We start from the raw sequence: 143,027 nt of genomic DNA on the forward strand, positions 1-143,027 counted from the left end.
TCATCTATTAGGACACAAATCTGTACTTTTGATCAACAAGAGAGAGAATCTCTATATAGGTATCTGGAAAGGTTCAATGACTTGTTATCTGAATGTCCTCATCATGGTTTAGAGAAAGTTAGGCTAGTTCAGATCCTCTACGAGGGTTTAGATTATTCAACAACAACCATGGTTGAGTCCTTATGCACTGGTGGGTTTGAGAATAAAACTGTTGACGAGGCGATGAAATTTTTGAATGAAATCGTCGATAAGACCCAACAATGGGAAAATAGTAGGGAACCCAAGAAAACAGTTCTTCTAAGTAGAGGAAATGTCAATATGATAGAAGGATATTATGAGTCAGATGCTAAAATAGCTGTCATAGCCAAAAGGTTAGAAGCCTTAGAATTAGGTCATTCTAGTGGTAGTAGTGGTAAAATGGAGCCTTTTTGGGAGGGCCAGATGGTTGAAGAGCAAGCCCAATGCTCTTTATAATAAAACTAGAATTGAAAACCGGCAGAAGTTTGACCCATATTCAGAAACCTATAACCCTGGTTGGAGAAACCACCCAAACCTTTCTTGGTCCAAGGGCCATAATCAAGGTCAGTCTAGTAACTCTCAGGTTCCCCCAGGTTTTGGCTATCATAAGAATCCTTCAGAACTAGCACAAACTCAGAAACCTTCAGATAAAAAGATCTCGAGTTTAGAAGAAACTCTCGCCTCGTTTATTAAAAGCTCTGAAAAGATCAACCATCTGGTTGCGCAAGGGATAGAAGAAACTAAAAACATAGGTTATTCTCACTCCGAGTTAAAAAATCAGGTTAGTCAGATAAATGATATTTTGAAGAAAAACGAAAGTTTCCTAATCAACCACAACCTAATCCTAGGGGGGTCCATCAAATATCTTTAGTTGGTGAGGAATCATCAAACCATGTGAAATCGATAAAAACCCTTAGGAGCGGTAAAACAGTAGACAATAAGGTAGGCATGACTAGTGAACATATTGTAGCTCCACCTTTTACTTCCCAAGAGGAGGAACATGTAGCTAAGGAAACTGAAACAGTCTCTAAGGATTCCCAAGAAATTCCTGATAGGTCTACATATGTGCCTAGAGCCCCATATCCACATTTGTTAGCCCCAACAAAGAAGGAGTCGACTTTCAACGAGATAATGGAAACATTTAAGCAGGTGAACATCAACATTCCGTCATTAGAAGAAATTAGGCAGATGCCCGCTTATGCCAAGTTCCTTAAAGATCTTTGTACACGAAATCGTAAGCTGAATGTCCATAAGAAACCCTTTTTAGCTGGTCAAGTAAGTTCAATTCTTCTGAACCAAACACCCCCTAAGTATAAGGACCCTGGGTGCCCCATCATATCTTGTGCAATTGGTAATCACATGGTAGATAAGGCATTACTTGGCTTAGGAGCTAGTGTTAACTTACTCCCGTATCATGTATACACCCATCTAGGTCTTGGTAAGTTGAAACCGACTAAAATGACACTACAGTTAGCTGATAGGTATGTCAAAGTCCCTCGTAGTGTGATAGAGGGTGTTCTGATTGAGGTTGATAAGTTTATTTATCCAGTGGATTTTGTTGTTTTAGACACCCAGCCAGTTCAGGACCCAAGTGCTCAAATCCCAGTGATTTTAGGTCGCCCATTTTTAGCCACCGCTAACGCTGTCATCAACTGTAGGACCGGGCTTATGAACATATCCTTTGGTAATATGACCACTGAAATAAATTTCTTTAATGTTACTAGACAACCTTCTGAGAATGATGAATTAGAAGAAGTGAATATGATCAGCACTTTAGTTCAGGATAATTGGCATGATACTCTATTGGGAGATTCTTTAGATGAATTTAAGGAAACCATTCTCTTAGACCAGATATGTGATCAATCTTTAGAAGAAGCCCTTGAGTATTTTAAAGACTTTACGGACCCAGAAATTCAAGTAATAGTTACAGGTTTGTCTGTGAGTAGTGAAAACCATAAGTTTGGGGGTAGTGATGGTTCTTGTGATCGTCAAGTTTCTCTAATTGGAGTCCCTAACTTGGGACTCGATCTTTGTGTGTCTGAGATATTACTTGAGTCTATTCAGACTCCGCAACCCGATCCTCCTGATACTGTCCAGGAGGTGGCCCGGTTATTAAATATCAGTATTTCAAATGAATCTCTTTATTGAGACACATATATGAAGCTCTCTTATGTCCCTCGGATAAACCCATTTGTCTTAACATAAACCTTAAATGAGGATGTGCTCCTTCTATTCATTTTTCTAAACCAGTGCAGTTGTCTCATTTTTGCGGTAGCCCTATTTGGTCTTATGGACCCACAATTATTTCGACTATTGGTATACGACTTTGGAAGGTGACAATTCATTTTGAGGTATTTGATATCTAGATAAAGACTTTAAATTTAGCATTTTCTGGGAGGCACCTACGCTCATGCTTACGGTAATATCCTTCCTTATTTCTTTTCCCTCAAGTGGTAACAGTTTCTCCTTGTTCATGTTTTTAATTTCATCTTTAGAACATTGAGGACAATGTTAGATTTAAGTTTGGGGGTAAGGGAGAAACTTCTAGCATCACATGGTATCTGGTTATCTAAGTTTACATTCAGGTTCTCACCGAAAAGATAGAAATTAGAATGCTAGGGATAACAACCCATTGAGACATTAGAGAAAAAGACATTGAGATCCTTGAAATTCAGGAGAGAACTTGTTCCTTTTAGAGGGTAACCGTGATGGACCTAACCATCCATGATGGAAAGGCAAGTAGGTCATAAGGAAATGCCAGAAAGAAAAAGCAACCTATCATGTAGTCTTAGTTACTGGATTACGACTCTCTCTCTGTAGAAACTTATCAACAGATGGAACGACATCAAAATCTATGAATAAAGTTGAAGACGTTTAAGGTTTAGAAGCAACAATAGAAAATAATGATTCAAAAATCAAAGTTGAAGACTTAGTTACAAGAAGTTATAAGAGCAAATGATATAATTTGTTGAAGTTCATGATACCAAGACATCATAAGTTGCGAAGACCCAAGTTTTAAAGTCCTTCTCTCATGGCAGTATAAATTTTTTCTTGTAATTTTTGTGTCAAAAAAAAAATGAAAAATTGAAAAATGAAAAATGAAAAAATCATCGTTAAGTTTTGTTCCATAAGGCCATAGGGAAGTAGAATTCTATAAGGAAGTTTCAAGCAAGAAATTAAGGAGAAAAGTTAAATTGTCAAGGTTCCACGAGGTTCGAGAGTTTATCATCAACAGTTGAAGACCGAAGAAGACGTTGTTTTTACTTCGTACTATGAGAGAGTCGAAGAAAGATGCATTTTGGTTGCTTTGTTAGTCCTCTTTCAATTTGGCACATGATCTTTCTAGCACTGGTTTAACTCATCATACGTAATTAGTCCAGCCGTGTAGCAGATGTCCCTCTCATCTTTATCTCTCTCCTAATCTTATCCAGCTGTAAAGCAGCGGACGTATCTTACAATGTTTATCTAGCTGTGTAGCGGATATCTCTTTATCTAGCAGTGTTGCGGATGCGTCTCCCCTTTTCCTCAGTCAGCTTTAGAGCTGACACCTTTAATTTCTCTGGCATTCTAGTTACTTGGAGATAGGTTGAGAATATGTATGTCCTCATAGCTCTTTGGATACTTGTGACCAATTAGAAGTCATGGTTTTGTGGGTACACCTCTGGTAAACCCTCTCGAGTTTACAACTCGGTCTTTTTATTTTCTAGATTTGCTCGAGGACTAGCAAATAATAAGTTTGGGGGTATTTGATAAACACATTTTTGTGTCTGAATTGTCCTCAATGTTCTGTATTGTTAGTGCTCGATTTTGTACTAACTATGGTGTTTTTGTGTTTGGATAGGTGTTTTTGGAGAAATACATTTGTGCGGAAAAAGTTGCTCGAAAAGTGCTATTTGGACCCCCGGAGAAAATTACTAAAGGCACCCCAGTAAAGTGTTAAAGGCACCCTCATTTTGGATAAGGACACCCCCAGGCACCCCAGCTGTTAAAGGCGCCCATATTTTGGATAAGGGTTAACCATCTTCTACCTTTCAAAACTGATTTTTGGCGGGAAAAATGGCAGCAACAAAGGCAGATTTTTGATCGGATTTTTGGGCGTGAAAGAGTGAGACTCAATGGCTCAGATTAATTGGGTTTGTTCCTATGAGTGAAACAGGCATGGTATGGGCTTTGGATACAAATAAAATTGGCTGGATAATCCATTCGAAGCAAGACATATTCACGGGATATTTGGCCAGATTTCCAGCATTAAATTTCAATAAGCTTTGGCTGGAGTCAATGGGATATGTGGATTGGATATACCCTGTTTCGACTAAACAGGGCTGGTATATGAGTTGGAATCGAGAAAAGTGGGATGATTACGTGGATTGGAGAAAACAGAGCATGAGAGTTTCATGGGGTTCTGTTAAAAAGATTACGTGAATATTCCATGCGTGCACGAGTTTTACTCCGTCTTGGAGTTGTATTTAGCGTGTAAGGAGTGTGCTGAGATAAACCAGACGCATGAGAAGAAAAATCAGGGAAGAAAATATTCCCGAGAACATTTTTCTTCACTGCCGTATAATGGGAGATTTCGTGGAGTAATGAGGAGTTATTCTTAGACCTGTTGAGTATAAATAAGGCTCTGGGGTAGCATAGAGGGGTTATGGAGAGTTTGGGAGGAGTTTAGAGCATCACAGAGGCGTGAAATCAGAGTTGCAGAGACGAGTTTTGTGCTGGTGCTGTGAAGAACACGAAAAACAACGACCCACCAAAAACTGTCGTTCATGCTACAGTAACAAAGACACTTTGTTGGCAGACTTATTTGCTCCAGTAAAAACGACAGTTCATCTTTATCGTTCTCTGTAACAGTGTAATTGCAACACTTATAATTATTGCTTCTCTGTATTAGCTCTTTTCACATCTTTTTATACACTTTTGAGCTATGAACCAATATTTTGAGCGAGTGAATAATATGAGGAGATAAACCCAACCTTCGGGGCGATGGAGGAAGCCATTCTTCCAATAATTATGTGGTAAAATTTATTTAAAATTATTTACACAATTTTTTTATGATTATTTGCACCGAATGAAAATTGAGTAAATGATTTTTATTAATTAATTGTGTTTTCTCTTGATGAAGTATGCTTAGTTTAGGACTTTTGATACTTCATGCTTGGGATTAACAATTAATGTTTTGAAAATCTAGTTAAGGCAATGATTAGAATCACAAGTTCTTTTAAATTGGAGTAATATTGTCTAGAATTGCATGATAAAAATTAACATTGAATCACATGAATATTGGTGAATGGTGAAATCCTGAACCCCGGTTTCTCTAATTTAATCTTTACATCAACTTTTACTTGCTTTATTTTCTTTATTCTTAAAATTTACATCTAAAATCACAACCTTCACAAGTGTTAACGAACCACTTTCTTACCACTTCTACAACCACTGTAAAAATAATAGAGGAGAAGTAGGCAGAAGACAATTAGATGAAGCTATAAAAGAAGCTACGAAAACTCCATTTACAAGGGAAGTACAACTAGGAGGAATACCTCTGAAATGAAATTTGCCCGCATTAACCAGCATTTTTGATGGAACAACTTGTGCAATTCAACACATTAAAGCCTACGTGAGGTGCATGTTACAATGGGAAAATCATGATGCCGTATTGTGCAAATATTTTGCGTCCAGTCTAACAGGAGAGGCGTTAAAATGGTTCGAAAGTCTACCAAAAAATACAATAACATCTTTCAATCACTTGCAGACCACATTATTGGGGGCATATATAAGTAACAATTCTTCGCGACCTGGTATTGAAGATGTGTTTGGATTAAAACAAAGGATTGGCGAAAGTTTGAAGCACCTAACTAAAAGGTGGAGAACTATGTGTAGTGAAATGGCTGGCTGTGTGGATGAGAGATATCTTATCTTATCATTTATCAATGCTATGTTGGAAACCAATCTATTGTATATCCAAATTTTCAGAGTCAAGAATACAATCACAATGACTGAACTGCGAGAACTTCAGGAAGAGTATATTGCTCTAGCGGAAAGGAAAAATGAAATGAAATCATACCCAGTTGCGAACACCAATCCACAAGCAGCGAATGCAAGCTTATTACCTAAACTAATAAACACAATGGCGAGAACTTCGCAAGTATAACAAGAAAAGGTTACGAGCAACAATCAACAGAAACTGGTATCTATGGGAAGCCGAGATCAAGAGGAGTATGAAAGAGAAAGAAATTTATACAATCATGGTGGAAATAATAAGACTCAAAGATTTGATCAGCCACAAGAAACTTATGGAGGTCAAAGACAAAATTATAATAGAGGACAAGGAGGCCACAAGGTAGTATGGGATGAAATCAAGATGCCACCTCTGAATGTAAGTGTGGAGAAAATATTGGAAGATATAATTTTGATGGAGAATATACCAACACTATGGAATATGGGAACGGAACCACCTCCAAGCCGTAGAAGTCATGAATTTTTTTCTTATTATCATTTTCATGGACATACTACAAATGATTGCAGAAATATAAAGAGAATTATTCTGAGAATGATAGATCAAGGAAAACTAAACCACTTTCTGGTAGGGCACCCACAATCTCAACCATTACTACCACCACCACCAGAGCATCACAGAGTAAACACGGTGAAAGAGAAGGAAACGTTCTTCGTAGAAGTTGGTGCAAAAGCAAAGAATCTATTATGTCACTCTATCGTACATTCATACAAGACAATTGAAGATTTTCATGACAACGTTTTGAGTAGAGTGTTCGCAAGAGACAGTGATGGAAAAGAAATTATGAACATTGCGAAAAGTTCGCCAATAGAGGAGTGGCAGAAGCAAACTATTTCTTTTACCGCAGAAGAAGTCCCCGAAGGTGTAGAGATACATGACAATCCATTGGTGGTAAAATTAGAAATTAATCCAAAACCGAAAGAAGATGAAGATGATGAAGCTGAAGACTCATGGGCAATTAATAGGATTCTAATCGATACCGGAAGCTCTGTGAACATCTTATTCTATCATACTTATAAAACCATGGGAGGGAGAGATGATGATATTATACCATCAACATATAATATATATGGTTTTAATGGTACTGCCAACAAACCTAAAGGGGAGGTTACTATGCGAATTCTATTGAAGGGAATATCTTCTGAAATCCTGTTCTGTGTTGTTGACGTAGAGTCACCCTACAATGCATTAATTGGTCGACCTTGGCTACATGGGATTCTAGGTGTAGCTTCAACTTTCCACCAATGCATCAAATTCCCTCACCCCAGCGGTGTAGGAATCATAAAAGGAGATTGGGTTGAAGGAAAGAAATGTTGCGAAACTGAGGTAGAATCCTGCGAAGAAAGAGCAAACAAGAAGGAAAGTTGGCGATGCAAAATTAAAGAGACAAAAAGAAGTGAGAGATTGATGGTGGATGCAATCGAACGAAAAGAAGAAGAAATGCTGCGAAACTAATGCTAGCTCAGAATAAAAAATGGTGAACATACCACTACCAAGGAAGCAGTAGCAAAAAATAAGATGTGTATGAATGGTTGATTTGTTGCGAAAATTTTCAAAAAATATATATTACTGAATGATAAAAAATATATTGAGAAGTGCAAATACGATGTGATATTGTGCGAGAATCTCGCAGAGATAAAGAATTTTACAAAAGACAACCAGAGAACAATGACAAAAGAGAAAGGGGCGAACCTTTATGGCGTACACCCTAGTTCGCGAATACAATTTTGCAAGAGGAAAATGTAAGACCTAAAGTATGTCATATAATGGGGTACCTGTTGCATGGCTCAGGGAAAGGTTACACCGCCCCCGGAACCTGAGTCATGGAGATTTGAGGTCAATAAAGCCCATCCGGGAGAGGCACCTTGGATTCTCAATTTAAGCATATGACTTAGGTTGGGCGACTAAGGTAATAAGGACTCTCCCAAGGAGTGCAGAATCTGATCAAGGTGCCGAGGTACACGGTTGAGTCAATAGTGCCAGGGGCGTACCTTGTCATTCTTGACAAGTATTGGATTATACTGCACTCGTCCCGAAGAAAACCCCACTTAGGGTGCAGTCTCGTAACCATAAGCCCTATAGGTAAAAGGGATAAGAGGATGCGAAAACAACTGGTTGTTGTTAAGACTGGATGGGAGGAGCCAACCTTGTATGGTAGAGGTACGCCTCCTTGAAGGGGCAACCAGGGGGGAGATAAGGGCGGCACCCTCCATTAGAAAGCTGATAATTGTCTTAAGACGCAAATGTCATGAGACTTTTTACTCGCAAGGGTATTAAGGCTTGTCATATTTGTGTGACAATCCTGAAGAGTCAATAATACAAAATAGAAAGATAAGACGAGGTCAATGGGTTTTCGCATGAAAGTGCGAAGACGTCCTGCGATTTCGTCACAAGGTGGAAATGTCATGAGGCTTTATTTTCGCAAGAAAATTCAGGCTTGTCATATTGTCGCAACTATCCTGGGGAGGCAATAATACAAAGAAAAAAGTTAAGGCAAGATCAATGGGTTTTTGCATGAAAGTGCAAGGACGTCCTGTGATTTTGTCGCAATGACAAGAGGTGGCATAATAAGACCTTTAACTAGGAAGGCAAAATAAGACCACACAAGAATGAGATTTTGAAAAGAATCAAAATTCACTTCGCATATGATTGTGAAATTATACATAAACAACTGCGAAGTTGAGGCATAAAATAAGAAAAATCTGCAAAATCTCTCATTTGGATACAAATAACAGAGGCAAGTATGGGAATGAATGAAATTAGAAAAGATTATTTGTCTCCACATGATAGAGTTACGCAAAAATTCAAAAATTAATGATTATGTTGATTAACCGTATTGCAAGGAAGAATTGTTTTAATGAATGCAGGTCAAAATGAAAGAAACTCATATATTAAGGAATATGGGGGACCAAAAGAATTCGCAAATATACAGAAAGAAGGAATAAATGTACAAGTATTACAGAAGATCAAAGAAAGAAACAAAGACTACTTCCTAGTTGATCCTTCATCATCTTCATCATACTTGTTCCCTTCTTCGTCTGCATCAAAACCTTTATCTCCATCAGAACCTTCATCACCATCAGATTCTTCATCATCAGCTTCGCTATCAGAGATGGCCAGACTAGGAATGTTCTTTGGGATCTCCTCGAATAGACAAGGATAATCAGAGTGAGGAATACTATGGTCATCACAAACCATTTAAATAGTTTGATTGCGAAAATGCAGAGCGTCGTTCTTAAAGTTCGCAACAGTGATCTTGATTTGATTCTTTAATCTAGAATATTTGTCGTTGCGAGAAGAAAGATTATTTGCGAGTTCCTCTTTTTCAGCTTCAAGTTCCTCAACTCTTTGGCGATATCTACTTTCAGATTCTGCGAAGCATATATCAATTAATTATTAACTTGATAAAAAATCGTGAAAAACCAAAGATTAATAAAGGAAAACGGTTAATGACCTTCTCTCTCAGAAATCATATCTCTAATCAAGGATGTATGCTCAACTTGGAGACTAACATTTACACCTAAATCTTTTCTGGCGTTATCCAAGATTATCACGGCCCAAACGAACTCATCATCACTATTTATAAGGAGACGAGAACGGATTTGACTTTCTCTTTCGCAGAGCTCGGTATTCTTGCGGTTAGCTTCATCTCGTTCAAGTTGAACCTCAAGAAGGGTCTCTTGGAATTTCGCCAAAGCCTTAACACCTTGATCAGAGATACGATCTTTATCATCTATAAGTTTGCTAATCTTGGTTCTTAATTTGTTGATCTTCTCTTTAGAATTGAGATAAAAATGTTTAAATTGGTTGGCTAAACCTAAACTAGATCTATAATCAATCTCTAAGAGGCGACATTTGGATTTAAGTTCATTCAAAGACAGAGATGAAATTTTATCATTAGAGAAACTATTCAAAGATTTATTAAGATTTTCAAGAAGAGTGTCATTATCTAGGGCATCGGGAAATGAACGAAGAAGAGTGGCTTCATCAGAAAGACCATAAATGTCTGCAAAAAGGATTAATCAAATAAGATAATACAATAGGATGAATGAATGAAAGGAAAGGGGAAAAATTGCATACCATAGAGCTGATCATTAGCTTTTTGAAGAGTAGAAATTTTGTTCCTTTGAAGAAGTGTCGGTTTCCAGTTGTTTGTTCTTCTCACGAAGACCCTTAGCTTCAGTTTCCAGTTCTTCATTCCTCGTACGAAATTGAAGATTCTTCTTTTCAAGAATTTGCGTCTCCTCTCCAAATCTGAGGCAACAACGAAAGAAGCTTTTCCAGCCTGCGAGAAAATGTAAAAAGTATTAAAATAGAAAGAGATTTTGAGTTACAATAATGAAGAAGTAAAAAGACGAAAGCATACCAGACTATTAAGAGAATGCAGGAAGTTGGGAGTCACCGATCTAGAAACTCCGCGAAGAGAACTATCACCACCCAATAAAGGAACATCGCAAATCGTGGCGAGAGCTTTGCAGGTATTAGCGAGTTGACTATCTCCCATTCCTTGCCAAGAATCATAAAATATTCCAGAGAGCTTAGCCATAGAAGATTCAGATGGAGAATCTCAATTTGCAGCAGGGTCATCATTATCCTCATCATCCTCATCACTCTCGGATTTTCATGAGAAGGAGTATTTGAAGGAGGGAAACGGATTTTCTCTTCTTTGAAGGAGGAGCAGTTGGTTTTTCCCTGCGAAGAGCACCTTTGCCTTTATCACCAGTCTTCGCAACATTGGCAGGCTCTTCTATTTCAGCAATAACCTTCACACACAGATAGAAATATGAAATAGAGGCAACAATATATTATTTAAAATCATAAGAGAATATTTCTTACCTCATCTGTGTATGAGCGAAGAGCTAACAAGGTACTAGCCTTCCCAGTCCTGTGGTAGCTATCTTTCAGTTTCTGGATCTGTAGAATGCCGCAAGAATCAGCGAACAAAAGAATAAAGATAAATAAAGAAATGTAAAGTGGGCGAAACTGGAAGAAACATACCTCTTTCTTCTTCTCGGGCCAAGAGAATACCCAAGGTTCATAAGTAGCGAGATTCTCAGGAAGAACATTTGACCAAGCAATGTAAGGTCCTTTCAGCATCAAGGGAAAAACACACCATTTATCATCTTTGGATTGGCGAGGGGTTGTGTTCTTACCAGAGTGTCAACCAATGTCTTGCATGAGTATTTTATATTCATCAATATTATCTTTCCTTTTCAAGAGAATACCCTAGCGAGTATTCTCTTTCTTCATGGATATTAATTCATAATTTTCGAAGAAATTCGCTACTGTATACTTCTCAGCGACTATCTTTAGATCTACGAATCTAGAATCCCTAAGCTCTTTGGAATAAAGAGATACTTTACCAGCACCACGGTTAGCGAACTCCAGCATCAGACGGATGTAATCCCCACTCAATTGGAAGATAGCTCGCAAAAATCCCGAGTGAGCGAGAATTTCATAGAACAGAGGAATATCTGGGTCATAAAGAGGAATGGGGAGACCTGCGAGAATTTGACCCAGCGAAACTATGATTGATTGATCATCACAATATTGATCAGAGAAAAGTTTGATAGAAAGAATTGATTTGGCACTTTCACCAGGAATGGTAGAAAGTGTGAAACCTTTCTCGGCAAGATCTTTTTGAATGTCCTTTAAGATTTTCTCATGTTTTTGACCACTTGGAGGCATATCTGAATATAGAGTATGAGAATGGACGAAGAATTAAGAAGATTGAAGAAGGAAGATAGGAGAAAAATTACAACAGTGGAATTTACGGAGAAAATGATGAAGTTGTAGAGAAGATGAAAAAGAGAGTAAAAAAGCAGAAAAGGGAGAGTAAGAAGAGTGCATATAGAGGAGATTTTCGAGAAGATAAACATAATTAATGCGAAAAGACGTGAGCGGTTGAAAAGCAGCGGTTACAGAAGACGTGTTAAGAAACAGATGGGAGAAAGGATACGTGTGATAAATGCAAAATATGAAGTGATAGATAGCTGCGGCATTTCTCACATCGTTCTCTACTTCGCAGAGAAGATATGAGAAGAGGCAATATGTAGGATCAGAATCTCGCAACAACAATGTCTCGGCAAAATTATTAACAACACAACACAACAGTGTCGCAGAAAAACTTCAGAAACGATATAATAAACGTCATCATCCAAATCATGAGAAAAGTGTGACGGTCCTGCGAAAATAAGGAAGTTTGCGAGATTGATGTTTATAAGGTTGCGATAATGTCGCAAGCCATTTCCGAAAATAAAGGATGGATTAGCTGTCATCCACTATGAAAAACTCTATATAAAGAACCGATCAGCTGTGAGGAAGAGAGAGAGATCTTTTTGAGTGAGAAGCAAGTAAATAGGAGAGAAAATCTAGAGCAGTGGTTATTCTTGATTCCTTTATCTTTTCTTGTAAGAGTTTTAAGAGAATTAATCAATAAAATTGTGATGGTTAGCCTTAAAATTTGTTGATTATTAATGGATTCTTATGAGGGGTGTGTTGTAGAATTTCCTGCAACTACAGTCTCATGGATAGAAGGATGAATATAACTTGAGAAATAGGTGGTTCAGTGGTTCAGTCTTCACATACCTTTTGTTGAACAAGTTCTCCAAAAGCTTCGGTTGATCTTCGACTTCAAACGGTAGAATGCAGTGATGTCTGATTCTCAACTACATACTTCTATCCTAATCCGAGACTTAACTAATTGTAGACTACAAATCAAGATATTGTTTTGACAATTAAATTTGACAACAAGCTTGAGATAGAAACTCTTGTGATTTCGACCGCGCAATGCTCTAACAATCTCCCCCTTTGTCAATTTTACTAATTGTAGACTAGAATCTTGTGAGCATGCTTGATTCCTTGGTTTCTTCAAATCCTTGAATTCTTTGTTACTTCAAGTTGCAATGATTCTGAAAGTGTTCAGCTCATCATCGTTTTTGTTGAAGATCTGTAGCGGTAACAACTTTGAAAACAAATATTCTCAATCGTCGTTATACATAAACATAGTATTATTATCTTCTCCAAATTTGAATTGTATCACAACTTTGAAGTAATACTACGCGATATGTTTCTCCCCCTTAATGAATACTTACTTCTTTTGCATAATAGGTGAAACCTAAATCTATTCACCCCCCCCCCCCACACACACACACACCACTACCACATAGTGATCTGTAAACCATATGTATGTAGTGCGAAACTACTAATTAATTATCCCCCTTTTTATCAATAAAAATTGGCAAAGGTACGAAAATCATGGGATCGTAATGAATTCAACCAAAAGATACATCAAGATTTAAAGGAAATTAGAGACAATAAATAAGAACATAGTTAATATGTAACTCCTTATATCGACTTTTATTTAGATGATATCTCATACTATGAAATACTTCATCTAGGAGATTCAAGATACAAGCATCTCCTGTAAATTCCACATCTACACACCCCACAAAGATATAGCAATTAAGCACAAGTTAATTTAAGAACTATCTGAAAAAGCAGGGGTCTAACAACACCACCCAATATTTCGATTAACAATCTGTATGGACTAACTCTGAAATACTTTGTTAGAGAATCAACTAGACAGTCAGACTCAATCTAGATAAAAGTATCTCAAGGAGTTAATATCCCTCTCTTGATTTGATTTTTACTCAAGCTAAAAACAATAGCGAGTCTTTATCAAATACAAGGAATACTTGGACGGTACCAAAAACCAATGTCCAAGGATCAATCAATATCAATCAACAACCAAAGGTTGGATTTCCAATTGATGATCACGAACACACAACCTGTATTATTTCAATTATATAATGCGGAAAAGAAATAACGCAGACACTAGAAGTTTTGTTAACGAGGAAACCGCAAATGCAGAAAAACCCCGGGACCTAGTCCAGATTGAATACACACTGTATTAAGCCGCTACAAACACTAGACTACTGCAAACTAACTTTGGACTGGACTATAGTTGAACCCCTATCAATCTCCCACTGATACAAGGTACAGTTGTACTCCTACGCCTCTGATCCCAGCAGGATACTGCGCACTTGATTCCTTTAGCTGATCTCACCCACAACCAAGAGTTGTTGTAACCCAAAATCACAGACTTGATAATAAACAGATCTGCCTCACACAGAAAAGTCTATAAAAGGATAAATCTGTCTCCCACAGATAAACCCTAGGTTTTGTTCCGTCTTTAGATATAAAATTAAGGTAACAGGAACCAATTGATAATCCGGTCTTATATTCCCGAAGAACAGGCTAGATTAATCAATCACCTCTCTACATTCCTTCCTGACTACACAAGAGGATTGTCGAGGAATCACAAACAGTGAGACGAAGATGTTTGTGACTTCTTTATCTTGCCTATCGGAGAACTCTCACGATCTTAAGACAATCAATCGATCGTACTCGTACGATAGAAGATGCGAGATCAGATCACACAACAACGATAAAGTAGTATCGGTCTGGCTTCACTATCCCAATGAAGTCTTTAAGTCGTTAACCAGATTTTAGAGAAGAAAATCAAAGGTTAATGGAGATCGACTCTAGCGGGCGCACTAGTAGCTCACAGAAGTGTGGGGATTAGTTTTGCACAATGCTAGATGTCTCCTTTATATAACCTTCAAATCATGGTTTTGCCTTAGTTGCAAAGCAATCCATATTCACCGTTAGATGAAAACCTGATTTAGATTCAGGCTAATATTTCTCAACCGTTAGATCGAAAACTTAGCTTGTCACACACACTTGGGTAGACGTTTACTGGGTTCTTTAAAACCATGCCCAAACGTGTACGTGCATGTTGGTTCAACATAGTAACCCAAAAGGTTAACCATATGAGCATTTCATATTAACCTTGTTCTTCTTCACCATAACTAGTTCAATTGACTCAAATGAACTAGTTAAAGAGTTGTTCAAATATGAGATCTTATGTAACTACACAAGACACAATTGAAGCAAAGATGATTCGATTCGATTGAATCGGCTCATGAACATTATAGCCACGGTTTGCATAAATCATTCCTTAGAAATTTAATGTTTCATGTTCAGAGCACATCTTTAGATCATAACCTCTTAAGTTCACAAACAAGTTCGCGGACTTAAGTTAATCGGTTGAGTTTTCCAAACTCAAAAGAAATTCTCGGAAAGAGAACTTCCGCCATTTCGCGGACTGGGTTCGCGGACTAAGCACACAAACGAGTATTTGGAAAATCCCAGCAGAAATTCTCGGTCGAGAACTTCCGACAGTTCGCAGACTGAGTCTGCGAACTAGGTTCACGGACTTGGCAAGCCAATTCCACAATCCTCCCGATTTCTCTTGATCAACAAAGTTCAAAAACTTCGGTAAGGAATACATGGTTATGTAATCTAAACTCTCATTTCAATCATTTAGACATTCTCAGAGGACGCTATGTAGCCGTTATTCACAGACCGATTCACGTCAGAGCAATTTTCAAAGTGATTGAAACTTCTCATGACTTTCGTCACTAGGTGAAGATAAACTTGATCAAAGAGAAACGCTTTACCAACACACGATTTCGAGATAAAAGATAAGCAATGAATGCTCAGCTCGAAATGTCAAATGTGTATGATCTAGTCTATATAGCATACGACTTTTGTCTCATAAGAAGTAGGAGATAAAAGAGATAGACTTTTGAGTGATAGATAAGTTCAAGTCTCCACATACCTTTTTGTTGATGAAGTTACACGGTTCCTTGTATAGATCTTCGTCGTTGTATGATGAATCGCCATGAAGTCCTTGAGCTCAACTATACTTTTGTATCCTAGTCCGAGACTTAGCTATGTAGGCTAGAAATCAAGACTTATAGTTTTGATCACTAACATTGACAAACATGCTTGAGATAGCAACGCATGCGAGGTTGACCGATCTATGCTCTAACAATCTCCCCCTTTGTCAATTTTAGTGACAAAACTATTGATACATATGGAATACAAAAAAGATAAACTTTAGTGGCTCCTATTCCATAGTCTAATCTTCAACGTTCCTTGAAATCTTCGTCCTTCCAAGTACTCCAATGATCCCAAAGGTTGTAAGTTTAGCATCATTGTTGTTGAAGATCCGTAGCTATAATAATGAGAGAAATAGAGATCTCGATCATTATTATACAGTGTCATAGTATTATTATATAACATCAAAGTCCAATTATATCACGACTTTAACAATAATACTACGGTGATATGTATCAGTCCCCCTTAGTCAATACTCCATCTCGATCATGGAAACCACTCCCCCCTTACACAATGATCCGAAAACCATATGTATTTGTAGTGTGAACTACAATATTTCTCCCCCTTTTTGTTGATCGATGTCGTAGGCGTCAAAAATAATTACACTCTTACTACTCAAAATATATAATGAAGCAAGGGCAAGAAAGGATAGTTCCCACAGAGAGGACTAGATTGTCAATATGTTTTGGTTTCCTATAGGTAACAAGGGGGGATTTTCTGATTTTTATAACTAAACAAAATTAAAAGCAAACAAAGCAATTCAGAAATATGTGAAAGTATTGGTCAAGGATTTCGTTTTCATTCACTAACATGTTCTTGTGTTAATAACTAGAATTGATATTTAATCTCTCATTATCAAAAGCCCTAAGATACCTTGTCGAAAGAATATACCGCAATTTCCTCTTATCATCACACATACATGTAAAACGATGCAAGTATGAAATTCTACCAAAAGAATAACCTAACGCCTTACGCTAATCAAGTTCAATTCCCATTGAGCATTAAGATTCATGAAATTAGGCTAATCAATGCAATTGAAATACATTGCGCAAACAATTCGAACGAAGGTCATGGTTCTCATATGATTACAAGGATATATCACTATAGGCTATAACCATATTTGTGCTACTTGTGTTCAAGGAACTTCGCTCGATGATTAATCCTAAACTAGCTATAGATATTAATACGAGTTCTACCAATTTGTAACTTGACAAAACAAATACTCAATCATGTTGTAATACGTCAATCATACAACTATATTTTCAGAGAATCATGAACGATAAATATGGGACAAAACTAATTCATTAAACCCAAAATCATGTTATGTGAAATCAACTTAATCCATAAACCAATAATAAAATTAACTACTCATGTTCAAGGAGTTCATAACAAGAAGAAAAAGAAAGGTTTTCATGTCTAAACCCTAGAACCCAAGTAGAAGAAGAGATTAGCTCCTTTTATATACTCTCTCCAATTCCTGTGTTCAGGTCACGCACAAATCATGGCAAGCTCGTCAAAGACAAAACCTGTCTAGCCCATACAATCCAAGCCCAAGTCCATCTGAGTCAGCTACTGGATCAGCTGAGTCAACTCGCCTGACTCGGTAACTGACCGAGTTCTGTCTGCACTGGCGTGTTCTCCCGGCCAAATGTCGGCCTACTCTCAAGTCCTTCACTGCCATGCTACATACACAACATTCACAACATACCCATTCATTCATTTCGACAAACTCAGGCCTGTAACTCCCTCTTGAGCAGCAACAATCAGCACCATATGCATCTCAATTTCACCCTGCCAGGCCAAATCAGCTTTCATTGCACAACCACTGCATCACACCAAACCCAATCCTTCGATTTTCACATCAGCAACACCACTGCTTCCTAAAACTGGATTCTCTGCCAAAGTCCCAGCTCCATTCACCACCAATGCTTCAGCTCTATTTCATTACAGCATCACCAATAGTTCAGCTTCAACTTCAACAGCACAAAAGCACCTGCAACTTCAATTTACAGACTGCAGCATCACTAAACCACCTGCTTCGGTTCCACAATCACCATAACCTCAATCCCTCAAGCCAACAGTTCACTTTTCTTTGTCGCTAAGCCATTTATCAGCTTATCCCATTTAACACCGCACAACAGCATCAGTTCTATTGCACACTAGTTCACAAACCCCATCATCTGCGCCTCTATACCACTGTAACTTCCTTGCTCAGCTCATTAATACCAGAACCTCACTGCAATCCAGCTGCACGGGCTCATTCTGCAATTTCCATATCTCAGCAGCTTCAACTCATCCCAACTAAACACAAACCACCTTCAATTATATTGCCACTCCCACTGCAAAACAGATATTCTTCATCTTTGCCTCAACAACATCACATAGCAAATCCCATTTGGAGCTTCACCTGTAATGAACCTGTCCTAACATACATCTAGGCATCCATCAGAACCACTGAACTCAGCCACCAGCTGCAACTCTAATGCCTTCTGCCGCCGGACATCCATCATCTCCAGTTGCAGCTGCAGAACCAATTTCAGTCCACCAGAATCTGAGCTGCAACTGCAACTCACTCTTGAACTCAACCTGTGCCATCAATCATATACTTTGGCACTGCCTCCTAATTAGAATTCAATACCACCAATTGCATCTGAGCTGCGACAGCATCCTACCAACACAGCAAGACCCTCAGCTTCCCTTGTAAGTCTCAGCTCAATCATTACCCTGCAACATTCACAACCAGCTCCAAGGCTCTAACTGCATCATCTGTAGCTGCAACATCTCAACCACCACCTCCATAGAAACCCATTTCTAGACTAACACAGATTCAAGCCTTCATTGTGGTGCCATTGCATCCATCTTCTTGATCCCAATCTCACCTGCAACACCACTTTCTAATTTTCCTGTAATGCGAAATTCAAGTTCCCTGCATCAGTATCAGCTCACCAACAAACCCATTCCATCAGATTCATTACTACATCAGCTTCATCACCAGTAGCCAATTCTCAACAGAAACTTCTTGTTCTTGACCTTGCTGCTTCAAAAACCTAATTTCACAACCTCCAATTCGAATCAAACCCTAAAATCAACAAGAACAACCCCATCAACCTCAGATTCATCTTAATACTGAAATTGATTAGTACCCAACTCACTTATTCTCAAATTCTTCTTCTCTGATTCTTCACCATCTTCAAACCTCAGTTCAAACTCTAACATCTCAATTATAAAAACCTCAGATCCCCTTTTAGATTTGAACAACATCAGCTTAGTCTTCACCACCAACTGCAACAATTTGATCTCATGAACCCATCCATTTCTTCTGTTGCTAATTCAACTCCTTATCTTCCATCCAAATGTCCCATCAAAATCACCTCCATGAACGTCTCCAGCGAGTGTAGAATGAGCAAAGGAAAATGTGTTCTTCTTCAGCTCGACCCAAATTGAGACAAGGTATAACTTTGGGAGAAGCTATTGCCACCCACGCTTCAGTTAAGGGCTACCAGGTGACAGCCCCTTGGCTCCTGCTGGGTTCCCAGTATCACCTGTGCTGAAAATGACAATTATGCCTTTATTGATCAATTTCTTCCTCTTTTGCTCCAATGACTCCGAAACGCCTATAAAAATCAAAAGCAAACATAAGATACGTAATTTACATGAAAACTCGCAAAGAAAGCATAAACAATATATAATATTTAAGGTGTTTACGACACCTATCAAATTCCCCCATACTTAGACTTTGCTAGTCCTCGAACAAATCAAACAAAATAATTCTAAAACATACAAACAACTCCATGTCGCCGAGGATACGGTTACTCTTAGCATGAATAACAGACCTTTGAACCCCTAGGTGTCCCTAGTGGACGAGTTATAGTCTCGTGAAGGTTTACGAGAGGTGTACCTACAAAACCTTTACTTCCAAAATCCAGCTACCTGTGAAAAGTTTAAAAAATGACACTAAACATTTTGTAATTGGCATACTATCAATGATTACAGGAGGAAGTACCCACTTTCAAATCCAATTCATAAATTAGTAATATAGCTTTATCAGAAAGTTGAACACAACCACAATACTCGGAATCTAATCAACCACAATCACATAAAAAAATTAAGAAGATGGATATAGAAAGTAGATGGTGGCGGACTATTGACTAAGGTGAACGGTGTTTCCCATATCTGTCTGAAGGTCACTGCCAAAACAAACCTAAAACTCCTATTGGATTGAGCTACTGGTATGAATTCTAATATCAACACGACTGGCATATACAAAGGAACCAGCGATCGACAAACTTAATTCTAGATCAATTCACCGGCATATACAAGGGAACCAGTGATCGATTTTATTCAACACAATAATAATATTTTTTTTTCTTCTCTGTTTTTCAATATATATTTTTTTCAAATCGACAACATGATTGGATCTTTTTGAATCCAAGCGCATGATTCCTGTCAGCAGATTACATGGTAATTCCCATGGATCCTGCACTCCACGCTTACTTAGGCGGCGAAGACAGGGAGAACACACACATATTGCTATCCAAGTGTCAATTTTTTTTTTGTAGTAACTCAATCACTCTATTTCATCCTAGCAGTGATAACAATTCGATGCTGGTGCCCCAACAAATCACTTAGAGAAACAATAGATAAATATGGAAAAATAAAAATAGAACGTGATATGGTGACGACTCCGAGATATGGTGACAACTAACATGTTATTTATTTTTATATTTTGTTCGTTTTCATATGAATAGACTCTACTAATGGGTTCCTCAACTCCTACAACCACGATGTTTTCATTAGTCTAAGGCACAAGTTTTTAGACTTAGGAGTTTATTATCTTTTTTAGTTTTTCTACTTTTTTTTCTTAAAAACACAAGGGAAAACTAACAAAGATGAAAACTCTATATAAGAATACTCCCCCACACTTAAACTTTGCATTGTCCTCAATGTAAAATTTAGTTATTCAAAGTAAAGTTCAAGATGGAAAATTCACAACATGATATATGTACACAATAAGAAAATAAAATGCACAATAAAAACTAATACTCCAACTCATAGCTATTTCTGAACAATAGAGGATAAACACTAAACAAGATATTTAGTTGGCATCTAATCCCAACTCAGCCAATATATATACCTCATCGTCAAGAAAAAAATATCATCTAATTAGAAAGGCTAGTGTTCATTCTAAATTGTTCAAAAATCTCTAAAAATTGGAGTTTTGACATGCAAATATCAAAAATAAGAAAAATAAAGATAAAAGACTTGAGAATTAAAAAGATAGAGATAGATACACAAAACCAGTGGGTTGCCTCCCATTTAGCGCTTGATTTAAAGTCGTCAGCAAGACTTGCAAGACGGATTCTCCATACACCAATAATCGGAAAAGTTGGGGATCCACCCATAGCACCTGTTTTGCAAACACTAGCGTCGCACACATATTAGTAATATAAAACAGAAACGAAGCTATTATCCGATAAAAGTTTCCCCCACACTTATTCTTGTCCGCACTTGGAAGTGGGTAAAGAATATAAAATTCAGGAACTTCCACGGTTTCTTGTTCCAAAAATTGCATAGTATGAGAATCAAGTATCTCTAAAGGCGGAAATCGAGAAACAAAGTCATGCAACAATATTCTCGAAGCACATACATTCAAACCAATAAGAGGTAAAGGAGAAGAAACAATATGCAAAGGGTTAGACAAACCTATCACAATCTCCTATATTACGGAATCCTCTTAATCCTTGAAAAACTCAAGTGAATTATTCACCTCTTGCATATCATGGTCCTCTATCAAACTTTGCAACCATTTTTCGTCCGTTTTTGTCTCAACTAAAATCTCGGCATCAACATCTTCATTACAATCATTTGCAAGCCCAATTGGGTCTTCCACAATATTGGTCATAACAGTCTCATTCTCAACATACTCATGTTTGTCGTAAGGTACATACTCCACTGCGGATTCAAGTCTCACCATAAGGAAATTTTTTAGAACACTCATTGCATCATCCTCAAGCTCTACCTTTTGAATAGGTTCTTGATTGTTATAAAGATCAATGCTCCAGTAAGCTACACTAGTGTCATCATATTCCTTTTCATCTTCACCTTGATCGCAAAAAGACTTCATTGTACACTCCTCGGGGATGTCACCATAAATTGGTTCAAGCGATGTATTTGCATAGTCATCGTCAACATAAGATTGGCTACCACTTCCCAAAGATTGGTCTTTCGCAGAATTTTGCATGTCCTCTTTGTATTCTTCAATGCCTTGTCTTAAAATGGAAACACCTTTTTGAAGATCTTGGAGTGATCCATCCAAGTTTTGAAAATAGTGTTCCATTTGTTGGAAAAGCTCGTTCAACAAGGAAAAAGTAGAATAACTTACTTCAGTATTGTTAGGCCAATTATCTTCCCTTTGAATGGGTGAATGATCATAACTTCGATCAGAAATTGAGCCAAACATACTATGAGCACATTCGGTCGATGAAATTGTTTCCATGCTCGTTTGTCTACAAACTGACTCCATGTTGTCCATAAATTGTTGCATCTCATCTACCAAACTAGAAGAAATATGAATAGGGGCACAACTATTCTCCCCTCCTTGTGGTTGCTCACTTACATACCTACCATAAGAAGGTTGATATGTATGAGAATAACTCAAAGGGTACGTAGAGTATTGACCATAACCAAAGGATTGGTTTTGATTGTACTCCCCATCAGGGTGAAAGTTGTCATAATATTCTTGAGGTTGATAACCGTACCCATTTTTCCAATATGCTCCGTCCATAGTAATTGGTACCTGAAACAAGAGTTCTCAAAACAAGGTTAAAAACTAGAAAATAAAAACAAAAACGAAATAGAAAAAAACAAGACTAAAAACAAAAATAAGAAACCAAAAACAAATGACAATCGCTGCCTCCCCGGCAACGGCGCCAAAATATGATTGCTGTCGTAGGCGTCAAAAATAATTACACTTTCTTACTACTCAAAATATATAATGAAGCAAGGGCAAGAAAGGATCGTTCCCATAGAGAGGAATAGGTTGTCATATGTTTCGGTTTCCTATAGGTAACAAGGGGGGATTTTTTTGATTTTTATAACTAAACAAAACTAAAAGCAAACAAAGCAATAAAGCAAGCAATTCAGAAATATGTGAAAGTATTGGTCAAGGATTTCGTTTTGATTCACTAACATGTTCTTGTGTTAATAACTAGAATTGATATTTAATCTCTCATTATCAAAAGCCCTAAGATACCTTGTCGAAAGAATATCCCGCAATTTCCTCTTATCATCACACATATATGTAAAACGATGCAAGTATGAAATTCTACCAAAAGAATAACTTAACGCCTTGCGCTAATCAAGTTCAATTCCCATGGAGCATTAAGATTCATGAAATTAGGCTAATCAATGCAATTGAAATACATTGCGCAAACAATTCGAACAAAGGTCATGGTTCTCATATGATTACAAGGATATATCACTATAGGCTATAACCATATTTATGCTACTTGTGTTCAAGGATTATCGCTCGATGATTAATCCTATACTAGGTATAGATATGAATATGAGTTCTACCAATTTGCAACTTGACAAAACAAATACTCAATCATGTTGTAATACGTCAATCATACAACTATATTTTCAGAGAATCATGAACGATAAATACGAGACAAAACTAATTCATTAAACCCAAAATCATGTTATGTGAAATCAACTTAATCCATAAACCAATAATAAAATTAACTACTCATGTTCAAGGAGTTCATAACAAGAAGAAAAAGAAAGGTTTTCATGTCTAAACCCTAGAACCCTGGTAGAAGAAGAGATTAACCCCTTTTATATACTCTCTCTAGGGATGAGCAGAAAAACCGTAACCGCGGATTTCATCCGTATCCGTCCACAAGTTTGCGGGTGAAAACCAATCCGCAAGAGTTATGGACCGGACACGGGTGCATTCTCAAATCCGCACGTGGTGCGGTTACGGTTGCGGTTGGGATTTGATAACCGCGGATTACCCGCACCGTAGGACAATTAGGGAATTTAGTAAAGTATTTAGGATAATATGGGAAGTTTGCGGGAAGAATAGACCTCATCGTCTTTCTAATTTCTTATTTTTCTTCTTCTTCATTCTTCTTCTTCTTCTCATTTCTTTCCTTCTATTTTTCTTCCTCTTTTTCTCTGTGTCGAATTCAATCAGAGGATTGAGTTAAGTGGAAGAGTGATTCATAGACTACTTGATAACGTGATGAATTGAAGAAGTAGGTATCGTCTCTAGGTGTTAATCCGAGTTCTGGAAGAAGATAATCGGTAAGATGAATTAGGGTTTCATAATCGGTTTTGGATTTTGATTGAGATGAATTTAATTTGATTAAGGATTTGACGGGTTTGCTTTCGTTTAGGGTAGAGATGATTGCATGCAGTTTAAATATTGGTATCTTTAAGAAATTGAAGTCCACAGAGAAATTGGGTTTTCTGAATTTAGAGTTCGAGTAGAATTAATGTTGTTTGTGAGTTTCTGGTAGTTTTTGAAGGAAGTGGTGTTTATTAATTTAGTGATCTGAAGATGTTCTGAAGATGAATTGAAGAATCAAAGAGTTAAGGTTTCCGTTCTTCCCTAAATTAAGAACTAGGGTTTCATAAGAAGTTCAAAGAAGAATTCGAAGATGGAATTGATGTCATAGAATGATGGTTAGGGATGGGTTTAGCCTGAATTAGAGTTTGAAGTTGAAGAATAGCTTGAAATTGTAGTTGAGGATTGATTCTGTTTTAATGATTATCCAACCACCATGAGTTTCCTCAGAAGCAGCAGCAGCAGTGGCTAGCCAAATTGCTTATTATCCTCCTTACACTCAACCACTTGATAACCCATCAACATCTTCTGATTATCCAGGTTTGAGCCCTACTGCTGACGCTGCTGTTGAGGCGTTATCACAATTGACACACTTTGCTGGTAATATGGATGCAGCTGAGAGAGCAATGACTGCTGGAGTGCAAGGCAGACATTGGAATCCTAACAATGAACTAGGAGTTGGAGGAGGAGGAAGAGGAGGAGGAATGTACAGTCAAATGCCAATGCCGCTTCAGCATGCTCCCTATCCGGTTCATTTTAGGGTATGTGGTTTTGTAACCGTTACTAGTTTTCTTTGCAGATGAATGTTAAGATCATTTATTGCCTGTATTTAATCAAACTACGCATATTTCTGAAATTGGATTGTTCTGTTGTGGTTTAACCAGTCTTAGGCTTGCTGATACCTCTTGATACATAGCATTTTCCCCCTTCCAGTCGGCATCTAGTTACGGATTTCGCATGCCTAGTGACTTATGCTGCTTAGATGGCTGATAGGGAAACTTTTGGAGGATTCGCTTGCCTAGTGACTTATGCTGCTTAGATGATTTTTGTGATTAAATCCGCGGTTAATCCGCAACCGGCCCGCAAAATCCGTTGATCCGCAGAGGACAAATCCGCGGATGATTGGGCCGGTCACGGTTCAATTTTCCAAATCCGCAACTTTGACGGTTTGGTTGCGGGTGATCCCTAATCCGCATCCGTCCGTTGCTCACCCCTAACTCTCTCCAATTCCCCTGTTTAGGTCACGCACAATTCATGGCAAGCTCGCCAAAGACAAAACCTGTCTAGCCCATGCAATCCAAGCCCAAGTCCATCTGAGTCAGCTACTGGATCAGCTGAGTCAACTCGCCTGACTCGGTAACTGACCGAGTTCTGTCTGCATTGGCGTGTTCTCCCGGCCAAATGTCGGCTTATTCTCAAGTCCTTCACTGCCATGATACATACACAACATTCACAACATACCCATTCATTCATTTCGACAAACTCAGGCCTGCAACTCCCTCTTCAGCAGCAACAACCAGCACCATATGCATCTCAATTTCACCCTGCCAGGCCAAATCAGCTTTCATTGCACAACCACTGCATCACACCAAACCCAATCCTTCGATCTTCACATCATCAACACCACTGCTTCCTAAAACTGGTTTCTCTGCCAAAGTCCCAGCTCCATTCACCACCAATGCTTCAGCTCAATTTCATTACAACATCACCAATAATTTAGCTTCAACTTCAACAACACAGAAGCACCTGCAACTTCAATTTACAGACTGCAACATCACTAAACCACCTGCTTCGGTTCCACAATCACCATAACCTCAAGCCCTCAAGCCAACAATTCACTTTACTTTGTCGTTAAGCCATTTCTCAGCTTATCCCATTTAACACCGCACAACAGCATCAGTTCCATTGCACACTAGTTCACAAACCCCATCATTTGCGCCTCTATACCACTGTAACTTCCTTGCTCAGCTCATTAATACCAGAACCTCACTGCAATCCAGCTGCACGGGCTCATTCTGCAATTTCCATATCTCAGCAGCTTCAACTCATCCCAACTAAACACAAACCACCTTCAATTCCATTGCCACTCCCACTGCAAAACAGATATTCTTCATCTCTGCCTCAACAACATCACATAGCAAATCCCATTTGGAGCTTCACCTGTAATGAACCTGTCCTAACATACATCTAGGCATCCATCAGAACCACTGAACTCAGCCACCAGCTGCAACTCTAATGCCTTCTGCAGGCGGACATCCATCATCTCCAGTTGCAGCTGCAGAACCAATTTCAGTCCACCAGAATCTGAGCTGCAACTGCAACTCACTCTTGAACTCAACCAGTGCCATCAATCATATACTTTGGCACTGCCTCCTCATTAGAATTCAATACCACCAATTGCATCTGAGCTGCGGCAGCATCCTACCAACACAGCAAGACCCTCAGCTTCCCTTGTAAGTCTCAGCTCAATCATTACCCTGCAACATTCACAACCAGCTCCAAGGCTCTAACTGCATCATCTGTAGCTGCAACATCTCAACCACCACCTTCATAGAAACCCATTTCTAGACTAACACAGATTCAAGCCTTCATTGTGGTGCCATTGCATCCATCTTCTTGATCCCAATCTCACCTGCAACACCACTTTCTAATTTTCCTGTAATGCGAAACTCAAGTTCCCTGCATCAGTATCAGCTCACCAACAAACCCATTCCATCAGATTCATTACTACATCAGCTTCATCACCAGTAGCCAATTCTCAACAGCAACTTCTTGTTCCTGACCTTGCTGCTTCAGAAACCTAATTTCACAACCTCCAATTCGAATCAAACCCTAAAATCAACAAGAACAACCCCATCAACCTCAGATTCATCTTAATACTGAAATTCATTAGTACCCAACTCACTGATTCTCAAATTCTTCTTCTCTGATTCTTCACCATCTTCAAACCTCAGTTCAAACTCTAACATCTCAATTATAAAAACCTCAGATCCCCTTTTAGATTTGAACAGCATCAGCTTAGTCTTCACCACCAACTGCAACAATTTGATATCATGAACCCATCCATTTCTTCTGTTGCTAATTCAACTCCTTATCTTCCATCCAAATGTACCATCAAAATCACCTCCATGAACGTCTCCAGCGAGTGTAGAATGAGCAAAGGCAAATGTGTTCTTCTTCAGCTCGACCCAAGTTGAGACAAGGTATAACTTTGGGAGAAGCTATTGCCACTCACGCTTCAGTTAAGGGCTACCAGGTGACAGCCCCTTGGCTCCTGCTGGGTTCCCAATATCACATGTGCTGGAAATGACAATTATGCCTTTATTGATCAATTTCTTCCACTTTTGCTCCAATGACTCTGAAACACCTATAAAACTCAAAAGCAAATATAAGATACGTAATTTACATGAAAACTCGCAAAGAAAGCATAAACAATATATAATATTTAAGGTGTTTACAACACCTATCATTTGTCAATAAAATTGGCAAAGATACAATAATGGGATCATAATGAAATTTCCACAAGAGACATTTCATGACCAAAAGAAAAATACATACCAATTTAATTTAGATGCAATCTAATAGCCGAAGCTAACAACATTCATCAAGGAGTTTTAAGATACAAGATAACCCCTATAAAATTCCACAGCCGCACTCCCCGCAAGATATTACCATTAAGCACAAGTTCAAAAGAACTCTTTCCCATTTTAATGTCATTCCCGAGAGAACAACAAGAGCGACCTTAATTTCGAAAGAAAAAAAGGATTCTTGAAACACTAAAGAGATACTAAAAAGATGACAACAACAATCCTACAGAAACTGAACTGGAAAGTATCTACTGGGGTTTCAGACTCAATTGCCCAAAATATAAGGATAAGCATAGGGGAAAGAGTCAATGAAACGTTTTAATGAACCAAAACAACACCAATAGACTGCCGCAAGTGTTGAAAGGTTGCAGTGTCTAAGGATTTGGTGAGAATATCATCCAATTATTGTTCGGAAGGCACAAATTCCATACTGATGATACCATTTTCATAAATATCACGAATAAAATAGTACCTTATGTCGATGTGCTTTGTTCTTGAGTGCTCAACATGATTCTCAGTAATTCGAATCACAATGGAGTTATCACAAAAGATTTTCATTATCCCAGTATTAATTCCATAATCAGCAAGCATCTGTTTTATCCATAGGAGTTAAGTACAACATGATCCGGCAGCAATATATTCTGCTTCACATGTAGACAGGGATTGAGAATTTTGCTTCTTGCTATGCCATGCTACAAGATTGAGACCTACATAGTAGAAGCCCCCTGATGTACTTTTTCTGTCTTCTACACAACCTTCCCAATCAGCATCAGAATAAGCAGAAAGATCAGCATTAGTATCAAAAGTATACGAGAGACCATACCCAGCAGTGTGATTTATATATCGTATGATTCTCTTTGCAGCTGCAAGATGAGATTCTTTTGGATCCGCCTGAAACCTGGCACAACAACCAACATTGAAAGCAATATCAGGTCTAGTAGCAGTAAGATACAAAAGGCTACCTATAATGGATCGATATAATTTTTGATCCACTTTTGCTCCTTTCTCATCCCTGTGCAATTTACCACTAGTAGGCATAGGAGTCAGTTTAGGAGATGACTTATCCAGACCGAATCTTGGCACAAGATTACGTGCGTACTTCTCTTGGGATAAGTAAATACCCTCCTTATGTTGTTGAATCTGTAATCCTAAGAAAATTTTTAACTCACCAACATTGCTCATTTCGAATTCTTTAGCAAGGGAGATTTGAAAGTCTTTTGCAAATTTTTCAGAGGTTGATCCATAGATGATATCATCTACATAGGTTTGAGCAATTACAACATCTTTTTCATTCCATTTGGTAACAATGTTTTATCAGCTCCTCCTCTTGAAAATCCTTTTCTAATAAAAAAGGTAGTGAGTTTCTCAAACCAGGCTCTTGGTGCTTGTTTCAATCCATATAACGCCTTTTTGAGCTTCATCACATGATCAAGGAAATCAGGGTTTTCGAACCCTTTAGGTTGAGCAACATAGACTTCCTATTTTAAAATTCCATTCAGAAACGCTGATTTTATGTCCATCTGAAACAACTTAATCTTGAGAAAGCAGGCATGGGCCAATAAAAGTCGAATGGACTCAAGACGTGTCACAGGAGCAAAGGTTTCGTCAAAATCGATTCCTTCAATCTGTGAATATCCTTGAGCGACAAGTCTAGATTTATTTCTGATAATTGTGCCATACTCATCAGACTTGTTCTTGAATATCCATTTGGTACCAACAATATTGACATTTGGAGGACAGGGTACACGTTCCCAGAAATCTTGTCTTTCAAATTGAGTTAACTCTTCATGCATTGCATTCACCCAAAAGGGATCTTTCAGAGCTTCATCAATATTCCTTGGTTCCACCTGCAAAAGATAACAACCAAAATTGCATATATTTTGAAGTTGACCTCTTGTTTTGGCTGTAGAATCCCTTCCCCCAATAATGTTGTTAGGGTCATGATTCCTTTGAACCCAAAGATGTCGTGGAGGAACACGTACTTGTTCATCAGGAATGGCTTGATCATTGCTCTTCTCCTCGTCACTAGAAATGTCAGGATCAGTAACAGTTGGGATAACTTCAACTGATTCTGGAATTTCTTTGACTTTCTCAATTGTCTCTGTTGGAGGCAATTCAGCAGGAGAATTATCTTGACGAAAGTTACAATGTCATCGATGATAACATTAGCAGATTCCATCATGACTTGAGTTCTGAGATTAAAAACTCGAAAACCACGACTATCAAAAGGGTAGCCAAGAAAGATTCCTTCGTCACTTTTGGTGTCGAATTTTCCTTTATGTTCTCGATCTTTCAGAATATAAAACTTACTTCCAAAAACCCTGAGATAGTGTAGATGGGGTTTTCTTCCATACCATAACTCATAAGGAGTGTTAAGGGTTTTAGACCGCAAATACACATGGTTGATCAAGTAGCATGCTGTAAAGACAGCTTCTCCCCAAAATCTTAAAGGTAAGTTTTTTTGTGGAGCATTATCCTGGCCATTTCCTGAATGTTCCTATTCTTTCTTTCAGAAACTCCATTAGCTTGAGGAGTAATTGGTTGTGAGTATTGTTGAATGATCTCCAGTTCGTCACAGAATTCTAATACCTTGGTGTCTTTGAATTCAGTGCCACGATCGCTCCTAATTTTCTTTAGTTTGCGACCTTGTTCGTTCTGGATCCTTTTAACAATAATCTTGAATTCACTCAGAGTTTCATTCTTATGAGATAGGAATGCAACCCAAGTGAATCTGGTGTAATCATCTACCATAACTAAAGCATACTTATTACCGGCAACAGTGGGTTGTTGAATTGGTACGAAGAGATCCATATGAATTAAATCAAGTGGAGCTTTAGTGAGAATATCTCGTGATGATTTGTGGTGAACTTTTGTTTGCTTACCCTTTTGACAGGCACCACATACACCTTCAATCTTTGCATTGATTTTGGGAATGCCTCTAACAATTTCTTTGTTAATGATCTTAGTTAGAAGGCGATAATTGATGTGACCAAAACTCTCATGCCAAAGATGTGTAGATTCCACCTTAGTCAAATTGCAGCGGTTGCTAAACTGAGTATCAAGAAGATAACAATTTTTTTTACCACGAGTTCCTTGAAAGATTACCTTCCCGGATTTGTCAACAATGTCACATCCATTCGCATTGAAGACAACTCGATGGCCCTTGTCGCAAATTTGACTAATAGAAAGAAGATTAGCGGTCATACCTTTAACGTATACCACATCATGGATTTCTGGAACACCGGGTAGCTTGATCGTTCCCTTTTTGCTAATGTAGCAACAACTTCCATCCCCGAACGTTACAGGACCTCCTTCGTAGTCAACCGATGATACAAACCAAGTGAGATCTCTTGTCATATGCCGACTATATCCACTATCAAGAAACCATTGAAAAGGAGATGCAGATCTTAAAGCAAAGGCACCCATAGTACTAGTACTTCTCGATTTAGAGTTTCCTGGTAGAGTTGTATGAACTTTTAGAGAGTCATACAGTTGTTTAGCTTTCTTATAAAGATTACTTGCAACATTAAGACTCTTTTGAAAGGACATACAAACTTGTTGTATATGATCGGATGGACCACAACATGAGCCTATGCTTGGAAGATTGTCTGACTGGTTCCTTGTTATATCAGTTTTCTCAACATCCTGTCGTTGATTACTATCTGACTTATGACTTTTCATGAGAGAGGAACAACTGAGATTTTTCAACCTTTCAAGTGAAGTATTTCCGGATATCAAATCCTTAAGAATCGCAATTTCAGCAACAAGACCATAGTTGATCCGGATTTGTTCATCCAACCCTTTTTGAAGAGATATCAGTTTGTCAGACCTTTTCTTGCGGTTGTTTTTCAAACCTGGTGAAGCGTTAATTGAGACTTTATAATCCATAGAGTCATATCGCTACAAACACAGACTGATGAGGTCTTAAACGTGTTTGCCTTCTCTGATACCAATTGAAAAAGCGGGGGTCTAACAACACCACCCAATATTTCGATTAACAATCTGCATGTACTAACTCCGAAATACTTTGCTAGAGAATCAACTAGATAGTCAGACTCAATCTAGATAAAAGTATCTCAAGGAGTTAATATCTCTCTCTTTATTTGATTTTTACTCAAGCTAAAAACAATAGCGAGTCTTTATCAAATACAAGGAATACTTGGACGGTACCAAAGACCAATGTCCAAGGATCAATCAATATCAATCAACAACCAAAGGTTGGATTTCCAATTGATGAATGCACATCCTATATTATTTCAATTATATAAAATATAATGCGGAAAAGAAATAAAACAGACACCAGAAGTTTTGTTAACGAGGAAACCGCAAATGCAAAAAAAAACCTGGGACCTAGTCCAGATTGAATACACATTGTATTAAGACGCTACAGACACTAGCCTACTGCAAACTAACTTCGGACTGGACTATAGTTGAACCCCTATCAATCTCCCACTGATACAAGGTACAGTTGTACTCCTACGCCTCTGATCCCAGCAGGATACTGCGCACTTGATTCCCTTAGTTGATCTCACCCACAACCTAGAGTTGTTGTAACCCAAAATCACAGACTTGATAATAAACAGATCTGTCTCACACAGAAAAGTCTATAAAATGATAAATCTGTCTCCCACGGATAAACCCTAGGTTTTGTTCCGTCTTTAGATATAAAATCAAGGTAACAGGAACCAATTGATAATCCGGTCTTATATTCCCGAAGAACATCCTAGATTACTCAATCACCTCTCTACAATCCTTCCTGACTACACAAGCGGATTGTCGAGGAATCATAAACAATGAGACGAAGATGTTTGTGACTTCTTTATCTTGCATATCAGAGAACTCTAACGATCTCAAGCCAATCAATCGTTGTACTCGTACGATAGAAGATGCAAGATCAGATCACACAACTACGATAAAGTAGAATCGGTCTGGCTTCACAATCCCAATGAAGTCTTTAAGTCGTTAACCTGATTATAGATAAGAAAATCAAAGGTTAATGGAGATCGACTCTAACGGGCGCACTAGTAGCACACAGACGTGTGGGGATTAGTTTTGCACAATGTTAGATGTCTCCTTTATATAGCCTTCAAATCAGGGTTTTACCTTAGTTACAAAGCAATCCATATTCACCGTTAGATGAAAACCTGATTTAGATTCAAGCTAATATTTCTCAACCGTTAGATAGAAAACTTAGCTTGTCACACACATTTGGGTAGATGATAGACGCATTGTGTCTAATATAGCCCAATTGTATATATTGTTAGTACCCATTTTTGTACTTATGATGGTATTTTATTTATTTGTAGGTGTTTTTGGAAAAATAAGGTTTTGCGGCGAAAGTGACTGAATATGTGGCATTTGGACCTCTGTAAACAGTGAACCGGAAGTACCCCAAAAGTACGCCGGAAGCGCCCCATAAATGCACCGGAAACGTCCCAGAAATGTCCCGGAGGAATCCAGAAAAATTACTATTTCCCCCCCCAAAAAGGATGTTTCCACCCCAGTTGCTAAAGGGACACCCAACAGTGGTTAGGGGGACACCCTTTCTTCACGATTCAAAAAATGGCGGGAAAATCTTATGTCATGCACACTTCACTGGCAGTTTAGGGTTCGATCTTGTGTGGGATTTGAGCGAGATTCAATCGCTGGAAATGATTGGGATGGACCTAATATAGCCTAACAGGCTTGGTACAATGAATTGGATCGAAAAACTTGGGCTGAACAATCCGTTAGAGAAGATCAAAGCTAAGGCTGCACAAGACCCGGTCCGATTTACCTGTACCGACCCGGACCCGAAAGACCCGGACTCGAACCGACCCGGACTCGAACCGACCCGGACCCGGAGTTACCGGTACATGTACTGGTTCTGAATGTTGATACCCGGTATAGACCGGTACAGGTACCGGTTCTGGGCTATTCCCGGTCTGTACCGAACCGAAAAACCCGGTAAATTAGAGCCATTGATATCTTTTAAGATATTACATCCTAGCCGTCCCTTTTAGGTTTAGTCTCATCTTCAACTCCAGGTACAGGTACAGGTACTGGTCCTGGTCTTGGTACAGGTACAGATACAGGTACCTTCGTTATTTTGAACTTAAGTTGTAATGTTGAACTTTATATGTTAAGTTAGTTTGTTGTTAGCCTTTGTGTTTCAAAATTTGGGTAAAAAACCCGGTACCGGTCTGGAACCGGACCGGTCTGGAACCGGACCGGTCTTACCAGTACAGGTACAGGTACACAAATTGAGGAACCGGTCAACTCCGTGTACAGGTACCGGTTCCACCAAAACCCGGTCCGAACCGGTCCATGTGCAGCTCTAATTAGGGCTGCACAAGACCCGCCCACGATACCCAAACCCACCCGTACCCGCTAAATCCGTGGGTTTTTAATCCATACCCGCCCGTTGTGGGTGCGGGGTTGGTTATGAAAAAAAAAACCGCTGTCTGTGGGTGCGAGGTTGGTTTAAGCTAATACCCGCCCATACCCGCCCAAAAAACCCGCAGATTATATACCATTAGATAAAACTAATCCTAGTCGTCCATTATGAAACCCTAATACTAGTAGATAGGATAACTGATAACCCTCATTCACTTTCTACACTCTTCTCTCTGTTCGGCCTCTCCTCTTCTTCCTCCTCAGTTCTCCTTCTTCACCTACGAACGAAAATTACCAGAAATCTTCACCAGAAATCGACAACAACAACTTCGAATCTTCACCAGAAATCGACAACAATCGAAAAATCAACAGATTCAACACTTAATCTTCATCTGTGAACTTCCTAGATATGAATATTTTGGGGGTTTTGGTTTTTTTTTCTCACTTAATCAAGGAGAATAGAAGTTACTCTAAATACTTGAATATAAAGCGGGTTTAAACCCGTTTAAACCCATACCCGCCCAACCCGTAGCGGGCGGGTAACAAAACCCGCCCGCTGTTTGTGGGTGCGGGGTTGGTTATGAAAAAAAAAAACCCGCAGTCTGTGGGTGCGAGGTTGGTTTTAGCTTATACCCTCCCATACCCGCCCATGTGCAGCCCTAGCTCTAATAAAAGCTAAACAGGGACCGAAGCATCCTGGAAAGAATATATGTGGAAGATACTCGAATAAAGAGGGAAGATATTGTACCTAGAAGGATATATATCGAATCCTAGAAGATAGAAATACCAAATATCTTCTATTAACGCATAATCAGAGTTTGAAAGGAAACAGAGGCGTGCAAAAGGAAACATGGAGAATAAAATATCCGGTGACTTGCAGAGAAGAAAAGGGAGTTATTACAAAGATATTCTCGGGATTTACGTGTCCTGTTGTGTATATAAGGTGCTTGGGTATCACAGTAGAGGGTTTCGAGAGTCTGGGGGGCTGAGGAGAGCCAGAGAAAAAGAAATTCGAGTTTTCCCAAACTCGGTTTCTGCTGCTGCTGCTGATGATGAACATGAAGAACACGAAGAACGGACCTGCAACAACATTCGTTTCTCTACAGTAATAACGACTCACACCTGTGGGTCGTAAATTAGGAAGTCTTATTTTCCACAGTGTTTGCGACACAGCTGCAGCAGTCTTATTTTGTCACTGAGGGTCGTAGGTCTCTGGTTATATTGTATTTCTCATATTCTCATCATTTGTAAACCATTTTTGAGCCATAATAAATTATTTTGAGAGCATTTTTACTATGATGAGCTAAATCCCTCGTAACCAAGGCAATGGAGGAATCTATTCACGCAACATAAATGGGTAACTATGTCATTTAATTATAAATTCACCTAATCGCTGCTTTTGCAGAGTTTTAAATTATTTGAATGATTGTTTTAATTATTTGTTATTCAGTTTGATAGGTTATGCTTGGTTTAATCTCTTGATAATCTATGCTTAAGGTTTACAAATAATGTTTGAGAATCTGTATGATTGATAGTGAATTAAAGATAAAAGATGACTTAAGAATTGAATAGAGTTTTGAAATATTTATCATTCAATTTTGCATAATAGTGGAATCTAGTGTCTTGGTTACCTCTCGCCCACTTGTTAATATTTTTGTATATAATTTTATTAAATCTTTAAATTTAATCTTCACAAGTCCGAGAGTTTGAACCTTCATTACTACAACCCCATTAAATCTTTAATCATTTTGGCGCCGCCGACGCGGATTTGTGCTTAGGTAGAATTTTTAGGTTTTTATTATTTTTCGTTTACTATTATTTGTTCCTTTTTACGTTTCTTTTTGTGTCTTTGATTTACAGGTTCGAAGTGGAATACTAAGGACTTGGGAACAAAAAGCTTAAAGCTAAAAGCTAAAAGAGAAGAAAAAAAAAGACATAATTTTTTTTTTTTAGGATTTGTAAATAGGCTTTATTTTTCATAATTTTTGTAATTTTTGGACTTTTTATTTGGACTTTATTCTGGACAATTGGACTTTATTCTTTTTTTAACCCTACAGAAGGGTATCAATAAAAAAAAAATTATATAAACTGTGTGCAGGGAAGGACGACGATTACAATATCGTCTCGGCCCCTCGGGTTCGTACACGACATAGGAGTCGTGGCCCGAGTCGACTTCAACGGTTCATCCCCCGTCTGGTACGGGAGGTAAGTCCATCGAAACACTCGCGAATCTCCTGTAAGCGAGTTACTGTATTCCTTAAGGTGATTCATTGATTGAGGACGAATTTGGACTGTTTTTAAATTCCTAGTAAAGGGCAAGGCCTGGCCAATACAAGATAAGGGTTCGAATTTCATCACCGCTCCCTTCTTGCCCGCCTTAGGAAAACGAAACCTAACGCGAACCCAATCTTAAAACTTGACTAGAACGAGACCGATAGAGTAACGCGCTTATTAGGAAAAAATTTCGAAGGATATTGGTTACTTTCTTAAGCACACCTTGAAGTTCATAATGGTTTATGTGAGTTGAATGCGTGACTGCGCCGCCTTGTGATAGCGGTGAGGCCTTGGGTATCAAAGCTCCACTGAGCTTCCCTCGCCTCAATTCAACTTACTTTGACTCGGATTGATTCCAGAGGGGTTTGCTTAAATTGTAACGAATTCCCCTTCGAGATATAGAAGCAAGTCTAGAAACAATATATTGGAGCCATCATGCTTGTTGTTTGCTAGATTTATAGGTTTGATTTGGTCGAGTCAGCCTTGTTTGTTTGTGTAGAATTCCCTTGCAATTAAGAATGTCGAACTGGTATGATAGAAGCCAATACAATGAGTATCGATCGATGAATTTGAATATGGACATCATCAGTTTTATGACCATGGTGGGAATAGTAGTTGGGAACGCCAACCTTTTCAAGGTTATGGTTCATACCACAGTGAGCCGAATTACTATCCACACACGAATTGGTCTTACGAGCAAGAAAATCAGGAATATTATAGTACTAGTCATGCGTTTTTGGAAAATTATTAAAAACTAGTCCTGATTATGACATTTCTAAACCTGTTCAATCTCTAGAAGAAACCTACCAACAAATTCGAAGGGAGTATGAACGTGCAGTTAGTTCAAGAGAAGAGAGTACACGGCGTTCTAAGATATTCAATGAGACTTGTGAACGTATAAGTGTTACGCTCAGTGAAATTCAAGCACGTTTAGAGGAAGAAAATGAACAGTTAGCTAATGCTGCTCAAAATAATCTAAATTTCCAAAATAGTGTTTCCAATTCTACCCTTGATATCAATAGTGAATATTTGCCCAATCTAGAGAACGAGGTTAGAATAAAAGACACTACTTATTTAGATAAGGTTCAATCATCTTTGTACTATTATGATGATGAGGATAGTAGTAATGAAGAATCTGAAATATGTAGGCATAGTGATCAGGAATCTATTAATCCAATTGAGCTTTATAATGATTATATTATTTCTAGTTCAAATCCAAATAATTTTTATGATTATTCACCTATTCAAAAGGACGAGGATTTGATTAGGGATACCACCGTTTTAGATGATGTAGTTTTTCCTTTTGATTACGAAGCTGATAGTGGTTTAGAGGAACGGGTTCATTTCGAAAATACTGTTTTAGAGTCTAGCGACTTAGAAACAATAGTCTTGGAAGAAGAAGATAGACCCGTAGAGATGAGTAAAGATGCACTACCTGATAATAACTTAGAAGAATCTCTTGAATATTTTAAGGACTCTGAAGATACGGAAATTCAAGAAATAATTAGAGGTCTATCTAGAGACACTGAAAACTCTAAGTTTGGGGGTGATTATCACTTCCCTAGTGCCTTACCTTTAACTCTCAAAAGTCCCCACACTTAGGACTTGATATCTGTGCCTCAACCATTTTACAAGATTACCTTCATACTCATTTTCCCGAGCCTAGTGATGTCCATGAAGGAGTTCAGTCGTTAGAAACCCATCCTCTGGTTGATGTGGTTTGCCCAGGCTATGATCCCCAGATTGAATTTGTTTTCCCACCAAATAGTTTTCTTCCAACTGTGGGAACGTTCATATTCCAAATGTGTCGAATATTAAGTTGTGAGACTTAACCTAAATGCTTTAGGAAATTAGAATCGACACATTTGCTTAAGAATGGCCACTACTCTCATTTTGGTCAATTATGTAAGTCAAATCTTATTGACTTAGAGGATCCTCAGTTATTTAGGTTATTATTGTGCGCTTCTAAGATCATATTTGAGTTTTTACAGACTCTAGGACCTAATGATTCGGATCCCACCTATGAAGAAACGCAGCCAATGAAAATTTTCTATTTAGACCCTTTCATAGAACCTGAACCTTAACCACAATTAGATATAAATTTCTTAATCAGGAAACTAAGTAAGGGCATGCTAGTCTTGTTCACTTTCTTGGTTCATTGCAGTTTCCTTTGGTCAGCTCTATTTAGTTTTGAAGACCCACAGTTATTTCGACTGTTATTTTATGGTTCGAGTTGACTAATCCTTTCCTAAGTCTGGTTGAAGACTTTAAACTTAGCACTTCTTGGGTGGTATCCCATGCTCATGCAACACGGTAATATCTTTCCTTAACTCTTCCGCTTCAAATGGTAACAGTTTCTCCTTGTTTAGGCCTGTCAATGGAAGAATATCCGTCGGATATTTAGAATCCGATATCCGACATGTTAAGCACTACCGGATATTCGATATCCGATAATATCTTATAGGATATCAAAATCAGATATCGATTCCGATAGGCTAAGCTGTCGAATATCCGATAAATATCCGATAGTATCCGGTTATAACAAAAAAGCTTAAAAACCCTTGTAAAACATTTTCATAATTGACACTTATGGGATATTTATCCGACAATATCCGATAATATCCGATACTAGACTCGAAATTAGGATAAATTATAAATAAGTTCCTATACTATCGGATATTAACATTTCGGATGGGGTCTAATCCGTTTCCGATATGTTAAGGAAGAAATATCCGATCCGATATCCGATAAAACGGATAAAATCCTATAGGATATCGAATACTCGGAAACGGATACCGGATATCGGACAAATATTGACAGGCTTATCCTTGTTCATGCTTTTAGTTTCATCTTTAGAACATTGAGGACAATGTTAGATTTAAGTTTGGGGGTATGGGAGAAACTTTTTAGTTGCAATAAATAAACTCCAGAGCCTAGAAATTTATGTGTATTTAGGATGGCACTAACCAATCTAAGTGGATGGAAGCATTTTGGTTGTAGGAGTTGAGGAACCAATCTGAATAGATGGAAACATCTAAAGAGCTTATTCATAAAAGCACAGAGCTCAGGTGTCACCATATTTCGTTGAGTCCTTTTCACTTCTATTTTTATTTTTTCATTTTAAATTATGTTTCTCTAAGTGATTAGGTGGGGCACACGATTCAAGTTGTTACCACTGCTAGGGTGAGTTAGAGTGACTGAGTTAGTAAAAAAAAAAGAAAGAGACCGGACCAGTTAGACCAATCGGAATAAGTATTAACACTTGGATAGCAATATGCGTGTGTTCTCCCTGTTTCCGTCGCTAAGCAAGCGTGGAATGCAGGACCCGTGGGAAACTATCGTGTAATCTGCTGACAAGAACGCATGCGCTTGGATCAAAAAATATTATTCATGCCGTTAAGTTAAAAAATAAAATAAAATGGTTATGTTATGTGTAGTCCACTGCTGGTTCCCTTGTATTTGCCAGTTTGTTGATCTAGATTTAAGTTATTGACGCTGGTTCCCTTGTATATGCCAGCCAGTGTTGATATTAGTCAGACCGGTATCTCAGTCCATTAGGATAGGTTCATTTAGCAGTGGCCTTCAGACGATATGTGAAACATTGATCATTTGGTCAACATCACACCATCTATGTTTTTCTATATCCATCTCTTCATGTGATTAGTTTGACTCCAAAATGATGTCCATAGTGCAACTATCTGAGTAGAGCTCTGTCACTTATATATGAATTTTAGTATGCTTGAGTGCAAACTCGTGTACATCAATTGGAATTTCGCATCAGGGTACTTCCTCTTGTAGTCAATAAGTATGCCAACCAAGGAGATTCTTTAGTGCCTTCCAAGGTTCGTTGTAGATAGCTAGGGTCTGGAGTATTAAGGTTTTGTGGGTATATCTCTTGTAAGCCCTCCCGAAACTATAACTCGGCCACTAGGGCCACCTAGGGGTTTTAAAGGCTTGTTGTATACGCTAATGCAATCGACGATGCCTGCGACAGTGAGTTAGGATTTTATTTTCTATTTGATTGCTCGAGACTAGCAAATAATAAGTTTGGGGGGCTCTTGATAGACGCATTTATGTGTCTAATATAGCCCAATTGTATATAGTTAGTACCCATTTTTTGTACTTATGATGGTACTCTTATATATTTGTAGGTGTTTTTTGGAAAAATAAGGTTTTGCGGCGAAAGTGACTGAATATGTGGCATTTGGACCTCTGTAAACAGTGAAACCGGAAGTACCCCGAAAGTACGCCGGAAGCGCCCAGAAATGCACCGGAAACGTCCCAGAAATGTCCCGGAGAACCCAGAAAAATTATTATTCCCCCCAAAAAAGGATGTTTCCACCCCAGTTGCTAAAGGGACACCCAACAGTGATTAGGGGGACACCCTTTCTTCACGATTCAAAAAATGGCGGGAAAATCTTATGCCATGCACACTTCACTGGCAGTTTAGGGTTCGATCTTGTGTGGGCTTTGAGCGAGATTCAATCGCTGGAAATGATTGGGATGAACCTAATATAGCCTAACAGGCTTGGTACAATGAATTGGATCGAAAAACTTGGGCTGAACAATCCGTTAGAGAAGATCAAAGCTAAACAGGGACCGAAGCATCCTGGAAAGAATATATGTGGAAGATACTCGAGTAAAGAGGGAAGATATTGTACCTAGAAGGATATATATCGAATCCTAGAAGATAGAAATACCAAATATCTTCTATTAACGCATAATCAGAGTTTGAAAGGAAACAGAGGCGTGCAAAAGGAAACATGGAGAATAAAATATCCGGTGACTTGCAGAGAAGAAAAGGGAGTTATTACAAAGATATTCTCGGGATTTACGTGTCCTGTTGTGTATATAAGGTGCTTGGGTATCACAGTAGAGGGTTTCGAGAGTCTGGGGGGCTGAGGAGAGCCAGAGAAAAAGAAATTCGAGTTTTCCCAAACTCGGTTTCTGCTGCTGCTGCTGATGATGAACATGAAGAACACGAAGAACGGACCTGCAACAACATTCGTTTCTCTACAGTAATAACGACTCACACCTGTGGGTCGTAAATTAGGAAGTCTTATTTTCCACAGTGTTTGCGACACAGCTGCAGCAGTCTTATTTTGTCACTGAGGGTCGTAGGTCTCTGGTTATATTGTATTTCTCATATTCTCATCATTTGTAAACCATTTTTGAGCCATAATAAATTATTTTGAGAGCATTTTTTACTATGATGAGCTAAATCCCTCGTAACCAAGGCAATGGAGGAATCTATTCACGCAACATAAATGGGTAACTATGTCATTTAATTATATAATTCACCTAATCGCTGCTTTTGCAGAGTTTTAAATTATTTGAATGATTGTTTTAATTATTTGTTATTCAGTTTGATAGGTTATGCTTGGTTTAATCTCTTGATAATCTATGCTTAAGGTTTACAAATAATGTTTGAGAATCTGTATGATTGATAGTGAATTAAAGATAAAAGATGACTTAAGAATTGAATAGAGTTTTGAAATATTTATCATTCAATTTTGCATAATAGTGGAATCTAGTGTCTTGGTTACCTCTCGCCCACTTTGTTAATATTTTTGTATATAATTTTATTAAATCTTTAAATTTAATCTTCACAAGTCCGAGAGTTTGAACCTTCATTACTACAACCCCATTAAATCTTTAATCATTTTGGCGCCGCCGACGCGGATTTGTGCTTAGGTAGAATTTTTAGGTTTTTATTATTTTTCGTTTACTATTATTTGTTCCTTTTTACGTTTCTTTTTGTGTCTTTGATTTACAGGTTCGAAGTGGAATACTAAGGACTTGGGAACAAAAAGCTTAAAGCTAAAAGCTAAAAGAGAAGAAAAAAAAAGACATAATTTTTTTTTTTTAGGATTTGTAAATAGGCTTTATTTTTCATAATTTTTGTAATTTTTGGACTTTTTATTTGGACTTTATTCTGGACAATTGGACTTTATTCTTTTTTTAACCCTACAGAAGGGTATCAATAAAAAAAAAATTATATAAACTGTGTGCAGGGAAGGACGACGATTACAATATCGTCTCGGCCCCTCGGGTTCGTACACGACATAGGAGTCGTGGCCCGAGTCGACTTCAACGGTTCATCCCCCGTCTGGTACGGGAGGTAAGTCCATCGAAACACTCGCGAATCTCCTGTAAGCGAGTTACTGTATTCCTTAAGGTGATTCATTGATTGAGGACGAATTTGGACTGTTTTTAAATTCCTAGTAAAGGGCAAGGCCTGGCCAATACAAGATAAGGGTTCGAATTTCATCACCGCTCCCTTCTTGCCCGCCTTAGGAAAACGAAACCTAACGCGAACCCAATCTTAAAACTTGACTAGAACGAGACCGATAGAGTAACGCGCTTATTAGGAAAAAATTTCGAAGGATATTGGTTACTTTCTTAAGCACACCTTGAAGTTCATAATGGTTTATGTGAGTTGAATGCGTGACTGCGCCGCCTTGTGATAGCGGTGAGGCCTTGGGTATCAAAGCTCCACTGAGCTTCCCTCGCCTCAATTCAACTTACTTTGACTCGGATTGATTCCAGAGGGGTTTGCTTAAATTGTAACGAATTCCCCTTCGAGATATAGAAGCAAGTCTAGAAACAATATAATTGGAGCCATCATGCTTGTTGTTTGCTAGATTTATAGGTTTGATTTGGTCGAGTCAGCCTTGTTTGTGGTTGTGTAGAATTCCCTTGCAATTAAGAATGTCGAACTGGTATGATAGAAGCCAATACAATGAGTATCGACCTGAATTTGAATATGGACATCATCAGTTTTATGACCATGGTGGGAATAGTAGTTGGGAACGCCAACCTTTTCAAGGTTATGGTTCATACCACAGTGAGCCGAATTACTATCCACACACGAATTGGTCTTACGAGCAAGAAAATCAGGAATATTATAGTACTAGTCATGCGTTTTTGGAAAATTATTTAAAAACTAGTCCTGATTATGACATTTCTAAACCTGTTCAATCTCTAGAAGAAACCTACCAACAAATTCGAAGGGAGTATGAACGTGCAGTTAGTTCAAGAGAAGAGAGTACACGGCGTTCTAAGATATTCAATGAGACTTGTGAACGTATAAGTGTTACGCTCAGTGAAATTCAAGCACGTTTAGAGGAAGAAAATGAACAGTTAGCTAATGCTGCTCAAAATAATCTAAATTTCCAAAATAGTGTTTCCAATTCTACCCTTGATATCAATAGTGAATATTTGCCCAATCTAGAGAACGAGGTTAGAATAAAAGACACTACTTATTTAGATAAGGTTCAATCATCTTTGTACTATTATGATGATGAGGATAGTAGTAATGAAGAATCTGAAATATGTAGGCATAGTGATCAGGAATCTATTAATCCAATTGAGCTTTATAATGATTATATTATTTCTAGTTCAAATCCAAATAATTTTTATGATTATTCACCTATTCAAAAGGACGAGGATTTGATTAGGGATACCACCGTTTTAGATGATGTAGTTTTTCCTTTTGATTACGAAGCTGATAGTGGTTTAGAGGAACGGGTTCATTTCGAAAATACTGTTTTAGAGTCTAGCGACTTAGAAACAATAGTCTTGGAAGAAGAAGATAGACCCGTAGAGATGAGTAAAGATGCACTACCTGATAATAACTTAGAAGAATCTCTTGAATATTTTAAGGACTCTGAAGATACGGAAATTCAAGAAATAATTAGAGGTCTATCTAGAGACACTGAAAACTCTAAGTTTGGGGGTGATTATCACTTCCCTAGTGCCTTACCTTTAACTCTCAAAAAGTCCCCACACTTAGGACTTGATATCTGTGCCTCAACCATTTTACAAGATTACCTTCATACTCATTTTCCCGAGCCTAGTGATGTCCATGAAGGAGTTCAGTCGTTAGAAACCCATCCTCTGGTTGATGTGGTTTGCCCAGGCTATGATCCCCAGATTGAATTTGTTTTCCCACCAAATAGTTTTCTTCCAACTGTGGGAACGTTCATATTCCAAATGTGTCGAATATTAAGTTGTGAGACTTAACCTAAATGCTTTAGGAAATTAGAATCGACACATTTGCTTAAGAATGGCCACTACTCTCATTTTGGTCAATTATGTAAGTCAAATCTTATTGACTTAGAGGATCCTCAGTTATTTAGGTTATTATTGTGCGCTTCTAAGATCATATTTGAGTTTTTACAGACTCTAGGACCTAATGATTCGGATCCCACCTATGAAGAAACGCAGCCAATGAAAATTTTCTATTTAGACCCTTTCATAGAACCTGAACCTTAACCACAATTAGATATAAATTTCTTAATCAGGAAACTAAGTAAGGGCATGCTAGTCTTGTTCACTTTCTTGGTTCATTGCAGTTTCCTTTGGTCAGCTCTATTTAGTTTTGAAGACCCACAGTTATTTCGACTGTTATTTTATGGTTCGAGTTGACTAATCCTTTCCTAAGTCTGGTTGAAGACTTTAAACTTAGCACTTCTTGGGTGGTATCCCATGCTCATGCAACACGGTAATATCTTTCCTTAACTCTTCCGCTTCAAATGGTAACAGTTTCTCCTTGTTTAGGCCTGTCAATGGAAGAATATCCGTCGGATATTTAGAAATCCGATATCCGACATGTTAAGCACTACCGGATATTCGATATCCGATAATATCTTATAGGATATCAAAATCAGATATCGATTCCGATAGGCTAAGCTGTCGAATATCCGATAAATATCCGATAGTATCCGGTTATAACAAAAAAGCTTAAAAACCCTTGTAAAACATTTTCATAATTGACACTTATGGGATATTTATCCGACAATATCCGATAATATCCGATACTAGACTCGAAATTAGGATAAATTATAAATAAGTTCCTATACTATCGGATATTAACATTTCGGATGGGGTCTAATCCGTTTCCGATATGTTAAGGAAGAAATATCCGATCCGATATACGATAAAACGGATAAAATCCTATAGGATATCGAATACTCGGAAACGGATACCGGATATCGGACAAATATTGACAGGCTTATCCTTGTTCATGCTTTTAGTTTCATCTTTAGAACATTGAGGACAATGTTAGATTTAAGTTTGGGGGTATGGGAGAAACTTTTTAGTTGCAATAAATAAACTCCAGAGCCTAGAAATTTATGTGTATTTAGGATGGCACTAACCAATCTAAGTGGATGGAAGCATTTTGGTTGTAGGAGTTGAGGAACCAATCTGAATAGATGGAAACATCTAAAGAGCTTATTCATAAAAGCACAGAGCTCAGGTGTCACCATATCTCGTTTAGTCCTTTTCATTTCTTTTTTTTTTCATTTTAAACTATGTTTCTCTAAGTGATTAGGTGGGCCACACGATTCAAGTTGTTACCACTGCTAGGGTGAATTAGAGTGACTGAGTTACTAAAAAAAAAACGGACCAGTTAGACCAATCGGAATAAGTATTAACACTTGGATAGCAATATGCGTGTGTTCTCCCTGTTTCCGTCGCCTAAGCAAGCGTGGAATGCAGGACCCGTGGGAACTATCGTGTAATCTGCTGACAAGAAGCATGCGCTTGGATCAAAAATATTTATTCATGCCGTTAAGTTAAAAAATAAAAATAAAAATGGTTATTGTTATGTGTAGTCCACTGCTGGTTCCCTTGTATTTGCCAGTTTGTTGATCTAGATTTAAGTTATTGACCGCTGGTTCCCTTGTATATGCCAGCAGTGTTGATATTAGTCAGACCGGTATCTCAGTCCATTAGGATAGGTTCATTTTAGCAGTGGCCTTCAGACAGATATGTGAAACATTGATCATTTGGTCAACATCAACACCATCTATGTTTTTCTATATCCATCTCTTCATGTGATTAGTTTGACTCCAAATATGATGTCCATAGTGCAACTATCTGAGTAGAGCTCTGTCACTTATATATGAATTTTAGTATGCTTGAGTGCAAACTCGTGTACATCAATTGGAATTTCGCATCAGGGTACTTCCTCTTGTAGTCAATAAGTATGCCAACCAAGGAGATTCTTTAGTGCCTTCCAAGGTTCGTTGTAGATAGCTAGGGTCTGGAGTATTAAGGTTTTGTGGGTATATCTCTTGTAAGCCCTCCCGAAACTATAACTCGGCCACTAGGGCCACCTAGGGGTTTAAAGGCTTGTTGTATACGCTAAATGCAATCGACGATGCCTGCGACAGTGAGTTAGGATTTTATTTTCTATTTGATTTGCTCGAGACTAGCAAATAATAAGTTTGGGGGCTCTTGATAGACGCATTTATGTGTCTAATATAGCCCAATTGTATATATTGTTAGTACCCATTTTTGTACTTATGATGGTACTTTATATATTTGTAGGTGTTTTTGGAAAAATAAGGTTTTGCGGCGAAAGTGACTGAATATGTGGCATTTGGACCTCTGTAAACAGTGAACCGGAAGTACCCCGAAAGTACGCCGGAAGCGCCCCAGAAATGCACCGGAAACGTCCCAGAAATGTCCCGGAGGAACCCAGAAAAATTATTATTTCCCCCCAAAAAAGGATGTTTCCACCCCAGTTGCTAAAGGGACACCCAACAGTGATTAGGGGGACACCCTTTCTTCACGATTCAAAAAATGGCGGGAAAATCTTATGCCATGCACACTTCACTGGCAGTTTAGGGTTCGATCTTGTGTGGGCTTTGAGCGAGATTCAATCGCTGGAAATGATTGGGATGAACCTAATATAGCCTAACAGGCTTGGTACAATGAATTGGATCGAAAAACTTGGGCTGAACAATCCGTTAGAGAAGATCAAAGCTAAACAGGGACCGAAGCATCCTGGAAAGAATATATGTGGAAGATACTAGAGTAAAGAGGGAAGATATTGTACCTAGAAGGATATATATCGAATCCTAGAAGATAGAAATACCATATATCTTCTATTAACGCATAATCAGTTTGAAAGGAAACAGAGGCGTGCAAAAGGAAACATGGAGAATAAAATCTCCAGTGACTTGCAGAGAAGAAAAGGGAGTTATTACAAAGATATTCTCGGGATTTACGTGTCCTGTTGTGTATATAAGGTGCTTGGGTATCACAGTAGAGGGTGTCGAGAGTCTGGGGGGCTGAGGAGAGCCAGAGAAAAAGAAATTCGAGTTTTCCCAAACTCGGTTTCTGCTGATGCTGCTGCTGATGAACATGAAGAACACGAAGAACGGACCTGCAACAGCAGTCGTTTCTCTACAGTAATAACGACTCACACCTGTGGGTCGTACATCAGGCAGTCTTATTTTCCACAACGTTTGCGACACAGCTGCAGCAGTCTTATTTTGTCACTGAGGGTCGTAGGTCTCTGGTTATATTGTATTTCTCATATTCTCATCATTTGTAAACCATTTTTGAGCCATAATAAATTATTTTGAGAGCATTTTTACTATGATGAGCTAAATCCCTCGTAACCAACGCAATGGAGGAAGCTATTCACGCAACATAAATGGGTAACTATTTCATTTAATTATATAATTCACCTAATCGCTGATTTTGCAGAGTTTTAAATTATTTGAATGATTGTCTTAATTATTTGTTATTCAGTTTGATAGGTTATGCTTGGTTTAATCTCTTGATAATCTATGCTTAAGGTTTACAAATAATGTTTGAGAATCTGTATGATTGATAGTGAATTAAAGATAAAAGAGGACTTAAGAATTGAATAGAATTTTGAAATATTTATCATTCAATTTTGCATAATAGTGGAATCTAGTGTCTTGGTTACCTCTCGCCCACTTTGTTAATATTTTTGTATATAATTTTTTTAAATCTTTAAATTTAATCTTCACAAGTCCGAGAGTTTGAACCTTCATTACTACAACCCCATTAAATCTTTAATCAGTAGACATTTACTGGGTTCGTGAAAACCATGCCCAAACGTGTACGTGTATGTTGGTTCAACATAGTAACCCAAAAGGTTAACCATATGAGCATTTCATATTAACCTTGTTCTTCTTCACCATAACTAGTTCAATTGACTCAAATGAACTAGTTAAAGAGTTGTTCAATTGCAATGAGATCTTATGTAACTACACAAGACACAATTGAAGCAAAAATGATTCGATTCGATTGAATCGGCTCATGGACATTATAGCCACGGTTTCATAAAGCATTTCTTAGAAATTTAATGTTTCATGTTCAGAGCACATCTTTAGATCAGAACCTCTTAAGTTCACAAACAATTTCGCGGACTTAAGTTAATCGGTTGAGTTTTCCAAGCTCAGCAGAAATTCTCGGAAAGAGAACTTCCGCCAGTTCGCGGACTGGGTTCGCGGACTGAGTTCGCGGACTAAGCACACAAATGAGTATTTGGAAAATCCCAGCAGAAATTCTCGGTCGAGAACTTCCGACAGTTCGCGGACTTGGCAAGCCAATTCCACAATCCTCCCGATTTCTCTTGATCAACAAAGTTCGAAAACTTCGGTTCAAGGAATACATGGTTATGTAATCTAAACTCTCATTTCAATCATTGAGACATTCTCAGAGGACGCTATGTAGCCGTTATTCACAGTCCGATTCACGTCAGAGCAATTTTCAAAGTGATTGAAACTTTTCATGACTATCGTCACTAGGTGAAGATAAACTTGATCAAAGCGAAACGCTTTACCAACACACGATTTCGAGATAAAAGATAAGCAATGAATGCTCACCTCGAAATGTCAAATGTGTATGATCTAGTTTATATAGCATACGACTTTTGTCTTATAAGAAGTAGGAGATAGAAGAGATAGACTTTTGAGTGATAGATAAGTTCAAGTCTCCACATACCTTTTTGTTGATGAAGTTCCACGGTTCCTTGTATAGATCTTCATCGTTGTATGATGAATCGCCATGAAGTCCTTGAGCTCAACTATACTTTTCTACCCTAGTTCGAGACTTAGCTATGTAGGATAGAAATCAAGACTTATAGTTTTGATCACTAACATTGACAAACATGCTTGAGATAGCAACGCATGCGAGGTTGACCGAGCTATGCTCTAACACTATCCCCCATTTGATGTCATTACCAAGAGAACAACATGAGTGACCTTACTTTAATGAAAAGAAGGATTTTGTCGGACATTAACAAAACACATGGATTTCTATCCTGAACATCGACTTAAATTATTCTCAATGTCAGTTACGAACAAGGAAATAATTTTAATCGGTATGACTCAACATAAGAAAACCTTACGAAGTGTATAGTGCAACAATAACATAGAAATGTGATCACGAGTAGATCAATACTGCGAGAAAATTCTCACAAAGTTTGTTATATTTTTAGTTTATACAAACATAATAGATTTAACTTCTGAGCATATATGAGATATCAGTTCAATTTATAAAAAGTAAAGGACACATATATCTCATAAGACTTTGCAATATGTTAAACCAATAATGATTACATATTGCAAATTCATCTTCCAGAAACTCTAGAATTTAAATAAATAAATCTAAAAACATGTAAGATGAAAATCGTTGGAAATAGCTTGTGTAATCGCAATTTTTTCTTTACCAAACCCTAGCCATCCTTCTCAAAAGCGAGAATAAATTCTCATAAGAAGTTTCCTAGAAAATAATATAGAAAACGAAATAAGAATAACTATAATTCATATGTAGTCAGCGACTTGTGTTTTGAGAGAACCAAGATCATCAGATGCTTTTCCCAATTCTGAATTAAGAAGCTTGGGATCTATTTTGGAAGCAGACAATTGTTCGAACACCACTTTGATGTCACTCAAAATATTCCCGACTAAACTATGGGAAATTTGAATCGGTCTTGATTATGTATGTTCTTGAGCAGAGTAACAAGATATGGTGACAGGATTATCGTAAAACTCAACAATTCCTTGGGAACCATCACCCTCCATTTTCTTGTTATCTTTTTTTATGTTGTTTTAAATCTTAGAAACATCCATGGTTTGTGAAGGTTCACGAGTTATTCCAGCAATTGTATATAATACAAGGTAGGCGTACCTTAAATAAATATATATATATACAGTTTCTAGGTCAAGAAAATTGAAGGAAGAGAGATCCTTTATAGAATCTTCCGAAGATGTTTAACTCATTACTTCCATAGGTTTGGACCGGCTTTGGAACTCACATGGACGGGTTCATGGGCACGTGAAATTTTTGACCAAACAAATTTCCAAGATAGATCATGCGGACAAATATAAATCAACCTTGTTTCTAGATCAATAAATATATATTTAGAACACAAGAGGTAGTTGATATCATGATTAACGTAACCGTTTAAAGATAAACTTTATGGAAAAACTCATAATCACAAGAGAGAATGTACACAAAACAAAATACAGTATGTGTCAAGAAGGAATTGGTTACCTTTCCTGAGCATGTTGTGCGTCCTCCTTTTCATGCCACAGGAGGAGGAACAATTTACCATAATCAAGTTATGTTATGGTAGGCATATGTCAAATGCCCATCATGAACAACAAGATTCTTTGATATACTCCCTTTTTAGTACCTGTTGTGTCTTTAGAACAGTTTATTTTAGATAAATTACTAAGAGATAAGGAGGCATAAATGTTACATGTATTTAGCCTTTTTCTTGTCCTTCTAATGCCTTGTAATTGGTTAACCTGTTTCATGAGATCAGAAATGCTATGACCAACCCTTGTCTAAAGGTTCAAAATTATGTTATTATGTGTTTCTAAAAGAGCTTTCTTCGATATCCTCTTCTGAGTGCGTTTAGGAATACTCAGAACCCTCTTCCCATTATTATCTTCATGATTTCTTGAAAGAGAATCGGATTGACTATTCTTTTGCAAGTCATTCTTTATCCAATTTGGAGCATCGGATTTTGTCTTTATCTTTACAAAGTTACCCTTTTGATAATCATTACAATTGTGAATAGGCTTTGCATGATATTTATAGGAAAATGTAGGTTTATCACAACACTGATTCCTTTGCCTAAAGGTTGGACGTTGGCAACTCGTACTGTCAAGAGTATTAGTCTTAACATATGATATAGGTTTGATCACTTCTTGTGATGCCCAAATAAGAACATCATAAAGTTTTTCATTCCTTGTACGAAAACGACATCCCCTTTGCAGGTGACCTTTATTTCCGCAATAATAGCAAACATAAGGAATGTTATTACCTGGATTTGTGTATGCTGATTTCGGAGGTTGATATAATTTGCTCTTTTGAACTTTAACTGCCTGTGTGAGTATTTCACTTTTTCTATCAGTGGAAACCTTTGGTTGAGAAGAAGCACTAGCCTTGACAAAATTTACCACTTTGCTACTTGGAGTATTTATTCCCTTAGAGCCCAATCCTCGTGTATCACGATGATTTTTACTTGCTCATGGCATAATGGTTAATTTGTTTGAACTTGTATTGAACTTTTTCAAGTCCTCTTCCAACTTCTTGATTTTATCAAGAGCAGCAGTTAAATCACCCCCTAGTTGTCTTTCTCGAGTAAGAAAAACACTTTCTATGTCTTCAAAACAAATGTGTTGAGAGTTAATCTTTGCTTTGTTCTCTGCAAGTTTTTCTTCCAACACAATGAGATTTCTACGAAGAGTTTCACATTCAAAATTTTTTGAACGCACATCGTCTTCATGATATCTAAGAAGCGATTGTATTAGTTTATAATCACAATCATAACCTTTAAAGATCTTTCTCAATTTCTTGTTTTCTCGACATAGAGGAGTCAGAAAACCAATCAGACATGGCGTTGACCTTTTTTTCTTTATCAGATGGTCAAACAGTTTGGTATATTGTAACACTTCCTCATCAACATCTTTATCGATATCAGCATCACTTTCGTCAAAAAGTTCATCCAACTGTTTCTCTAGGCGTATCTCCCAGTTATTCACAATATTAGATGATGCCTTAGATGTGACAGTTTTCTCTCGTCAACCCAAACCTTGAAAGTGGTATGAATGATTATGTACTGGTTATATGTTTATCGAGATTGCACTCTTTTCCATATAGTCAGATTGCTTCAAACACAAACTTATTAGGTCTTAAACGTGTTTTCCTGCTCTGATACCAATTGAAAACGCAGGGGTACCAAAATACACCACAAACTTTTTCTTAGGAAACCTGTATGGACATCAATCAAGAAATAATATTTAGAGTTATGTCTCTTTATCCCAGAATCAGAAAGTTTACAGAGACAAGTATGTGTACCTGATTTACGTGTGAGAGTACTTGGACGATTCCAAAGATCAATATCCAAGAGTCAATCAAGTCGTATCCAATAAACAAGGATGGATGTATTTACTTTGATTGATTTACGTATAACCTGTGATATTTAAATGATAAAGATAACCAATATAATGCGGAAAAAGAAATAACAAAGACACCGGAAATTTTGTTAACGAGAAAACCGCAAATGCAGAAAAACCCCTAGACCTAGTCCAGATTGAACACCAAACTATATTAAGACGCTACAGATACTAGCATACTACCAATTAGCTTCAGACTGGAATGTAGTTGAGACTTAATTAAACCCTCACAACAATTCATTTACATCGCGTTCCTTATGCCTCTTGAATACCAGCAGGACTTCGCGCAATTGATTCCCTTAGCTGACGTCTTTACAGGCTAAGAGTTGCTTCGACTCAATTGAAGACTTTAAACCAATTTGCCTTCCACAGATAAGCTTATATGGTGATTTCCTTTTTGATCGTAGATCAAGGTGAGACTGGAATAGCAATAGACAAAGTCTAACTAACCTCAAAATTCGGAGTTAGGCTTCCCTAAGAGCAGCCTAGATTATTATTCACCTCACAAGTATTAAACCTGTGCAATCACAAAGTCTGAGACGAATAGAACTTTGCAATTTATCTATCTTATTCGAGTGAGCATCTCAATAATCAAACAAGATCAGGATACACGAACTATCAAGATAAAAGATAGTTGGACTTGGCTTCACGAATCCCTATGAAGTCTTTTTAGTCGCTAAACCATAAAAGGGTTTTAGGAAGATGATGAGTCTACTTTACATCTTGGACACACAAAGATAGTGTCAGGATTCAAATATCCCAGTCGTTTCATGTTCCCTTTTTATAGACTTTCAAAGTATATGTTGCTTTAGGTTTAAGCTTAGATAACTTAACCAAGCAGGCAATATCCACCGTTAGATGAATCTTTGAAATGTGATTGACATATCAAGCTATACACTCTGGTTAGGATGAACCGTAACTGAACCTTGTACAAAGACATTGTTCATAAATGGTTAGACGAAACTAGTCGGTTGAACTATAAGCTTAATCATTTTCATAAACACTTAAGACTTTAAGTTTGAGTCACAACCATAGGTTATGATGTGATCAATCGTGTCTATATAGTGTTTTTAGAGATTTATTCAAATGCTAATTATCTCACATAAATAATTTTATGTGCATTTGGAAATATTCGACATGGTAAGTACTTGTACCAGATACGTGTACTCAACCTTGTTCGTGACTATATTTGTCATGGTACATGTACCGGGTATGTGTACCTTTAAGATAAATATAGATTCCAGAACATATAGAACTTTTCCGGTTTGCGTCAACAGTTCTTTTTCGGTATGCATACCATTCCAGGTTCACGAGTTCAGAGACTTTTTGTTGTGTGGATACCAGGTTTGCGTACAACTAAGTCATTGTCGACATATAGCTACTCCAGTACGTGTACTTGGTACATGTACTGCGTATCTAGACCTATAACAGTTTTCCCAGTTTGTGAAACTGGCATGCATACTGTCCTGTATCCAGATTTTCAGTAATTCTGTATTTTTCTCTGAATCAATTCGAAGCATTCCCAAATAACATCAATGACACATATCATTGTTGCAGGCTATTTTCGAATGATAATCTTAAATCATAATTTAGATTATGAACAATAAATTATTCTTAACCGAAATTCATCAAGTATGAACAAATGTTCATTAAGCTTAGTCATATATATTTCGAGAACTAATTACAAAGATAAACTTGACTCGGAATTCTTGATATGCTTAAGATAGTCTAATTAGTTATGCGACAACGTCTCATATATAGAAGGATGAATATAACTTGAGAAATAGGTGGTTCAGTCTTCACTTACCTTTTGTTGAAGAAGTTCTCCAAAAGCTTTAGTTGATCTTCGACTTCAAATGATAGAACGCAATTATGTATGATTCTCAACTACATACTTCTATCCTAATCCGAGACTTAACTAATTGTAGACTAGAAATCAAGATATAGTTTTGATAACTAAATTTGACAACAAGTTTGAGATAGCAACACTTGTGAGTTCGACCGAGCAATGCTCTAACAACTACCATTAGCCTCGTGGTGCTAATTTAGGACATTAAAAGTCGGATATTAAGGCCGACGATTGAGATAGTAAAAATGGATGATGTGTTTGTTCGATGCATAACATGTTAGTATCCGATCAGAATATGCTAGGAAAATATAAATGGTCATATCGGGGAATAAATTTCTGTTACCTACAAGATTATCTGATTGTTAATTTTGATGACTAAAGATATTATGCCACCACATAAACATGTACAACCATTTTCATAAAAAATTATCTCCATTGTATTAATCCAATGCGAAGATGATATGACAAATATTTGTGAAGACATCTTCTTAGTAAATCTTTAGTTTTAGAGGTTTGCTATAAGAGGATGTCTTCCCACCATAATTATAATTCCTATTATTGGAGCTGCAAGGAGAACATTGTGGGGATGAACAAAGAACATAAAGGGGTTATCAAATAGTAATCTTTAAAAATCCTTATCTAGATAATTTTGGTAATTGGTAATATGCCCTCGGTTAGTGATAATATCGTTGATTAAATATTAACGATTATATGATTTGATATTTATTCAGAGAATAAAGATGAATTTTTTGAATTTTATTTTTGAAAACCTTAGAATAATACGAAGAAACATATGTTTAATACCCGCTACGATATATTGAAAAGTTCTCGAGGATGGAAAAATTATAATGAAAAGTTCTTGAGGATGGCAAAATGAGCTTCGTAGTTGAAATTTGAACCTTTCCAATTTTCGTCACTCATTTCTAACTTGAGCTACGTCATCAATATCAGTTTCTCCTCTAAGCCGAAGTTGATTGCAAATACGAAGTCAATCCAAGTATTCTTCAACTTTTCTACATAAATCTCCAAATCGACAAAACAAGTCAACTTCATCACGGTTATTAGTGTTACCGGTTTCACTACAAAAGTTTTCATAATTTTTTTTCCAGTAACCAACACTCACTAAACCACCTTCCTTTTGTTCTTTTCCATTCTTTGGATAACATAACACATAGTTGTGGCAAATAGATAAATCTTCATCCAAAGTAATTAAGGTAATAAGTATCTTAATTAATTATGGAACATATAATTATTTGGTAAGGAGTTATTTATTTAAAGAGCTCCATGTTTTGATATAGGGAGAAGTTTTTGATTAATAAAAAATAGCAATTTCTTTGACAGAATCATGAGTTTTAGATTTTAGTTCTGTTTCACACTTTCGCCCTGCATAAACTATCTAGAGAGATAATTCGGAAAATCCGTTCTACCCTCTGGACCCGTAGTTTCTGAGACACCCACCTCCAGAGCCGATCTCGAGTCTTAAAGTGCCATGTGCAAACGTGATCAAAGGGCATTTATAGAGTTAAAAAAAATCAATAACTTCGTAACAATAATTAATAAGAATTTTTCATCGTCGATTAACAAAAATGAAAACTCAAAGTAGTTAAGGATTGCACTATTATCGTAACCATTATCAAGCCATGTTGAATCGGTAATTATGCGATAGAAAAAGTAAAGGACTTGGTTGTGTTCTTCTATAATTTATATGTCTTAGATATATATAACATATATACTTCAGAAAACAGTTGAAATCATATAGCTCAGTGGTTGGCATCGTGCTTGAGTAAAAAATCTTTACATCTTCAACAAAGAGTTCTAAAAGCAAGTGTTATTTCCAATAATTTTGATAAATTAAATTTGTAAATCTGTTGTACTATATTCTTTAATTATATTATATTATAACATTTCCATAAAAAGAAAAAAAAAATCATGCTTTAACACATTTTGTACGGAGGTTTATAGAGATCAGATGTTCGAATATGCGGGGGTAAATAGTGAATTGAATATACAAGTTGTTTGTACCGTCAATAAAATTTACGGGAAGCCCGTTAATCAAGCCTGTTTAGCCCGTGAAAGAAGATTCCAGAAGTTTCTAAAAGTCTTGTTGCCCAAGTTGCTTGCATATCAAGTTTACATCAGAATTAGGGTTATATAAACACTATAAATACATGTATCCTAAACCCTAAGAGGATATGGAATTTTATGTTAGCTAACCTGGAGAAAAACCTTTGTATTATCATAATCAATAACATATCTCTCCGTTCCTCCGTGGATGTAGGCAACACTTGCCGAACCACGTTAAATCCTTTTTCCTCAATTTATCTATGTTTACTAGCCATAATTCATCATGATCAACATCAAATCATCGTGTTTAGTGCTTAAAAATAATTTTGGGTACAAACATTGGCTCCGACTAAGGGGATTCGTGAAAACAATCGTATTTTACCATTGAGAAAAGTGCAGAAGAAATCGTACACGAAATTCCAAGCAAAAATCGTGAAGGAAAGAAAAAATTTTAAAAAAAAATAAAGGTCAGAAAATAAAGACGAAAACGTGTTGCAAACGTACAAAGTGTTGCAAAAAGGTTAGGCGAAAGTGTTGTCAAAACCAGAAAAACAGTAACAGAGGAGGGTGTTGCAGAAAGAGTTACCAAAGCATCTCTTCTGTACAACCACATAGGTCCGGCCTCAGATACACCTCCAAATCAAGCCAATCATATCTGTCAGATCCACAAAATATGAACTGTTAGATCTATCCAGCCACGGATCCAACTCTCGGTTCAGAGAACCGGATCAGGCATGCTCAGCTGACCAGGCAGTGACACGTGTAACAGGTCCAATCTGGTCAAGCAGCTCCGGTCCAGCGACGGTCCAACCGAACCAGCACCGGTTCATATGTTCCAGACCGATCGAGTCCGACCAGATGACACATCATCAGAAACTGTACAGTCAGCAGACACTATATCAGCGTTAATTCTGCCAAGTTAGAAATAGTCGTCCGGTCATCAATGCCATGTCAGTGACACTACTGCCACGTCAACAATAGTTGTCCAATCAGCAGAACTGCCACGTCAGCAACCCTTAGTAATTGTTTCGTTTGATGTTGTCATGTCAGCACCGTTCGGGTGCCATGTCATCATCTCCATCCAATCAGCAGTTCCGTGTCAGCCTTTCATCCAGTCAGCACTGCTACATATGCAACATCACGCGCGCATCATGAGAATCTTGTTTCGTCAATAACTTCTTCGTTTTTAAGTCCGAATTGAGTTATTTTTGGCTCGTTCGAATCGTTTTTCGATTCCCTACAACATGGAAGCAAAAATTTCAGTGTTTGAGAAACTTTGATGTGCACTTGGAGCAACGACATGATCGAGTTCGAGGTTCGTGGATAGCGACATGATCGAGTTCGAGATGAGGATTGCTTAGACCCTTCAATATTTAGCCTTGCATCACTTCGCAATCACCTAAAGACTCACCTTGCACGTGAGCACTTAAGTCTTGCTTTCGCAAGCATAAAATCTCGCCTTGCACGCGAGTATGAAAGACTTGCACCTTGGTAAGCATAAAGTCTCGTCTCAACCACGAGTCCACCGCCTGATGTTGGTCCACACAAAGTCTCGTCTCAACCACGAGCCCAATGCCCGATATTAGTCCAAAGACTCGTACTCAACACATGCAACAACCATCCTGCCCGAGCAGCAAGCGCTACAGTCTTGTAACGTTGCGAGCAAGAAGTCTTGCCCCAGACGCAAGCATGCACACTACATTCCGTTCAAGACTCGATTCCTCTCGAACATCACAAGTCCACCACGTGGCAAAAAGTCTCGCCTAGCACGCGAGCAAATTTTATTGCAGGTTATCACAGTTGGGGGCGTCTTGGTAATGTCTCTACTCACGTTTGGTGGGGGGGGGGGGTTTCATCATCAACGATCGACGCAAAAGGATAAACGAACTTCTTAACCCCCAACAAGTTTGTGGTTAAGAGGGGGCGATGTTTGTACCACCAATAAAATTGACGGGAATCCCGTTAATCAAGCCCGCTTAGCCCGTGAAAGAAGATTCCAGAAGTTTCCAGAAGTCTTGTTGTCCAAGTTGCTTGCATATCAAGTTTACATCAGAATTAGGGTTACATAAACACTATAAATACATGTATCCTAAACCCTAAGAGGATACGGAATTTTAGGTTAGCTAACCCGGAGAAAACCCTTTGTATTATCATAATCAATAAAATATCTCTTCGTTCCTCCATTGGATACAGGCAACACTTGTCGAACCACGTTAAATCCTTTTCTCCTCAATTTATCTATGTTTTCTAGTCCTAATTCATCATGATCAACATCAAATCATCGTGTTTAGTGTCTAAAAGTAATTTTGGATACAAACACAAGTCAAGACAGAAATTGATTAAATTTACGCCCCTAAGACAGAGCCGGGTCTTATTCTCGCGTTGCCCCAGGTTCGGCTCTGCCCACTTCCACTTTAGATGAGAAGTGAAACAAGTGGCTTTGTGGATTCAAGAAAGGATCAGTTGTGTACTGTGCATTTGAAAGTCAATCTAACTTAGAATAAGCATCGGTTCCTGGAATTGGTTTGGCTTTGGAACATATTGGCTTACCATTTTTCGCTGCACTGAAACCACCAAACGGATATAATTCGGTCGAGGAAGTGCGTCCAGAAGAGTTTATAGACATTGTGAAGGGGAAACGATACCGAGTCACCCTTACTTCCGAAAATGCTTTACCACTTTTTTATCCCAAAAAATATGGGTACATTAATTATATACCCCTAATTTTGACACCCTATAAATATATCCTTATACCATAATAAATATATCTCTATCATTTTAAAATCTTATCATTTAAACATAAATTACTTTAATACCCTTGCTCATATAATATTTTCTTTTATTTTAAAATACCACAAATTTCTTTCTTTGACACTTCACCATCACCTCCACCACCACATATCTACCACGACCACCACTCACCGACCACCACCTACCAAACGCCACCACCACTAATATTCCACCACCACCATCGCGACTAATATCCACCACCCCTCCACCACCACGATCGGAACACCACCAGTCCGCCACCACCGTCGCCGACGCCACCAGCCCACCGCACCGCCGCTGGCGGAGGTGTCAACAACCTAAGTTGATCCCAGAAAAAAATGTATAAAAAAAAATATGGTGTTAACAATCGAAGTTGATGCCGAAAAAAATAAGAAGAAAAAACTATGGTGTCAATAAACGAAGTTGATCCCCAAACCAAAAATCATAAAGTAAAAAATATAAGGTGTCAACAACCGAAGTTGATCCCAGATTTAAAATTCAGAAAATGTTTGGATTATGTTTGGTGTCAACAACCAAAGTTGATCCCATAATCTGTTGTCAACAACCGAAGTTGATACCAAAATTACAAATTCAGAAAATGTTCAGATTATGTATGATGTCAACAACCAAAATTGATCCCAAAATGTGATGACAACAACCAAAATTGACCCCAAAATCTAATGTCAACAACCAAAGTTCGATCCCAAAAATTTATGTACTAAAATTAGTGAACCCGACGTGAATCGAACATGTATCTTCTGACGTGAAGTCACTTGTGCTACCAATACACCACAAGTTCCTCTAATAATTACCAATTTTATATCATTAAACAACCAGTACATAGAATAGCGCAAGAAAGAGCATACAAAAAATTTCAGAAAAGTTGACAGTGTATAGAGACCCACTGAGAATTAATTCACTTAAACACGTAGGTAACGCTATATATATGTAAATAGCATGTCGACCTTTAAGATATACATTTACACAAGAAAAAAAGAGGTTCTAAGAACACCGAGAACTAGACAGCTCTCATGGATCCCAAAAGCCACATATATAAGAAACCTGAGATCTTAATAGGGTTACCAATGGTAACAAACACCATCACTGACCAAAAAACAACTACATTAATATTTCTATGCTGTATATTAATAGTTGCAAACAAAAGGTTGAAAAGCGACAAAAGTGGCATCAGCACTGAAAAACAATTTTTTCATGTAAAAATAAAGGCATAATGTAACAAGTGCTGCAACATTTTGAAGAACAAACTGATAATAGCATCTTCAAGAGATAGCATCCTGCACTGAGGCATTATAGACTTCCACCAATCTAGAGTTAAGAGATGATAGAGAAATAAATTGGATTCAGTTACCAGGTCAAGGAAAGCTAAAATAAGGACTCATTTTCGAGGTTTAACAAATAAACATGGAAAAAGATTCTCATTCCAGTTTAGTGCCACAGTACAGTATAAACAGTGAATATGAATTTGACAAAGGGTGACGGGTGCACAATCATATAAGGGAGAAATGATTATAGATTCAATGAGAATCATTACAGCAGGCATCAAAATGCTCTAAATCATTGGCTGGTTCTGGTGTCAACATGAAATAAACTGAACTACGCATGATAATGTATCATTTCTAAGTTTACTGGAGGTCCCCAAAGCGAATAAGAACATGTGGTATATATATCAGTGAATTAGGTAGCTAAAACACTATAATCGAAACCAATAAGACCTAATTATCACAAACTTATAGTACTTCAATTAAGTTGGACCCTAGGTCTAGTGTCATTAGCTAAGAAACTGAAAAGTCAAAATTTGATGTATAATATGCATTCAAGGAATGAGAACAAACATCCAGCAAAATAACCCCAGCCTTTATAAATTGCAACCAATGTAACTTTTGGAAAAAAGAAAACCACCTAGCACATTTCTGGCATCGACACTCACTATCTAATCACCCACCAGCAGTGTCATTTTAGCTTCCTACAAACTGTTACCAACGCTCACACAATGTTCTGGTAGCAGGGTTTTCCAAGTAATGATCCCTGTCTATATGCAACTACATACAATTGCGAGACATTAAGACCAGTAACCTACAAATTGAAAAACAAAACAACAATCATATATAATCCATTATTGCGCAAGCATCAGCATTTGGCAAAGATGAAAATATAAAAAAAAATTAGAGACACAAGGAGTACAGTATGATTCTCCAAACATTCCCTTGAGAACCAATCTTATCAGAGAAAAAAAATGTTAAATCTCCACTTCCACAACAATTATCCAATACACAATCCCCTTTCTTGCTCTGCCAAATCAAAACCATAACCATTTCCTCATTCTCAATATTGAGACAAAAAAATAAAAATGAAAGCTTAAACTTTAATCAAGAAATTACAGATCATACTCACTCACTCCGTGTAAGAGTCGTTCGTTTAAATACACAGTGTTACCCCAAGCTCAACAAATCATTCAACTGCCCATCAAAATAAGAACACCACTATGTCCATCATCAATTGCATCGTTTTGACTTCTCCATCACCACTAGTTACAGTACCAACACCACCAGCAGAAACTTAAATAAGAGAAAGAAGATAATCAATTTTGATTTGTTTTTAACGATTGGATTTTCAGACTCAATTATTGATGACGATTGTCATCGTCTCTTCCTAATCGATGCAGACAAGTAAGAACTAACATAGTTATCATCGATTTTAGGTTCTTCAAGCCAAATCCAATTGAAATCGAAATGAATCTAATAATTTTGATGCTCGAGATTAGGATTTAGAATTCAGTATCTCATTGATTGATCACTGGATTGAAGTTTTGAAGTTGAAAATCCATCTAAATTGATTGTTTAGGAGGTGGTGTTGTTGTTGCTGGTGGTAGATTTGGTGGAGGTGGTGCTGGAGTGGAGGCGAGGACGATGAAGATGACGGTGATGGGTTTGATTAGGTTTTTGCTTTTACGGGAAGAAATAAAAGTAGAGTATCGATGTACAGAAGGTTAATTAAGGAAGAGTTCGGGACGTGTATTATTCGTTTTAACCGAAAGTAAATTCGGTCCACTATTCGATCAACCATTCGTAGTTCGAAATAATTCGGAACGACATACGTACGTGTATAATTCGTTCTAGTTATTTGAATAGCGCAAAAAATTCAGCATATATAAAAATAATTTAACATATATTAGTAACCATAAAAGATCAATTTTTTCATGGGATAGCAAAGATTTCAATGCTTTAACTAGTTATATATAAAGTAAATAGTCCGCTGAGTTACAACACCAAACGTGTCACTATCCATACACAAAAACTCCAACAAAACAAATTGTTCACAAAAACTCCATTTAACATAAACTGTCTATATTATCTTTCTAATTTAAATCACCCCAACAAACACAAAAATCAATCTCACCTTTAATTTTTATTATATTATTACCACCAACAACAACACACCACGAGCAACACCACCATCGTGCCAGCACCATTGACCACCATCGTCGCCAACCACCACCATCACCGACAACTACCGTCGTCGGCCACCACCACCGCACTACGACCATCGCCCCACCACCGCCACTGCACCACCACCGACACCATCCACCACCACCGCCACCACCACCACCACGCCACCACCGCCGACCACCACCGCCGCCTCCGCGCCGCCACCGTCAACCGCCACCACCACCGCGCCACCACCGTCATTGCACCACCGTCATTGCACCACCGCTGTCGACCACGGCCGACCACCACCGACCAAAACCAGCACCACCGCCGACCGCCCACCACCACCACCGACCGCCAATATTGTTGCCGCCTACCATCGCCAACCACCGTCGCCACCAAGAATATGATGATTTTTTTTTTGATGAAACCAAAACTGATTTCATCAAAAAAAAAAATAGAAAAAAATATGATTTTGGTTTCATCAAAAAAATGAAAAACCAAAATTGGTTCCAACAATAAACTACAATTTGGTTTCGTCGACAAATATAAAATATGAAACCAAAATTTGTATCAACATAAAATTCTCGTATCACCAACAAGATTGGTTTTGTCCACAAAAAATATTAAAAAAAAAGTGCGATAAAATTAGATGAAACCGAAACTCGTTTCAACATAAACTATCGTATCACCAACAATATTCCTTTGGTCGGGAAAATTAAAAAAATAGTGAAACCAAAGCTCGTCTCAACATAAAGTTTTAATATCACCAACAAATTGGTTTCGTCGACAAAAATTAGCAAAAATATGATGAAGCCAATTTTGGTTTCATCTTATTTATGATGAAGCCAGCCAAATTTTCAAGAGAGCTTTACCTTGAGAATAAGATGAAAATATAATTGGTTTCATGAACATCAAGAGAGCTTTACCTTGCATGAACAAGAAGTGGCCCAAGAATTCTCAACGCTCCTTAATCTGGGTTCCTTAGGACCTGCGCGAGCCAGTAAGGAAATAACATGACCCCATTTCAATAAAAATTTAGAAGTAAGAAGTCAATAAACACTATTAAGAAAGCAAGCTACCAACTAAAAAAGTTGGAGCGGTAACAGGCGTACCCTTTGTATGGGACAAATAGAAAAGTGTATAAAGGTTGGAGCGGCAATGGAGCGCCTCAACAGAGCCAGACGACATACTTCTTCACACTAATAGGAGAAACATAAGTTAGTCGCAATTTTCCGATAAAACATGCACACTGTACCTATATCCTATCAGTGATCACAAAGATTATGGTAGAAAGACGTCATTGAAACGTCATGATTGACATTGCATGCCTAAATGCTATTTCGCAAAGCTTTGAAAAAACTAACGGATGTAACGTAGCTAAACAAAGTGCTCACCACCACAAAGTTACTAAGATGAACTTATTTTCTCCCCCGTTGTTTAAGTTGCAGGTAAGACTATACGAGCTGCTAATACTCTGCAAAATCTTTGCAAGTAGATACTGCATTGCCTATCTCTACATTTTCAGCACAAATAATAATATAGAGAAAATATAGAGCTACATTAACTTCACCACAAAGAAAAATGAGAGAACTAGTTTTTTTATGCCCAAAGCTAATTGCATAACACATGCTTACCCATTATGTATCCAAGCATCCCTTCAAATTTTTAAGTCCATACTGGATGTCGAATGTGAACTCGCAGAGTTTCACCTTCTTCTCTGCCAAGTAGTTACCCACTTTTTAGACTGACCAGAACCTTCAAACACATAAAAGTACGCATCAAATAACCAAATAATAACAATATTAATGTTACTAGAAAGGATACCATCTAACAACGACCATCTAAGTAAAAAACAAAAGACTGGAAATGCCAAGAAACTAACAAAACGAGCCAAAGAGAAGTCCTCTCGACCACTAAACCTGTCACAAAATGATCCAAGACAAAATCTTGTAAGTTATACTATCATTGTTTGTTGGTTTTTTGATGTAATATACTACCATTATATGCTGATAGAAATAGAGTAACAAGACTCCAGGTAGATAAACCTTCCTAAGGCAAAATACAAGTAACTACTTCACCAACAAATTGGTTTCATCGACAAAAATTAACAAAAATACGATGAAGAAAATTTTGGTTTCATCATAAATACGATGAAACTAATTTTTGTTTCATGAACTGTTTATTCAACTGCAGGAGAAATTAGAAGAGTGTATCATACAAGTCCATTGAACATATGCGGACTTGTTGTGTACCTGCAAGAGAAATTATAAGAGGTGTTATACAAGTCCATTGAACAAATGAAAACAGACAAAAGGGGTATGGATATCTAGTAATTTAGTTTACCGGATTTTTGCAAACTGAACATGCTTAATCTGACCGGTGGGGAACTTGCTACACGAATATGGGGGTGATGATTTTGAGAAGCCACCAACACCTCGCAAGTAAACAATCAGCCTACAAGTTAGTTACACATTAATACTAATCACACAAATTAAATCCTTCCAAAATGAAAATCCCACTTCATACTACGTAGAGAGAAATAACAAATACATTGACCAGTTCAAGTATAGAGCTTTGCCAAATTGTTTGCATATACAATTGCAGTCATTGTGAGAGCAAAGAAAACCTATGAAATAATAACAACTAATAATGAGAACACAATTATCAACAACTATTGTTGTCTAAGATCTCAGTGAACGGTTTTGAAAGTTATCAAGGGAAGCCTTACTAATAATTCTACTAAAAACTTAATCAACTATTTTATCGTAAATGGAAGTATTAGTTTCTTTCTCTATTCATGTTAAGACTTCTCAAAGTATTAATATAACAATAAAAAATGTTAGAAATCCTAATCAACATGGGTAATTAAACGAAAACATGTGACGCGTCTTCAAAACCCAATCAATTCCCACACATGGATCAAATAGCTGAAACGAAATCATACTTTGAATCAAAAGCAACAAACCTGTGTTTAATTACCATCCCAGACCAATGACATTCTCACTCAACAGTAAATTCAGAGTAATCTTAAACTTGTTTCAATAGAAAATTATTTATCACCAACAACGTTGGTTTCACCGATAAAAGTTCAAAAAATATCAAACAAAATTGGATGAAACCAAAATCGGTTTCACCAAAATTAGATGATTACCAAATTGGTTTGTTTGATTTTAAATTATTTTTTACTCACTGAAAATGTAATTGCTCCACTAAAATTAGATGAAACGGAAAATTAGATGAAATTAGATCCTCCGCCAAAATTAGATGAAACCGAAAATGTAATTACTTTGTTTGAATCATTGTACTAATCGATTAGAATACTCATCGAACTTAACATATAAGTGAAAACAAAATCTCTGTACTAAACACATGCAAGATCCACACTTTATTAGAATATCAAAAGACGGTTTGATTTATTCATCATTTAAGACCAATTCTTCAATACCCTAGACGTAGTTCATCAAAACGAAAAACCAATCCGCATTTGAGATCGATTTGTTTGACATCCAACTTCTGAATAGATAGATTGAGAAGAAAAACCACATTAATGTTACACAAAAAATCAGATCTCTAGATTTAACTGGATTTTTACCTTTTTATTTTCCTCAATTTGTATTCTCGATCTGTATATATTTATGTTGGTACGGGAGTAGTAGGTGTTGTTGTTGGTGATAGGAGAAGAAGAACAAAAGGAGGCGACGTTGGTGGAGGATCAAGAGATGATCGTGTTTCTGGTGGTGGTGCGGGAGGAGAAAGATGAGGTTCTGTTAATGGTGTTGGTGTGAGTGATAGAGAGAGATAATAGATCTCGTATGGAGAAGAAGACGATGAATAGCAGGGTAGGTTGGGTATTTCTTGAAAATGAAATGGATGTAATTTACCCATATTAAAAGATTTGGAGTTTTTGTATCATTTTTGGGGTAAACGGAGTTCTTGTAACTCTCAACATATATATGGGTGGAGTTTTTGTACCAGAAATTTGTTCACCTTGGTGTTATATGACTAGTTATTTAAAGTATATGCAACATTGGTCAACACCCATCGCGTGGAAGGATTGTTAGACTGTTGTTCTGTGAGTTAGAGGTCTTGTGTTCAAATCCCGTTGTAATCACTTTCATTTTTGGTACAAAGATTACATGTTAAATGAGTTTACAGCGAGTTGACCTAATGAGTTTACAGCGAGTTGACCTTGACCTAGTCAGCCGAATCTAACGGACGGATGATTCGCGAATCAGTATTATTCCCGTATAATTCGGATATCTCATACATGTTTCGGATATCTCATACAGCGAGTTGACCTAATGAGTTTACAGCGAGTTGACCTTGACCTCGTAGTTGGAAACCTGCATAAAGTACAAAACGTATCGATTCGGACCACCACGGGTCCCAACGAGGTCAAGGACTCAGATCTATGACACATAACGGTATGGAAATGTGGTTGGGTGTGTGTGTGGCTGCTTCCCGGTTTTGTGACCGATTGTGGATCAGGCTCGACAACAGAGGCATTAGTAAAAGACTGTCAGATAGTGCTACCTTTGTGATTATGTGTTTTATCAGTCAATAACAATTGAACGAACACGTTCATTTCCACAAATAAATGATTTAATTTGTATATATTAACGGAAGAGTAATGAAAGATGTACAATATGCATCCAGCTACAAGAATTTGAATTTTTATAAAATGAGATCACAATGAACATCGAAATTAATTTGCTCAGAACACATGATCCGAGTTCGGCTTCTTGACAGATTTCCATTCTAGATACTTCGCAAAGAAATCGTTAGATCTGATTAAGTTTAGTCATAAATTAGGTCAACTAATAGTGGGACGGAGGGAGTATCAGTTTCGACACTCATTTTATCCGTTGTCGTTGTTTTGGAGAATTCAAATGAAAGTTAATAGACTGTAATACAAATTATACTAAAACAAGTTCACATCCAATTACAATTTATTTCAAAGCCTTAAGGGAACCTAAGACACAACTATGAGAGTGCATAATCAATAGACTACAGACAACAGATAACAAATTACAAGTCCTCCATAATCAATCTTTACCATTTCTTCCAAGTGAATAATTCACAAACATTTACTATGAAAAAAATAGCGCATTTTTGTTGTCAGTCTTTACAAACTATCTCCGCTAGAGTGTTGAAATTTTTGGTAGAACTCCCTTTTGGACCAACAGCATGTTTCGCAAGACCTCTAAGGGCACCAACCTTCTCTCTGAATTTCTCTTCAGATAAGACCATATCTAAACATTCCATCGTTCCGGCCTTCGTGAACACTCCGTCTTTAATCCTAGTCCCTATCCCCCAAACGTCTGATACCATACGACAGTTAATTCTCTGATCGCCGAAAAATGGACGGCATATCATTGGCACACCAGCTGTTATGCTCTCCATCACTGAATTCCATCCGCAATGTGTCACAAAAACACCAACTGCATGGTGCCCAAGTACTCGTTGTTGGGGCGTCCAGGGAACAATGAATCCCTTAGTCCTCTCAAGGAATCCATTAGGCAATTGACCCACCAAATGGGCTTTCAATGACCATAGAAACGGCACACCACTTTCTTCTAATCCTTCTGCTAAGGCAGCAAGTTCATGTGGTGGTGGTGTAGTCACTGTACCAAAACTAATATAAGCTACTGAAGTTGGGTTTTGCTTGTCTAACCATGTAAGACAACCATTAGGATCATCATTAATATGAGATGAACTTTCAGAAGTTAGTGTAAATGGACCTAACGTCAGACACTTTTGAAACTTGGATTTGAAATCTTCGATAATCGGCAAGTCTAGTTCCGCAAAGGAATTCATGGTAACTGCAGCAGCACGCGGCAATGCTAGTCCCATTTTATGCAACATAACTGAGAATTCTGACTCCAAGCCTCCAAAAATAATACCTTCTTGCAAGTCTCTGATTCTTATAAGAGATAATCCTGGGACGAAGTCAATGATTTCTTCTTCGCGTCCTCCAATACCTGTAAAACATTTTAATGTTATATAGTTGGATACTGATACCTACAACTTGATCATGTTGAAATTTGTCTACTGCTACATAATTTGTGGATCAAAATGAATATTGTACATTGATGTAAAATTAATCTTAGATGACCTGATAAATTTCCAAAGGAGATATAGAATTACCATAAACTTTTACCAACTGTTTTAAAAAAAATGCATATATCATGATGAGCCACATTTAGCTGGTCCTATATATCTTGTACTTTAATCATAAAGGCTCACTGATTAAAGCTAAAACAAGGTAGTTCAAAAACAAGTTAGTAGATGCATAAATGACACACGAATTTTGTAATATAAACCCTTTTGCACCCATTGAGGAAAAATATGAAAACCTTTTCGGGACGTGATTTTAAGTTGGTCGTAAAATTTATGCACGGAGAACTCAGTAATAACAAAATTTAGAAACAACAAAGGAAGGGCCGAAAAGTTACCATCAGGTCCAAGAGTAATGGATTGACGGATAAGATCAGTATAAAAATGAGTGGCTAAAGAACAAGGACCAGCAGTCCAGAACGAAACCATAGGAACACCCAGTTCATCAGCCATATCACTTCCAAAATGCATGAAAGAATCACATATGAAACACTTGATCATCTTCATCTCATCACCGTACACCGAATGAATCCCATTTTTGTAATTCTCAACCATGGATTTCAGAAAGAAAACCATCTCAGCCATATGATGTCCTGTAAAATCTTTTGGTACCCCATCATCAACATCATATGACTTGATATTACTTGGTATTATGTTATTATTTGATGATGTTCCAAAAACTGATTGATTTGATTTTGATGTTGAGAAGAATGAAAACGTTAATGTTGGTGCTTGAATTGCTAATCTGCGTACTAGATTGAATAATGGCATTGCATGTGTTCCATATGGAAATGCCATTACTACTACATGGTTTGGCTTTTTTGGTGCCATTTTTTTACTGAGAAAGAAAGAATCGAAGTGTTCTGTGTAGAGTCGGTGAGTGTGATGAGGAGAATTTATGTGGATAGGGGAGTTAGGTGCTGGTGGAGGAATGGGGGTTAAAAGGTGGTGGTTAGAATGAGATTCTTGATATTTCCAACCACCACTGCTACCAGCTGGTGTGTTGGGACGATTGAGATGGTAAAATTAAATGAGTGAAGATGTGTCTGATTAGTGAACCGCATATTAATGTATGACGAAGACTACTAAGGTTAGGTGGGAAAGATGCGTCATAATTCACATGCGTTCGCTTTTAGTACCTCCGCATGTCCTTTCGCTACAAGTTTTTTCTTTTTTTTTTTCTTTTTTTTTGTTTTCTGAGAAATGCTTCCATGATTAGCAGCATTTAATTTGTCATGAGTTCTAATGAAAGAAAAAATTGATCGAAAGAGAAGATGATTTATTAAGAGGAAAGAATCACATAAGTTCGACCAGGGGCGAAGCCAAGATTTCTAAGGAGGGGTGCAGAAATTTGCTTTGGGCAAATAAAAAAGTTTTAGGAGTGCAAAATGCAAAATTAGGCTTATGGTGGATACTTAAAAGAATTTGCTTTGGGCCCAAATTAGGTTTCAGAACCAACTGGGCTGGGTGCAAGTGCACACCCCTGCACTGGGCTGGCTCCGCCACTGAGTTCGATCAAATTTTGAGAAAGAAGCAAAAGTAAAATTACATAAAAAATGACTGTCTAAATTGTATTTATATTCTATTTTTAACGAAAATAAAGATAATCGTCTGGACAGTTACTCAATACAAAAGTTTAAATCTGCCGAATTAATAGCTGGAGACTAGCCTCGTGCAAAACCATAAAAAAATTTCATGCATCGTATTAGGCTAAGTCCTATGGTGTGCTAATCTAGCAGCTAGATTAGCAGTCTACGTCAGCTAGGACAACCTCCTAAGTCCTGTGGTGTCGCTAATCTAGCAGCTAGTTGCTGAATAAAACATCGTTGGGTGCTGGAAAAAACAACGCAAAATGAAACTCTGTTTTTCGCTGAATCAAAGAGTGTCTGACCCAGTCAACCATGTAGACTTTGACGAACCAAACAACGCTCAAAAAATTGGATTTTTCGCTGAAGAACTCCCTTTCCCTTAGTTCTTCCCCATTTCATTTCTTCACCTAAACTCACCCGAAAGTGAATGTTGAAGATCAACGATTCTATAAATTTGTTTCTCAAATCCTTCTGTGGGCTTGTTCTCCATCTAATTCTTGATTGTTTGAGAGTATTTTCATTCAATTCCGTCCACAAAATTGATTGAGGTAAGGATTTAAATTTTTAGTTGTTTTTAAATTTTTTTGATTATGATGAAAATTTTATGAAATAGACGTTGCTGATGTAAGGGAACTGAAAAAAAATAGGGAAGAAAAGGTCAAGAGCTGTATAGTTCAGCGCCCAAGAGTAGCGCTGAACAAAATAGCGCCAGCGTGGAGCGCTAAATGGTTCAGCGTGGATTCCATGGAATATTCTTTTTGCGCTGAACCATTCAGCGGAAAGGTGATTTTTTCAGCGCGGAACCATTCAGCGCTTCAATCTCGCTGCTAGCTCCACTGCAAGCACTTGCTAGGAGAGAAAACTAATAATAACAAATAGACGACACTTTTGTTTTGAACTGCAACACTTTTCTGCAGCTCAATCTAGCCCATAGGACTTAGCCTTAACATGACCATTGCTCTCTACATATTTCAAGTTTTGATATAAGTACATCAATTTTGGATAGTTCCAATTAAAGTTTCCTAGAGTATTGTTACTGGCAACTAAGTTTACCAAATTTGCTGCCGTAGAGTTTCGGTTTCATTAAACCTTGACTAGATTACCTATAATAGAAGTAATTTCTTCAACATTTCCATCATTCTTTTGATGGAATCCGAGGTTAAATCTTCCTTGGACTTCCTTTATTTCCTCAAGAGTTGCATCATCGTCAGCATGAAATTTTATGTTAGCTCTCTGTAACTCTTTTCCCGGCTGACTGCTAGATCAATTTCCTTTTTTGCTCGGTTTCTGCTACAATTATAATCTGTAAAACTCCTTGTTCCCCCAAACAGTTTCATGAGAAAAACATCGCAATAAAGGTAAAGTTTGTACAATGATAGGATACTCATTTATTTTCATAACTGAGATAGAGTCCCTGGAGTTTATGCTAATGGTTACGCCAAATTTCTCCTGGTAATCTTTCCCTAATGTCCTGATTATTCCTTTGATAATAGAGGTTGTGGATTATTGATTAGTCTTGAGCGTTAAAGAACGCTGTTATGTGCTTATACGTTCAAATGCTATTGAGACACTATGAACCATTATTGTACACGGTTCCGCAACCTGGACCATAGTGTATATTCTTCTGTGTAATTTCAAACGAACTTCTCACATGCTTACATGAATTCCTAATAAGAATCATATAAACTGAGAGCTACCTAGAGTCTTTAAGTCTATAAATAAAGGGACTCATACAACATGACTTCTTAATCCCTGACACTTTTGTGTCATTTTGCTTGCTAGATGCGTCCTCTATTAACCTATTAGGTTCCCTCTGAGAAACAACTAGGTTACTGAAAATGCGGGGGTCTAACAACCACACCCAACAATTCGTTTGGCAATCTGAGAGGACTTACTCCAATATACTTTCTAGATAATCAACTAGACAATCAGACTCAATCTAGAGTAAAGTATATCAAAGAGTTTAATATCTCTAAACTCTTAATTCAATCCGCAATCAGCAAATAGAAATCTGCGAGCCCGATTGTATATAAGATGAGTAACTTGAACGGTACCAAATACCAATGCTCAAGTGTCAACCAATTTAAATCAACAACCCAAGATCGTATATTCTAATTGATTGAATTTAACGCACAACCTGTGATATTTCAATTATATAACCAAACAGATGCTGAAAAGAAATAACACAAACACCAGAATTTTGTTACGAGGAAAATCGCAAATGCATAAAAATCCCGGGACCTAGTCCAGATTGAACACCACACTGTATTAAGCCGCTATAGACTGTAGCCTACTACCAATTAACTTCGGACTTGACTGTAGTTGAACACTAATCAATCTCACACTGATTCAAGGTACAGTTGCGTTCCTTACGTCTCTGATCCCAGCAGGATACTATGCACTTGATTCCCTTAGTTGATATCACATACAACCAAGAGTTGCTACGACCTAAAGTCGAAGACTTGATAAACAAATCTATCTCACACAGAAAAGTCTACAGATTGAATAAATATGTCTCTCACAGAAATACCCAAGATTTTTTGTTCCGTCTTTTGATAAATCAAGGTAAACAGGAACCAATTGATAAACCTGACTTATATTCCCGAAGAACATCCTAGTGATATCAATCACCTCACAATAATCTTAATCGATTAGCGAAACAAGATATTGTGGAATCACAAACGATGAGACGAAGATGTTTGTGATTACTTTTATCTTGCCTATCGGAGAAATTAATCTCGAGTCAATTATTTCAATTAAACTCAATACGATAGAATCGGGCAAGATCAGAACATGCAACTATAAAGAAAATAGTTGGGTATGGCTTCACAATCCCAATGAAGTCTTTGAGTTCGTTAACTTACAGGGTCTCGATAGAAACCTAAGGTTAAAGGAGAATCGACTCTAGTTGATGCAACTAGTAACGCACAAGAGGTGTGGGGATTAGGTTTCCCAGTTGCTAGAGTTCTCCTTTATATAGTTTTCAAATCAGGGTTTGCAATCCAAGTTATCTTGGTAACAAAGCATTCAATATTCACCGTTAGATGAAAAACCTGATTCAACCAAGCTAATGTTTTTCAACCGTTAGATCAAACTTAGCATGTTACACACAAATGAAATGTACCCTCATTTAGGTTTATGTAACCGTACCCAAACGTGTATACCATGTTGGTTCACAAATAGTTAACCGAGGTTATCCATATGATTACTTCTCATATCAACCTAATTCATCTTAACCATAACTAGTTCAAATGACTCAAATGAAACTAGTTAAAGAGTTGTTCAATTGCTATATTCTCATAGAATTATACAAGAACACAATTGAAGCAAAATCGGTTTGATTCACTCGAATCAATCATGAACATTATAACCACGGTTTGCAAAGATTGCATTCCTTATTATATAAATGTTTATGTTCATGTTCATAACCGATTTTAGAACTTTAACATTCAAGTATGCAAACGGGTGCGCATACTTGAAATACTCGGACTAAGATTGGGTTTCTCTAGTACGCAAACGGGTACACAAACTTTCAATCCCAGCAAAAATTCTCGGACATGAACCTGTATGCCAGTACGCAAATGGGTACGCATACTTAGGTTCCCGGATTTCTCAAACCAACAGGTACGCAAACGGGAGCGCATACTATGGTTCCCGGACATGGATTACATATGTGCAAGAGTGCACAACATGACATATCCAAAAATTGTTAAGTGTTCTAAACTCTAATTTCAATGATTGAAACTTTCTTAGAGGATGACAATAGTCGTTTTCACATACTATTAGCATCAAAGCGATTTTCAAGTTATTGAAATAATCATAACGAAACATTACACCAAATGATTGTATCACACAAACCATGTAAGATGTTACTCGAAAATTTTCACATGATATAAGATGAACTTGGTCGAAGCGAAAGCTTCCCAACACATATTTCGAGAAATATGTAAGCGAGATAAACTCAACTCGAAATCTCAAATGTGTATATAGAAAACTATATCTTAATACGACTTATATCTCAATATAGGAGATAGAGTAGAAATAGACTTTCCAAGTGATAGATGAGTTTAAGTCTCCACATACCTTTTGTCAATGAAGTTCCATAAGCTCCCCTTAGTAGTTCTTCGTCTTCAAATGATAAACGCCGTGAAGTCTAAGCTCAACTACGCAATTTTTGTCCTAGTCCGAGACATCTATAAATAGGCTAGAAATCAAGACTTATAGTTTTGATCACTAACATTGACAAACATGCTTGAGATAGCAACGCATGCGAGTTCGACCGAGCAGTGCTCTAACAATCTCCCCCTTTGTCAATTTTAGTGACAAAACTATCAATACATATGGATTACAAAATAAATAAAAAATTGTATCTTCTCATCCAAATGCTTGATCTCCTTGGCGCCTTCAACACGACTCGAAATCTTCGTCACTTCCAAGTACTCCATGATTGTAAACGTGTTCAACTCAGCATCATAGTTGTTGAAGATCCTAGCGATAACAATGAGAAAACAAATGCTCTCAATCATTGTTATACAATATCATAGTATTATTACACAACATCAAAGTTCAATTGTATCACAACTTTGACAACAATACTATGGTGATATGTATCCTTAGTCAATACTTCATCTCAACATGAAAACCACTCCCCATTACATAATGATCCGTAAACCATATGTATTTGTAGTATGAAACTACACATTAATTCTCCCCCCTTTTGTCAATATAAATTGGCAAAGGTACGAAAACTAGTGGGATCCTCATGAAATTTTCATAGAGATACTTCATGACCAAAAGAGAATAACATACCAACTTATTTTGATAAAATCATAAAGCCGAAGCTAAATGCATTCATCAAGGAGTTTATAAAGATACAAGATAACCCCTATAATATTCCACAACCGCACTCCCCACAAAGATTTGGCAATTAAGCACAAGTTCAATTAAGAACTTTCCACGATAATATGTCATTCCCGAAAGAACAACAAAGGCGACCTTGCTTTTACAAGAAAAAAAGGATTTCTTTGGATATAAGGCCAAATCACATGAAAACATGAATTTGAATCCAAAAATCTCAATTGAATCAACCACAACAATGATCAATTCAATTGGTCATGCTCGACATAAGATAACGTATGGAGCAACACAGTATGTGCACAAAAATGTGGATCGGAGATCGACCAATACTGCGGAACATACAAGAATTCATTCTATTTTTCATCACTATTTGCACAATGACATATAATAGACTTAATCCATGTAAACAAAAGTTTTATCCTTTCTTCTATCAAAATAATGACGTAAAAGGCTAACTTTTGTTTGTCAAAAGTTCATTTTATCTTTTACCAATACTTTCATACCGACATAATAGAGATAAATTTTGAACAAGTATGGGACAGTCACAGGTTCACGGACGTAAACAATACATCCCATAACAATTTGCAATATATAAAATCATAAAGATTAAAATTGCAAACATCATCTTCCAAAAAACTTAGAATTCAAATAAATAAATCTAAAAACATGAAGATGAAAATGTTGGACATAGCTATGTGTTCTCACAATAATGGCTATTCCAAACCCTAGTTATTCTTCTAAAACCACAAGAAATAAATTCTCATAAGAAGATTTACTAGACAAAATAAATCAAGACAAAACAAACTCTAAAGACCAATCATGATCACAAGCACTAATTAGAGTTCAGGTACATAAGCTTCACTGGTTCCAAAATCTTCAAGCTTGTGACAGACTGTATTAACTGCATATTCGGAGAAGATATCCTCATTGAGAAGATCCTTAACATGTGACTTCATGAGAACAAGGTCAAAGTTAACCTTTTTCAACTCAGTTCTAGCATGTTAAGATCTTTTACCGAGTTCTCAAGCTTCAGTTGGGTCTTCCCAAGGTCAGTGAGAAAACCATGAACTACTTCAGCAGAGATCATCTCAGCATTTTCTCGATCTTGATGAGAAAACACATAATAGCATGAGGCACAAGATTCGAGTTTGTCAGCTTTAACCAGGGTTCTTTTCTTCTTTAAAACAAATTCCAGGTAAACTGAATCATCAATTGAATCAGTTGGTAACTTCCAAGGGTTTTAAGGAGACCCCATTCTTTAAAACCAGGAAGAGAGAGTATGCGTACTCAAAAAAAACTTTGGAATTTATAAGGTTTCACAAGAAACTGAATTTAGGGTTTCCTAGGTTGGTCCGCGAAAAATAAACTGGATACCCGTACGAACACAACCTTGACCCATAAAAACGTAACAGACCCAAGGAGGGATCAAACAACCAAGAACGTTATTTCTTTATCAATATTTTTGCTACGTGAATAAATTCACAGGCTCAATAAACATTATATTCTCACAAGAGAAGAATTCAGAGCAAGTAAAAGTAGCAATTTTGGACACAACAAGTTTTCAAGAAGAAATTAATAGAAACCTGACTCCTATTAGAACAACCAAATACTTATGCATGGATTTTTATGAATGATAATCCAGCTAAGAACGATAAGAAAATAACATAGAGAATCAGAAAACATTTTGCCATATATACCTGAAACTTATCTCACTCAACCAGGATTTTTGTGAATGAGAATACGTTCTTGTGATCAATTGACAAAAGTATGAGCCTTGAGCTCATTAACTGAATGTTGTTTCCGGTTAATCCTCTTTTTCCCGATCTTTGGAGGAAAACCACTATGATGTGAAAAGTTATCATAAAATTTACTATCATCAAAATATGACGCATAGTGTTGATTCTGACTTGAAGAATTTTGGCCAGAGGGAATTGACAGCCTGGAGATAATTTCTTTATATCCTTGAATTATCCTTTTTAGGTTGATTTCCATTTCTCCATTGCATCCTTCTTCTGGTACCTTTTTCACATCATTAACAACATGATCTCCCTTTTTGGTAGAAGAAAAACCATGAGTTCTTCTTGAACGGAATGGTTTAGAGAGACTTTTTCTCACTTGAAAATTTGAGGAACACATCGAACTGAATTTCCTGGTGGGGTACACAGGGCGAGTACTAAAACCGATAGGTTTAGACATACGAATGTCAGTTACACCTTTCAGAATTAAATCTAAGGCGTGTTGGAGACGAATAATAGAATTGTCATTCAACCTCAAATTCCTCTTTTGTTCACCAAGCCCTTTTGAATTACAAAAGAGACACTTTCTGATCACATGAGTGATTAGACAGAATAGTCTTAACACCATCGTTGGGAGACTTCCTTCCGTGTGATTTGGACATTCCTTGATTAGAGGAGGACAAGTGCACATCATTATCAACAGAAAGGGATTTTGGTTTTACTTCTGAAATTGATTCTTTTACAGTTAAATCAGAAGCAATTGGTATGGTGGACTCTATGGAACACTATTTAAAGGAGAGTTTACTTAAAAGATGTTCAATTTCGAAAGCATCCTTTTTGATTTTTTCCTCAAGTAGAGTTCGTGAAGAACAAACTGAGAAATTTTCTTCTTGAAGAGACTTTAGACGAGAGTCACGCTCATTTACCATACCAACAAGGACATTGACTTTGTGTTTCAATCGGTTGACATTATCATCCTGGATTCTAACAAGTTTTAGAATCACTGAACTCTCTTTGGATGCATTCCTTTCAACTTCAGAGTCAGACTCATCAGTAAGGTAGTCAAGAAAAAACTTGTCAGTGTACTTCTGTTTCTTTGGAACACAAGGTTCTTCTATATTCGAGATTGACAAATCTTTCTCTTTAATAGACTTCAAAGAAACATAACTTTTATTTATGGAGATGCGTTTATCAGAGACAATGTCGTCCATCCTCAGATCACTACAAACACAGACTTATAAGGTCTTTAATGTGTTTGCCTGCTCTGATACCAATTGAAAATGCGGGGGTCTAACAACCACACCCAACAATTCGTTTGGCAATCTGAGAGGACTTACTCCAATATACTTTCTAGAGAATCAACTAGACAGTCAGACTCAATCTAGAGTAAAGTATATCAAAGAGTTTAATATCTCTAACTCTTAATTCAATATGCAATCAACAAATAGAAATCTGCGAGCCCAATTGAATATAAGAGGAGTAACTTGAACGGTACCAAGGACCAATGTTCAAGTGTCAATCAATTTAAATCAACAACCCAAAGTCGGATATTCTAATTGATTGAATTTAACGCACAACCTGTGATATTTCAATTATATAACAAAATATAATGCGGAAAATAAATAACACAGACACCAGAATTTTGTTCACGAGGAAAACTGCAAATGCTGAAAAACCCCGGGACCTACTCCAGATTGAACACCATACTGTATTAAGCCGTTACAGACTCTAGCCTACTACCAATTAACTTCGGAAGGGACTGTAGTTGAAATCAATCTCACACTGATTCAAGGTACAGTTGCGTTCCTTATGTCTCTGATCCCAACAGGACACTACGCACTTGATTCCCTTGGTTGATCTCACCCACAACCAAGAGTTGTTACGACCCAAAGTCGAAGACTTGATAAAAAAATCTGCCTCACATTGGAAAAGTCTATAGATTGAATAAATCTGTCTCCCACAGAAATACCCAAGAGTTTTTGTTCAGTCTTTTGATAAATCAAGGTGAACAGGAACCAATTGATAAACTGGACTTATATTCCCGAAGAACATCCTAGTATTATCAATTACCTCACAATAATCTTAATCGACTAGCGAAACAAGATATTGTGGAATCACAAACGATGAGACGAAGATGTTTGTGATTACTTTTATCTTGCCTATCGGAGAAATTAATCTCGAGTCAATTATTTCAATGGAACTCAATACGATAGAATCGGGCAAGATCAGCAACTACAAAGAAAATAGTTGGGTCTGGCTTCACAATCCCAATGAAGTCTTTGAAGTCGTTAACCTACAGGGTCACGATAGAAACCTAAGGTTAAATGAGCATCGACTCTAGTTTATGCAACTAGTAACATACATCAGGTGTGGGGATTAGGTTTCCCAGTTGCTAGAGTTCTCCTTTATATAGTTTTCAAATCAGGGTTTGCAATCCAAGATACATTGGTAACAAAGCATTCAATATTCACTGTTAGATGAAAAACCTGATTCAACCAAACTAATATCTTTCAACCGTTAGATCAAACTTAGCTTGTTACGCACAAATGAAATGTACCCTCATTTAGGTTTATCTAACCATACCCAAACGTGTACACCATGTTGGTTCACAAATAGTTAACCGAGGTTATCCATATGATTACTTCTCATATCAACCTTATTCATCTTAACCATAACTAGTTCAAATAACTCAAATGAAACTAGAGAGTTGTTCAATTGCTGTATTCTCATAAAATTATACAAGAACACAATTGAAGCAAAATCAGTTTGATTCACTCGAATCAATCATGAACATTATAGCCACGGTTTGCAAAGATTGCATTCCTTATTATATAAATGTTTATGTTCATTTCATAACCGATTTTAGAACTTTAACCTTCAAGTATGCAAACGAGTACGCATACTTGAAATACCCGGACTAAGATTGGGATTCGCCAGTACGCAAACGAGTACCCGAACTTTCAATCCCATCAGAAATTCTCGGACATGAACATGTACGCCAGTACGCAAACGGGTACGCATACTATGGTTCCCGGAATTCTCAAACCAACAGGTACGCAAACGGGTGTGCATACTATGGTTCCCGGACATGGATTACATATGTGCAAGAGTGCACAACATGACATATCCAATAATTTTTAAGTGTTATAAACTCTTATTTCAATCATTGAAACTTTCTTAGAGGATGACAATAGTCGTTTTCACATACTATTAGCATCAAAGCGATTTTCAAGTTATTGAAATAATCATAACGAAACATTCAAGACAACACCAATGACTGTATCACACAAACCATGTAAGATGTTACTCGACAATTTTCACATGATATAATATGAACTTGGTCGAAGCGAAAGCTTGCCAACACATATTTTGAGAAATATGTAAGCGAGACAAACTCAGCTCGAAATCTCAAATATGTATATAGAAAACTATATCGTAATACGACTTATGTCTCAATATAGGAGATAGAGTAGAAATAGACTTTCCAAGTGATAGATGAGTTTAAGTCTCCACATACCTTTTGTCGATGAAGTTCCACAAGCTCCCCTTAGTAGTTCTTCGTCTTCAAATGATGAACATCGTGAAGTCTTAGCTCAACTACACAATATATGTCCTAGTCCGAGACATCTATAAATAGGCTAGAAATCAAGACTTATAGTTTTGATCACTAACATTGACAAACATGCTTGATATAGCAACGCATGCGAGTTCGACCAAGCAGTGCTCTAACAGTTACGACTTAAAGACTTTATATAGGGATTCATTAAGCCCTGTCAGACTATGTTTTACCTGATAGTTTATGTATCCAATCTTGTTCTTCTTGATATTTGAGGTTTTTGTAATCTTGGATCAGGAACAAGAAACATAGAAATCACAAAGTTCTCTTCGTCTCGGTCTTTGTGATCAAGATAGATATTTAAACTCTTCTTTGATTTTTGTGGATTGTTCTTGAGAGGTGATTACTAACCCAGGCTTCTCAGCTAACTGAGTGTAAGTGTTCCGGATTCGTAAAGGTTTTCTGGACTTTGTCTATTACAAACATTTTCCCAAACCTAGATTGAAAAGTCAAAACAAAAATCAAATATGCTTGTCTATTAAAGGCTGATAGGTATCAAAATTATTCACTGAGGTTGAAGCAACTATTAGGATGTAAAGTAATCAACTAAGAGAATCTAGTGCACAGAATCTTGCGAGGTTCAAAGGGCGTAAGGAACATGACTGCAACTGAATTTTTTGTAGGGTGAATTCGGTCTCAACTAAATTCCAGTTTGAAGTCTGATAGTAGGATAATGTCTATAGCGGTTGAATACAGTGTGATGTTCAAAATTGGACGAGATCCCAGGGTTTTTATGCAGGTGCAGTTTTCCTCGTTAATAAAATTTCTGGTGTCTTGTGTTTTTCCTTTTCTGTATTATATTGTTTTATTTTTATAATAGGACTAACATAAGTGGTAAGTGAGTCAATCTATAAATTTGAAGTCCTTGTTAATTGAGATAAAAAAAAAATCCATGTTCTTGTTAAATTCGCATCTTGAAAGGTATATTGCAAATTTCATACTTGTTGGAATTCGGATCCTCTCTTAATTCTGACACGACTAGATTGATGTTAGATAATGATTTCTGAAATTTTCCAAGAACTCTTCTAAACAATCAGGTTCGCGGACCTTTGGTCTAATATATTGATTGTGGAAGAGCAAAAAAAAAATTGATACAATCTTATTGAATGGTCTTTTCTTTGACCTACTTGTGATTGTATTAGGTTTTGTCCATACAAGTTGCATAATGTAAAAGTTTGTGGTGGACTTGGTACTCTCTCCTTTTAATTAAGCATCTTTCGTATTCACATTTTTTATTTTAATGGTAGCAAGAAAACTTTAACTAGTCGAGGCACTAAATTAGAGATGTGAAAGGCTCCTGACTTTGTTGGATTTATCATTTTTGCATACACAAAACTAAAGTCACCGAGGACTTAATATTTCTAGAATCTCGGGTAAAATAAATAAATAAATATATTTTCTGGAAAAAGCAGATGGATAAGTAATCAATGGGCTTGTTTTGGGAATTTTTATCCCTGAAATAAGTTTTTTTTGACTCTACACATATTCTCGAAGAACATCTAAGAGGTAGGAAATAACATTTTTGATGCTACAAGGACAGGGATCATACTTTCCTCACATGGGACAAGATCCCGACTCCGTCATCAATCATTATGCTGGTAGTAATATAAGTCGTCATGAATAATTGATATAATTCGTGCAAAAAAAAAAACAAGCAAAACCAAACAAAAATAAAATTCATCAAAGCTTAGTTGCGAATTAAGTCGCTGTCTTTAAAACAATTTTACGGCTCTTCCCTAATCGTGCAAGCAGTTTTTTAAATTGCAGCGTCGTGTCCAAGATAAAACAACAGATTCTTTATCCTCTGGTCTCTCTTGCACTCCGAGAAATCGTTCAAAACTCTCTTAATTCTTGCTCATAGTACTTCTTATCTCATAATATATTTTATAAAAACTTGTTTTTCTTCCTCCAACAAAGCTATGCAGCTAAAATGAAATCAATTGTTTCTAAAAAAATATTAATAAGACTTAATGTTCTTTAAAATCCTCAACAATAACAAATTACAAGTCCTCTATAAGAAGTGCATATATCTCTTCAATCTTTATCCTTTGTTCCTAGTGAATAATCTGCAAACTTTTACGATGAAAGAAGGGCGCATATTCAGTATCAGTCTTTACAGACTATCTCTGCCAAAGTGCTGAAATTTTTGGTCGAACTTCCCTTTGGCCCAACAGCATGTTTCGCAAGACCTCTGAGGGCCCCAACCTTCTCTCTCAATTTCTCCTCAGAAAAGATCATATCTAAACATTCCATCGTCCCATCCTTCGTGAACACTCCATCTTTAATCCTAGTTCCTATCCCCCAAACATCTGATACCATACGACAATTAATTCTCTGATCACCGAAAAATGGACGGCATATCATTGGTACACCAGCCATTATGCTTTCTATCACTGAATTCCATCCACCATGTGTCACGAAAACGCCAACCGCATTGTGTCCAAGTACTTGTTGTTGCGGCGTCCATGGAACAATGTATCCCCTCTTTCTAGTCCTTTCAAGGAATCCAATAGGCAATTGACCTACCGAATGGTCTTTCAATGACCATAAAAATGGTACACCAGATTCTTCTAATCCTTCTGCTAAGGCAGCAAGTTCATCTGGTGGTGGTGTAGTCACTGTACCAAAACTGATATAAGCTACTGAAGTTGGGTTTTGCTTGTCTAACCATGCAAGACAGCCGTTGGGATCATCGTGAACATGTGATGGATTATGAGAAGTTAGTGTAAATGGACCTAATGTCAGACACTTCTGGAACTTGCATTTAAAATCTTCTAGAATTGGTAGGTCTAGTTCCGCAAAGGAATTCATGGTCACTGCAGTAGCCTGTGGCAATGTTGAACCCATCTTATGCATCATAAGTGAGAATTCTGGATCCAAACATCCATAAAGCACACCTTCTTGCAAGTCTTTGATTCTTATCAGAGATAACCCTGGAATGAAGTCAATGAGTTCTTCTTCACTCCCTTGAATACCTGTCAAGGATCTCAATGTACATAATTATTAGATATATATTGTGTTGCAACAATACGTCAAAACTTCTTTTTTTGGCGTATCAATACGTATTGTATGGATACGTGTATCCAATACGGCCAATACCAACTGTATAATTCTTTTTTTCAGTTAAAATATCAAAAGTTGGATAAGAAGCAACAGCTGTCCATATATTTCTTTAATACTAATAAAAGTTAGATATTTATCACCAGCTGTCATCACCCCCTCCAGTCAATACTTATCCCAAACTTTCTCCTCCTCCTCTTAATCTCAACATTTATCTGATTACCTCTAACTCTCTCTGTTTTATCTCCTCCAAAACCAGTAGAATACCCAAACCCTATTTATCCCAGATACTGATATACAACTATGAGCAAGAAAAGAAAAGACGCAAATCTCAACACCCCCTTTGGAATTATGTTGAAAAACAAGGAAAAGTGACGAAGGTGGTGGAAACAATAAAATCCAGTGCAAACAGATGCATGTATTTTGTTATGTTTCTATCTCACATATGATATATATATATTTTAAGACTACAGATTAATATTGAGTATTCCGTATCGCTGTATTACCATTTTTTTGTTGGTGTATCCTAATAACGTATTGGTATCCTGTATCGGATATCGTATCCGTATCGTTGCAACACAGGATATATATACTTACAGGTTGATCAAATAGGAATTTGCCTGCTACATAATTTACGAACCAAAATAAATTATTTAACTAATGTAAAATCCTAAATCAGCAAATTTTACCAAAAGAAAGTAAAAATTACATAAAACTTTTACCATCATAAATAAAGGAGCGGAATAATTACATACCATTAGGTCCAAGAGTGATGGACTGACGAATAAGGTCAGTATAAAAATTAGTAGATAAAGAACAAGGACCAGCAGTCCAGAATGAAACCAAAGGAACACCCAGTTCATCAGCCATATCACTTCCAAAATACAAGAATGAATCACAAATGAAGCACTTAATCATCTTCATCTCGTCACCATACACTGAATGAATCCCATTTCTATAATTCTCAACCATAGATTTCAAAAAGAAATTTATCTCGGCCATAGGATGTCCTGTAAAATCTTTTGGTACCCCATCATCAACATCATATGGCTTAATATTACTTGGAATATCATTTGGTGATGATGTTCCAAAAACTGATTGATTGGATTTAGATGCTGAGAAGAATGAAAATGTTAGTGTTGGTGCTTGTATTGCTAATCTACGTACTAGATTCAATAATGGTATTGCATGTGTTCCAAACGGAAATGCCATTACTACTACATGGTTTGGCTTTTTTGATGCCATATTTTCTTACTTAAAAGGGGAAGAGTTGAAAGAAGGTGGAGCGTGAGATTTTTTTTTTTTTTGTTAGTGTAAGATGAGACTTGGTTCTGAGGTTAGGTGGGGAAAATGAAAATGATGCGTCATAACTCGCATGCGTTCCTGTAAGTACACTCTAGGTGAATCCAGGATATCTTCTTGCTTATATGGGACCAAATCCCATATCAATCAACAAGTGCAACCAAAATAAATAAGACGATTCTGCGGCCCCAGCGTAGCTGTGCAAGCAGTTATTTAAATTGCAAGTTTGTTTCCAAGATAAAACAACCTATTTCTTAATCTTTTTATATCCTTCTTGCATCGCGAGAAATTGAGTACTATAGCTCTCTCAATTCTTGCTCGAAATACTTTTATTTGCATAATAGACTTCTAAGAATTTGTTTTCTTTTTCCCAGCATAACTTGTTTTTATACAGCTAAAATGAAATTAACTTCTATTAATGGAACTTAATATTCCTTAATCCCCAACCGTAAAAGAACGTAACTTCATTTATAGAGAATAAACAGGTACGGATGTAGAATAGCAGTAATAATGAAAAACAATTCCAGATTCAAGAAAAAACCTCCCAAGCTCCAAGGCTCCGCTCTCGGATTAATATTGTATACAGTGTACGTATGTACACCCAATAAGTAGGAGAATTTTTTTTAACCCTCTGACCAATTTAAGACCAGTTCCTATGGACTATGGAGTCTGACGGATTGGCCAACACCATTATGGAAAACCACTCAAAGAGACATGAGTCTCTATCCAGCGATGCAATCTCCTTTTTGATCAACGATAAAAACTCTGGCCCTAAGGGACGAGACAGAGTCTTTGTCTCAATGGTTGAATTATACATATATATGCCAACTTCTCTTTTCTGCCTATGCATACCCATTAATCTCTACCAAAACCTTCACAACTTCACAATTTCTTTCTCTACTTAAATTATTCGTATAGTGTGATCCAATAAAATATAGAAACAGAAAACTAGAGCTGTCAAACGGGCAAGTTAGGGTCAACCCGGCCCTAGCTTGCCAACCCGTACTAGGGTTAGGGTCAACCCTAGCCCTAGTACTATTCACGAACAAGCTCAAAATCCCAACCCTAGCCCTAGACGGGTCAACCCTGACGGGTTGGCGGGTTGGCTTGTTAATGTTATCAATTTAAAAATTAAATTTAAAATTTAGGATTGTTTAGGATTATTCATTTAGTAAAGGTCGAACCTAGGTCAATTTGGTGTTTAACTAGAAGCCCCACCACTGAGTTGTAAAGTGGACGTTTTTATTGCCACTTAATCAACGATATAGACGGTTACGACGCTTTAGTTCTCTTAGGCAGAGAACCCTAACATCAACTAAGCATTTTACTTTTTTTTTTATCATTTTATAAGTTTAAATTAATGTGAGTAAGACTAACTCACTGTTTAAATTATGCTAGTCCTTTTATCAATTTAGGACATCCCGAATAAATATGTGATTGATGAATCTAAGTTGTAATTTAATTTATTGATTGATTATTTAAAATCTAAAAATTGTTATATTTGTTTGGGTAGATCCAAAATTAGCTTTATTTATTGATTTAAAATTAACTAATTCTAATATATGTTTGCAAATCATGGATTTTAAAGAGTTGGTGGGATTGAGGGATATATTTATTAATTTTGACGGGTTGACGGGTAACCCGCTGGTTGGCCCTAGCCCGACTTGTTTTCTAGTAGGGTTGTATATGCCAACCCTAACCCGGCCCGTTTAGACAACAAGCCAAGCCGGGCCGGGTTGAAACAAGCCGGGTTAGGGTCAACACGCAAACCGGGTTATAAATTGACAGCTCTACAGAAAACGCCAATCACCAAGCAGCCAAGGACTACAAAAAACTGGACTAAGGATAAATATGAGTAGGGCTGTCAATGGAAGAATATCCGTCGGATATCTGGATATCCGATATCCGACAGGTTAAGAACTATCGGATATTCGATATCCGAGAATATCCTATAGGATATCAAAATCAGATATCGATATCCGATAGGTTAAGCTATCGGATAACGGATATTTATCCGATAATATCCGTTAGTAACAAAAAAATCTGTAAAGGTGAAATTATTCTCATACTGTCATACATAAAACTTGGAAACAGTACTCTTAAGATGGCATTTGAATTGTCTTCATCTGAATGTAAGTCTCTTACTCACACACATACATGAAAAGAAGCACAAGCAAATGCTAACGAAAGTAAAAACTTAACAGATATTCAAACAGGGTCTCTCTTGTCTTCATTCGTCTTCGGTTTCCAAAATTTCCATATCTGCATTATAACAATTAACAAGTCAACATTCAGATAGAATAAGATACACAACAATTGTCTAAGTAGTAATAATATGAACTATGCACTGAGTTTAAGAAGAAAAAAATGTTTACCTTCATCACAAATGAAATCTGGCAACCAATCGCTTAAGTAGAAGTAAAAGCTACTAAGCTAGATTTATGTATCCAGTTTCACTAATTTAATTTGAGCAGGAATCATACAAAGAGGGAAACTAAGACACATGAAACTCTCAAGCATCAATGCTACAGAGCACTAATAATACCAGCTTAAAGAAAAGACACTGAAAGCTTAGTCTTTGACTCTTTGTTCCCCAGTCCCTAGTTCATCCAATACTATCATGTGTATGATACAACATTACCAAATCATTTTCAAGAACAGTGGTCACATAATCACATTCCCCTAATTATTCTAAAAATCTCTATGATGCATTTGCTGAACCCCTAATTCACTTTTCTCAAATCAAAAAAAAAAAAGGGAAAATCATACAATAATCGATCTAAACTACTAAAAACCCTATATCCATCCAACATCTAAAATTCAAAAACCAAAAATTAGAAGAAAACTCACATCAAAAGATATTCATCAGTTTCCCTATTTCCATAAAACTTTCATAAACTTTCATAATCTCAGATTGTTAGGCCTCATATTCTTATTTAAGAATAAACCCATCTCAAATCTTTCTCTAATTTCATCATACCCTAAATTTTTTTGCAAGACAGAAACCACAAATCCCTAATTTCATGAAAATCGAACACAAAAATCGAATATGGAAATAGAAGTACCTGATTGAGCGGGTGAGTGATTGTCTGATTGATAAGCAAAGCAACTGAGTGAGTGATTGATCGGGAGAGACAGAGAGTGATCGATTGAGAACTGAGAAGAGAAGAGAAGGAAAAAAAGAAAACGAAAAAAATGACTCGGTTCTCGACTGAATCCACTCAATCCAGGCAGTGATAATCGATTAATAGATGAAATTACAATTATACCCCTAATTCTATCGGATATCGGATGTTAACCAAACGGATATAGCCTAATCCGATATAGATAGGTTAAGGAAGAAATATCCGATAATTTTTTTTATCCGATATCCGATAAAACGGATAAAATCCTATAGGATCTCGAATAATCGGAAACGGATTCCGGATATCGGACATATATTGACAGGCCTAAATATGAGGAGTTCGATGATGTTAAACAACTAGCTGGCCTTTGTGTATTCATTGAGCACATATCTAGCCATCAAGAGCGAGATCAACTTTTCCAAATCAATAGGTGGGTGATAGGAGTTCAGTGTGGTATTCCGGGTGATCTGAGTTCAGTATGGCATTTCGATACCTTCTTTTATTGTTTAAGACCGAGTCTGAAGATATTTGTAGATTGTAGTGGTGTTTCTATTCCATAAAGCATAAAAAACATAGGCTTAAAATTATTTAGATAATATTAGAATGTTGGTGGAAGATTAAAGTTCCAGGATTTCGAATGCGGTAAATTTATTATTTTCTAATTTAATTTTTTGTTTTACTTGCAAAATTTACATTACCTTATGGATATGAAAAATTTAGGATGTGCAAAATTTTGACTAAGCTATATTTACTGTACGCAGACTTCAGATTTTGCAATATGCAAAAGATTCAGATTATGCAAAATTTAGGATGTGCATATATAATTTAGAATGTGCAAAGATTTAATTATGAAAATGTTATTGATAGAAGTTACACCGTTAGATATGTATATGCTGTCAAGAATATTATGCGCTGGAGAATACTTTTATTTGACCAGGGAAGATGTGAGTCACAAGGGAAACGCCATGAACAACTTCAATTATATTGTGTTTGGTAAAAAAAAAAAACGCAATGCACATAAATATGCATCCTAGCGGAATAAGGGTGTCTAGGTTGAAGTGTTTTATAAAGCTATAATCATAAAGTAGAAGGGGACTACACATATTTGAACCTTGATGATGAGTTCAAAGGAGTATAACAGGCCAATGCCTTTTTCCAAATGCCAGCTCAGTGACAAAACTGTTTTATCGAGGCGTTGGTGAAATTTTTGCCATTTTAGCCGAACTATACATAGGCCTTGGTGAATACTCGAGCTCCAACTTAAGCTTAAATGGTTTGGGGGGGGGGGGGATAATGGAGGTAAATTTCGTTTCGATCATTTATTTTTATCTCTTTTAGTTTTTAAAACGGATATATCTAAAATTCTACTGTTATTATTTTCAGTATTGGTGTTATTGTTAGATCGTTGCTCAGTCGAACTCACAAGTTTTGTCATCTCAATCTTGTTGTCAATGTTAGTAGCACAAAAATATATCTTGATTTCTAGTTTACTTAATTCAAGTCTCGGACTACATTAGAGTATGGTAGTTGTCTCAAAGATCGAAAACTGAAGATCAAATGAAGACATTTGGATAACTTCATCAACAAAGAGATATGTGAAGACTGAACCATTCTATTTACTCATGATTATTACTATCCTATCTATATGAGACTATGTTGTATGACTTCTAATAGATATTGCAAAGAAGAAATTTCGAGTCATGCTTGTCTTATTAAACATCTCGAAATATAATTCAATCAGTAGTTGTTCATATACTTGACAAACTTAGTTAAGAATAATTTATTGTTTATTAACTATTTTGATTCAAGTTAATCATTTGAAAATTGGCCAAGTGATAGTGTTCATCATCTATGACAATTAGGAAAAAAATCAATTGATTAAACAAAGTTTCAAAACTACAAAAATTATGGACACATGAATGTATACGTACTTAGTACGCATACCATGGTCTTCCGAGTTCCGGAATAGGGGTAGGTACGCGTATACATTGTGCATACCCCTTTGAGTTAGTATAAAGGTATGGGGTACACGTAACCAGTATGCATACCTCAAGATCCTGAGCCCGTGAGTTTCCTTAGGGTGCGCATACCAGTACGAGTACCTTGGCCATCTGAATTCACGAACTGGTCTATAGGTATGCATACCCGTTCGGATACCTACACAGTACGAGCTAAAGCAGATGTATTCAAGCTATTTTCTAAAATTTGTTTGGCGACGATATATGACTCTTATATACACCTCTAAGTCACTTTAAACATTGTTAGAGAAATGCTTGTTTGAACCCCACAAGTTTTTCTATCTCAAGCTTGTTGTTAATGTTAAATGATCAAAACCATATCTTGATTTCTAGTCTGAAGTAAAGTCTAGGAATAGGTTAGAATTTGGTAGTTAAGTATCAGACATCACCATCGAAGACTGAAGATCCACGAATATATTTGGAGAATTTCTTTTATCAGGTATGTGAAGACTGTACCATTTTATTTACTCACTATCTTACCGTTCTATCTTTTGAGACTATGTCGTATGACTCTATTATATTTACAAAGAAGAAATTTTGAGTCAAGCTTGTCTTGTTAAATATCTCGAAAAATGATTCAAGCATAGATGTTGAAAGGTCCTTAACCGTTTTAGTACAAAACAAATTTTTATTATAGAATTAAATTTTGGATCAATTGACAACTTGTTACGCAAATGATTTTATCATTTGGGAATATTTAAAACATCATAAGAGAGAAATTCAGAACTTCTGTTATTTTTTCTCATGATAGGTTGGCAAACCAGTTCGCAAACCAGATATATCCGAGTTTCAGAAGTAAATGGAAGGTTGGAGAACCAGTTCGCAAACCACCAGTTCAGTTAGAAACAGTTCACGAACCGTGGTGAACTGAATTTTGGTGTTGGTATAAAAAGGCTTAAGGTTCACGAACCCAGTTCACGAACTGTATCCGTCTGAGTTCATAAACCGAGTACGATTGGAGAACCCAGTTTGCGAATAGTGTACATCCGAGTTCTCGAGCGGAGTAGGGTTGGTGAACCCGGTTCACTAATCGTATCACCCTGACTCGTGAACTTTAGCCTTATGGTTCACGAACCGTTTTACCAACGGTCCTAGTAGAGAAGATGCTCAAAGACTTTTATATTTTAATATGTTTAGAATTTTTATGACTCTCTTAAACACTTCTAAGACTTCATTGATCACTAAAACATTAATGTGTGTGCATCATGATTAAACTCTTATGTGTTTTAAATGAACATCAATTTCTTTATAGTTCGAAAGGCATATTTTCCAAAACATAACGGTGATTATACACGGTTCCGTAACTGGACCATAGTGTATATTCTTCTATTGTATTTTCAAGACTAATTTTTTACATGCTTGTTTGAAACCCTAATCAGAGTTTATCTAAACAGAGGAAGTATTAGCTTGATTCTCAAGTTATCTTAGCTTGAATTATAAGTAACCCCCAATCTTAAAAACTACTATAAATAGAGATGTTCTTTTAACCGGAAAATTTCATCCTTGACACCTTATGTCCTAGTGATTAATCCTAGAGTTGTCCTATATTGACCTCGCTTTCCTCTAAGAAACATAATTAGGTCTACGACTAATAGACTTCACTTTGGGCATTCGTGAAGCCAGGTCTGATTATCTTTACCTTGATAGTTCATGTATCATGATCCTGTTTTTCTATTATCGAGGTTCTCGTACATAATCCCTTTCAGTAAAGATAGGTAGAAATTGCAACGTTCTAGTAGATATTGTAAAGAAGAAATTTCGAGTCATGCTTGTCTTGTTAAGCATCTCGGAATATAATTCAATCAGTAGTTGTTTATGTACTTGACAAACTTAGTTAACAATAATTTATTGTTCATTAACTATTTTGATTCAAGTTAATCATTTGAAAAATTGGCGAAGTGATGGTGTTCATCATCTATGGCAATTAGGAAAGTTTCAGTTGATTAAACAAAATTTCAAAACTATAAAAATTATGGACACACATGAATGTACACGTACCCAGTACGTATACCATTGTCTTTCGGGTTCCGTAATAGGTGTAGGTACGCGTATACATTGTGCATACCCCCTTTGAGTTAGTATAAAGGGATGAGGTACATGTAACCAGTATGCATACCTCAAGATCCTGAGCCTGTGAGTTTCCTTAGGGTGCGCATACCCAGTAAGCGTACCTTGGCCATCTGAATTCACGAACTGGTCCATATGTGTGTACACCCGTTCGCATACCTACACAGTACGATCTAAAGAAGATGTATTCAAGCTATTTTCTAAAATTTGTTTGGCAACGCTATATGACTCTTATATACACCTCTAAGACACTTTGAACACTTTTAGAGCAATGCTCGGTTGAACCCACAACTTTTTCTATCTAAAGTTTGTTGTTAATGTTAGATGATCAAAACTATATCTCGATTACTAGTATATTAAGTCAAGTCTAGGAATAGGTTATAATTTGGTAGTTGAGTATCAGACATCACTATCAAAGACCGAAGATCCACGAAGATATTTGGAGAATTTCTTTTATCAGGTATGTGAAGACTGGACCATTTTATTTACTCACAATCTTACCATTCTATCTTTTGAGATTATGTCGTGTGACTTCTATTAGATTTACAAAGAAAAAATTTCGGGTCAAGCTTATCTTGTTAAATATCTCGAAATATGATTCAAGCATAGATGTTGAAAGGTCCTTAACCGTTTTAGTTCAAAAAGATTTTTATTGTATAATTAAATTATGGATCAATTGAAAACTTCCCATGCAAAGGATTTCATCATTTGGGTAAATTTCAAAGATCATAAGAGAGAAATTAAGAACTTCTGTTATTTTTGCCCATGATAGGTTGGCAAACCAGTTTGAAAACCATAGATATCCGAGTTTTAGAAATACATGGAAGCTTGGCGAACCATTTCGCAAACCGCAAGTTCAGTTGGGAACAGTTCACGAACCGTGATGAACTGAATTTTGGTGTTGGTATAAAAAGGCTTAAGGTTCGCGAACCTAGTTCACGAACTGTGTCCGTCTGAGTTCATAAACCAAGTACGGTTGGAGAACCTAGTTTGCGAATAGTGTACATCTGAGTTCTCGAGCGGAGTAGGGTTGGTGAACCCGGTTCACTAATCGTATCACCCTGACTCGTGAGCTTTAGCCTTACGGTTCACAGACCGTTTTACCAGCGGTCCTAGTAGAATTTAGCAGATGCTCAAAAACTTATATTTTTTAATATGTTTAGCATTGTTATGACTCTCTTAAACACTTCTAAGACTTCATTGATCACTAAAACATTAATGTGTGTGCATCATGATTAAACTCTTATGTATTTTTAAATAAACATTAATCTCCTTATAGTTCGAAAGGCATATTTGCCAAAATATAACGGTGATTATACAAGGTTCCGTAACCAGACCATAATGTAAATTCTTCTATTGTATTTTCAAGACTAATTTTCACATGCTTGTTTGAAACCCTAATCATAGTTTTATCTAAACAGAGGAAGTGTTTGCTTGATTCTCAAGTTATCTTAGCTTGAACTGTAAACAACCCTCAACCTTGAAAAACTATAAATAAAGATGCTCTTTTAACCGGGAAATGTAATCCTTGACACCTTGTGTCCTAGTGATTGCTAGAGTTGTCCTATATTGACCTAGCTTTCCTCTAAGAAGCATAATTAGGTATACGACTAAAAGACTTCACTTTGGGAATTCGTGAATCCAGGTCCGACTATCTTTACCTTGATAGTTCGTGTATCCTGATCCTGCTTTTCTGTTATCGAGGTGCTCGTAATCCCTTTCAGGAAAGATAGATAGAAATTGCAAAGTTCTTTTCGTCTCAGATTTTGTGATTCCTCAAGATAGATATATGAAAACTATTTTTAATTGATAAATTAAAGCTTGTTTTTGAGAGGTAGTAAAAAATCCAGGTTTCTCATCTAAGTGAGTGTAAGAGTTCCGGATTATGAGGTTTACTAGCTTTGTCTATTGCAAACAGATTTACAAGCCTTAATCTTTGATCTAAATGGAAATGAAATAGGCTTATCTGTTAGAGGCATGCTGGTATCAAAAGTCTTCACTTAGGCTGAAGCAACTCTTAGGTTATAAAGGACGTAAGCTAAGCGAATCAATTGCGTAGAGCCTTGCGAGGTTCAAGAGACGTAAGGAGCGCGACTGTAACTGAATCGCTTAGAGGGTGGATTTGTACTCTCAATAACATTCAAGTCCGAAGTCTGATAGTTGGCTAGTGTCTGTAGCGGCTTAATAGAGTTTGATGTTCAAATACGGACGAGGTCCCGTGGTTTTTATGCAGTTGCGGTTTCCTCGTTAACAAAACTTCTAGTATCATGTGTTTTTCCTGTTACACATTATATTGTTTATCTTTATAATAAGATTTGCACAAGTAATACGTGTTCAGTCTTAGTAGATACGTCCATCTAATTGTGATCGATCGTGGGACTTGTTTCTTGTAGAACTCGTATCTTGATAGATAAATAACAAGTTTATTACATGACAGAATTCTGATCGGATTATATTTGGATACGACTAGATGATCTTCAATGACTTATTTCAAAGTGGAGGATAATGGGGTTCACATCTTGGATTGTTTTCATTTTTAGTAGGAATGCAAAAGCTTTGTAAGGACATATTATCAAAATATTAAGTTAAATTCACTATCCTTTGAGTTCTTTTGAAAAAGAAAAGAGACAAGACTACGAGTCAGTGTAAAAATAATCATGTCCATGAATCTTAGCCAGATTGGATACGACCAACGTAAGCAAAATGTTGACTGCATAACGTATATTGGGGTGAAATATTCAAGAGTATACCCAAATGTACTTTGTAATATCTGGGTGCTCTTTATCCAAGAACATAAATAGTAGTCTAAATTTTGTAAAAGAATCGGGAAATTTTGAATCCATCATTGAGATACCAAAATTCTTCAATACCACAAAACTTAATTCTTTTCCATATGAACAATAATCTTTTTGTTTAGAAAACTCCTAATAGTGCCTCATCGAATCCGATAAAAAATAACTGAATTTATCAATAAATATGATATTGTGTTTCGTTAATTAAATTCAGTCGGATTCGTAAGAATCAGAATACGACATGGTATTATGGCTCTTTCCAAGCCATTCATAAATCATTTTCCACGTCAGTTTAGGAAGAGCCTAGCCGTAGTGGTTATTCCCTCTTTTTAATAGAAAAACGGGCAATGATAGTCTGTTTTCTACTTTATTGGATCGATTAATTTCTAATTCATACGAGATTTAACAAAAACCCAATTTACTTCTCTATTGACCCACTAAGTTAAACTATTTTTAACCTTTATCCATTTTAATTAGTTAAAAAAACTTTATGCTAAAATCCCACTTAATCCACTAAGTTCCAAGGTTTTTAAGAGTAGAACAAATAACCATTGTCAGTTTTTCACTTTTTCAAAATCTCCTCTCGCAGGAGTTTCTAAAGGCTTCTCTTAAATATAGTCCACACATTTATTAACCATAGCCCAAAAAATATAAGTTAAAATGAAAATCCAAACTTGTCTTAATTTTTAGTAACAATTAAACTTAAATTTTTCTTCTTACTCACAATCAAAATAAACCTAACTTCTCTTTCAATCATACTTCATCATATTTCAAGTTAGTTATAGTTGTTCTTTTATAATTCTCATATACAATTAAAAACCCTAATTCTTACTTTTCCCCAAAACAAAATAAACCCTAATTCTTAATTCTCTCCAAAATGATATTCTTTTTTTTAATCATGATAAAATTAAAATTAATAGCAACATATCACTTTAATTGTTTCATTCAAAAATTTCCACAACAACATCAATCGAAGAGGAATTAATTTAGGGTTTGATTCTTTTCCTAGGATAATTTTCCTAAAACTCCATAAACACAATTTATAAAAGAAATTCTTTAGAATGTTTTTTTTCTCAATCATGATTGGACCAATAGATTGAGGATATTGATTATTTTTCAAAAACATTAATCATGTCAAATATCTTACATGAACTTAATTATGAAAATTAGGTAATTAACGTTTTTATTTATTTATTTAGGGATTTAATGATCATCTTAATATTTTGGGCTATGTATAATAATTATGTATAATTTTGTGGACTATGTGTAATGATTTTAAAGTTCTGTTTGGTTAGATAAATCACTTATTTTAAATGGGCTATGATTAATAAAAGCATGGATTACATTTAAGAGAAGCCATAATTAATAGCATACGTCTGTGGTAATTGAGGTTTTACGCGATGAGAAGAGGTTCGAAACCTCCATAAGACCCAATCTAACTCATAAAAATACTTCTGCCTCAGTTTTAGAAAAAGCCATTATTTCGCTTTTCATCTTTCAAAAAAAAGAAAAAAAAAAGTGAAAAAGTGAATGCACCACTTCTTCCAGAGTATTTAGTCCACCTTTATATCAACCATCTTTTTCTTGAGTACATTTGTACGAGTATGTAAGAATTTGTCACCGTCCGTATTACGCATCCCCTTTAACCAGGTTGTCAACAACAGGTAGGGCTGTTCATGGTCGGTTTTGGTTCGGTTTCTAGCCAAACCAAAACCGAAACCAACACTATCGGTTTCTAAAAATCTAAACCAAACCAAACCATTAACCATTGGTTCGGTTTCCAAATGGTTCCAGCCGGTTTCGGTTTTTCCCAGTGGTTTTCGGTTAACCGATAATTATGTCAGTTTCCTGAAACTGACAGTTCAAATGTTTAAGAAAGAAGGAAGACGGGAAGAAGAAATTCCAGTAGCAACAGTAACTGTCGTAGTTGAGGGTGGACAAGGGAGGCGACTGAGAGAATGAGAAAGAGAAAGAAGAAAGTATCATACTGAAATATTAGATTTGGGGTTTCTATTTATCCTCCAAATCCATGGATAAAATCTAATACTTGTAAATCAACGATGGAAACTAAGTATAAAAATTAATCGGTTTTCCAATGGTTTTTGGTTCGGTTTTAGAGGTCAAACCAAACCAAAACCAACACTATCGGTTTTCCACTTTCTACACCATAACCAATCCATTAGTAAATGGTTTGGTTCAGTTTCTTCCTAATCGGTTTGGTTCGGTCCGATTCCAACGGAAAACCGAAACCATGTTCAGCCCTAACAACAGGTTAAAGTTACATACCTAACCCCATCGTAAAGATGATTTGAGGAAAGGTAATTAAAAATTGTCTGACTTTGGCCAACATACCAGGAATGAGTAAATGGCCGGCATTAGATACTAATATGCTGATTAAACAAAACGTAATTCTGGCAATATTCATAACAGAAAAGTTCTTCCAAAAAAATGGAGGTGGTGATCATTATCGAACATGGCTTCCACCATCTCGTTGAAAAAACAACTACTAATTAAAATCGCAGCCAATGTTTAGTAGTTCTGAAAGTGTATATATATGGATGCACAAGTCTTGCAAATTTACAGCTCCCACAAAACAAATCTTTCCTGTATCCATTCTGCATTACCTCGCAAAGATGAAGAAGAATAACCAGTTCAACGGTGTCATTGCCAGCATCCTTGTAGCAGTAATTCTCTTTCATTGCAGCCAAACCCATGCCCAGTATCCTGATTATCAGACAGAAGAGTATCCTGATCAGACATCCCAGTATCCTGAGCAGACAGAACAGTATCCTGAACAGACAGTCCAGCATCCTGATCAGACAGGCGATGCTAGCGGTTACGGACACGCTGCACACGCACCTCTAGACACAAAACACCAATTCTTAGATTACCAAAATGCAGCTCGTTCCTTGGTAGGGTGTGCACCATTTAAATGGAGTGAAGAATTGGCAAACTTTGCAGCATCCTACGCAGAACAAAGGCGATCCGATTGTGCTTTGATACATTCAGATGGTCCATTGGGTGAAAATCTGTTCTGGGGTGGTGGTTATGGATGGACACCAGCTCAAGCTGTCAAAGCTTGGGTTGATGAAGGCCAATATTATGATCATTCCACTAATTCCTGCGCACCTGGTCAGGAATGTGGTCACTATACTCAAATCGTTTCGGCGAGAACCACGAGTGTTGGGTGTGCTATGTTGCAGTGCGACGGTGATTTGGGAGAATTTATCATCTGCAACTACGCTCCAGCCGGAAATTACATCGGCGAAAAGCCATACTAACCTTCTTATTTTTTGTGTATTTCAAGATTTGTTATGTTTGATCACAGGTTCGTGTATCGTGTTGGTCACCTCTAGAGAGAAACTTTGTAATCTTTTTTCCATAAAAGAAACTATTTTATCTTTTTTTTTTTTTTTTTTTTTGATTTTGTGAGATTTCATTAATATGTGTAATGAGATGAAAAATGTTGTGAAGTGAAAAATTTTCATACTCCGATACATAACTCTTTCTTCCGATAAAACGGTTTTTCCTTGGAATATCGGTTATGGTAGTAAGAAACCAAAAGACGGGTGTAAATAGCTATAACCATGGGCACCCCCGCACCCGTCATCGCTAACAAAACCCCAAAAACCCCTGACCTAATCGCCAACCTGCGAATTCTCGCAGATTCAATAGAGAGAAACAGAGAAGCCGAAACTAGGGTTTAACAGAGGCGCAGTAGAAATCAACTATAAGGGTTAGATTTTTCGATTCAATTAGCTTCTGGGTCTATCATTTAGTAGCGATGGGGAAAGTAGAGCAGAAGAAACGTGAAAATTTCAAGAAAAAAGCAAAATCTGGAGGATTTGAATCAATGGGTTTGAGTTCTGATGTATATAGAGGTGTTAAACGTAAAGGGTATACAGTACCAACACCTATACAGAGGAAAACGATGCCACTTATATTGTCTGGAGCTGATGTTGTAGCTATGGCTAGAACTGGTTCAGGAAAAACTGCTGCTTTTTTAGTTCCTATGCTTGAGAGATTGAAAAAACATGTTCCTCAAGGTGGTGTTAGAGCTCTTATTCTTTCTCCTACTAGAGATTTGTCTTTACAGACTTTGAAGTTTGCTCAGGATCTTGGCCGTTTTACTGGTAAGATTTTCATTTTGTTTGTATTTGATTTGTGTTTTGAATTGAAAACTAGCAGAAATCAGATGATGATAATGATATTAGTTGTTTTTGGTAGAAAGGGGTATTCACACTTTTGATGGTTAGCTTGATTTAGAGAAGGAATGAATTGCTTGGGATGTCGAACCAATGTTATTATTTGTGTTTGTAATGAGGGAGACACTGGTATTTGATAAGACTCTTAATGGATTTTGAGTTGCGTTGAATCGAATTTGTATTGTGAAATGGATATTTTAGAATTGGAAAATTGCAGATTGATGTTTTAGGTGCTATTGTGATTTTTTTTTGTTTGTTTTTGGAAGTTTTGTCATGACTTCTTGATATTTTCGTTTGACAGATCTTCGTATTAGTTTACTGGTTGGTGGTGATAGTATGGAAACCCAGTTCGAGGAATTAGCACAAAATCCTGATATCATCATTGCAACTCCTGGTAGGCTGTTGCATCATTTGGCAGAGATTGATGACATGTCTTTACGCACCGTAGAATATATGGTGTTTGATGAAGCTGATTCTCTCTTTGGCATGGGATTTGCTGAGCAGTTGCATACTATCCTGGCACAGTTAAGTGAGACCCGTCAAACGTTGCTCTTCAGTGCAACCTTACCAAGTGCCCTAGCGGAGTTTGCAAAGGCAGGACTGAGAGATCCGAGGCTTGTTCGGCTTGATCTGGACAGTAAGATTAGTCCCGACCTACAGCTCACCTTCTTCACATTACGCCAGGAGGAGAAATCTGCTGCAATATTGTATCTAATCCGGGAACAACTCAATTCAGACCAACAAACGTTGATCTTCGTTTCAACAAAGCATCATGTGGAATTCCTCAATATTCTATTTAGAGAAGAAGGTATTGAGCCTTCTGTATGTTATGGAGATATGGATCAAGATGCTCGCAAGATTCATATATCGAAATTTAGGGCAAGAAAGACGATGCTGCTAATTGTGACTGATGTTGCAGCAAGGGGTATTGATATACCATTTCTAGATAATGTTGTCAACTGGGATTTTCCTCCGAGTCCTAAAAGTTTTGTCCATAGAGTTGGGCGAGTTGCACGAAATGGTCGAACTGGTACTGCATTTTCTTTTGTTACACCCGAGGATATACCTTACGTCCTAGATCTTCATCTATTTCTCTCCAAGCCAATTAGACCTGCTCCAACTGAAAAAGAGGTTCTGCAAGATAAGGATACAGTATTGTCGAAAATTGAGGGGGCAATAGCAAGTGGAGAAACTGTCTATGGGCGATTTCCACAAACTGTTATTGATCTTGTTTCTGACAGAGTTAGGGAAATTATCGATGGGTGTACGGATCTAGAAGTGTTGCAGAGGACGTGTTCTAATGCCTTTAAGTTGTATACAAAGACAAAGCCTTTACCTTCAAGGGCTTCCATTAAACGTGCAAAAGCATTGTCACCGGAAGGATTGCATCCCATGTTCAAGAACCTAATGGGTGGCAATGAGCTAACAGCTGCTGCCTTTTCTGAGCGTTTGAAAGCTTTCAAGTGAGTGTACTGCATTATGGTTTTTCTTCCATCAGACTTGAAATTGCTTTAATATAATCTTTAAACACAAATACACAATGTTAGTGAGGTACAACATTGTTCTGTCGAAATTGTTTGTATATGTTTATGTTTTTATTTTCTCTATAGTTGCTAATTTGTGTAATGGGTTACGAATACCAGACCGAAGCAGACTATATTAGAAGCAGAAGGGGAGAAATCAAAGAACTCACGTGTAAGATTTCTCAACTTTAAACCTTATATATTCATGCATTCTTTTTCTTTATTAGTTCCTTACTATATGTACTGGATCCCATTTCAATTGTCATAATGATTTTTTATTTGTAGTATCACATGCTTTCATACTCCCCATAAGCCCTTAGATTTCCACATTTGTTAGTTGCTAGTTGCTAGTACTATCTCATCAAGGCAGAGTTTTTATAAGTTAGCTTTAGGAAGGGTTTTCTTGTCTGGCAATCATTATGCTGATGCTAATTAGGTTACTCTTACTAGGAAACGCCATTTTGGGAAAGAATTTATGATAATAAAAACCAATAGAAACTGGGAGGGAATAAAGTAGAGAAGGAATATCAGATAAATTAGGTATCAGGGTTCAAGCTATTAGTGATTTGAGAACCAATAATTTTTAGACCTTGAAGAGAGAATTAGGCATTGACCCTGTAATGTTGGTGACTGACTTAATGGATAAGTGGGGAGGTTGAGTCTCCATAGAACACGGTTATAAATTAGCAAAATGTATCCAGTGTAATAGGACTGCATTGAGGTGAATGGTGTTACATGCATATTCATCCTCTCATAAGTTTTTAGATGTTTTTGAAGAACGGTTGCACACTATCCCGTCATTTTATATATCAAGATCACGCTTTGAACTGCAGGGTTCTTCTAGTCAATGGGTCGATGTCATGAAGAGGAAAAGAGATGTTCATGAAAAAATAATCACACTTCATCATCAACAATCTGCTGATCTTGTGGCAGAGGTACTTTGGCCCTTCAAAATAATTTAATTTTTCTTTTTCTTAATATATATGTTTCTTCTCAATGTTTCACAGACCTATTGCACTAAAGATTGATCTGTAACCGTAAACCAGGCAATTATAAAATAGACTCATATCCAGTGGTGTATTTTGTGTTTGTATGTATGTTACAAAGAAGAAAATGATACTAAGCAACCAAGATATCTTCAGTTTTACATCCAAAGGATGCAACCTGTGTAACTCTTACTTGCCATGATTCTAATAATTAATATATGTTATAAAAGTGGTTACTAAATGAACCCATGTTTCATATTTGGAATGGGAATTTTGCAAGGAGGTAAGGGGTTTAATGATCTGTGTTGCATTTTTAGAGAGGCTGGAAGGCGTAGTATGGAGTCTTAGTACGTGTGATTCATTGACTTCTGTCTCGTTGGATAAAATATAAAATATGTGCACTTTATGTGTTGATTAAAGACGATAACCGCTTCCTAGGTCTTTTGTCTGAGCCTAATGAACTCTTTCTGTGTTACTATTCAGGAAGCCAAATCAGAAGCCGCACTTGACGAGGATTTAGAAATCGCGTTACCAAAGAAGAAGAAGAAAAAAGGTAACTATACTTCTATTTCCACATTCCATATTCATTTGTTTTCCTCCTCTTTTTTTAAGCTTCTGATTGCCCAAATGTTGAATTTCTTAAATGCTCAAGACACCTCTATTATTAGGATTGCATGGAAGGAAAGTAGGTCGACTATTTGTATGAATGTTGCAATTACCATTCACCTAATTGCATTATTTTTACGCTTTATCTCTTTTGTTAGTGGACAAAATAACTTATACCCTTGCAGATTTTGTGAGCGTCTAGAGACTCTAGACATATCGTTTGATGGTATCCCACGATAGCTGTTTAAGTTTATTTAAGAATCACGGCCTCGTACAAAATATTTCAGAAGCTGTTGCTTTTCTCTACTTAGTAATATTCATCAAGTTTTGGATTGATGTCTTATGAACTAGTAATTGTTCTTTGCCCAAGGCGTACTGCTTGTTTTACTAACTTGGGGTATCACTTTCAAGAAAATTGTTGCGTTCCGTCATTATGATTCCTCTCTAAAATTGTCCAGCAACTAATGAGTTCATTATGTGTGGGGTCAACCAAGGATCAGTAGATGTTGAGAGGTTGGTGGAACTGAAAACTGTATCATATCTCTGAAGTTAGGAGAGTAACTTCGAATGGCATTTTCTCATTTTTAGCATGACCACACTAAAAGCTATTCTAATTTCTAACAGTTGTAAGGTTTCGATGTGGTTTTCAAATTTTGAAGTTGATCTGGGGGACATACAAGCAGTTTTGATGGTTTAAAAAATTTGGTAGAATTGTTGTTTTAGGATTACAAGACAGGTTTGAGTAAAATATTCAGTTACTTACATTAAAGGGTGTCACAAAAAGCATATATTTAATTTTAAACTTTAGATAGATGATGGGAATTTAACTTCCAATTCATAATATAGTATACACTTGGAGTTATCTGTTCTGTTACCTTACCATTCTTGAGTTATACATCCAGTTTAGGCGTTGTCAGCATGCCTTTTCCCTTCCTAACCCGTTAATTTTTCTGGTCAGTGCTAGAGACGGCGGGTTCCAAAAGAAAGGCAGAAAGCTTCAAGGATGACGAGTACTTCATAAGTTCAGAACCAACAAATCAAGTACGTTTTTCTTTATTCCCGGTGCCTGCTTTTTCTGGTAGCAAATCCATTTCTTTTGTCCTGAGTTTACAACTTTACATAATCAAGGGGTCAACAAGAGTCATTTGCAAATGAAGTGTGGTTATTTATTCTTTTTTTCAACGACCAAAGAATTCATCATTTATCCCTTCAAAAAGAGACAAGGCTGTTTAACCAAAGAAAGCATCATCTATCGCTTTGAAAAGAGAGACAAGGCTCTTTATATCTTTTACGTTTAAGAATCCATTGAAATTGCTGTCAACAGAAAGTATGAGGCAAATTATAAGCTTATCAACAAAAATGTTTGATTTGCAAATTTAACTTTTTTCACGAATGGAAAGTAGTTGAGTAAATTTCGAATCACAATCTAGAAGTAAGTTTTTGTAGGACTCCTAAAACAGTACTTCAGAAGGTGCTTTATCAATATGTATGGTAGTAATGGTTCCTATACTATTTTGTAAGCGTGGTTTTGGAATTGAACAATTTGGCATGCATTCCATACCATTTTGCAGCACATGGAGGCAGGACTCTCTGTCAGAGCTAATGAGGGATTTCATTCAAACAGGTATTAAAATATATCATACTTTTATAGTTTGAATTCATCCGGCCTCAACCTGCGTGAGCAGCATTAAGTGTCTGGTTGTTCGTTCACTTTTTGTTGTTAAATTTAGGAACTTTCAGATGCTATTTTGATGTTCATTAAGTTTTTCCAATACTTTTAGGTTGGACTCGGCTATTCTTGATCTAGTGCCAGATGATAATGCTAGCATGAAGAAGAAAACTTCTCAGTTTCACTGGGATAAGGTTCTCTATAAACTCACTCGTCATCAGTTTCCTTATTTCTTGTTTGCTTTGATGTGTTATTAAGAACCATTTTCTGGTTACCTTTTGCAGAAAGCTAAGAAGTATATCAAAATGAACAATGGTGATCGTGTGTCAGCCAGCGGAAAGGTATGTCTTTTGTGTTTCAAATCTGCTTTAATTTTGCCACATGACTGAAAATTAAAACACTTATACATTATTGAGCTTCTGCTAATTGCATGCAAAAGGCATGTCTGTCTATTAGCACAGAAAAACATTTGAATGGGTTTCCCATATAGTTGTAATGCGTTGTATGATTATACACTTGTACCAACATTCTGCTTTAACAACATGGTTCTTTACTTTCGGGAGCAGATTCCCATTATATCTGGTACCCCATACTTTGATGTTGGATATCGGACATTATATTTTCTTTAGTTTTCTACATTGGTGTACTGATGATTCATCCAATACTTTCTTTAATTTTCTACATTGGTGTACTGATGATTAATCCAAGTCCGGATGTTGTGGTTATGCAGATTATAACTGAAAGTGGCGCAAAAGTGACAACTACCAAGACTGGCATATACAAAAGGTGGAAAGAACGGTCTCACAGTAAGGTTTCTTTTGGGGGGTCAAATACTGAAGGACCTTCTGATGAGGGAAGTGGAGAACGAGGAGGCTCTACAGGTATACTCATATTCACCTACTTTTTTGGTTGTCTGCTGTTGATAAACTGTACTTTGATATGTGGAAGGCATGAAAAGTATCTTTTTCTCTGTCCTCGTTTTACATAGATGATAAGAAAGTTTGTTAAGGAATGCTTATGTTTTTCTTAACCAGTGTCCAGAGATTCATCACGAGGAAGAAGAGGTGGTGGTAGACCATTAAGAGGGGGAACTAGATCTCGAGCGATTCCAAACGCGCACATTCCTTCAGAACTAAGAGATCCCGACCAAGTTAGGAAGAACAGACAACAGGAAGCAAACAAGGCTTCTTTCTCGAAGACTTCAAGAGGTAAAAAGTTCGGAAGAAATGGAAAGATAGGGGGCGGTAGGGGCGGTGGAGGTAGGGGTGGAAGTAGAGATGAAAGTGGGTTCGGAGGTAGAGGCGGCGGTAGAACTGGTGGTAGAGGCGGCGGTAGAACTGGTGGTAGAGGCGGAGGTAGAGGTGGAAGCAGAGATGATGGTGGATTCAAAGGTAGAAGCAGTGGTAAAAGCGATGGTAGAGGCGGAAGTAGAGATGATGGTGGATTCAAAGGTAGAGGCAGTGGTAGAGGTAGTGCCAGAGGCGGAGGAAGAGGTGGTAAAGGAGGTAGCAGATATTGAAAGACAACAAATTAGGAAACATCTGCATCTCTATCATTTTGGCATACATTCTTGTATCACTTCATATTTTTTCGTTTTCGTCTTCAATAACCAGAAAATTTTGGCATACCAGAAAATAATATTTGGATCCCCTTCTTCTAATAGGTAAATTTAAACTCAGTGTTACACTTTGAAAAGAAAAAACTGGTGGTGCTTTCAATCTAATAGATTGGTCAATCGGATAAATCAGCTATAGGGTGTTTGGAATTTTGAATAAGCTTTTTTGCTTTCTTGTTTTTGGAGAAGCAAAAGCTCTTATTTTCTTGAAGGCAATGTATCATGAATGCATGCATGCATCTCGCAGTCCCTAAACGGAAATGATGAGTGTAGAGCTGGAAATTTACACACTTAAACAGTAAATCATGTTGAAACATTAGCATTACTCTAATAATGCCTGATGAAAGAGATTTTCTTCCTTCAAATAAGTAAGAAAAAACCATTTTGCTTAACGTATTCCATGAATAATGCCTGGTGCAGTGAACCTCTTGTGGTGATATACGCGATGTAATAAAGCCTAACAGAAATGTCTGCAACAAAAAAGCTCGGTATTTCCATAATGGAGAGGCGTAACAAGAATAACAAACTCTTATCATATTTGCCATATCAAGAAACTAAATGACAATTTAAGAAGCTGCATATTAGAAGCCAAAAGAGTGCAACTGATTTCATCAATGCTACCTTAAATTGGTTCAAAAAGATATTGCATGTTCATCCTTGTGGTCACTATATAAACCCCATAGCTCTTCTCCATTAAGCACTAGCAAACGATATATGCACAAATACATATATACTACTCAAGTAAGTTCTCATAAAAGAAAGATGATGAGGCTGTTTTTCTATGTTGTTGCTGTTCTAGCCATGGCTCATATGATGGTTGAGCCAACCCAAGCAGCCTTTACCTGTACCGATGTTGACAAGTGCCTTTTGCAATGCATGCCATACTTGGTCGGCGCCGCAACTGTACCTGCTTCCGCATGTTGTGATGGAGTTAAGCAAATCAAAGGGATGGCAATTTCCATCGAAGACAAACGCCAAGCTTGCGGCTGTGTTAAAGATGCGGCTAATAAGTACCAGAACATATAAGAAGATGCAGCCAGTGGACTCCCTAACAAGTGTGGTGTTCCTCTCTCTTACCCTATCTCCAAAAACATTGATTGCAGCACGTAAGTTAACGATCAAAATCTCAGCTAATTAACTTATCGTAACTTCAGAATTTCATAATATCAGGTTACTCAGGTGAATTAAATAGATTCCAAGGATTTTTCCTGTACATACTACAACAAAACACTCTATGCAATTGCAGGATTAACTAAAGCTGGAGACGCTTTGCTGGAAAATAAAAGGAGGAGAGTATCTGATGTCCCTGGCCCTGGAACTCTCTTTAGATAAATGCTTAATTAGCCAGTTTTATTTAAGTATGATTTTGGGTTTATATGGAATTGCTTTGTAATGGAGCTATGGTCCATTCGAACCATCTCTCCTGTAAAATATTGAAAAAGCTAGGGTCTAACAACCACACCAGTATTTAGTTTGGAATTTTGTATGGACTAACTCCAATGTAATTCCAAGAGAATCAACTAGACAGTCAGACTCAATCAAGGAAATATATCCAAGAGTTATATCTCTGTTTCTCAATGTAATCATCAAACCAAACAGATAGAATCTGTGAGCCTGATTATTATGAGAAACAACTTGAATAGGTACCAAAGACCAATGTTCAAGTGTCAATTAATTTCAATCAACAACTAAAGGTTGGATTTACCAATTGATTGAACTACGCACAACATGTGATATTTCGATTATATAAACAAATATAATGCGAAAAAGAAATAACACAGACACCAGAAGTTTTGTTAACGAGGAAACCGCAAATGCAGAAAAACCCTGGGGACCTAGTCCAGATTTGAACACCACACTGTATTAAGCCTCTACAGACATTAGCCCACTACAAGTTAACTTCGGACTGGAGTGTAGTTGATCCCTAACAAGTCTCACACCGATTAAGGTACAGTCGTGTTCCTTACGTCTCTGAATCCCAGCAGGACTCTGCGCACTTGATTCCCTTAGCTGATCTCACCCATAACTAAGAGTTGCTACGACCCAAAGTCGAAGACTTATAAACAAATCTGTCTCCCACAGATAAGTCTACTCTGATATATAAATCTGTCTCCCACAGAAGTACTTATGAAGGCAAGTCATGAGTGGTACATCCACTTAAAACACCTTGAGCAGGAAAGTCATGAATCCCAAACATCAGAGTTGCTTTCAGAGTAAAATACTCCCTTTTCAAAGAATCAAAAGCTTGTACCCCTGGATGCCAAAGTTCTTTTAGCGTGTTGACCAGTGTTCGCAAAAGAAAATCAATGTCTTGACCCGGTGACTTACGCCCAGGTATCAACAGAGTCATCATTTGGAATTCAGACTTCATACACGTAGAAGGCGAAAGATTATAAACCACAAGGATTCAGGCCAACAACTCCAACTCAAAGTCTGTACACCATGAGGATTAAACCCATCTGTTGATATTCCAAGCCAAACATTTCTTCCTTCCGCAGCAAAAAATGGAAACTTCATTTTCATTTGTGCCCACTGAGATGAGTCGATTGGATGACACATATATTCAGATGAAACTTGTGCTCGATCGTGCCACAACATTAAGTCTGATATCCAAGGTATATAATACATTTTCTTTAGTTTTTCGTCTACAGGAAAGTATCTCAGCACTTTGCAAGGTTCATTTGTCACCACATGACCATCTTTGGTAGCTTTCAACTTAAACCTTGGAGTTTTGCATACCGGAAACTCTAGTAAATCCTCATTCTCCTCGTAATACATAATACAATGATTCTCACAAACATGAATAGCTTTTGCTTTCATCCCCATATCCTTAAGCATTGACCTCATAGCATCACAGTTTTTGGGCAACTTGTTAGGTTTCGGAAGCCACTCTCTTAACAATTCCAACAAACTGTTGACATAGTTACCCGAAATTTTATAAGTTTTCTTCACATTATGCAGTTCTACCATAACAGAGAGGATTTTGAGATTGTCTTCACATGAAGGGTACAACTTCTCTACCGCTAACTATTTGTACCTATTATAAAGCTTCTCGACATCCGGATCTTCTAAGGGTGATTTTCCAATTGTGTTCCATCATGATCATGATGAATACCAGAGTCAATAAAATCATTCAAATTCAAAGAATATGATTGCTTATCAGCCATTTCGTCGACTACGGCCTTCCCCTTAGAACGACTTGTTGAAGCACCATTCGCTCTCTCACCATGTAATCTCCAGGTGGTGTATGTCTTGTCGACATCATGCTCATACAGATGGGTCCTAACCAGCGAGAATCCATGTCGATGTCTATTTTCACACTTCCTACACGGGCAAAAACACGTTTTTTCACAAGTACCATTTTCCATTGCAAAATCAATGAATTTTCTAACCCGTTTTCTGTATTCTGGGCTATAATTGTCTGTTATACGCATCCAAGATTTATCCACAAAATTTGACATCCTACAAACAAGCAACATACTATGTCTTAGTATCATAAGTTCATCAACTAAACCTAAAAATGTCACAGATATATCAACATATTACAGTAAAATACAATTCACAACAATAATCATCAATCTCTAAAACTAATAAGCCCCGGATGTTGAAAAACTGTCGATTAAGAAAACAATAAATGAAATACCTTAATTAGTTGAAGATAACCCAGGAGAATCGATAGATTCAGAAATCTTAATCAAACTCAATCCTTCTGTGATAACTCGATTAAGCTTAAATCTTTATTGAAATCGACGAGTCACATAAGAATAGGTTAAATCAATTTTGTTGATGAAGTCTCGAATTGAATCTGATGAATTTTCTGGTGAAATCGATGGCGGCTGCAGGGATATACCAAGAAGTCAGTGAGATGTGAAATAAATGGAGGTGAAAGATATAAGATGTAGTAATGTCTCAACCGTTTTTCTATCAACGCATTAGGTTGTTTATCTACCTCCCAATTAATTCTTATTCTAATCTTCAGACAAATTAAATGAAAAATTAATTTCAGATGATTTTTTTTTTTTAAAATTGGATTTTAATTTTGTTTTCTGATTTTCGGTAATTAAAATGAAGAGTTATAATGGAAAAAAAATATTGGAGAAAAAATCCAGAATCGTTGGGAGGCTGGGTAGCCCTTGAGTGTGAGAAGAAATTGGGAGCAGATAGTAGTAATAGAGGCGCTAATAGTAGCACAGGAGGGTAACAATGTAACTTGGCAGTTTAAGTTGAGGATAGAAAGGTAATTATGCACAACCCTCCGGAAACTCTATAACAGATAGCAATTATTGCAACGATTATCCAATGTTACAAAGTTACCAACGTCGATATAATGTTACTTCAAAAAAATCCGTTACAAAATCGGGCGTTACAAAATCCATGATTTCGTGTAGTGTGAAGTTCCTCCAAGCTCTCCTCAGTAGATATTCGTATTCAATCGATGAACGTCATGGAGTATAAAGCTCAACTACATATTCTATCCTAATCCGAGACATATCTATAAGTAAACTAGAAATCAAGACTTATAGTTTTGATCACCTAAACTTGACAAACAAGCTTGAGATAACAACCTTGTGAGTTCGACCGAGCAGTGCTCTAATAAATATTATAAATAAAGTTCTGGTAAACACTCATCGATATTGCATTGAGATGGTATCAAAAGAGAGAGATGCCTAACTAAAACATAAGGTGATTTTCAAATTGACAGGAACAAGATGATGTTGCATTGAGCTGAGATGTCAATGCAGCATCAACTTGGTTCGCTTTACATTTTATCAAATTAAACTTGAGCTCTTCAAGACTGCTTTTTTGGCATATTTTGGTGACCAGATTCCTAATCGAATCTGCTGGTAATGGCCTTTGGGAAAACTAGCGAAAATTACAGCTAACACCTCGAGTGCTTGGGTTTACCTGAACTCCGATTTCGCACTAACACATTTCTCTAAGATGCAAGCTTCATTTGCCTATGGAAAACCTCTTTTACAAAATCAGTTTTCATTCCATACTTTTTAGTATCCCGTCCAAGAATACATGAATAGTTTCACAGAACCGATATAACACTATAATTTTCCTGCATTACTGAATTTAAATATCCAAGAATGTTGCCTGCTGAGGAAGAGGTGTAACCATTTTGTGTGTGGCTACAGAACCATTTTGTTTAACAAATTCACATAAGAATTCTTTTTCTTGAACAACTTCCCTTCCAACTTCAATCTTTTGCTCAATAAAGATTCTAATGTAGAATATCTTCACATTTTGGATATTCCTTGGATTTCGATATTATTTTCTTACCTCCAGACTTCTGTCGTGGGAGCCGATTTTCGGCCTTCTGTTGAGGTTCTGTTTGGGAATTTTTGAAACTATTGTTCTGTCGCGGCATACAGATTGCCATTCATTCTTTGTCGTGGGGTAATATTTATTTGTGCAATTAGTCAAGTACGAAAATAAAGATGACCGTATGGAAGTTTTTTACCTTCTTAATTTGTCAAATAACTAATTAATTATGAAATATGGTGTTAAAATTAATTTCACTAGAAACAAAAATAATATTTTCAAAAACTAATAAAAGTTTCAATAAGTTTATGCCCTAAAAACCAATAGAACATTAAATAAACTAATTAAAAAACCTGGCATTTCTAGGGGCGACCCCAAAAAAATTAGGGGCGATTTTTTTATTCCCAACCCATACACAACGTTAAGGGATGTCCAAAAATGCGGAGAATACGTTAATGACCTTACATAATCGGAAGTTATTCTGTTCCCGATTATTATGAAGCAATCAGAAGCTTAGTAACGATATTATACTACCGATTAATATCGATTTTGTGCCAAACGCGAATCCTGGCTTCTATAACAATCGGTAGGACCAAGAATCTCACGAGACTGCCGATTATAGTAGCTCTTAAATACCCCAAATTGGTGATTTTGGCAAAGAAGAAATTTGGGGCAACTTTATAATCGGAAGTCATATTAACTACCGATTATTCTAGTTCCCAAATTCGAAAGATATGAGATTTCTGCAAAAACAAAATTTGGGGCAACTGTATAATCGGAAGTAAAAATATCTTATTTGACTACCGATTATACAGTTGCCCCAACAAAATAGAGCTGTTGGAACTCTAAACTCTATATAAGGATTGTATCATTTTACCCTCTATGGAACACAAATACCTTTAAACTCTCTCCAACATCATCTTCAACATAATGGCCCAACCATTCATTAATCCTACGGAGTTCACGATTGAAGAAGATTTATCTTCATGTAGGCGTTATGTTCAATTCTATCCGAGACGAGGAGAAGAACGTAGGCAAGGAGGCATAATGAGTATGAGTTATTTGGGTAGAATTCACGAAAAATTCTGCGCCGACACCGGTAACCCAAACAACCGTCACTTTATAGACTCATTTATGTGTCTAATTTGTCCTCAATGTTTCGTATTGTTAGTACTTGTTTTCGTTCTTATTATGGTGTTTTGTGTGTTTGTAGGTATTTTTGGAAAATAATTATTGTTGGAAAATTCGGCTCGAAAAGTTGCACGGAGCACCCCCGGAGGACAAGTGTTATTCAGACTCTTGCTTTTGGATAAGGGGTAACCTAATTACTAAGGGGCACCCCCAGGTCACCCCCAAGGCAGCTGCTATTCGCACCCCAGTTCTGGTTAGGGGGGAGGACATCTTCTTCCCAAATTCAAAAAATTAAAAATTGGTGGGAAAAAAATACTATCAACTTGCAGATGTTTTGTTGGAATTTTTGAACGTGTTCTAGGGCGATTCAATGGCTGATTTTTGGTAGGAAGTTGTGATATGTCCTAGCAAACACGTTTCGGGCTTTTGGTTTGATCAAATTTGGCCAGAATTAGCTGGATAATTCACGAAATGCAAAACAGGGAAACACAGGTTGGACACGGGATTGGAGAAGATTTGAGCGTGTTCTGCTCATGCATGAGGGCTCTAGCAACATTGTGGGTCGTGTGTAAACATTTCTAGAGTGACCAGGATGGAAATCTACGCGTGAGAAGCTAAATCAGGAAAGAAAATATTCCCAGAATATTTTTTCATCAAACCGAGTTAAGAGAGAATTATCTCGAGTTATAGCGAGACTTCTTGATCCTGTGGAGTATATATAGAGTGCTGGGGACTCATAGAAGAGGGGAGAGAGAATTGGGAGAGGTTTAGAGCACTACAAAGCAAGAAAATTGAAGTTGCAGAGATTCTTGTTCTGCTGCTGCTGCTGCTCGAGGAGGAAGAATAAGAGGAAGAACAGACTACCAAAGGCAGTCGTTTACCAACAAAGACAAGGACTGTCGTTCGTGTGTCATAGTTTTCCAATGACAACAACACTTCATCTCTATCGTTGATTCTGGACGCCTTCTGTGGGTCGCAGAATCCTGTTTTATATCATTTTCTTGTCTTTCTCTTCATTGTAAAACACTTTTGAGCATCAATGAAATATTTTGAGAGGTTTTTCATCATGAGTAGCTAAACCCAATCCCAGGGGTGACAGAGGAAGCCATTCTCACAATAATTATGTGGTAATCTCTATTTTATTAATTTATGCAATATTTTTATGTGATTAATTGCATTGATAAAAATGAATTAAATGATTTTTATTAATCAACTGTGTTTTCCCTTGATAATGCATGCTTCGTTTTAGACTCTTGATGCATTATACTTGTGATTAACATTTGATATTTTGGAAATCTTCTTTTGGCAATATTTTGAATCAAACCAATTATTTAAATTGCATAGTAAAAGAAATATTAGATCATATAAGTATTGTTGAATGGTGGAATCTTAAACCCCTATTTGTCCATAAAATTTCACATCACTTTGCTATTTAATTTTGCTACATTCTTAAGTTTTAAAAAATCTAAAAATTTTATTCCCTTCACAAATCTGAAAAGAACCCATTTTTACCACTATCACTACAACCATTTGAAAATACATCAAATTTTTGGCGCCGCCGACGCGGATTTGTGCTTAGGTAGAATTCTTAGGTTTTTATTATTTTTTATTATTTTCATTTGTTCCTCTTTATGTTTCTTTGTTTGTGTCTTTGATTTGCAGGTTTGAAGGTTGGACACTAAGGACTTGGAACAAAGCTCAAAGCTAAAAGAAGAGAAAAAAAGAAGACAAATAATTTTTAGGATTTAGTTTTATTATTATTTTTTTTAATTTTTAATTTTTTTTAGATTGTATTAGGAAATTTTTGTAATATTTTTGCACTTTACTTTGGACTTTTTTTTTTAAACCCTAAGGAAGGGTGCCCTTAAATACAATCTGTTTGCAGGGAAGGACGACGATTACAATATCGTCTCGGCCCCTCGGGTTCGTACACGACATAGGAGTCGTGTCCCGAGTCGACTTCAGCGGTTCTTCGCCCGTCTGGTACAGGAGGTAAGTCTTTCGAAACACCCGCGAATCTCCTGCAAGCGGGTTTACTGTATGCCTTAAGGTTATTATATGTTGAGGACTGAACCAATTGCTTTAAATTCCTAGTAAAGGGCAAGGACTGGCCATACAAGATAAGGGTTCAAATTTCATCACCGTTCTCTTCTTGCCCGCCTTAGGAAAACGAAACCAAACGCGAACCTAAGCCTAAAATTTTGAATAGAACGAGACCTATAGGGTAACGAGCTTAATAGGACAGTCATTCGAAAAATATTGGTTACTCTTTTGAGCATACTTCGAAGTTCAGGATGGTTTCTGTGAGTTGAATGCGTGACTGCGCCTCCTTGAATACCGGTGAGGCCTTGGGTATCAAAGCTCCACTGAGCTTCCCTCGCCTCTATTCAACTCACTTTGACTCGTACTGATTCCAGAGAATTTGCTCAGATTGTAACGAATTCCTTTTCGAAGGATTAGAAGCTGGTCTAGAAACAATCTAAGTGGAGCCATCATGCTTTTTATTTGCTAGAAATTTTTAGGTTTGATTTGGTGGAGTCGGCCTGCTGTGTGTTTGCTTAGAACCTCCCTTCCTTAGGATTTTTGTTTTTGTATGCCAAGAGCGCTCGATTCCTTTACAGAGCGTGCTTGGAAAAAATATAATTTTGGCCGTTTGATTAGTGACGAGCCTAAAAGATCTTTTTGTGGAAGCGAGGAGCTCGAAGACTCTTCTTTTGAGAACCTCGTTTTTGGAAACTTCAGTTTTGAGAACCTATCTCTTCGTGAGGAAAGTACCCCTAGTACTTCTACTGTGCCACTGATGGCAACTTTGAAAGATTACATGTTCCCAACTAGGTCCAACCGAGCTTCGTGCATTAAATTTCCATCCACTACGGCTAATTTCGAGAGAAAACCTAGTATTCTTCAGATGATCCCTATATACTTAGGAAAGGATGATGAGAACCCTTATTTTCATATTAGAGACTTTGAGGAAATTTGTGGGACAATTAGAATAAAAGACCTTACTGATGAGGTCTTGAAACTTAAGATGTTTCCCTTTTCCTTGAGAGATAAAGCCAAGACCTGGCTAAACAACCTACCATCTGAATCCATCGAAACATGGCAGGAACTTATTGCTGCTTTCTATATGAAATTCTACCCTAAGCATAAAACTGCAGCTGTTAGGCAGAAAATTAGTGCTAGTATGCAACAAGAGGGAGAATCTCTTTATAGGTTTTTAGAGAGATTCGATGATCTCCTATCCCAGTGTCCTCACCATGGATTTGATAAGATGAAACTTGTAGAGATTATTTATAATGGTTTAGACTATTCGACCAAAGCCATGGTCGAGTCTATGTGCGCTGGTGAGTTCACTAGTAAAAATGCTGATGATGCTTTTACCTTCTTAAGAGCTATCGCTGAAAAATCCCAATAGTGGGAGTCTTGTGTTGAACCCCCTAAAAGACTCTTGGTCAATAGAAGTAGCACCAATATGGTAGATATGAGTTTTGCGTCAGATGCTAAGTTTGCTGCTTTATCTAGAAGGTTAGAAGCATTGGAAATGGGTCAATCTAAAAATAAGTCCCTTGTTGAACCTAATAGAGCCTCTCAAGTCTGTAGTTGTGGAATAGTGCCCGATAACTCATTCTGGGAAGGTCAGGTTAGTGAAGAGCAAGATCATGCTGTCTATAACAATTCTAGGTTTGAAAACCGTCATAAGTTTGACCCCTACTCAGAGACCTACAACCCTGGTTGGAGAAACCATCCTAATTTCTCTTGGTCTAAGGGCCAGAATCAAGGCCAGTCTAGTAATTCTCAGCCTCCCCCAGGTTTTGGTTATACTAAGAACTCTTCAGGTCAGACCCAGAACCCATATGAGAATAGAATAACTAGCTTAGAGGAAACCCTTAGTATATTAAGGAAGAGCCAGGAGATGCTATCACAAAGCCAGGAAATGTTAGTAAAAATCCAGGGTAATTTTCAAGAGGAAACCAAACATAATTTTAAGAATAGTGCCCAGTCTTTTGCTAAATTAGAGCTTCAAGTCAGCCAAATAGCTAAGTTTATCAATGAGAGAGAAGAAGGAAGGTTCCCTAGTCATACTGATCCTAACCCTAGAGGAGAGAAATCGTATAATCATGTGAACTCTGTTACAACCCTTAGGAGTGGAAAGAAAGTTGATAATAAGGTCGACATACCTGAAAGTGAACATGCTGTAGTTCACCCTTATGAGCCAGAAAATGAGGAGACTGATAGAGTCTCCAAAGAGACCAAAGAGGGTCCTGATGATCCCGACTTTGTTCCCAGATCCCCGTTCCCCCAGCTGCTAGTTCCGACTAAGAGGGAGTCAAACTTTAATGATATATTGGAGGTTTTTAAGCAGGTTAATATCAACCTTCCATTATTAGATGCAATTAGGCAGATTCCCTCTCATGCCAAGTTCCTTAAGGACTTGTGTACGCGAAAGCGTAAGCTCAGTGTCCAGAAGAAAGCCTTCATAGCTAGTCATGTGAGTTCTATTATTCAGAATACCACTACTCCTAAGTATAAATACCCAGGGTCCCCTACCATTGCTTGTACAATAGGTAAGTACCGTGTTGAGAAAGCGTTGCTTGACTTAGGAGCCAGTGTGAACTTACTGCCATACCATGTGTACCTTAAGCTAGGACTTGGTGAGATGAAACCTACACAGATGACACTTCAGTTAGCTGATAGGTCCGTTAAAATTCCTCGTGGTGTGATCGAGGATGTTCTCATAGAGGTCGACAAGTTTATATATCCGGTGGATTTTGTTATCCTAGATACCCAACCTGTCCCTGACCCAGAGAACCAAATACCAGTGATTTTAGGTCGCCCGTTTTTAGCTACATCCAATGCGATCATTAACTGTCGAAATGGTATTATGAATTTTTCTTTTGGTAATATGACTATTGAGCTGAACATTTTTAATATTAGTAAGCTACCCTCTGAACTAGATGACTCTAATATAGAAGAGGTGAATATGATATGAACATTAGTCGAGGAGTCATTACCAAACACTTTGTTAGAAGATCATTAGAGAAATGCCTAGCTCACTTTGGGATTGATTTTGATGATGATAAGATGATTAATGAGGTGAATGCTTTGTTAGATTCAACCCCTTTGTTAGATACTAGTAATGGATGGAAACCTAAGTTCGAACCACTACCAGTTTCTAAGTCTACCCTAGTTCCTTATTTAGAAGGCCTCCTAAGTTGGACCTAAAACCATTTCCAGATACCCTGAAGCATGTTTTTTTAGGCCCGTCTGAGACTTTACCTGTGATTGTTTCTTCCAACTTGGATAGAGATCAGGAAAGTAGGCTAGTAACCGTCCTTCAAAACAACAAGGAAGCTTTAGGGTGGACCATAGCAGACACTAAGGGTGTAAGTCCTACTGTTTGTATGCATCAGATCTATTTAGAGGAAGACACCAAACCTTCTAGGGAGATGCAACTCGACTAAACCCCAATATGAAAGAAGTAGTTCGAACTGAGGTTCTTAAGCTATTAGATGCAGGCATTATCTACCCTATTTCAGACAGTAAGTGGGTCAGCCCCGTTCAGGTTGTTCCCAAGAAATCTGGTATTACTGTAGTCCAGAATGATAACAATGAGTTAATCCCGACCCGAGTGACCACGGGTTGGCGTGTTTGTATTGACTATAGGAAATTGAATAAGGTCACTAGGAAGGACCACTTTCCCCTTCCCTTCATCGACCAGATGCTAGAGAGATTAGCTGGACATAGTCACTACTGCTTTTTAGATGGCTACTCTGGATACAATCAGATCGTTATTGCCCCGGAAGACCATGAGAAAACCACTTTTACCTGTCCCTTTGGTACCTTTGCGTATAGACGCATGCCTTTCGGGCTATGTAATGCCCCTGCGACTTTTCAGTGTTGCATGATGAGCATATTTTCTGACATGGTAGAACGGTTCTTAGAGGTCTTTATGGATGATTTTTCAGTGTTTGGTTCGTCTTTCGATGAGTGCTTGCATCATTTGTCATTAGTTTTGACTAGGTGTAAGGAAAAGAATTTAGTGCTTAATTGGGAGAAATGTCACTTTATGGTTCGTTCAGGAATTGTTCTAGGGCATATTGTATCTTCAAATGGTATAGAGATAGATAGAGCCAAAGTTGACCTTATTAAAACTTTACCGGTCCCAAAAACCATAAGAGATATTAGGTCATTCTTAGGGCATGCTGGTTTTTATCGTCGTTTCATTAAGGATTTTAGCTTGATGTCTACACCTCTTTGCAATTTGCTTGCAAAAGATGTTAAGTTTGTCTTTGATGATGCTTGTTTAGAGGCTTTTGAGAAGCTTAAGTCATTACTCACTACCGCCCCCATAGTCCAGGCACCCAACTGGAACCTACCCTTTGAGATCATGTGTGATGCTTCAGATTATGCTATTGGTGTTGTGCTAGGTCAGCGAGAAAATAAGTTACTTCATGTGATTTACTATGCTAGCAAAATTCTGAATGATGCCCAGTTGAACTATACCGCTACCGAGAAGGAACTATTATCCATTGTGTTTGCCTTAGACAAGTTTAGACCCTATCTCTTAGGTTCTAAGATCATCATATATACTGATCATGCTTCTTTAAAATATCTTTTGTCTAAGAAGGATACTAAACCTAGATTGATTAGGTGGATTCTGTTGTTGCAAGAGTTTTCTCCAGACATTAGAGACAAAAAGGGTGCCGAAAATGTTGTAGAAGATCACTTGTCCAGGCTAGTTGTTAGTTCCCCAGATGATTCCCTTCATATAAGGGATAGCTTTCCTGATGAACAATTGTTCTTTGTTACCCAATTACCTTGGTATACAAATATAGTGAACTATCTTGTTACTGGTCGAATGCCACAACATTGGGGTAAACAAGATCGTTCTAGATTTTTAGCTGAGGTTAAGCACTTCTTTTGGGATGATCCTTATTTGTTTAAGTATTGTCCAGACCAGATTATTAGGAGATGTATACCTGAGAGTGACCAGTCCAGTATTATTTTCTTTTGTCATGATCATGCTTATGGGGGCTACTTTAGTGCTAAGAAAACTGCTGCTAAGATATTGCAGTGTGGATTCTATTGGCCTTCGTTGTTTAAAGAATCCCACAGTTACTGCGTTACTTGTGAACGATGCCAGAAATTAGGAACCATTTCCCGTAGGAACATGATGCCCTTGAACCCTATTTTAATTGTTGAGGTCTTTGATGTGTGGGGTATTGACTTTATGGGTCCGTTTCCTAATTCTTTTGGTAACCTATACATCCTTGTCGCCGTAGACTATGTCTCTAGGTGGATTGAGGAGATTGCGTGTAAAACCAATAACCATAGGGTTGTGATTGATTTCTTGAAAAATAATATACTTACACGTTTTGGTACACCACGAGCTATAATTAGTGATGGAGGGTCGCACTTTTGTAATGGGCCTTTTAAGCTTCTTATGAAGAAATATGGGATTACACATAAGATAGCTACCCCGTATCATCCACAGACTAGTGGTTAGGTAGAGGTTTCCAATAGGGAGATAAAACGTATATTAGAGAAAACAGTTAATCCTAATCGGAAAGACTGGTCGTCTAGGCTTACTGATGCCTTATGGGCTTACCGTACTGCGTTTAAGATCCCCATTGGAATGTCGCCTTATCGGCTTGTTTATGGCAAGGCATGCCACTTACCTGTTGAGTTAGAACATAGAGCTTATTGGGCTGTTAAGCAGCTAAATTTTTCACTTGACGAGGCAGGAGCCCATAGGAAACTCCAGCTCAATGAGTTGGACGAGATCCGTATAGATGCTTACGATAGTGCGAAGGAGTATAAGAACAAAATGAAAATTGTGCATGATAGAAACATTTTACGGAAGTCATTTTCTCCAGGTCAAAAAGTTCTTCTGTATGATACCCGCTTGCATCTTTTCCCTGGGAAGTTACGTTCTCGGTGGACGGGTCCTTTTATTGTTCGCACTGTTTTTCCTAATGGAGCTGTTGAGATCGAGACACCGAATGGTAGTAGTTCTTCGAAGGTTAATGGTCAGAGATTGAAACCCTTTTTAGAGCCCTTTCCTACAGGTGATGTTGAGGAGGTCCCTCTGGAGGACCCTGTTTCCCCTTGATTGACCATCGAGGCAGTTGTATGTTGTATATTAGTTTTTGATTTTCTTCACCTAGGTACTATCTTTCCAACTTTTCCTCGTGTTATTTTACTTTTGGTACTGCTCTTTAATTAGAAACATTGAGGACAATGTTAGATTTAAGTTTGGGGGTGGGGAAGAAACTTTTGTTAGCTTTTAGTTGCAATAAATAAACTCCAGAGCCTAGAAATTTATGCGTATTCAGGATGGCACTAACTAATCTAAGTGGATGGAAGCATCTTGGTTGTAGGAGTTGAGGAACCAATCTGATTAGATGGAAACATCTATAGAGTCTATTCATAAAAGCACAGAGCTCAGGTGTTAGAAATAACATGATAGTTGCACCATATCTCGTCGAGTCCTTTTCATTTCTTTTTATTTTATTTTATTTTTTCATTTTACACTATGTTTCTCTAAGTGGTTAGGTGGGGCACACGATTCAAGTTGTTACCACTGCTAGGGTGAGTTAGAGTGACTGAGTTAGTAAAAAAAAAAGAAAGAGACTGGACCAGTTAGACCAATCGGAATAAGTATTAACACTTGGATAGCAATATGCGTGTGTTCTCCCTGTTTCCGTCGCCTAAGCAAGCGTGGAATGCAGGACCCGTGGGAACTATCGTGTAATCTGCTGACAAGAAGCATGCGCTTGGATCAAAAATATTTATTCATGCCGTTAAGTTAAAAAATAAAAATAAAAATGGTTATTGTTCTGTGTAGTCAACTGCTGGTTCCCTTGTATTTGCCAGTTTGTTGATCTAGATTTAAGTTATTGACCACTGGTTCCCTTGTATATGCCAGTTGTGTTGATATTAGTCAGACCGGTATCTCAGTCCATTAGGATAGGTTCATTCTGGCAGTGGCCTTCAGACAGATATGTGAAACATCGATCATTTGGTTAACATCAAAACCATCTACATTTTTCTATTTCCATCTCCTTTTTCTATCCATATGATTAGTTTGACTCCGAATATGATCTCCATAGTGAAACTATCTGAGTAGAGCTCTGTCACTTTATATGAATTTTAGTATGCTTGAGTGTAAACTCGTGTACAACAATTGGAATTTCGCATCAGGGTACTTCCTCCTGTAGTCAGTGATTGTAAGCCAACCAAGGAGATTCTTTAGTGCCTTCCAAGGTTCGACATAGATAGCTAGGGTCTGGAGTAATGGTTTTGTGGGTACACCTCTGGTAAACCCTCCCGAGATTAACTCGGTTTTATTTTTTATTTTTGCTCGAGGACTAGCAAATAATAAGTTTGGGGGTATTTGATAGACGCATTTATGTGTCTAATTTGTCCTCAATGTTTCGTATTGTTAGTACTTGTTTTCGTCCTTATTATGGTGTTTTGTGTGTTTGTAGGTATTTTTGGAAAATAATTATTGTTGGAAAATTCGGCTCGAAAAGTTGCACGGAGCACCCCCGGAGGACAAGTGTTATTCGGACTCTCGCTTTTGGATAAGGGGTAACCTAATTACTAAGGGGCACCCTCAGGTCACCCCCAAGGCAGCTGTTATTCGCACCCCAGCTCTGGTTAGGGGGTGGACATCTTCTTCCCAAATTCAAAAAACCAAAAATTGGCGGGAAAAAAAAATACTATCAACTGGCAGATGTTTTGTTGGAATTTTTGAACGTGTTCTAGGGCGATTCAATGGCTGATTTTTGGTAGGAAGTTGTGATATGTCCTAGCAAACACGTTTTGGGCTTTTGGTTCGATCAAATTTGGCCATAATTAGCTGCATAATTCACGGAATGCAAAACAGGGAAACACGGGTTGGACACGGGATTGGAGAAGATTTGAGAGTGTTCTGCTCATGCATGAGGGCTCTAGAAACATTGTAGGTGGTGTGTAAACATTTCTTGAGTGACCAAGATGGAAATCTACGCGTGAGAAGCTAAATCAGGGAAGAAAATATTCCCAGAATATTTTTTCATCAAACCAAGTTAAGAGAGAATTATCTCGAGTTATAGCGAGACTTCTTGATCCTGTGGAGTATATATAGAGTGCTGGGGACTCATAGAAGAGGGGATAGAGAATTGGGAGAGGTTTAGAGCACTACAGAGCAAGAAAATTGAAGTTGCAGAGATTCTGGTTCTGCTGCTGTTGCTGCTCGAGGAGGAAGAATAAGAGGAAGAACAGACTACCAAAGGCAGTCGTTTACCAACAAAGACAAGGACTGTCTTTCGTGGTCATAGTTTTCCAACGACAACAGCAGTTCATCTCTATCGTTGATTCTGGACGCCTTCTGTGGGTCGCAGAATCCTGTTTTATATCATTTTCTTGTCTTTCTCTTCATTGTAAAACACTTTTGAGCATCAATGTAATATTTTGAGAGGTTTTTCATCATGAGTAGCTAAACCCAATCCCAGGGGTGACAGAGGGAGCCATTCTCACAATAATTATGTGGTAATCTCTATTTTATTAATTTATGCAATATTTTTATGTGATTAATTGCATTGATAAAAATGAATTAAATGATTTTTATTAATCAACTGTGTTTTCCATTGATAATGCATGCTTAGTTTTAGACTCTTGATGCATTATACTTGTGATTAACATTTGATATTTTGGAAATCTGCTTTTGGCAATATTTTGAATCAAACCAATTATTTAAATTGCATAGTAAAAAAAATATTAGATCATATAAGTATTGTTGAATGGTGGAATCTTAAACCCCTATTTGTCCATAAAATTTCACATCACTTTGCTATTTAATTTTGCTACATTCTTAAGTTTTAAAAAATCTAAAAATTTTATTCCCTTCACAAATCTGAAAAGAACCCATTTTTACCACTATCACTACAACCATTTGAAAATACATCATCACTCCGTTGATCTTTTCTGCCGAATTGGTTCAATAAACGGACACGTCGAAGAATTCGTCCATTTAACGTATCTTGTGAATCAATATCGATTGAGGGGTGAAACCAATGATGAGGTTATAGAACGATCTCTCGGGGAATGGTGGAGATGGAAAAGATCAAGCTTCCGTTATGAAGCTCATTTTAGAATCCTTAGGGCGATGGAAAGATTTAATCCGTTTAGGACTCGTCCAACACGTCCACGAAGCTAATCGCACCTTGTAATAGAATTGTGGAAGTTCAATGTAAAATTATGATGATGTGTAGGTGATATTGTTATGAATTTCAAAATATTTATGAAAATCAGAAGTTTTAATTCTTTATCAAACTAACGATTATACTCCAACGGCTATTTCGTTCAAAACAAACTAGCCGTGCCTCGAAAACCACACACAATTGGTTGATAATACAAACTGATAAACCTCCGATTATAATACTGAATGAAACTGAAAACTCTGTTGACAAAACAACCTATAATCGGTAGTAAACAACTGTCATTGGCTTCCATTTATTCATAATCGGTTGGTTTGGTTCAACCACTGCCTACCGATTGTATGGAATAATTATACGTAATTTTAGTACAGTCTTGTAAAAGTACGCATCAACGGCCATATTTTCAAAAAAAAGAGACGTTGGGACTCTCATCTATATAAGGAGGGTAAACTCTTCTTATTTATACAACAAACAACACATATATAGCATCTTGTATTCTACAAATAGATTTTCCATCGTCTACTCTTGTGAATTCATTCTATATCTCAACTTACAAGCATGGCAACGTTTGACGCAGCTGAAGCTTTGGTCATTGTGAAAACATGGTATCATGAAACAAGACGTGAAGATGTCATAGCAGGAAGGTTAACACCCGAAGTCTTTTGGGCGAGGGTATATAACCAATTTGTGCGAGAGTATGGAAATCCAAAGCAAATATCACTCCAACAAGTTCATGATCGTTTCCGACTTATCCAAAAAGGGGTAAATGATTACATAACGATACAAAAGAGGATGTTTAACATTATCCACTTAAGCTTGTCGATCCAACAATTTGTAAGTATTTGCATACTTCTTTTAAATAACACCGGGTGTCTAATCTTTCTTACTAAAATGAAGTTGACATTATTTTGTGTTTGTTTATGTAGGAAACACTCGCAAAAAGATAATACTTAGTGGAAAATGGTGAAGAATTCACTTATGATGGAAGTTATGAATACCTGAAGTCCGTGGCAACAGTATAAATATTGATTGGTTGTTACAATCGAAAGTTTATGTATTATTTTGTCTACCGATTCTGGGAAATTTTCAGCTTTTTTGTCAGAGTTTGTTGTCAATCGGAAGTTTATGCAATATGTTATCTACCGATTCTGGGAAAAAATTTCATTTTTTTGTCAGAGTTTGGTGACAATCGGATGTTTATGTAATATGTTATCTACCGATTATGGGAAAACAATTTCAGTTTTTTTGTCAGACTTACATTCGGAAGCTAAATTAGAAAAGTTAACAACCGATTATAATATTGATTGAGTCTGTTTACAAAAGCTTGTATAATCGGTTGATATATTAATAATATAACTACCGATTATAGCTTTATACTTCACAGTATTTTCCAAAAAATTCCAAAAAATACATCTTTCAAAAGTAACGATCATTCATCTTTATCATCCGAGGGAACCAATTCGAGTAGGCCTTCCGGAAAGTTGTCCTTCATGACGCGATCCCACTCCAACATGTTGGTCTCATATTGTTTCAACCAATCCTTACAATGATTGGTTTCAAAGTAATCACTCCAACCACCCAACGGAGGTAATGGGCAATCTCTCTTTACTCTTAAACCGATAAAATGCATGTCATTCACAAATGCCATAACAATTCTTCTATCTTTAACCGATTCATCGCAAACCGTCCTTGTAGGTGAAAACGTAAAAGAATGTCCATACTTATGAGGAACAAAGAAATGTACCCCGCAATTCAAAGCGTCCGCTAAGAGATGTCCACATTTAGGCATTGTCATCCAATACTTGGATCCGATTGTATTCAATCCCTTTCGACACTTTACACGCGCAACTAAGTCTTTGAAATCTAGTTCTTTGTCGTGTCTATCTCCTTGCTCCATCATCTCCATATAGAAATCCTTGTCCTTTATTAGTTGTACAACCATCTTAGTTCTTAAATATTGCCATTGGGTGACATCTTAGTTCACCGCCTCTCCAAAGTAAACAATTTGTTCCGTAGCGATGTGAAACTCAAAATTGCCATCCCCATCAACCTCGTCGGTGGACAAAACAAATGGAACAATGAGTGGAGGGAGTTGTTTCATATACTATTCTATAATCGTATACCTTGATCGTGCTGGTCTTCCATGAAAATCCCTAGGACAACGAAGAGTACCATACTTCTCTCTTATAGTCACCATTTCCGTTGATTGTGTTTGTTGCGAGTCGCTCATTTGATCAATAACTACGGAGTTAGTTTAGGTCTCCACTAACACAACTTCTTCCACCGCCTCGGCTTGACTTACTTGAGAAGGCTCCGTAGAGACCTTTGTCCTCACTTGTCGGGCGGTTGTTCCACTTTGATCTTTTCTTGGACGTCCTCTTTTCTTGGGTTGCGGCTCATCTTCAAATTCGGCTTCCGAGCGCTCATGCCTACACAATATTCTTTTATTAGACAAATGCTCCTTCAATTCTTTTCTTTCAATGGTCCTCGACACTTCGGTGTTTGTCCTACCCGCCCCCTTTTGCTTAATAGGTTCATCAACCTCCCTTAAACGAGGGTGAAGAGCTTGCTCCAAATCATGCATCAAAATTTGCTTCTTGGCGCCATTTGTTGTAGCATAACGCTCGGCTATTCATGCACACAATTCCGACTCCACGACGACGGACCATCAACTACGGGGGTGCTTGGAATAAATTTAATTGCTTCCAAAATGGATGAATGTCATTGATGTCAATCACTTCGACGTACCTACCCATTTTATGATGACATGGGAGACCAATACCTATCATATCCTTGCAAACAAAAACCGTATTCTCGTCATCGTAAGATTTATATAACTTCAATTGTTCCATCATGTGATTTATTGCCCATTTTGAAACTTTATGAACAATTCCCCTTAGAAGCAATCTTTCCTTTTCATGTTCCGTAGGGAATTTATGTACACTAAATTGCATAAAATCCTTAATCTTTATGAGATCATGATTGGTGAATTCATGGATTGCTTCTTGGATCGAAACAACTCCATTTTGACTACCTAGAAGTATTTTCTTTAATCGCCAATGAGACCCCTCCGCAATGCTTGTCGCCTCGTTCTTGAAGTTACGATATTCATAAGTCCATGCATACACAAACCTCTCCTTAATCGGTAACCATTGTGTTTTACAATACTCAACGGGTTTTGGGTAGTCCTTTCCATATTCATCCTCAAATTTCTTCAAGTTTCTTTCGTAAATTTCCTCGGTCATTGACCAAAAGATCTTGTCCCATGATTTCATGAATGCTCTCCAAATCATTCCATCCTCCTTCCATTTTTCATCAAATAACCTCTTCTCTTCCTCTCGTTCTTCCACGGTTAATTAACTAATGCGCTCATCCTCTTCCTTCGACCTCTTGGTACCCTTCCTTTGTTTTTTAGCTTGGAAATGGTAATGGAAATTGTGTTTGAGGTTGCATTGAATGTGCCACGTACATTGCAAGTTTCGGGCTTCAGGAAACACTACCGCTATTGCATGCATTAAGGCTTGATCGTTATCCGTTATAATAACCCTTGGAAAATCATCGCCATTATAAATGGACCTCAATGTCTCCAACATCCAAATGAAACTCACGTTGTTCTCATGATCCATTAAACCCCATGCAATTGTAAACGTGATTTTGTCCGAAGTGTGACAAGCAATGTTCAACAATAGCATGTTATATTTGTTTGTCTTGTAAGTGGCATCTATCAACAAAATTTGATGAAAACACTGAGCCAATATGATCATTTCGGGGATTTGTTTGTGGGAAATTGAAGCTTTCAATTTGGGGATTTTTTTTCATATCCCGCAGATTAATACATCAACAGATATCCGATTGTCGATAATCGGTAGGTATCGTACTCAATTACCTACCGACTAAAAGTCGTTCATGGCATTCAATGCATGCAGAAATCGAATTTTCACGATCAAAAGCACACACAAACGCACATAGCATTGATAACATGGGTATTAGAGTTTGTTAACAACAGACCTGTATGTTTGATGCATCGTTAGCTTCGATCTCGGGTGATTCTCCATTTTCTTCCATGAAAGCGTCGTCTAAGGTTTCATCTCCATTAAAGTTTCGATCATTCAACATATACCCAAAATCGCCATCTCTAAATGGTAGTGAACCTTGAACTTGAAAAACTTCACGTTCTTCTTCATACCCATCCATGTTTATGGAGGTTGGCAACAATCGGAAGTTGGCAACATATACCCACTTTTTTTTTCTTCTTCTTCTCTCACTCAATCAGAAGTTATCTCACAATGACCCAATTTTTTTTTTCCAAACACTAATATATAGACCCCATACTACCGATTACAAAGTTTGCTTCCGATTACGGTTTTAATCGGTAGGTATATGAGTTGGATAAGCTACCGATTATAGCAGATTTCAAAATTCATTACATGAAGGATTTTAGAAAAAACTCATTTTTGGGAAACCTATAATCGGAGGGTTTGTAACCTATTTAGCTTCCGATTAAGGCTGCATCCAAAACACGAACCAAGTGGTTATCACTAGTACAAAATGACCCTTTAGCCACGCCAAATTGGCGTGTCCATAAGGTTTTAGACACACCATTTTGTTTTGGACTTGGCGTGGTTTCTGCTCGCGTGGTTTTAGGTATGATGGAGTGTCTTAATATTATTCTATAGCCACGCCTACCTTGCGTGTCTATTGTTGAATGAAATAGACACGCCAAAACCCATAGGCGTTGCCATAGAGTGTCCCACAAACTTAAGTACCGATACCCTATAGACACTCAACTTATTGCTTTAGTGTGTCCATTGGTACCCTATAGACACACAAGTTTCTTTTTGGCGTGGCCACTGTCTCTCTATAAACACACAAGTTTTTTTTGGCGTGGCCATTGGTTATTCTATGGACACGCAATTTTATTTTAGCGTGGCTATTGGTTATCCTATAGACACGCAAAAACAAAAATGGTGTGGCTGTTGGTTACCTATAGACACAAAAGTTTTTTTTGGCGTGGCTATAGGTTATCCTATGGACACGCAATTGTTTTTTGGCATGGATATTAATTATGCTATGGACACGCAAAAAAAAATGGTGTGGCTATTGGTTACCTATAGACACGCAATTTAAGTCGAATCGTTGGATCTCATTTAAGATGATGCAATATTGACCGTTAAATTATATGCATCCTTCACCGTCTAAATGTAATGTTGTGAGCCGTTGATTAGATATCCTATAGACACGCCCCATATAGCATGGCTATATGTGCTATTTAGCCACGCCAATTTACAATTACCTTGATCCACGTGGCCGTATTAGGAATCATTGGATCTCATTTAAGATGATGCAATATTGACCGTTCAATTATATGCATCCTTCACCGTCCACATGTAACGTTGTGAGCCGTTCACTGATTTCCTATAGACACACCCCAAAGAGCGTGGCTATATGTGATATTTAGCCACGCCAATTTATAATTACCTTGATCCACGTGGCCATATTAGGAATCGTTGGATCTCATTTTAGATGATGCAATATTGACCATTAAATTATATGCATCCTACGCGGTCCACATGTAACGTTGTGAGCCGTTCATTGAAGAACCTATAGACACGCCATATAGCGTGGCTATATGTGATATTTTTCCACGCCAACTTACAATTACCTTCATCCACGTGGCTGTATTAGGTACCATTGGATCTCGTTTAAGATGATGCAATATTCACCGTTCAGATGTAACGTTGACCGTCCACATGTAACGTTGGGAGCCATTCATCGGAGAACCTATATACACGCCATATAGCGTGGCTTTATATGATATTTAGCCATGCCAATTTATATCTGCTTAATGTGTCTTTATGTTATGTTTAGCCACGCCAATTAATCTCGAAGCGTGTATATTACGCGTGTGACACCTCTAAGCCGTTCAGATATGGCACATCTAAACCATCCACCTGGCACTATCCAAATTCTCTTATATACTTTATAAATTGTGGTTAAATATGAAATTCATATATGCCAAAAATTGATATTATTATTAATAACACAGTAAAAAATGTTGAGCTTTGGTCTAACAGTTTGCAAAAAAAATAATTAAAGAGCATTTATCCAAAAAATCATCAGTTTTTCTTCAACTTTTTTGATGGTGGTGTCTCTGCATGCAATGGATCAGGTTGTGACATTCTCGACGCGCCAAACCCTGTCTTCCTCTGTTTCCCATCTGAAAGTTGGTATGCCTTCTGCACAGTTGGTGCATATAACCTTCTTTGCACCTTTTTAGTCTTCTGAGAAAGCTTTTCAGAGGCTGCATGCATGACTCCCCGAATGTGGATTGACTGCTAGGTGCTCCTCATTCAGTTTATCATTGTCCAATTTCTTCTCAAAATATAAAACTGGTTCTGGTTGCTTATGAGGTTTTCCATGTTGTGGAGTTTCCTGCAGCAAGAGATTAAATGTATTATATATATATTCTAAATCCATGGCGAATTCGTCTGTCATATGAATTATTCGTCTGTCATATGAATTCTCAACAAGACAAAAGTCATTTTTCCAACAATGTGATAAAGCCAACTTCACTGAAGGCCGCGCCATTTTTCACACCTGACGCCCATAATAAAATCCGTAACCAAATATCAATTTTCTAATTTGCACCGGCATTCATGTTCCATTAGGTGTTAATATATTTCTATCTCGTACTTATTCTTTAATCAAACGGAATACATGATTGATTTACGTAAAACAATTAATATACTTGATTAACAAAGCAAAAGAGCTAAGAAACTAACCTTGTCATCAGAGATGGAACAATTATCTTTCGGCCATGCCACAAAACCATCTTTATCTTCCCCTAATAACTTAAACTCACCATTTGGTTCCGTTAACACGAATGATGGATCTATGACCTCCAGAATATTGGCAGCATAACAGTGTTCAGGAAGCTCTTGTCGATGTATTTTCTGGTTAGGCACCTTAGGAAAAATACTGCCTCTAGCAATGACATTTCCCCTAGATCCATTCCAAAAGTCGTATTTTGCTTTCTGCGGAGATACGACATATGAACATCATATAAAAAGAAGAAGCTAGGATTAGCAATATAGATTTACGAAGAAAAAAAATAATAATAAAAAAACTCCATTAGATGTCTTAGCCATTGGTTCTGCCATAGATGTGCACGACTTCTCTAGAGATATTGAAGAATTTGGTTGGGAATTACTGGTAGAGTTCTACATAAGATTAGGATACTGCTTCTTAGACCATGAATGCGAAGACACTGATGAATTGAATAGGTAACAAATATACAAGGTTCTCCAAAATATATCCTAGCATCCGTGATTCATATAATTGATATCATATTTCAGACATATGGTTTAATATCATGTAACTGGTTTAAGACAACAAACTTACTAATTTTAGTTTTAATCCCGAGTATCCTCCTCGTCCTGTCCGATGTGGGAACTTTGATTGTGATATTGCCTATGTTCCCTTCTCCGAATTTTTCTTGCAGAGGAAATAAAAATAATTTCATTAGTATGCTGGGGTAGAAAATAAGAACGAAACAAAAATTAGAAAAAGCAATGTGTATTCCATACCTTAAATATAGGCGATTATAGTACATACTTAAGGTATTCGTCCCAGTCTTCTTGGTCCATTACCATTTCGTACTTTCTGGGGAAAGTTTTTAGTTTGTCCGGTCTTTCCAGGAAGGGTTTTACATGATTATTGTATAATTTCCTTCTGAAGTCCCGCAGCCGAACAACTAGACGTTTCATGACCGCTTGCTTATATTCATGGGGCACCTCATAATGAAACTGCAATAACAACTAATTTATGTTCATCACAGACTCACAGTTCGACAATAAAAACGACGAATTGATAACCGCATATGCATACCAGAATTTCCTCCCACATATTTTGATTTGTTGTTGCAGGGACTTCCTTCCAACATAAATGTTTTATGCCAACCATATCACGGGCCAAATAGTCTAGGTAACTATTGAATTCAATTCTATGGCCACCATCAGAATCCACCTCATCATCCCATTGGTCCTCCTCTGGGGGCACGTTGTAATCATCTTCTGCCATGACAAAAGTTGTGTAGGTACGTGCATCTCAGTTAGGAATTTGATCTTATTTTGGAAAATATTAGCTAAACCTAACATGATAGGCTACATGTGTTACACCTCTTTTCTATTATATGAAAAGAAAACAAACATGAACTCATTGATGCATGTAACTTGAGGCTAAAACATCACTGCAACGCACAAAATATCCTCATGAATATTGTGTTATCCACAAAGCGAAAGATACTGGTTAAACGGTCTTATATAACTTTTTGTTACAAAAGCCAAGAGTACTAAAGCATCACATAATGATTATCCATTTTTAGTTTGAAGATGATAGTCAAATTGGCCCAACTAGCAACATGGTATCATTAAAAGTGGCAACTTAAAAATGCAGATGTTACAGGCTCTCCAAGTAAGAGAGACTCAAATGATTAAATCTTGAGAAGCCTTATATATATATATATATATATATGATTGACACAACATCGTCCATCACAGTAGAGTTATATCTAAATCAAACCCAAACAATAACAAAAACCCGAGAAAACAATTAGCATCGTTAAGTTTTGTAAAACCTAAGTAACTAGTAAAGCCTAACTAAGTAACATGAAAGAAAGATCCTTACCTAAATCTTATAATAGTTCATGCATGTAACTTAAACCTAAAACAATATTGTCGTAACAAAATAAAATCACCTCTCATCGTCATTAACTTGTTCTTTGATACAACCTAATAAAAACCCTAGTCATGCTTTAACTAGTAAACCTATAAGATCTAACATATGATTCCATGAGATCGAACAAAAAATCTAACATCAGTTTAATATTCATTCGATAATGGGTTGTATAAATATTACCAACAACAAAGATCGAGTCTGAAAAGGTAGGTTCCTTGTAAAGATTAGAGATAGTAAAAATATAATAAAAACCCTAATCATGCTTTAACTAGTAAACATATAAGAAGTAATAGAATAAAAATCCTAATCATGCTTTAACTAGTAAACCTATAAGATCTAACATCTGATTCCATGAGATCGAATAAAAAATCTAACATCAATTTAATATTCGGGGTTAGAAATAATACCAACAACAAAGATCGAGTCTGAAGAGGTAGGTTCCTTGTAAAGATTAGAGATAATAGCAGAATTATGATTTCAAAGAGAGAATGAATCGAGTAATAAAAACTGAAAAAGTAGATCGAACTCATCTTTCTTTTTCTTTTTGGAGTTTAACCAAACCATCAGGCGGGAATTGATTTTCCTTTTGAAATCATCCCGCCCAGTAAAATTCATTTTCATCGCACGCCAAACAAAAGATTTTTGGTGTTTTTCTTTTTTTATTTCTAAATTTTTGATGTGTGACCAATATGGTTAATTTCCTTTATTTTATGAGAGAATATATCGTAGACAGTTATGATAAAATTGTTTCCCAAAATTTTCGAAATTTACTTTCCTATCTCTAACCAACTCGAGAAAAGGCCATAGAAAAAAATGACTTTCCTATTTCGAATAATATTTTCCTTAAAAATTTTAACCTGGGTTGTATCCTGTATTATTCTTGGTTTATGGAGGAAACGTATCAATTATTAGTGGCACCTATGTAGGAAACGTATTCTTCTAATCATACAATATATTTTTTTAATAGGAAAGAATAAATATATTGATAAGCAAGCTTACATATTGTTTTTATCCTGTTGAATCAGAAGATTGATCCATACAGACAGATTATTAAACCAACAAAAGCAAATTGTTTGAGTTCTTGCATACTTTTCTATAGAGTCTGCAATATGATTTGCATCCCTATGGGCATAAGTGCAAACCCAAGAATCAAAATAACTTAATATAACTAATGCATCATGGATTAAATTATATGTTGTCCATTTAACTGATGTAGCCTTCCCATTCACAGCTGCTATAACATTCTGACAATCTCCTTCCAAGTGAATTTTTTGCCATCCCTTACTGTGAGCCCATTGTACTGCTTCTAGGAGAGAATGCGCTTCAGCTTTCTCTGGATCAATGGCTAGAGATGCACCTCCTCGCAGTCCATGGCTGTTTCCTGCAGAATCTCTACAAATCAGTCCCCATCCTGATAATACAGTTTTATCAATATAGGAAGAATCAAAATTCAATTTGTATATATCATCTATAGGAGCCTTCCAGTTCTTATCAATTATTCTCAAAGCACTGTTGCTACTAGTTTGCATACTTTTAGCCCCTTTCCAGTCCTCAATGTGCCTGACAATATTGTTTATAACAATGTTACTGTTAAATGGCTTGTTTTCAAAAACTGTATCACATCTAGCCTTCCAAGTTAGCCACAAAATGAAACTGGCACTCTCATACAGACTAAAATCCTTGGGCATACAATTTTTTGCCTTTAGAAAGAAACCACTTATCCAATTTTGTAAGTCTAGACCCTGGAGGATAGTAGATAACATAGAGTCTACTGAATCCCATATATGTCTGACATGATGACAATCAAAGAACAAATGTTGAATTGTTTCAGGGTTACCACTACAAATAGTACATCTACTATCTTTATGTTTAGTGAACCTAGAAAGTCTATGTTTAGTAGTAATGCAACCATGTAGGAATTTCCATATAAAATACTGAATTCTGGGAGGTAGCTTATATCTCCAAAAGGATTTCCAGCAGATGTCTAAGTTGTTCTTAGTTGGCTTAGTAGCTAAGTTTTCATTCAAGATGGCATTGTAAGCAGATTTTATAGTAAACATTCCATTGCTGGAAGGCTCCCATCTCGGCTTATCTTTACCTGCAATAGGAATTCTTATGTCAGTAATCCTTTTAACAGTATCTTCATCAAACAAAACATTCAAAATATCATAATTCCAAGACTTAGAGTCTTGGTCAATGAGATGATTCACAGTTTTCATATTAAAAGAGCTAAAATGACTATCTGGAGGTCTGTGCATATTTGGAATCCAAGTATCTTTCCAAATTTGCACAAAAGTACCATCACCTATCTCTCATATGTAGTGTCTTTTAATTATATTCAAACCTGTGCATATGCCTTGCCAAATCCAAGACCCCTGTTTGCTCACAATATCAGTTAAAGGATTACCAACATGAAAATATTTTTCCTTCATAATAACATCCCATGGTTCATCTGGATTGGTAATCAATCATACAGTAAGCTACTAAAGATAAATAAACTAAACCCATCCATTTTCATGTTCATCGTTTTCAGAAAACATAAAAATTCAGCGTGAATCATTCATCACATAAATGTCAACCTATCTATCAGCATAAAAAGCATGCATCTAGTGCAGTACTTAAAAAATACGTAAACTAAAAGTTCACACATCAAAAAACCTGTTTAAAAAAGCAAAGAACTTGTTAGATGAGCATTTATCCAAAAATCATCAGTTTTTCTTCAACTTTCTTGATGGTGGTGTCTCTGCATGCAATGGATCAGGTTGTAACATTCTCGACGTGCCAAACCTTGTCTTCTTCTAGTGCGCATCTGAAAGTTGCAATGCCTTCTGCACATTTGGTACATATAATCTTCCCTGCGCCTTTTTAATCTTCTGAGAAATCTTTTCAGAGGATGCATGACTCCCCGAATGTGGATTGACTGCTAGGTGCTCCTCATTCAGTTTTTCACTGTCCAATTTCTTCTCAGAATCTAAAACTGGTTCTGGTTGCTCATGAGGTTTTCCATGCTGTGGAGTTTCCTGCAGAAAGAGATTAAATGTATTATATATATATATATTCTAAATCCAAGGCGAATTCGTTTGTCATGTGAATTCTCAACAAGAGACATACAAAAGTCATTTTTCCAACAATGTAATAAAGCCAACTTCACTGAAGGCCGCGGCATTTTTCACAGCTGACGCCCATAATAAAATCCGTAACCAAATATCAATTTTCAAATTTACACTGGCATTCAAGTTCCATTTAGGTGTTAATATATTTCTATCTCGTACTTATTCTTTAATCAAATTGAATACACGATTTATGTAAAACTATTTATATACTTGATTCACAAAGCAAAAGAGCTAAGAAACTAACCTTGTAATCAGAGATGGAACAATTATCTTTCGGCCATGCCACAAAACCATCTTTAGCTTCCCCTAATAACTTAAACTCACCACTTGGTTCGGTTAACACGAACGATGGAACTATAACCTCCTGAATATTGACAGCATAACAGTTACTAGGAAGATCTTGTCCATGTATTTTCTGGTTATGCACCATAGGTAAAATACTGCCTCTAGCAACGAAGTTTCCCCTAGATCCATTCCAAAAGTCGTATTTTGCTTTCTGCGGAGATACGACATATGAACATCATATAAAAAGAAGATACTAGAATTAGCAATATAGATTTACGAAGAAAAAAAAATCAAAAAAAACATACTCCATTAGATGTCTTATCCAGATGTTCTTCCGTAGATGTGCACAACTTCTCTAGAGATATTGAAGGATTTGGTTGGGAATTACTGGTAGAGATCTGCATAAGATTAGGAGACTGCTTCTTAGATCCATCAGAAGGGTTTCTATGTGAAGGAGACTTCCGCAGAGAAGTAGTTGGTTGTGAATTACTGGTAGGGTTCTGCATAAGATTAAAAGAGTTATTAGTTACTTTTGAAAGTTACACATGTTTCTAAGTTCTCTAATTTACACTTGGATCGGTGATTCATATAATTGATAGACTAGTTTATGTATATTCGACTTAAAAATCAAACAAGCCAAGCAACTAACCTTCTTAGCAGGCTCGGTAAACTGAACACCATACTTTGGCCAAGGAATCACTTTTCCAAAAGTTTTCCCTAATGTTTCCATACCAGCAAATCGTACGGGTAGACAGAAATTCGGTTTTATTACTTCATCAATCAGGATTTTGTGGCAATCAACCTCCAACCCATCCTTTCCATGTAATTGTTGTTTTCCTGTTAACAGGAAAGCTCTACCTCTAGCAAGGACGTTTGCCTTAGACAGCTCGTCAAAAAGGTTGCACCTTCTACCCTGCGGAAATATATGGAATATGAACATCTTCAAGCGAAAACTTCAAAACAAATTGAGATTTAAAATGCATGTAAAAATAAAACAGATACCAGAGAAACTGCTTTAGTTGTCGTGATCTCAGATTGGCTCCGACTAGGTGGATCTTTTGATGTCACATCCAGAGTATGTTTTTCCGAATTTTGTTGACTTACCTGCAACAGTAGAGTAATATTCCATATTCGGGTGACAAATATGCCAAATTCCACAGTGAATGCGAAGACACGGATGAATAGGTAACGAATATACAAGGTTCTCCAAAATACACCCTAGCATCCGTGATTTATATAGTAGTTGATAGCATATTTCAGACTCATATGGTCTTAAAATCATGTAACTGGTTTAAAACACATACCTTCAGAAATTTTTTTAGATATTGCGATACGAGATTGGCTTCCGTTGAGTAGATCCAGTGATTTCACAGCCTCCGAATGTTTTGGTTGACTTACCTGCATCAGAAATTGAAATTAAATTTATACCTTATTTTTGCAGTGAAACCATTTAAGCAAAATGCACAACTGACTCACAATCAAATAGCTAACCACATATCTCGTTCTATAAGGTTCTCTAAAATATACACTAACGTCCGTGATTCATATAGCTGATAACATATTCGTCTCTTATATCAAACAAGATATATATATATAAAACTGGTTTGTGTAAAAACATATCCAATGAGTTAATAAAACAAACAAGCATAACAACCAACCTTTTGATCCAAGATGGTTTGATTTGATGGCCAACAAATTTCAGCATCACCAACATCTTTTAAAGTTTTTATCCCAGAAGATGTGCCAAAAGGTAATTTGATGGTTTCATTTAGTACTTCACTAACCATGACGCTGTAGCATGTAACCTCACCCGTCATTCCTGACTTCATTTTATAAGATACCTTCTTTGAAGAGTAAGCTCTACCAATGGCAACAATGTTGTCCTTTTCTCAAAACCAAAGTTTGCATCCTATGCCCTGCAGAAACACAAGGCGCATGAGAGATAGTAAATGGAAGATTCAAAATTTAAACGCGTTGGAAAACCATACATCAATGGGAACTTTTTCAGATGGCACATTCTGAGATTCCCCAGTGGATGAAGGAGACGAAGACTTCTTTTTTGATACTAAAGACGGCTGAGATTCAGTAGAAATGGTCGGTGTTTTAGTACAAGGAGAGACCCGCTTCGTGGACCCTTTGGTGCTTTCAGATGACTTCTGCGGACCGTATTTCCCATGTTTTTTTTGAAGTTGCTTAACTGATTTTGGACCTATGTTATTCTTAGACGATTGAGGCGTTGATAGGTCTTGCATCCTGTGACTGTAGTTGAATACATTGTTTGAAAAAATCAGATACTGTCTGCCAATTTTTTCAAAAAATTACACAATCTAATCAAAACTCGGTTCACTTACCTCTCCTCTAGACTTGCTGATATTGTTGCCCATAATTTTTGCAATGTGGACTCCTTGAGATAACAAGTTATCTGTCAATCTCTGATACGCATTTTTAGTAGACTCCAATTCTTTTTCCTTAGCTTTCATCTTTTCACGCAGTTCATCGTTCTCTTTCGAGTGTCTTGGTTTTCTTCCATTTGGAAAGTAAAGGGTTGTCGTCACTCCAAATCCTGCCCCCTTGACACGTCCACCCTTATCCGGGCCGACCGCAACTGTTAGGGCATCCTCGTTATGACCAACCGTTAGAGTTCCCTCTCGAATCATCTTCCGCTTCTCTTCCTGTTCAAATAATGTGTTAAATTATGATTTAAACCTTGCGCAATTACTGTGCACTTACTTTGGTTAAAAACATGAGGACTGTAAAGTTTCTGTTTTCTCACAACTTCAAATGTCTTCTTCCTGACAAACTCGTCTGGAACAATTCCGTCTTTGTTTTCGCGTGCTCTTGCCCACATGAAGCACCGGTCTTCAAGATCTTCTTCGGCAACATTTCCGCTTTGGACCTAGTAGTTACCAAAAACAAGTAAGGATTTACATCCGCACAGATATTAACTGTGTAAAACAGAAAACCTATTCCAAAGCGTCTAATGTGAAAAAATTACAGATTGGTGTAAGAGGACACATCCCTATACCGTTTTAAGTTTCTGCATATATGAGACACGCAACACGACATACAAAACAGAAGTATCTGATATGGCCGGTTTTACTGTGCAGTGTATAATAAATAAGACAACAGACTTACTAATTTTATTTTTGATCTCGAATATCCTCTTCGTCCCGTCCGATGTGGGAACTTGGATTGTGATATTGACTTTTTTCCCCTCTCCGAATTTTTCTTGCAGAGGAAATAAAAATAATTTCATTAGTATGCTGGGATAGACAATAAGAACGAAACACAAAATCAGAAAAAGCAATGTGTATTCCATACCTTAAATATAGCCGATTTTAGTACATGATTAAGGTAATTGTCCCAGTTCTCTTGGTCCATTACCGTTTCGTAGTTTTTAGGGAAAGTTCTTAGTTTGTGAGGCATTTCCAGGAAGGGTTTTACATGATTGTTGTACAATTTCCTTTTGAAGTCCCGCAGCTGAACAGGTAGACGCTTCATGACCGCTTGCTTACATTCATGGGACACCTCATAATGAAACTGCAATAACAACTAATTTATGTTTATCACAGACTCACAGTTCGACAACAAAAACGACGAATTGATAAGCGCATATGCATACCAGAATTTTCTCCCACATATTTTCTTTTGTTGTTGAAGGGACTTCCTTCCAACATAAATGTTTTATGCCAACCATATCACGGACCAAATAGTCTAGGTAACTACTGAATTCAATTTTATGGTTACCAATAGGCCGGAACATTTTGTCAAATTCAATATCCCTTCTTTTGGCATCTTTTATCGAGAAGTCTCTATGCAGCTTCAACATTCTTGTCATTCCCCTCTCTTTTATGATCACTTATGTAGAGTCTTCTTGTTGTGGCTGCTTTTCTGCTTCTGGAGCATTTTCCAATTCTTTTTCTTCTAACACCTCCAAATCATCATTTTCGGAATCTTCTGACTCTGGAAATAACCGAGGCAACATACGAAACCATGTGATGTTTAAGTAGAATCAAGTAAGTACAAGGTTTCTCACATTACCTGTTAAGTCTTCAAATCTAGCAGTGTGGAGCATATCTCTACCGTCATCGTCATCTGATTGTACAATGTCATCATCAATCTCATCTAAATCCACTTTTTATTCATCAGAATCCCCCTCAACATCTGATTCCCTCCATTAGTCGTAACCATCATCTTCTGCCATGACAAAAGCTGTGTAGGTACGTGCATCTCAGTTAGGAATTTGAGCTTATTTTGGAAAATATTAGCTAAACCTAACAGGATAGGCAACATTTTTACACCTATTTTCTATTATATGAAAAGAAAACAAACATGAACTCAGTGATGCATGTAACTTGAGGCTAAAACATCATTGCAACACACAAAATCTCCTCATGATTATTGTGTTATCCACAAAGCGAAAGGTACCAGTTAAACGGTATTACATAACTTTTTGTTACAAAAGCCAAGAGCACTAAAGCACCAGATAATGATTATCCATTTTTAGCTTGAAGATATAGTCAAATTTGCCAACCAGCAACATGGTATTATTAAAAGTGGCAACTTAAAATACAGACGTTACAGGCTCGCCAAGTAACAGAGACTCAAATGATTAAATCTTGAGAAGCCTTGTATATAAATATGATTGAAACAACATCGTCGATCAAAGTAGAGTTATTAACTCTCAATCAAAATCCAACCCAAACAATAACAAAAACCCTAGAAAAAATTAACATCTTTAAGTTTTTTATTTTTATTTTATTTTGTAAAACCTAACTAACTAGTAAAGCCTAACTAAGTAACATAAAAGAAAGATCCTTACCTAAATCTTATAATAGTTCATACATGTAACTTAAGCCTAATATATTATTGTTGTAACAAAATGAAATCACATCTCATCGTACAACCCGTGATTGTCATTAACTTGTTCTTTGATACAGCCGAATAAAAACCCTAATCATGCTTTAACAAGTAAACCTATAAGATCTAACATCTGATTCCATGTGATCAAACAAAAAATCTAACATAAATTTAATATTCATTCGATAATGGGTTGTAGAAATATTACCAGCAACAAAGATCGAGTTTAAAGAGGTGGATTCCTTGTAAAGATTAGAGATAGTAATAGAATAAAAACCCTACTCATGATTTAACTAATAAACCTATAAGAAGTGATAGAATAAAAACCCTAATCATGATTTAACTAGTAAACCTATAAGATCTAACATCTGATTCCATGAGATCGAACAAAAAATCTAACATCAATTTAATATTTATTCGATAAAGGGTTGTAAAAATAATACCAACAACAAAGATCCAGTCTGAAGAGGTAGGTTCCTTGTAAAGATTAGAGACGATAGTAGTAGAATTATGATTTCATAGAGAGAATGAATCGAGTAATAAAAACTGAAAAAGTAGATCAAACTCATCTTTCTTTCTTTTTTTGTAATTTAACCAAACTATCAGGCGGGAATTGATTTTCCTTTTGAAATCATCCCGCCCAGTAAAATCCATTTTCATCACCCGCCAAACAAAAGATTTTTGGTGTTTTTATATTTTTATTTCCAAATTTTTGATGTGTAACCAATATGGTTAGTTTCCTTATTTTATCAGATAATATATCGTAGACAGTTATGATAAAATTGTTTCCCAAATTTTTTGAAATTTTGTTTCCTATCTCTAACCAACTCGAGAAAAGGCTATAAAAAAAAGTACTTTCCTATTTCGAATAATATTTACCTTAATAATTTTAAGCTGGGTTGTCTCCTGTATTATTCTTGGTTTAGGGAGGAAAGGTATGAATTATTAGTGGCACCTATGTAGGAAACGTATTATTCTAATCATACAATAAGCTAATAAAGATAAATAAACTAAACCCATCCATTTTCATGTTCATCATTTCCAGAAAACATAAAGTTCAACGTGACTCATTCATCACATAAATGTCAACCTATCTATCAGCGTAAAATGCCTCCATCTAGTGCAGTACTTAAAAAATAAATAAAACCATCACTGAAAACAAAATGGTCATCAAAAACCCTGATTAAAAAGCAAAGAACTTGTTAGATGAGTCTGGTTCTTTGTCAGATTAGTCTGGTTCCTCATTCTCATCCAATTCCACGCAAAGATCATTATCATTAACATCGTCGTATAGCAGTAATTTACTTTCAATAGCACTTTACTTGTTCAAACTCGTATTTCTGTTAAAAGTATTGGCAAGGAGATAATAAGATCAAACCTAAAGTGATAAATTGATTCTTATTGTTTACAGGGGGGGGGAATGTATTTTTCTACATTTCCTACGTTCTTTCAGCTAATTATATTTATTTTTCCAAAAGAATGCACACCTCATAAATAAATAAATTTGCAAGAGTATATTGCATTCTGTAAACTCTATGAACTTGTAAATAATTATCTGATTTATTTCATGATTCCAATACCTAAATAATAAAAGAATTCATAAACATCACCTTCTTCTAAATGACAAAATTAGCAAACGAAACAAGAAACGAAAACAACTTTCAAAGCGTCCACAAAATGAAATCGATAAATCAAACCATATCATCAAAAAAAAAAACATATCCAATGAACCATACCCCATCTTCAAACAATTCTTCTTGCAATGCTGAGATGAACTTGATCACTCCAACCAGCAGGCTTGGGCGCCTTGTCATCCTCAGATTTGTCATTTTCTGCTTCATCAGGCTCCACATGCTTGTTAAGATCATGCTTGTTAACTTTTGGATTATCTGCCATATCCGGAACATCGGGACGATCTTCATCAATAATGTCAATAATAGAAGCAGGAGCATCATCATTTACAGTAGGAACATCAGCATAAACAGGAACATCAACATCCTCAACGCTACTGATTACAGCATCCAGGGGAACATCAGGAATAACATCTGCATAAATAGGAACATCATCATTGTCAACACTACTGACAACAGAACTAATTACAGCGTCGAGAGGAACACCAGGAACAGTAGTTATTCCGTCCACAGTAATGATAATCCTCAATTCACGAGGACCAGCCATCAGTCGAGGACATTTTTGGATCCTCTCTTCAGTTTCATCTCTACAGTCCCTCTTAGCAGAACTCATTTTTCCTCTTAATACTTTATGTTAATTTTTTCTATGCTTGGTGTAATTTATATATATTTCTAAGGAAAACCCTAATTTCTTAGGTTTTCCATCATTATCTTAAATCACCTATTCTTTGGTATTTGCATCGAATATTCTATCAATATAAGGAGATATGGAATGAAAATTTTCATGTTTATCTAATTTCCTTTTTAATCTAATATACATAACGAACATAACAAACTAAAATAAATTATTATCTCATGAGATATATGGAATGAATATTTTCATATTTATCTAATTTCCTTTTTAATTTAATTACCTAGGTCGGTTGGGGTGGCCTGGCCGGCTGGACCATAGGTATAACGCAAAAAAAGGAAAAACCAAATGTTGGCTAGTTAAACAATGACCCAACATTTAGCGGCAACACTTTCATGTTGATGCACGAAATTGAACATTTCAACATAGAAAAAAATCCAAACACCAAAACAAAAACAAAAAAATACAAGGAAAAAAAAAGCAACATAAATAACCCAAGGAATAAATTGTACATTTCAGCATAGAAAAAAATCCAAATACCAAAAAAAA

At 36.9% G+C, this 143,027-nt stretch overlaps 4 protein-coding genes and 1 long non-coding RNA gene across 5 annotated transcripts; 2 read left to right on the forward strand and 3 right to left on the reverse strand.

Annotated features, from left to right (window-relative positions):
• Positions 1-61,143: 61,143 nt before the first annotated feature.
• On the reverse strand, positions 61,144-62,277 carry LOC113282608. Its single transcript, XR_003327042.1, has 2 exons — positions 61,490-62,277; positions 61,144-61,381 (listed from the first exon to the last, which is right to left on the reverse strand). It is a non-coding gene; the product is annotated as an uncharacterized LOC113282608 (long non-coding RNA).
• Positions 62,278-67,620: 5,343 nt separating this feature from the next.
• On the reverse strand, positions 67,621-69,845 carry LOC113282609 (anthocyanidin 3-O-glucosyltransferase 7-like). The gene is made up of 2 exons (XM_026531653.1): positions 69,192-69,845; positions 67,621-68,717 (listed from the first exon to the last, which is right to left on the reverse strand). The coding sequence occupies exons 1-2, from the start codon at positions 69,682-69,684 to the stop codon at positions 67,855-67,857; spliced, it is 1,356 nt and encodes a 451-aa protein (XP_026387438.1). The 5' UTR covers positions 69,685-69,845; the 3' UTR covers positions 67,621-67,854.
• A 12,912-nt stretch (positions 69,846-82,757) lies between these two features.
• Positions 82,758-84,923, reverse strand: LOC113279549 (anthocyanidin 3-O-glucosyltransferase 7-like). Its single transcript, XM_026528237.1, has 2 exons — positions 84,467-84,923; positions 82,758-83,626 (listed from the first exon to the last, which is right to left on the reverse strand). Exons 1-2 carry the CDS (start codon positions 84,921-84,923, stop codon positions 82,758-82,760), a joined length of 1,326 nt encoding a protein of 441 aa, XP_026384022.1.
• Positions 84,924-97,609: 12,686 nt separating this feature from the next.
• LOC113282612 (pathogenesis-related protein PR-1-like) lies at positions 97,610-98,416 on the forward strand. The gene has a single exon (XM_026531655.1). The coding sequence runs from the start codon at positions 97,649-97,651 to the stop codon at positions 98,294-98,296; it is 648 nt and encodes a 215-aa protein (XP_026387440.1). The 5' UTR covers positions 97,610-97,648; the 3' UTR covers positions 98,297-98,416.
• Positions 98,417-98,647: 231 nt separating this feature from the next.
• Positions 98,648-105,751, forward strand: LOC113282611 (putative DEAD-box ATP-dependent RNA helicase 29). Its single transcript, XM_026531654.1, has 11 exons — positions 98,648-99,148; positions 99,522-100,683; positions 100,864-100,915; positions 101,577-101,678; positions 102,213-102,282; positions 103,294-103,376; positions 103,907-103,959; positions 104,117-104,198; positions 104,289-104,345; positions 104,735-104,885; positions 105,039-105,751. The coding sequence occupies exons 1-11, from the start codon at positions 98,800-98,802 to the stop codon at positions 105,521-105,523; spliced, it is 2,646 nt and encodes an 881-aa protein (XP_026387439.1). The 5' UTR covers positions 98,648-98,799; the 3' UTR covers positions 105,524-105,751.
• Positions 105,752-143,027: the final 37,276 nt, after the last annotated feature.

Source organism: Papaver somniferum, chromosome 5, assembly GCF_003573695.1.
Source record: "Papaver somniferum cultivar HN1 chromosome 5, ASM357369v1, whole genome shotgun sequence".
Lineage (NCBI taxonomy): Eukaryota > Viridiplantae > Streptophyta > Magnoliopsida > Ranunculales > Papaveraceae > Papaver > Papaver somniferum.

What these genes read in the sequence shown, in the direction of transcription:
- LOC113282609 (XM_026531653.1), bottom strand. Translation starts at nt 69,684, where the DNA reads ATGGCACCAAAAAAGCCAAACCATGTAGTAGTAATGGCATTTCCATAT. An exon ending in CATTACTCTTGGACCTGATG is followed by an intron (nt 68,718 to 69,191) that starts GTAACTTTTCGG and finishes AATGTTTTACAG; the next exon opens with GTATTGGAGGACGCGAAGAA.
- LOC113282611 (XM_026531654.1), top strand. Translation starts at nt 98,800, where the DNA reads ATGGGGAAAGTAGAGCAGAAGAAACGTGAAAATTTCAAGAAAAAAGCA. An exon ending in GGATCTTGGCCGTTTTACTG is followed by an intron (nt 99,149 to 99,521) that starts GTAAGATTTTCA and finishes TTCGTTTGACAG; the next exon opens with ATCTTCGTATTAGTTTACTG. An exon ending in CTCAGTTTCACTGGGATAAG is followed by an intron (nt 104,199 to 104,288) that starts GTTCTCTATAAA and finishes TACCTTTTGCAG; the next exon opens with AAAGCTAAGAAGTATATCAA.
- LOC113282612 (XM_026531655.1), top strand. Translation starts at nt 97,649, where the DNA reads ATGAAGAAGAATAACCAGTTCAACGGTGTCATTGCCAGCATCCTTGTA.
- LOC113279549 (XM_026528237.1), bottom strand. Translation starts at nt 84,923, where the DNA reads ATGGCATTTCCGTTTGGAACACATGCAATACCATTATTGAATCTAGTA. An exon ending in CATCACTCTTGGACCTAATG is followed by an intron (nt 83,627 to 84,466) that starts GTATGTAATTAT and finishes GATCCTTGACAG; the next exon opens with GTATTCAAGGGAGTGAAGAA.